This window comes from Quercus robur, chromosome 7, assembly GCF_932294415.1.
Source record: "Quercus robur chromosome 7, dhQueRobu3.1, whole genome shotgun sequence".
Classification (NCBI taxonomy): domain Eukaryota; kingdom Viridiplantae; phylum Streptophyta; class Magnoliopsida; order Fagales; family Fagaceae; genus Quercus; species Quercus robur.
Genome location: NC_065540.1, coordinates 46,085,960 through 46,230,138, shown reverse-complemented (window position 1 = coordinate 46,230,138; position 144,179 = coordinate 46,085,960). Strand labels below are relative to the sequence as shown.

Here is a 144,179-nt window from a genome sequence, read left to right as displayed (position 1 = left end):
AGAAACAAGCCAATGCATAGCCCCATTGACAGATGACTGTGTTAAAATACCATAGACAACACAAGTGGAAACCAAACTATCCCTAAGCATTCTCCATTGACCAGTGGAAAGTGAATAAACCTCGACCTTGTGTTGCAACGTTGGAAGGTTAGGTGTAATGGGAAAGCTCACAACCCTGACCACTTTATAGTCATTAGTTTCGGGATCAAATCCAAAACCCAGGGACCCTTTGAACACACCATGTGTAGCGTAGGTGACATTGGGTGAAGGAAGTCTGAGATACTTTCCAACACAAGGGTTCCACAGAAAGATTCTATCAGTTTTAAGTGAATAATCCGAAAGGCAGAGAAGGCCATTACAAGTACCGACCACATGTAATATTTTGTTGAGGGGATCAAGTTCTGGACCATGCAAAGGGATATCAAAGCTGGCATGTTGAGTGAAGTCAGTATCATCCTCGTTATACAACACGTAGAGTTCTTTGTCGTCTTCAGTTTTTTGTGAGTCCAAACTGAAGAGGTGGAGGTTGTGGTTGTTGTTATTGTAGGAGTGGTGGAGATGGGTGGAGATGAAATTGAATTTGGGATCTAGGATTAGAGATTTCCATTTTTTTGAAACAGAGGTGCAGATAATTATGGATTTGATTGGTAGGCGAAGGAAAATATTGGTTACAATGTCATCAGCTAAAAGCGATCCCCATGGATTTAACGTCTTGTTGTTGTTGTCTGACATTGTTGCTTTCAAAGAGAGAGGAGAGAGAGAGAGAGAGGGGCTAATTGCAATGGCATTAACGGAGCGTGTGTGTAGAGAAGGCAAAAGGAAAGGAGGGGTTGTGGACTATTAGTGTGTGTTTGGATAGAACTTATTTTGCTGAAACTGAAAACTGAAAACTGAAAACACTGTAGCAAAATAATTTTTAAATGTGTGAATAGTGTTGTGGGACCCATTTTTAATGAAAAAATTGATAAAAAATGAAATTTGTGGGTCCGTGAACAGTGCATATATGCACTGTTCACTGCAGAAAGTCAATATTTGCGGTTACTGTTCATTGAACAGTAACCGCAAAAAGCGTGAAAACCAAAACGCGTGAAAACCAAAAAAAAAAAAAAAAAAAAAAAAAAGGAACAAAACGCAGCTCCAAACGCAGAAGCTGAATACAAACAGACCCTTAGTGGTCTCTGGATTGTGGACTCTAGACTCTGCGAGTGAAGTAGAGAATTTGGGTCTGGACTCTCTACTTAGTTTTATTTGTTTTTAGTTTCTCAAAAAAAAAAAAAAAGTTTTATTTGTTTTTAATTTCGATACTTAATTTAAATTCATTTGATTTGACTTTAGTATTTTGAAATTTAATTTTGGTAAAACTGGAATATTATTTCTAATAGCATAAATAGTTTCATTTATATTGAATATTGATTTTAAATAATTTAATGTAACCCAAATATTTTTGGTGAAACTATGTTATTAGTCCTTGCAGTTTACTTTAAGTGTACAATTAGTTTCTTAAGTTTCAATTGAGTGCAATTAGTTTTTTAAGTTTTCAAAATTAACAATATAAGTTATTTGGTTAACTTCCGTTAGTAGTATTGCTTATATGGCTATCGGAATAATGATCTAACATTTTTTTTAAATGATGTAGCATTTTTTTATTATTGAAAAATTACAAAATTAAAAACTAGATCATTCCCATTCAAATCTTTATCCTAACCCAGTACAAACAACAACAACAACAACAACAACAAAAAAAAAAAAAAAAAAAAAAAAAAAAAATCTCCATTTGCAATTTGTTCAAGGCCTTCTTGCACGTCATCTATGGTGGGTTGATGTTTGTTTTGAATTCGCACACAAGAAGTGGCAATGTCAAAGTGATAAAACAACTCAATTCACACGATTCTTAACATCTTGAGCTGCATTAGATAATTACAAAAAATTAAGAAAAAGTTTCTTCCTCAAACAAAGCTTAAAACAACAAAAATCTAAAAACTTATTTCCTAGCAGCCAAATACCCAATACCCAAATTCTTAATTCTTTATTTCCCCTCACTTTCCCAGCAACTAAACAGGAGGGAAAAAAAAGGATTCCTCAAGATTTCAAGAACCCCATAGATCTACTACCCAACCCCAAGCTTCCGGTGACTGGAGCTACAACAATGTAACGTTGGCAATATCCCCGAAGCAAATTATCTTCTTTTTTTTTTGAGAAACCACCCCAAGAATAGGGGGGAGCAATTCATTCATGGAATATCAGAACAATATACAGCAGATAAGTCCGGAGGAACATCCTCCATCCAGACTTGATAAGCAGAAAAATTACAAGCCATACGAGCCAAACCATGAGCAACTCTATTCCCTTGTTTGCGAGTGTGGCAGAACGACACCTTGTGAAAGGTTTTGGATAGAAGATTAATGTCTATAAGGATGTGACCAAAGCTTGAAGACACAAGTTCTCCCTTATTAATGGCTTTGATGATGACCTCCGAGTCGCCTTCAAAGATTACCTTGTTAAAGTTCAGATCCCTTGCCAGGCAGATTGCACTACGCGCTGCCAACACTTCCACTGTCTCTACAGAAGTAGGCAGAGGAATAGGATGTGTATAGGCAGCCATAACTAGACCTTGGTCGTTCCGGATAATGGCTCCCAAACCAGCAAGGCCTTTGGATGAGAAAGTGGCACCATCAAAGTTAACCTTCATCCAACCTAGAGGAGGAGGAGACCATTTAGCTGGTTTGATTGTGGGAGGAGCACGGTGGGGAGTGGAGGAAGCAAGCTGGAAATCCTGAAGGTTTTCAAGGGCCGTTGAGTTGATTTTCTCAATTGGAAGAGCCTTTTCACCAACACGGATCTAATTCCTGCATGCCCAAATTAGCGCTACTATCATGGCAAATAATTCCGATAGGTTGTTATGTTCCTGGCTGAGCTGAATGACATCCAGCAGAGAAGTGCATTTCACAGCAAGTTTGGTTAACCAACTAAAATGAACCTGCCAAACCGGATACAGACAAGAGCAAGACCAAAGAGCATGGAAAGATGTTTCCTTATCGAGAAAGCAGTGTGGGCAGGAGTCATCAGTCAGAATTTTCCTCTTCCTGAGGTTCACTCTGGTGGGTAGGGCCTCCGAACCAGCTCTCCACAGGAGAGATTTCACTCTATTTGGGATTTTAAGGTTCCAAATACCTCTCCAAGCTTTTTTAGTCAGCGACAAATCAGAGGAAGAAGGCCCGTCATTCATTTCACATTCCAAGAGCAATTTATAACCGGATTTGACGGAGTAAAGCCCATTAGAATTCCTAGGCCAAAATAGCACATCCTCACAGCTATCTAGGCTTAGAGGGATGGCTTTGATCAGAGTGGCTTCATGAGGCAAGAAGGAGGTATCAATCACATTTTCAAGCCAGCAACATTTATCATGGTCAATCAAAACAGAAACTTTGGCATCATAATCAAGAGGGCTAAAGGAGGAGATTACCTTTTGGGGCCGAGGGGTTGGAAGCCAGACATCATGGAAAATATGAATAGAGTCACCATTGCCCACTCTCCATTGAAGGCCCTTTTTAATCACATCCCTGCCCTTCAAGATACTTTTCCAGGCAAATGAGCCGTTACCTTCTTTGGCATCAAGAATGGAACCATTGGGGAAGAACTTCGCTTTGAAAAACCGGTAAAAGAGAGAGTCATTGTTGTCCAGCAGCCGCCAGACCTGCTTAGCAAGCATAGCTTCATTGAATTTTTGAAGTTCTTTAAATCCCATACCTCCAAGGTCTTTTGGCTTACAAAGATCACTCCATTTAGTCTAGTGAATTTTCCTTTGATTCCCCCGCTACCCCCACCAGAATTTCCTAATCAAGGACTCAATCTCCACACAAAGGGTAATTGGGATTTTGAAGCAACTCATCGCAAAGGTTGGAATTGCTTGGAGGACTGCCTTGAGGAGAATTTCTCGCCCCGCTTGGGATAGCAACTACTCCTTCCAGCCTTGGAGCTTAGCTAAGATCTTCTCTTTAATGAACATCAAGCGAAGCAAATTATCTTGGGATGTTTGCGAATTCAAATCCATAGCTCTACATCGAAATCACATTAAAAAATAAAAGTAAAAATAAAACATGATCTACTGCTTCAATAGTAAAACAGGGCATAGTGAATGGCTCCCCACATGTTTGTGAGAATGCCTCAGTGGAGTTGGTAAATCACTCACGTATTGTGCAAATGGAGATTTTTTTTACCGGCTTAGGATAAAGATTTGAATTGGATTGTTCTAGTTAATTTAATTTTGTAACTTTTTAATAAAAAGAAATGCCACATCATTTAAAAATAATGCCAAGTCATTATTCCGTTAGTCACGTAAGCAATATCACTAACGGAAGTTAACCGAAAGACTTATATTGCTCATTTTGAAAACTTGAGGGACCAATTGCGCTCACTTGAAACTTGAGAGACCAATTGCGCACATAGGGTAAATTTTAGAGACTAATAATGTAGTTTCGCCTGTTTTTTTTACTATGCCTAACAAAATGGATTCCTATAACTTGACAACCCTTCAAAAGGTGACCTAATTAAAATGGATCTCTTGCTTTTGATGGTTGTGAGCTGTCAAGAGCTTTGTCCGAATTGTATTTATTGTTTTTGATAAATTATACTAACCTCTCTTGAGGGTTTTTTCCTTTTTCTTTTTCCTTATCATACAACCAGTATGTTTAGTAACCATTCTTTCAAGGTTATTATGGATGAGAATTTAATTTGAAAATACGCATTCTGACTCAATTTTTAATGAAGACGTATGGTCATAATTCATAAATGATTATAATTTGGCAAGATTGCACCTAGACCCAACCCTTATGTATTCCAATTAAATTTTTATGTTCTTCCTTTATACTTTGCATAAACACTATCTGTTATGAAATTTGTTTTCTGTTGTCGTAGGATTTTAGACCATCGTGATGGAATTATATCCTGTAATCTCTTTATATCGTCTATTTGAGTTTGCACAAATACACTACATAGATGGTATAAGGTGGTAGGATTCAAATGATAGCACAAACGGGATGAGAGAGGCCTTGATTATTATACTCGTTGAGTGGTTTGCAATTCTTATCATTGCATATTATGTGGATCAACTTAAATCTACAAGATGTGTAAAAGGTCCTCTATCTTTCTTGCAATATCCAAACCAAGAATCCATGTTCAAATCCAAATGGAGGAACCCAAAGTTAGACATGAGGTAAGATTTTCTAGTTTCTGATTATATACTCGGTCTATTCATTTAGTGATTTGGTTATGATGGGTTAATATGCAAATTGAATAGTTAGTCCATAAATGCATATTCCTTTCTCTCATATGATACTTATCCAATGTTCGAATCTATTCTTTTCTTTTCTTTTTCTTTTTTTTTTTACACAATGCACTATACATGTATTAAAGCTCCTAATCCTTTTTTTTTTTTTTTTTTTTGTTTTAACTGAGATAAAATTCTACTTTAGCCTAATCTAAATGTGAAATTCTCTCCTGAAGACTTGAACCCCAGTCCTTACCCCTCACCCCTGCAAAACCTATACTTGTGGAGTGACCATTACGCCAAGGGTTTATGAATTCTTAATCCTTAACACTTACTAAGCATGTTCATTTATTAAAAGAAAAGAACTCAATTAGAAGTTAAATCAATTAATACTTTTTAGATATTAATACAATTATTACAACAAAAAATGTTCAACTTGTACTCCAAATAATTTGAAAATCTTTACAAGTAACATAACCTATAAAACCATCAACTTGCATTCAATTATTTTTTAATCTTTAGTGAATGTAATAAACTATTTTTTAAAACATAAAGTTGTACATATATGAATTTTTTTGTATTATGTTATAAATATAAACTTGTGCTGATATGGAAAGCTCTAGCTCTTTAGTTTTCTTGACCAAAAAGTTTTACCATCCTTTCATCTTTGCTTCTAATTTTATTAGAACTTACATTCCATGTACTCTATTTTAGTTTTACTTAATCGAAAGTCTTTAGATTCTCGAGCGTCTCACCAAATTTATAAATTGGCATTACCTCCACTTATATTTGTTAGGATTATTGCCCTAAAATCCTATTGTATAATGCTAGGTATGACATTATATTATAAGTAATAAAGTTGTTTTATTATCTAAAATAAAACACACACACACACACACAAAGAAATAATGTCTTTATTATACTAAGAAATAATATGCCCAATGAATTTATGCTTTATCTTTTATTTTCTTGCTAGTGCATGGATAAATTTCTAATAAGAAAATCATGTGTGCCTTAAGATTAATATCTTACCTAAGATTTATCTTTTAATAGAACTCATGTTGACTTAAAAAATCTTCCTTTGGATCATGGTTTGCGAGAAAAGATCTCATCTTATCATCATAATGATCAAGATGAAATTAAAAAGTATATATATTGTTAGGGACATATTTATGTAATTGGCTAATCCTTTGACAAAACGCAATTTATTTGTAATCGGGTAGATCTAGGATGGGTTTAGTACTTCAAGAAACAAATGTTCAAGTTTAGTATTGAAGCCATGCAAATTTGACCAAGAAACAAGTGAAGAAGGTGCTGCTCATTAAGTCTCGACAGAATCCTTTCTATCGAGAATTATTGCTGAAGCTCGACACAAGCTATATCTGTTGAGAATTACGAAATTAGGTTTTCCAGATCTGATTACACGCATATCCATGAGTATTTGTGTAAGGTTTCTTTTCTCACAACCCTAAACATATATAATGATTATTTTAAGAGCCGTCACAAGGATGCAAGGTGTTAAAAAAGAATAATCCATGCATATTGTGACTGAAAGCTGAAATTACTCTAGTTCATGTAGAAACTATTGCATCTTTACGCCAAGGGTTTTGTGACTAAGGGACTTCCTGATCTTCATTGTTGGATGAATTGAAGAACTTTGAAGCCAGCATCTTCCTTAAGTTGGTGTGTTAGTTACGTAATGGGATCCATGCATTATTAGTTAGTCATGTACTGGGATTCATGCATTGAACGGAGAGATTGCCGCTACAATACAAGTCCAATTGCGTATTGGGGTAGGGGTTCAACTATAGATTGGTATTGGGAACTGGGATTCCTTTTACTTGAAATTGCTTGTGATTGATAATAGTGGATTCTTAGGAGTGGTAACCTTAAATTCACCCAGTAGGATTTTGCCTCGGTGGTTTTTCCCATTTGTAAACAAATCACCTGTGTCAAATTTATTTTCCACTGTATTTAAATAATTTGGCGATTTATTTGTGCTATCACGCTAATGCATGTTAAATTGACTTAATTAATTAACTTGGATAATTAATTAATTAATTTGCCAAAGGGGTCAATACATTTTTGGCCTATCAAGTGTTATTACACTCTGATTAGGTATAATCTTTATTGTGTAATTCATTGACCCCCGTTTGTCATGGATAGAGGACAATATTATACCTCTTTTATTTGATGACACTAACTATGCATACTGGAAAGTACCCGTGAGAGCTTTTTTGTAGTCTTTAGATGAAAAGGTGGGCAAGCTGTGGAGACTGGCTAAACTAAGCCAAAGGAAGCATCGACTAATTGGGATGATGCAAAGATCAAAGCAACAAACTTTAACAGCAGAGAATTGAATGCCATTTTCAGTGCGGTCAAAAATGAAGAGTTCAAGAAAATATCCTCGACTGAAACTGCAAAGGAAGCATGGACCATCCTTTAGACAGCCTATGAAGGGACTAAGGTTGTCAAGGATTCAAAGCTCCAAAGGTTCACTACAAGCTTTGAGAAGATAAAGATGAAGGAGGATGAGTCATTTGATAAGTTCTATGTCAAACTCAAGGACATAGTCAACTCAGCCTTTAATCTTGGGGAAACTATTCCCGAACCCAAGATTGTGAGAAAAGTGCTCAGATCTCTGCCTATAGATTCCATGCCAAGATCACTGTCATTGAAGAATCAAAGGACATTGACAAAATTCATTTAATAGTGCTGGTTGGCAACTTACAAACCTATGAATTGGGTTTGACTAGAATTGGAAAAGGAACCAAAAGCAAGAGCATGACACTGAAGGCCAAAAGTAATGAGACTGCTAAGTTTTCGGATGATGAAAATTCCAAGATGAAATCCTACATCACTAGGCAGTTCAAGAAGTTCACGAAGAATGCCAATGCGAAAGGATTTGATAAGGACAGTAAGATATCCAGTTCTTCTTAATTCAAAAGCTAAGATAGAGAAAAGAAGGATGCTAGGGATGACGGTCAGTACACTATTCCCTCAGGACTAAAGTGTTTTGGATGTCAAGGTTTTGGACACATGAAACAAGAATGTCCAACATATCTCAAGACAACTAGGAAAAGCAAGGCTCTTGCTGCTACCTTGAGTGACACTGAGCCTGAGATTGAGTCAAATGAGAGTGATGACGAAGGAATCTTGAGTGCCTTCACTGCCACAATTGATCCAACTGAAGGGGTTACAGAAATAGTAGATGATGAATAGGACTTGGTGGAATCAAAATTTGAGAAAATGGATGATCAAGATGACATCCATACAGCCTATGCTAAGTTGTACAAGGTTTCCAAGAAGTATGAGAAACTGTATAGGCTGGCCACCAAGAAATGGAGTGATGTGGAGCTAGATCGAGGGGAGCTTTCTACAAAGGTTGATGAAGCAAATCAAACCATTGGAGCTTTGTGGTTTGAGAGCAAATTCCTTGCTGAAAGGACAAAGAAACTTGAAGCGAAACTGTTCCAGATGAGCTCAATTGGAGAGGACTTCTAGTGCAAAGCTCAATGAGATGCTAAACTTTCAAAAAGCTGCTTCTGATAAAACCAATTTGGGGTATAATTTCTCTTCTCCTAATATTGTCCCATCTAGTATAACTGTGTTTATCTCACCTACTAATAATGTTAATTCTAAGAATGATGAAGCTAAAACTAAAATAGCTTAAATAAAGGCAAATCTATTTTAGGAGCACCCCTTAAGGTTGAAAAGAAAGAGGCTAGAAATCCTAGGACTAAGAAAGTAAACATCAAAAAGTCTTAACCGAAGAAGCCACATTTCTGTCATCACTGTGGAGCTTCAGGGCATACTCATCCAAATTGTTACTAGTGGTTAGCCACTCAACAAAGCAATAGTATGCTCTCATTTGGAAACGAGAATCAGTTTCCATCCTCTTTTGCTCCTCTTGGAAATCTTCTTAAGGCTCTCATGTTCCTTTCGAACTTGAATAGTTTCAATTCTTCTCCCTCATCTCCAGATCAAAGGTTCTTCCAAGGTGTGGAAGGAAAAAGGCTCAAGGTAGTCACTTCTCTCTCTCTCTCTCTCTCTCTCCCCCCTTATGTTTATGCTTTACTTGTTTGTTTTTGCATTCCTGTTTTGAGTCAGTCCAGTTTTATATTTTGTATGTTTTTTTCATGTTTTTGTTTTGGATGTTTTCATTTTTGCTTTATTTTGTTTTTCATAAAAATAAAAAAATAAAAAAAAATTGAAAAATCAGAAAAATACAAAAATAGTGTGTGTTTGTGTATATTGGTACCTATGTACCTTGGATGGCCATTGAAACAAAGTTTTCTAAACTTTGTATCTCTTGTAACTTAGATGAGCATCTCAATGCACAACTAAACAAGTGAGTTTTGTGGCTCGTGTTTGTGATGAGTACTTTTAAGTAATCTCTTATATCTTAACACTCATATCACTCTTTTTGACGAAATTGACTAGAAAATCCTAAGAAAAATGCATAAAAAACCATCTCACCACTATAGCGCTCCAATCATGTATAACATCTGTGTGCTTCGACATAGCAAAATTGTGATGTTTAAGCTTACATAATTGGGTACTTCTTCTCTCTCTCTCTCTCTTGTATGCCCACACATGTTATGCTCAAAAGAAAAATATGCAAAGAAAAATTAAAGCAAAAAGAATCAAAATGCTTTTAAAAATGGTTGTAAGTGTGTTTCTAGGAGAAGTGGGAGTTATAGGATGTACCTCGAAGGTGATAGTCCCCATCAAACAGTTATGATTATATGTGAGTGTATTTGATTCTCTCTAGTCTCAAATCTTCATAATATGAAACACTTATGCACTCTTGCTATATTTCACACACAACACGCAAGCTTTTTGCTACTTTTGATACATGTGCAGGTACAATGTGATTTGGCCATCGCAAAGAATACATGTGTTAATATATGCTTACTGAACTGCTCAACTTGTTTTTGAAATATAAAATTGGTTAGACTTGTTTATTGTGTGTGTGTTTTGGATCTATGAATACTTCACATAGTTGTTGAAAGATGTTTTGAGAGCTTAATATGTTGATTGGATCTATGTTTGAGTAGCTTGCTTGTTGCATTCATCTCTATGTGTTTTTCCCATCTTGAAAAACCTGTTTTCTTCGAGCTCGACAGCTTTTTGATAGATCATCGACAGATTCCTTTCTATCGATCCCTTCTTTCTTCTTTTCTCGACAGATCTTGATGGATTCTCAATCCATCGAGATTTCTGAGTTTCTTCTTGATAGATTCTCGATTTATCGAGCCAAATTTCTAAGTTCTCTGTTTGGCCGATAGATTCTTGACAGATTCTCGATCCATCGGGATGATTTTGCCGTCGACAGCACCTCGACAGATTCATTTCTATTGAGATTTAGTGCTCGACAGATACTTCGATCCATTGAGCTGCGATTTCCTTATATAGGCTAGGCGCGAATTAGATCTCACTTTTCTCATTCTTTCTCGACAAAAATTTTTTCTCTCTCTCCAAACACTTCTCTTTCACTCCTATCTCTCTACCCACATGATTTTCAGCCTAGTTCAAGTCTTAATCTTCTGGTAAGTGTTCTTAAACCCTCATTTACATGCATTCATGCATTTTATACCTAGGTTTTAGGGTTTTTGAAAATTTTTGGGGTTTTTTTTTGGATATTTTTGTGAAATTTTTGGGTTGGGTGTTATTGATTTGATGTTATATGCTCATGCGTTGCATTCTCATTGCATTTTAACAATGTTTCATGCATTTTAGATGTGTGTTTGATTATTGAAATGTTTGATGGTAGGTTTGGATTGGGTCTTACCCATGATGCTTTTTAAATATTGCACGTCACATGTTCATGCATTTTTTATGCATACATTTTTTTTCCTTGTAATCTGGTTGTGATGTGTTCTCTCTCTTGGATAGATTGCGCCATGGCACCCAAAGCACGTAAATCCACTCCGACTCGGAATCCTCTTGGTTCTGGGTCTTCTTCTTTTGATCCTATCCCTCCTCTCCACGTTCGGTTCTGTGATGAGAAGGCCCGAAAGGACTTCTTGGAGAAATTTCAGAAACATGGTGTTCATTCGAAGTGCCATGTTATCCTGTCGGACTTTTCTGACACTCCTCTCCTCACCGCCATTTGGACTCGGGGCTAGGAATCTCTACTTGAGAGTCCCTTAAGGTGTCTCATCGTGTTTATATAGGAGTTTTACTCCAATATACATGGTATCGATACCTTTGTACCTCGGTTTGCCACTACATTTCGCGATACACGTATCGTAGTTACCCTGGATCTTATATTCGAGGTACTACATGTTCCGCGAGTAGCGCATCCTGACTATCCCGGTTATGAGTGTCTTTGGACTGTGTCCAGAGACGAGCTTTTGTCTCACTTTTGTGAGACTCCTTCCATATGAGGTGGTAAGCAAAACACCCCATGCTCAGGTTTTGCCAAAGGCCCAAGGTTCCTTAACATGGTGATGACATTTAGGATATGTTTGGATACCGCTTATTTTGTTAAAAACTGAAAACACTGTAGTAAAATAATTTTTAAATGTGTGAATAGTGCCATGTGATTCACTTTTAATTAAAGTTTTGGTGAAAAAAGAGGTTTGTGGGTCCCGTGAACAATGCACGGGACCCACAAACCTGATAGAAACGCACTTCTTTTTTTTCTTTTTTTTAAAAAAAGAAAAGAAAAGAAAAGGTAGACGTTGGACACGCATCAGCGCTATCCAAACGCTGCTTTACTCTTACTCAATTGTCTCACTATAACTCTATCACAGAGCTTCGTGCTCGCTTTCTTTTGTCTCTTCTTAACGACCTCTCTATAGATTTTCCCTCTCACTTCATTACATCTGTATTTGATGTGTATCAGGATACAGCAACCCATGATAAGCTCATCTTTCCTTCAGCTATCACGCGGATCCTTCGCCACTTCTCCATCCCCATTCTTGATTCTCCTTACTTCACCATCATGAGTGCCATCAATGCCGATTCTGTTCGATGGAGCAAGGCCCAGCTTCGATCGAAGCAGCCACTAATGGAGACGACCGATCTTGCAGCTTCTGATGTTCCTTCTTCCTCATCTCCTTTTACCTCTGCAGCTGGTGGTGTGACTCTTGAGGCCATCATGACACAGCTTCAGTGCATGAATGCTTGCCTTGACTCTCTCACTGATGAGATGTGTCAGGTGCACACTCGTGTAGGTCGTATAGCAAGTCGACGGGCTCGCCTTGGTGGTTTCGCTCCCTCGCCATCTCCTTCTCCAAAGGCTTCAGCTAAGGAGGATGACGATGCTGGTGATGATGAGAATGATGATGCTAGCTCTTCTAGTGATGACGAAATGACAACCTCTTAGTGACTTAACCTTTGTCATTCGTGACAAAAAAGGGAAGTAGTTTTGGGTTTGAGAGTAGTCTTATAATTGGCTAATCCTTTGACAAAACGCACTCTACTTGTAATTGGGTAGATCTAGGATGGGTTTAGTACTTCAAGAAACAAGTGTTCAAGTTTAGTATTGAAGCCATGCAAATCTAACCAAGAAACAAGTGAAGAATGTGCTGCTCATTAAAGCTCGACAAAAGTCTCGACAGAATCCTTTCTATCGAGAATTATTGCTGAAGCTTGACACAAGCTCGACACAAGCTGTATTTGTCGAGAATTATGAAATCAGGTTTTTCAGATCTGATTACATGCATATCCATTAGTATTTATGTAAGGTTTTTTTTTTCTCACAATCCTAGACATATATAAGGATTATTTTAAGAGTCGTCACAAGGATGCAAGGTGTTGAAAAAGAATAATCCATGCATATTGTGATCGGAAGCAGAAATTGCTCTAGTTCAACATATTCTCTGTAGAAGCTACTACGTCTTTACGCCAAGGGTTTTGTGACCATGAAACTTCCTGATCTTTATTGTTGGATGAATTGAAGAACTTTGCAGTCAATATTTTCTTCAAGTTGATGTGTTAGTCACGTATTGGGATTCGTGCATTGAACGGAGAGATTACCGCTACAATACAAGTCCAATTAGGTATTGGGGTAAGAGTTCAATTGTAGGTTGGTGTTGGATATTGGGATTCTTTTTACTTGTAACTGCTTGTGATTGATAATAGTAGATTCTCGGCAGTGGTGGGGCTTTGCCTCGATGGTTTTCCCCATTCGTAAACAAATCACCTGTGTCAAATTTATTTTCCGTTACATTTAGATAATTTGGTGATTTGTTTGTGCTACCACGCTATTGCATGTTAAATTGACTTAATTAATTAACTTGGATAATTAATTAATTAATTTTCCAAAAGGGTCAATACATTTTTGGCCTATCATATATTATTTACCAAAAAAAAAAAAATCCGTATCAACCTCTTTAACACGAATTTGAATGACTTCCCTAGAAAATATTCCTAGAGTCACCATTGTAAAAGTAATTGTATGAGTATATATCTAAGAAATAAAAAAACCCATATCAACTAGGTCTTAGAAAATAAATTGACTAAAATATAGATTATTTACCTATAACTTGAGATGTTCAATGGTCCAATGGAGTAATAAGAAGCTTTGAATGAATTGAAGGTAAGAAATGAACACAAATTGAAAAGAACGAAGATGAATGTGAGAAGGAGTGAGAGTTGTAAAAATGGTCTAGAGAAGTCTTTAACCATCAAGGTCCTCTTTCTTAAATTGCTTAAGAAAAGTCTTTAACCATCTTCTAAAAGATAACTTTGACCAGAAGAACTAACTAAGAATATTAATTAGCACATTGTAAGATGACATAAATTTCAGCAATATAAATCACAAAGAAAAAGTTGTTACCTTAGCTACCTAGAATTTTTTTTTGGGACCTATGTTAGGAATTTAGATTAAATTCTATCTTCACCATGTTGGTGTAGGATGAGGGGATGGGATAGAAATGAATGGAATGAAAAGAATAATTTTAGAATATTTTTGCCATTCCCTTGTCTGGAAGTTTTAATGAAGTGAATGAAACAGTCATTCCCTTGAAAAGAAATAGAATGGAATAAAATGTATTTAAGTAGGGGAAATGAATAGAAATGAAATGAAATGAATGGAATTAAGTCATCTTATTTAGATGTTTTAAAATAAAGGAATGGAAAGTAAGTAATATTGTTTGGAAGTAACATAGAGAAAAATGAATGAAATTATTTTATGACAATATTACTATTAGAATATATACGGATATTTTGGGAGTTTTAGTTAAAAAAATTCATTAAATCTAATTTCATTATCTCAAATTCCTCCCAATTTTGGGGGATGAAAATTTGAGGTTTTGATGGAATAGAAAGAAATGAGTGTTCCATCCGATCTATTTCATTCCCTCTCACTTAACCTATATCTTTTGTGATTTAGTCACATAAAATATAAATCACAAATTCTTTGTAAACTCAAAATCTTAGTTCATAGTTGGTAATGAAATTGGGCATTTCATCTGTGAAGAATATAACGTGTCAACTAAGATAATTTGTCTTGATCATGGAAGTAGAGACTTCTAGTTGATATGTTGATGTGTCTTAAGTGAATAAAATATATTGAACTAGACTGCTATAAGATTAATTATTCTATTAATGATTGTCAACTGAATAATAAATCTTACAACTTTAATTTACATAAACTCTCAATTCTAAGAGGATAGTGAACACGATCATGAAATGTTGGTTGTTTTGATATATCAAGATTGAGATCTAATTCAACAGTCAAAACCTCAGTATGTTGGACAACCACACGTAGTGCTAAAGGAACACATATCCTTAAGATAGAATTCATAGCCTCCTTGTAGAGATATAAAATATTCTTTTGAGATAAATTTAATGAGTTTGGTTATTTAAAGTGTTAGGTCTGACCACTTTAGTAAAGAGTTACAAAAATTTATATTTTATGAAATTTGATTTCATCAATATATATGAATAACTTAAAAGATTAAACTGGGTACTCAAGGATCAAGAGGTAGTAATTTTCAAAATGGCAGTTATATATTATGACTTTGTATTACTACGAATATTTTAATGAAGGAGTTAATTATTTAGATAATAAAGTCTTGGGATTTAATTTTATTAATAAAGCTTAGAGTGCAATTATATTGATATAGTGGTATTAAATATAATTAATGGTAATTTTGAGTTTGTCAAGATTTGACAGATAAGCCCGAAGCCCATTGAAGCTAAAACTTTATTTGTCCCTTTGGTCCCATCCCAAGCCACATACTCAAACCCAATTAGACTGGCCCAAAGGCTAGCCCAATTAGATAATAAGTTTTTTTATTTATTTAATAAGAGTTATTAAATAAAGTAACTGCTTTTGACAGTTTAAAAACGTACATACGATTAAAAGAGAAACAAGACAGTTTTCTCAAAACACATTCATATTCTCTCTTGAACAAGTGCGTACATAACTGATTGAGAAATCACACATCTTGGGCATCTGTGAAATTGGGGTGAACATTGAAGGTCTTCCCAAGTTCAAACTTCTTTTGTTTTGAATTTCACTACATCAAAGTACGCTTTTTTATTCTTTGTTTTTAAAATTCTAGGTATTCCATGTTATCTCATATGAATGAACAGGATACTTGTGTTGCTTTCACTGTGCGTTTTGTATGAGATGCAAAACCAATTTTTCCAACACCCATATCATATTAAAAATTTTTTTTTTGGTTAATTAGATATAATAATATAGAAGTTATAAATATATAAATTATGTACATGTGTGTATATATATCCGGAGTGTAATTCCGAAACGGTGCACCAAAACACATAGGTTTCAGAATATTTCGTCCAATTGTCAATCCGCAACGATCTCTGAAACAGAATTCAAAACCCATTCTACATCATTCGAGGAGAAGATTGGTCTTTGCCAACCACAAGATCAAGAAACATTGTGATTTGGAGCTCAACTATGAATCTGGTTTAGATAAATGGTTTTTTGGTTTTTATTATTATTATTATTATTTATTTATTTTTTTTAAAAAGGCCAAAACATGCAATTTTTCAAGTAAACATTATGCATAATTATTTGGAAACCTAGAATGTTTGGAGGTCTACAAATAGAAACATGGAATGCAATTGGACACATATTGCATGTGATGGATTGGTATGAGATCTTATATGGCATGCTTAGTCTATTAGAGCATTTGCATCAGAGAATGCTACTCTATCCTATTTTGCCATCCCAAAAAGTCACTTTATCAATTATACAATACCATTTTCCAATACACCCAACATCCCAACTTTTATTTTTCTATTCTTCATTAAAATAATATATCTTCAGAATAAAATATATTTTTCCCTTTTTTGTTTTTTCCCAATTTTCTCCTCCACATGTGTGTACCTTTCAGAATCTTCCATTACTTTACTTTTCACCTTCTTCTAGACGACTCCTCCATCATCCATATCAACCCAAATCGGTGAAAAAACAAAACAAAACCATCACGCCGATCACAACGCCACAGCCACCATAACACCAATCACATATACCAGCAAACCCAGAAAAAAAAAAAAAAAAAAAAAAAAAAAAAAAAAAAAACACGCTAATCACAATGCCACAGCCACCACAGCTCCACCGATCTCGCCACCCACTGATCTCCACCGTTGTCAAAACCCACAACCCACCGTCATCAAAACCCACATCGACCCATGCCCACGTCAGTCACAATCCCACCACCACTAGAGAGAGAGATAGAGAAACCCACAACCATCAAATGAGAGAGAGAGAGAGAAAGGATCATTGGAGAGAGCACGAGGTCTTGGGTCTGAAGAGAGCAGAGAGCAGATGAGAAAGAAAGAAGGAAGAGAGATAAAAGAAGAGAAATAATGAGAGAGAAGAGAGAAATTTCCGGGTTAAAAAAGGAGGAGAGAGAGTATTAAATATTATTATTTAAGTTTAGAATTGTGTTACAGTACAATTCTAAGGGTAGAATTGTACAATAGCACAATTCCAAATTTTTTTTTACAATAGTTCCTTTTTACAATCCCAGATGCTAAGATCTTTTGGGCTTAAAATGCCAACCCACCTTACATATGGCATTTGCAATGCCCGGTGCGGATGCTCTTAGAGCATTCACAGCCGAAATTCTCATCTCATCCTATTTTACCATCCCAAAAAGTCACTTTATCAATTATACAATACCATTTTACCATACATCCAGTATCCCAACTTTTATTTTATTATTCTACTCATTAAAATAATATATTTACACATTAAAATATATTAAACAACAAAATGCACTCCTCTCAGAAAAACCCAGAAACCCTGTTCTAAAAAAGAAAAACCCAGAACCCACCTTGCCACCACCACGCCACCGGCCAGCAACCACCACCATAACCAAACTCACCACCAACAACAACCACAGGAAACAACCACCAAGAGGAAAAGAAACACAAAAAATTGCCAAAAACTACCACCACCGGTCGAGGAAATTGCCAAGAAACACAAAAAATTTCCAGAAACACACTAAGAAGAAAAACCACTTCAAACCCACGCCCAAGGAAATCAATTCAAACCCACCATGCCGACTCGCCGATCTCCACAAGCCACCGATTAGCAACCCCAAGCCACCAATTAGCAAACCCAAGCCACCGATCAGCAAACCCAAGCCACTGATTTGAAACCCAAGTCGTCAAAAATACTCTATCACCGATTTGAAACCCACGCCATCACCGCCACCCCTTCAACGGACCTTGCTTCAACCAATAGCGAGTCAGAGAGTGAGAGAGCATAGATGAGAAAACAGAAAGAGAGAGTTGAGAAAGAAAGAAGACGTCTCAGCCCCAAAGACAAAGAGAAAGAGAAGACAGAGAGAATAAAAGTGATTAAGAAAATTTATACAATAGTGCTACAGTGTCATTCTACATGTAGAATGGCACTGTAGCACAATTCTAAAAATTTTTACAATTTTTCAGTTTTACAATCCCAGCTACTGACTCTTTTAGGCTTGAAATGTCAAAATTTCCTTGGATTTGGCATTTACAATTTCCAGTGCAGATGCTCTTACCAAGTACTAGCTTGTAACATGCTTTTAAAACTAACACATTTTTATCATAAAAATATACTTAATCAAATTCCTACCTAAGTTTAATATTACTTATAATAATTTTTATTCTAATTTTTTATAAGATAGAACGTGTGGTGATTTTTTTGAGTAGATATATGCTTGATTTTTTTTTTATTATAATTAATTAATATTGGACTCTTCGTATTTTGCATTTATTAACTCAATGCAAAGAATGAAAAACTTAAGTGAACGCATGGCGCAAAATTAGCTCACAATTGAAATTTAATTGACTTTTCTCTCAACTTTACGTAACTTGGTGACTATCTAGGCTCCTCACTAGAGATAGACAAATATAATAAGGGCATATCACTTGTCTATGGGTTGTGATATCTCCAAGGTATTATGTAGCCAGGTTTTCAGTTTTGTGTCAAACCCGCAGGTAATGTGTAGATGGAACTAGATTGGCTTAACATGTTAAAGAGTTTATTAAAAAAAGTAGCTAGAACAAAATGGCTTAAGCAACTGTAATATATCCTATTTGGACAAAATAGAATAGAGGGCTGGAGAACTTCATGAGAGTGTTTACAAGAATGGGGGAGCATAAAGCATGATTGCGGTTCCTGAACTTTGAGCTTAAATGAAAGACAGCTCGTGTAATTTCAATTTGAAATTTTAAACCCTTTAAGAAGAAGCTTAAAGCAATTAGGCAATTCTGCTTCCCAAAGTTGCCGGAGCAACACAAAGAAAGGAGGGGGTAAAAAGAAAAAAACTCCTCTATTTTCTATTCTCCCTCCAAACTCCGAAGTTGCTATTATCCAATTCTGTTAATCATCAAAACCGAGACTGTTTAGATTCAGTTGACTGGCAAACACCAATGAAATTAATCCATAATAATATATATTTTTTTTATAGTTAAGAAAAATTTTATTAATAAAAAATAGCCAACCCAAGCAAAATGAGGATGTATTGTGGGGACAAAAATCAAGAACCAAGATTACAATTATCAAACAAAACAAGAAAGGAAAAACAAGAATTATAAAAAAGAAAGGAAAAACAAGAAAATGCGACAAAGCCACACTCCAATTAATGAGAGTATGTAAGAAAAAGGAATTAATCTCTAGCAATGACCATTTGCATCCCTCAAAGCATCTAGCAAGGGAATGAAATGAAGCCAACAAAACAATACATCTATTCTAAGCATAACTAATTGGGTCTAAAAAACATGCAAATCATGCCAAGGAAATATAGCACAATAGTTCCAGAAGAGGAGTATAAATAGGTCAATGTCATTTTCAATTCTTATTTCTTAACCCCCAGATAATCAAGCAATACTGGCTAGTGAGCTGCTTTCTCATCCAACATTTATGGGAATGTTATTTTGGTAGGAAGATAAGCATATAAGGCAATAGAATATTTAAAATGAACAAGAAAAGCCATTTTTGATAATTTAATAATTATAATGGGGGAGGGGAATTTAAACTATGAATGTTTCCATTGGAAATATTAAGAAATAACAATTAAACTATAAGGCTCTTGGCCAAAATCTTTAGCATAAACAGAATAGATTACAGTTGACAAAATGAGAAAATTTTTAAATAAATAATACAATGAGAAACATTTAGTATGTGTGTAAAAACATGAAGGTAAAAGAGGTCACCATAAAATTGCTAGCAAAGAAACAGTTGAGCACATCTATCTAAATATAAGTGGCAGAAAACATGGACTTGGCCGGATAAATAAGATTGCTGAAAGTTGATAGCCAACACTGGCCACTTTTTTAATATCATTAATAAATGACTATATTAAAGAAAATTCGAAATGAAGATAAACAATTTCATGTATACATGCTACGCAGTCTACTATCACCTCAATATAACCAACAGCAGCAACCACAACCTGGATAAGCTACTTATCCTAGAGATAAAGCCACTTAACTAAATTAATCAATCAACAATAATAAGAATTTATAGAATAGTGCCATATCAAACATTATAGGTTCAGATCTAATGTTTGATCAATACCAAGTCTATATAAAGGAAAAAAAAAAAAAAAAAAATCAGGAAATGATGTCTTTTTCTGACCCATATCTAAGTTAGACCCAAATACTTATCAAGTCCATCAACTTTTTTCACCTTAAAAAGAGCTAACACAGGGTTTATACCCTGCTCAGGAGTGTTAGGACTGAAAAAACACCTCAAATTTATCAAAATTACAATCTTTCCAGAAAGGTCACAATACCACTAACATTTCAAAACATTATCTTGCATATCATTAGTGTCTCACAAAAACAATGCAATCATCTGCAAACATGAGATGAGAATTGGGTCCAGATTTCTTGCAATCCATACTCCTTTAATAATACCTCGAAATTGTCACTCCAATAAGGCCAGAGACAAAGGATAAAGGTGAAAGCGGACCCTTTACCTTAAGCCACATTGAGGGAAAAGAATTTTAACCAGTGAACCATTCAATGGAATCTGATAAGAAACTATACAGATGCACTGCTAAATCAAGTTGATTTAATGACAACTACAATTCAATTTTTCCAGCACAACCAAAATGAAGCCCTAGCTAAGTCAATCATAAGCTCTATTCATATCAACTTTAAAAGCTACAAACAAAGTTTCCAGTTTTCACCTTCTTAGTCTATCTAATTTTTTGAACCAAGTCGTGCTTACAACAAATTATCACAAACCAATCTCCCTTTAACAAAAGCATGGCTGACACCAAAAACCAGGAAGCAGTCCCCATAGGTTATACAGGCATGAACTTGAGGGTCTTGACTGAATGCTAACTTTTTAACTGGAAGATAGAAGAATGTGTATGGGAATTCATGAAATGGTCTTTTGTATACCATCTTATAAGTTAATAGAAATCATTGAAAGAACAAAGTGTGAATAAGAGTAATGACACTGAACAGAAAATCTTAATCCTCAAAGCAAAGTTTGGCAGCCTCCACAAAAATAGTGAGTTCAAAAACAAAAATCAGAATTTTATATATATACATCAAGCATTCTATTTGACATAAAGCACTAAGATGTAGATTGGAAGTGATAGCACAAACAAACATGCACAAAGACTCAAACATTCACAAATCCTACTTTGTCTTCAAAATTTGATACTAGTGTAAACTAAAGATTTAGAGGGAAATGAAAAGAAAGAAAACTCCAACATCAATATAAAAGACATAAAGTCCCTTTATATTGTTGATGAAATAATCATACATTTTCAACTAGACTGCTCAAATGATTTAGCAAGAGGCAAAATTCTGCTAATTCCTTTTTTCCACAACATAAGGAACTTTTTAAAGAAGAGCCCTTTGGACTTGCCTCTACGTAGTAAAAACTATAAGCAATTGACCCCACCCACCAAAACAAATTGTTGAGTAATCAAGGGGCATTCACCCCTAATGCGTTAAGCAATTTATACTCATGCCTAGGAGCACGAGTATACAGATGCTTTAAAACTTAAAAGCATAATCTTCCAAATGGGAACCAATTAGGTGTTCAAACAAGTGAAGTAATCAGCAAGTAGGCAAATAGGTAGAAGTGTTGAGTAATCAAGGGGCATTCACCCCTAATGCGTTAAGCAATTTATACTCATGCCTAGGAGCACGAGTATACAGATGCTTTAAAACTTAAAAGCATAGTCTTCCAAATGGGAACCAATTAGGTGTTCAAACAAGTGAAGTAATCAGCAAGTAGGCAAATAGGTAGAAGTGTTATGTGTCCTCTTTGGTCCCCTAGCAACTAATTAGTATCAAGTGAAATTAAGTTATTTGCCACCAGCTACAAAACTTGTAAGTCCACCACAAAGAAAAATTTAAGCAAAGTGCAAACAGAAATTGACACAAATTATCACATTCATGAGGAACTTCCAGGTTATAAGATTGATCATATAAATCAGTTGAATTGCTTGAACTGGTAACCATAACAGCATCACCCGAGCTTTATGAACCAAGTCTCATATGAGGATAGCAAAATCCCAGTTTCTTTCTTTAGTCAATGCACAAACAAAGAATATCTGAGATCTTGATATCGCCAATTACCCTCAGTTTTCCCCCAAATTCCATATGATGATGAAAACTTCATGAAAACAGCACTTGAGCCACCAGTACTAGTAACAAGAATCCAGTTCACCTAAGGCCAAATGCTAGTCCCCAATAGCTAAGTTTGTGGTAAGTGATAACAAAACCAAACTAATTTTATGCTTAAGCAATAATTCACACCAAGACCCTTGATGAGAGAACTAGAAAAGGAAGTTCCATAAACTTACACGATCAGTGTAGGAAGTGCCCTCGTTAGCAGGGATCAAAAAATCAGAAAATTTAAGCACTATATTATTCATAACAACTTACAAGATTTACCAAAAGAGCAAAATCCAAACAATATTTACAGTATTTTACTAATTTATCAAAGTTGCACACAAACAACTGCAATGTATTGGACACAAACTACACAATTCTAACATGCAAACAGGCGTATAAATTAGCATAAGCATTAATTGCCATTTTGGAAAACCGTGACTTACATTTACTCTTAAAACATACAAATATTAAAAAGATACCCCATAAGTATTTCTAAAAACCAAAACAAAAGCCAGTGGAGACTAAACAAAGAGTTATGCTTGTGCCACAACTTGCCCACGTGGCGAGTTGCGAGTGATAGGAGGTGATGGTGGGTCAATGTGGGGACATCCCTCTACTACTCACAACTCGCCACATGGACGAGTTGTGGCACAAATTGTGCCACTTTATGTGGCACTAATGGGCTATTTCTACTTACCCTTGAGGCCACTTTAGCTAAAAGTGAAGTTTTTTTTTTTTAAAGAACCAAATAGTGAAGATATTCTCGCATCATGTAGAAATTTTCCTCAATCTTGAACAATCCAGCTTTATCATCCTTAGTTCATAGAGTTACATAGAATTTCAAGGCACTTTCACCATGGATGACCTCATCCATTCCAAAACATTGCCCAGATTGTGGGCTTGATCCAATGTGGGTAGAAAAATGCAATATGGGAGATGGTAAGAAGTTTTCCACTGATCTATAATCAACAATTTATATCATATAAACAAAGAGGTTAAAACCATTCCTTAAAATTCGAACAAGAAGCAATGAATTTTTCCAAATGCTTGGGTCATTATTCATTATCGTGAAAACATAAAATTAAAAAAGATCACTATAAAATTACCATAAATAAAAACTTTTAGCACATCTATCTATATATTGTAAATTAAAAATGGCAGAAAATATTTTTTTTTGATAAGTAAGAATGTTATATATACGAATGGCTACTCTATGCATAAAAAAACATAGAGCAAACCCAGAAAGTACAAGGAGGAAACAACGAAAAAGCAAAAAAGAAAACCAAACCACAAATTAATTACAAAGAGAGAGAGAGATAATGAAAGAAGGGAGAGAATCACTAGTCGTGAGTCCCCAAGCCCGAGACCAATCAAAAAGAGTCCCACTGAAAGAAGCCAGCATCTGATCACCGGAGCTAATCAAATCCTCAAAAGTCCGCTGATTCCGTTCCTTCCAAATACACCAAAAGATGCACAACGGAACTAAATTCCATATCTGAGACGAGTGTTTCCCCAACCAATTCCACCAGTCAAAAAGCAAGTCTGGTATGGAACTAGGTACAACCCAAGACAAACCAAAAGTTATAAAGACAAAGCTCCATAACCGATAAGCCATCTCACAATGAAGAAGTAAATGATCTACCGACTCTCCACAATGTCTACACATAATGCACCAGTCCACAAAATGCACCAGTCTCCTCAATCTTAGGTTATCACCTGTTAGGATCTTATTCCAAGCTACACACCAAACAAAGAAGGAAACTCGCCTAGGGGCCTTTACTTTCCAAATAGCTTTCCACGGAAAAACAATTGAAGGAGAATTCCTTAATTTGTTATAATATGACCGGATATCAAAATCCCCATTAACCTTCAACTTCCACCTCATCCGGTCTCCCACATCCATAGGAGGAGTATTAGCTCCCAACATACAAAGAAAATGTAGCCCTTCCTCCATCTCCCAATCATTAAATTCTCGAGTAAAACGAACATCCCAAGTTCGTCTATTCTCCTCCCCTTGCCTTGACAAGGAGGCTTCAACAGATATCTCCTTATCAATAGCAATACCATACAACCTTGGGAAGGCCAAGTGAAAAGGTTGACCCCCACACCACCCATCCTGCCAAAACCTCACTCTATTCCCCAACCCAACAACAAATTGACAATTCTTACTAAAATCCTCCCAACCCATGCGAATGCCTCTCCACAAACCACACCCATGAACTCCCCTACCCAGTTTTGAGGTCCACCCCCCCCACTCTTCCCCATATTTTGAAGCCACCACCCTCCTCCATAGCCGATCCTCTTCCTTCCCAAACCACCACAACCATTTCCCCAATAAGGCCTTATTGAAAGTAGTAAGTTTCCTTATCCCCAAGCCACCATTAGCTATAGGCGCACAAACTTTGTCCCATCCTACCAGATGAGTTCTGCTATCACCCCAAAGAAAATCCTTTTGTAGTTTTTCAATTCTATTAGCCACATGCGTAGGAATTGTGAAAAGCGATAGAAAATAGATAGGAAGACTAGATAATGTACTTTTGAGTAACATCAACCGACCCCCCTTAGACAAATACAGCTTCTTCCACCCAGCTAATCTCCGCTCAAATTTTTCCAGAATAGGATTCCAAATTGAAGGGGAATTATGTGAAGCCCCTAAAGGCATGCCAAGATAAGTCATAGGTAACTTACCGACTTTACAACCCAAAATTTCAGCAAGGGCATGCACATCATCAACCACCCCTATTGGAACCATTTCACTCTTATGCACATTAACCTTCAAACCTGTTACCGCCTGCAAACTAAGTAACAACAACCGAATATGAAGGATTTGCTCCACATCCGCATCACAAAATAGGATAGTATCGTCTGCAAACAGTAGATGTGTAACACATTCCCCACCACCCCTCCTACCTTCAACTTTAAAGCCACGAATCAAACCGGCTTCCTTCACTCTTCTCAACATCCTACTAAACATCTCCTTCCCTAAGCGTGAAAAATTGTTTGGGATTCACCCCAATCACCATAAGTTCTATATTTTTCATCAACCATAATGCCGCGCTTTTGCCCATAAACACTGACTTCATGAAATATTTGCCCCGTTCAAAAATACGTAACGCAAAATAATTCCCTCCTTCCTCCACCACCAACTGAAAAAGCTTCGATTCAATGAAAAAACTACGTATCCCTCCCATACTGATGAGAATCAAAAACAAATAGAAGAAACAATATCTGGCTAATCTGAGGTAGCCGGGCCTCCGCTCATAACCTCACCATGAAACGGTACCAACAGAATATAATTGATCCTGTTCTTATACTAAATTTCCTAGCTTTCTTAAAATCCATGTGTTTGCGAATGGAGAATTGAAAGAACCATTCTAATAGAATTAAGGAAATCAAACAAAGAGTGACAATGCATAAACCCCCAAACCCGGGACCACTCAAACAAAGTCTTGAGTAGCAAAGACTTCACACAGTCTACAAGTCTCTCAGTTTCCTCAAAAGTACGGGCATTGCGCTCCTTCCAAATTAACCACATAATACAAGCTGGAACCATATTCCACACTTTTGAAGTGTGACTCCCCAACCAATTCCACCATGCAGTAAGAAGAGAAACAACATTCTTCGGCATCACCCACTGAACCCCAAACAAACGAAGGACTTCACTCCACAAAGTATAAGCATACTTACAATGGATCAATAAATGATCCACAGTTTCCTCTTCACATCGACAAAGGCAGCACCAATTCACAAGAGGTAATGTCTTCTTAACGAGGTTGTCTATAGTAAGAAGCCCACCCCTAGCAGCTGTCCATAAGAAGAAAGCCACCCTTTTAGGTACCTTAACACACCAAATGCTCTTCCAAGGAAAAGACACCACTGGAGCTGCTAGCAATGAATTATAGAAAGAGCGCACATCAAAAACACCATTACGATTCAATTGCCATATCATGGTATCATCACCCCCCCTAGGTAACTTAGAAGAGATATACGTAAAGAAATTATAAAAGATCCCTGTCTCCCAGTCTTGAAATGCACAACGGAAACATAAGTTCCAGCTTCTACCATCCCCATCCAAATCATAATCAACCATTTTTGAAATCATAGCTTCCTTGTTCACCGCAATAGCAAACAGTGCTGGATATAAATCTTTCAAGGCAATGGGGCTACTCCAAGGGTCATGCCAGAATCTGATATGAAAACCCTCTCCTGCTGCATACAACACATGACCAAAGAAACTCTCAGCCCCCTTCCTAATATTCTTTCACATACCACAACCATGAGTCCCTCTAACAACTCTAGTACACCATCCCCCACTGGCCTCCCCATATTTGGAAGCTATAACCTGCCTCCATAACCGTGTGATCTCATTTCCAAATCTCCAGAGCCACTTCCCAAGCAAAGCTTGGTTAAACAGCCCAATTTTCCGAATCCCCAAGCCACCAGACTCCACTGGCCACACAACTTTCTCCCAAGCAACAAGTGAGAATTTAAAGACCTCATTAGATCTCCACCAAAGGAAATCCCTCTGAATTTTCTCCAATCTGTCCGCCACATGTTGTGGGATAGTGAACAAAGATAAATAATAAGTAGGGAGGCTTGATAAAGTACTCTTCAATAAAGTAAGTCTACCTCCTTTTGACAAATATAACTGCTTCCAACCTGCAAGCTTTTTTTCCATCCTTTCAATGATAGGGTTCCAAATTGAGGGATCCTTATAATGTGCCCCCAAAGGCATCCCCAAATAAGACATGGGTAAACAGCCTACCTTACAACATAAGGTACGAGCTAAAGCATCCAAGTTCCCAACCTCACCAACCGGCACAATCTCACTCTTGCCAACATTTACTTTCAATCCTGTGATAGCTTCAAAGAAAATTAGAACCATACGAATATGTAATAATTGTTCCTTTGATGCATCACAAAAGAGAATAGTATCATCAGCAAACAAAAGGTGGGAAATATGCAAACCTCCATGTGTATTGGGATTTGCTTGGAAACCACTGATAAAGCCTCCATCTTCTGTCCTTTTCAACAACCTGCTCAATACCTCCATTACCAATAAGAATAGGAGTGGAGATAAAGGATCCCCTTGGCGAAGACCACGAGAGCTGCCAAAGAAACCAACAGGAGACCCATTAATAAGGACAGAAAAACGAGCAGTAGAAATACACATCTTCATCCATCTCCCCCACTTCTACCCAAAACCCATCCTCTCCATAAGGTAAAATAGAGCACTCCAACTCACATGGTCATAAGCCTTTTCAATATCCAATTTAATAATCACACCCGGAATACCACTCTTCAATCTACTATCCAAGCATTCATTTGCAATAAGAACAAAGTCAAGTACCTGTCTTCCCCCAACAAAAGAATTTTGGGAGTTGGAAATAAGTTTATCCAACACACAACGCAGTCTATGTGCCAACACCTTTGAAAGTAGCTTGTACAAACTACCCACCAGGCTAATTGGGCGGAAATCTCTAATATTGACTGCACTAAGCTTCTTGGGTATCAAACACAGAAAGGTGGCATTGAGTGATTTTTCAAAGATACATTCTTTGTGGAAGTCTGCAAAAAAAGCCAAAATCTCCTTCTCAAGAACACACCAGCATTTTTGAAAGAAAGCCATAGTAAAGCCATCTGGACTGGGAGCCTTATCACCCTTAGCCTCCTGTAGGGCTGCAAGGATCTCCTCCTTCTCAAACTCCCTTTCTAAAGCAATCCAATCGGTTTCATCCAGATTTGCAAACTCTAAACCATCAATAGTGGGCCTCCAAGATTCGGTCTCCTGATACAAGGCTTTATAAAAACCCACCACTTGATCCTGAATTGCAGACTCATCCTCAAACAAAATGCCCTCAACCTCCACACCTCTCATAGTATTTGTACAACTATGAGAATTAGCAAGCCTATGAAAAAATCTAGTATTATTATCCCCTTCTTTTAAGTACAAAGCCTTCGATTTCTGCCTCCAAGAAATCTTCTCCAAAGAAGCTAAATACTCAATATCAGCCTTTATCTCAACCCTTCTTGCATTATCTGCCGGTGACAAAGTTTGCATCCCTTCTCTCAAATCTAGGTCCAGAAGTTCAGACAGCAAGGATTTTTTCTTAAAAGCCACATCCCCAAAGACATGTTTATTCCAATGCTTCAAGTCTCCTTTAAGAGCTTTCAATTTGCAAGCTAGAACATAACTAGGAGGCCCCACAAAATGGTATCCATTCCACCAACCTCTCACAAGATCTACAAAACCCTCCACCTTAAGCCACATATTCTCAAATTTGAAAGAAGACTTACCCCTCGACATTCCACCTGCCTCCACAAGAAGAGGGCAGTGGTCCGAAATCACTCTAGGAAGAGGCCTTTGAATCACATCCAAGAAATGATCCTCCCAATCAGTGGATACCAGCACTCTATCAATTATACACCATCAAAGAGCTTTGTTGGATCTTTTCTTTTGCTGAGTTAATGTCTGTAACTCATTTGGAGCTCATCACCAACTATGATTGCACGAGATCCTACAAGAATTTAAGAACTATAAGTACATTCTTTTTTTAAGTAATAAATTATTATATTAAAGAAATATTGAAATGGGGACAAACAATTTTAAGTATACATGATATGCACTAAACTATCATCTCAATATAATTGAGAGTGACTACAACCTTGATAAGATATCTATCCTGAAGAAAAACCATAATAAGTATGAAATGAGTCTTACTGATTTTCAGTTTTCAATCAATATGTAACTACACTGTTGGAGGCTTTATCAAGTATATCTAGACTCTCAACATAAGAACCCACAAGAATACAACAAAATCCATCAATTTCAATATCCTTAATCATTTGGGTATCTGCATTCCACGAGACAAGCCCTCCTCTATCATTTCGCAATACAACCTCACCATTCCTCCTAAAGCCAACTGGACATTGTTTGGCCAATCCAAATTTCAGATATTGATGTGTAAATTGTGTCCATGATGATGTAACACCATACTCTTTCATCACCCATATATTGAGCTTACCACCCCTTACCCTTTTTTGAAATCCAGCAATAGAATTTCCATATACAGAAACACGAATCCACACCATCTTCCCTGGAAGTTCCAGCAGCAGAATTTGGTGGAAGAGGCACAACTCCACCAATGCTTTTTTCTTTTTGATAACATAGGGAACATTTCTAAAGAAGAGTCCTTTGGGCTTCCTTATAGCCAGTAAAACCTATAGGCAATTGACCCCACCCACTAGAACTAGTTGTTGGGTAAACCATAGTAGTTTTAAGTTGAAGTCTTCTATTTACATAGTTTTTTCTCTCTATTGTTTTCACTAGTGTTAGCCTTTGGCTTCTACTTCACACAATTGTGTAATTTTTCTTTTCCTGATAAGTAAGTAGAATTTCTTTATTGAAGTAAAACACTTTATGTTCACAATGATGAACACAAAGGATCAAAAAAAAATTACACAATCAAAATATTGTGTAATAGAAAATATTAACTCATCAAAAAAATATTAAGAGGGAGAAAAGAAAAACAATGGTATGAAATAGAGTCAACAAAACAATACACCTAAGCATAACTACTTCATTGGGAGTAAAAACAATGATGCAAATCATGCTAAGGAAGGAAAGATAACAAAATAGATTTGGGAGGTATGAACAGGTCACTTCTAGTTCTTATTTCTTAATCACCCAAAGCAAGCAATACCAGCTAGAGACCTGCTTTCTCATTGATTTTCAGTAAGAAGATAGGCATTTAAGGCAATAAAAGAATTAAAATGTACAAGCAAAATCTTTAGATTAAACAGATTACATTTGGCAAAATGAGAAACTTTTTGAATAAATAATACAAGGAGAACATGCAGACCATTTAGCATAAGTGTGAAAACAAGGAATTAAAAGAGTTCGCCATAAAATTGTCAGCAAAGAAACAATTGAGCACATCTATCTATACTTTGTTGATTATAAGTGGCAGGAAATATGAACTTGGCTTGATCAATAAGCTTGAAGCCTTTATAAAACAGTGTCATATTCATATCTAATGTACGATATTATCAATGCCAAGTATATATAAAGAACAAAATGAAAAACCATTAAAAAAATAAACATGAAATGCATCTTACCTATTCTCGTTAGTATGTAACTGCAACGTTGGCGGCCTTGTCAAGCAAAACTAGACTCTCAATGTAAGAATCAATAAAAGGATCGTGACCTCCAATCATCCTAAGATCCTTAAACTCTTTTCTCTCAGGATTCCAACAGACAAGTTTTTCTTTACCTAATACGAATACAGCATCCCCATTCCTCCTAAAACCTATTGGCCTTAGCTTGGGCCCTACGAATTCAAAATCAGCAGTAAAAAATGGAGTCCATGACGATGCAACACCATACTCTTTCATTACGCATATATTGATCTGAACCTTCTCATCAATCCCTACCGTAATTCGAAACCCAGCAATGGAGTTTCCATATACAGAAAGACGAATCCAGATCACATGCCCTGGAAATTCCGGCAGCAGAATTTCGCGGAAGACCTCGTCCCCCAAATCGAACACCAAAACAAATTGTTTGTCATCATTAGTAAAAGCAATAAAATGCAGTGCCCCATTGGCAAATGTCGCTCGCCCAATTCTAATTTTGGCGCATATAGGAGGCAGACTAAGCATTCTCCATTCACTAGCGAAGAGTGAGTAAACCTCGACCACGGGTCGGGACTTTACAATCCTGACCACTTTATAATCGTTAGTTTTTGGATCAAATCCAAACCCAAAAGACGTGTGGGACGTACCATGTGTGTCGACGGTGGCATCGGGATAAGGAAGTTGGAGAAACTTTCTCACACAAGGGTTCCAGAGAAAGATGTCGTTAGCGTGATCAGAGGAGAGGCATATCAGGCCGTTACAAGTGCCGACGACATCGTAAAGGTGTGGAGCAGGAGCAGGGGAATCAAAGCTGGTGTATTCAGTGAAATCAGGATTATCGTCTTCTTTATGCAATGTGTAGACTTGTTTGTCATTCCGTGAGAGGCTTAAGAGGAGGGAGAGGTTTTGGTTTTGGTTGCGGGAGTGGTGGAGATGGGTGGAAATGAAAGTTGGGTTTTTGATTAGGGATTTCCAGGTTTTTGAGACAGAGGTACAGATGATAACGGATTTGATAGGTAGGAAAGTGAAAATACGGGTAAGAATCTCATCAGGTAAATATCCCCATCGAATTGACTTCTTGCTGTCTGACATTGCCCCCGATTTCAAAGAGAGATCTGAGAACCAACGAGGGAAGAAGGTAAAGGAGTGTGGAGATAAGGCGACACTGAAGTGTGGACTCAAACGCAAAAAAAATCTCTCTTTTTTTCTTTTTTTCTTTTTTTTTTTAATATTGTTTTTGTCCATAATATTTATTTGTATTCTTTGTTCTTTTTTTTAATATTTTTTATTTAAAAACATTTATTATTTTGTGCTTGAAGCCTTGGAAAATATTTCATGTTTGTCGGTTGTCACTTTGTCCTTAAAATTTTAAGATTTTTTTTTTTTTTTTTTTATGAGGAACTATTGAAAAATGTTTTTTATCATCCCTAATTTTTAAAAATATATTTTATATTGTGAATTTGAATTTTGTTACTAATTCACCTCATGAGTATCATTTTTTTTTTTTCTCTTTTTAAGTGTAATGGCTCATGTCAAACTTATCAGATTCTTTAATATTGGAAAAATAGTGTCACCTTGCTAGACCCAAAATAAAAGTTAACGAGAATTGACAAAATGGCAAAAAGTATAATGTTTGAATAATTTAAGACAACAATTAACTTTTTAAAGGTCAAGAGACCCAAAAAAAAAAAAAAAAAAAAAACCAATATTCATGCAAACTTAATGAAATGGAACAACATTTTGGCCTTTTTTTTTTTTTTTTTTTTTTTTTAGGATTTTAAACTCCTAGCATTCACTGTATAATGATTGTTATTTACAAATAGATCAGGACACCAACTTTTTTTTTTTAAAGTATAAGTGAGATTCGAATTCAAGTTCATTATTTGATGACAAGACACTTATGATAAATTTATTACTAACAAACTTCTATAACAATTATGTCATAATATATATATATATATATATATATATAACATTCTCCAAAATCATTTTTCATAAAACATTATAATATTATTTATTTATCACATGGGCAACTTACTAGTTGATAAAATAACACTAATTAGTGTAGTAACCACATATATATATATATAATTAAAAAAAAAATTAAAAAAACCTACACCAATATTTTGTGGTTTTGGGGGATTTATGTATTAAGTATTCCAAGCCACACAAACATGCGCACCAAGAGGGTTGAGGACAAAGGTAAATGATGTAAAAGCATATCCTCATGCTAAGAATTATATAATAAGAAAATATGTTGCTATTTAACAAAGGGCAATTACTAAGAGAAGACATAGTGTTCCTAAAGAACATAAGAGAGTTGAAATGACACACAATTCATGGTGAAACAAAGAACATAAATACAATATGAATATATGACACCAATTGTTCTTTACAACCAAAACAAAACATTTGAAAGTAAAGCCAAAGTTAACTAAACAACAGAAAAACACCATAAAAGTTAAGGTTGGTATCATTCGTTAACATGCTCTAAGTGATACATCCCTAACTAGTGGTTAAAGTTGGTATCTCTCTCTCTCTCTCTCTCTCTTTATATATATATATATATATATATATATATATAGACACACACACTTGAGTGTTCAACGTGCCTTACTTGTAGGGTGCTATCCCTTCCTCAACAATAATTGATCACTCAATGTATTATTTTCATTCATAACACTAATGCCTACTTTCTCAAATTGCTTAGGAGAAATCTTTAACCATCCTCTTAAAGATAACTTTAACCTAAATAACAGACTAAGAACATTTGCACATTATAAGATGGAATGATTTTCAGTATTATAAATTACAAAGATAAAGTTGTTAGCTTAGCTTCTTGGTAGATATTTTTTTTGGAAGTTGTGTTAAGATTTTTGATTGTGTGCCACCTTCTCCACATAGGTGTGAGATGAGAGGGGTTTCTATAAGGAAAGGCTTGCCATGCCTACAACCTATCATTGCTTCCAAACCAGGAAAAGTCATATAGAAGAGAAAAAACTATTTAAGTGAAGGAAAAGTAAAAGAAACTCGAGGCAAAAGTTAGCATTATCTATAACAAGAAAAATATATGCAAAAAGCACAAACTGAGCCACAATTTCTTGCTATGCAACAATCATAAATTATCACAATATTAATTGCTAAAAACTAAATGACTCTTATGAACTTATGATTCCTTGTTCAGCATGTTATCAATTATGAGAAAACACAAAGCTAAAAAGATGCTAACTACCTTGAGGTACCAATATTGCAAACTTATGGTCTTTAAGGGGTGAGTGAACCTACAACACCTCAACATGCATAGGTTCCTGCATCTATGTTTTAAATTCTGTTCCATTCCAGCCATTCCGGTGCTTAATCTAGTGCACTTACCCCTTTGTTCCGTTTTGGCCTAAATTCTGAGTTGTTCCAAACTATGTCAGTGTTCCGGATGAATTCTGGTCTCTAAAATCTAAATTGCAACCTATTCCAAATTGCACTAGATTTTTTTAAACATTAAAGCCCAAAATTTATCATATGACTCTTTTTATTCCCTTATCATATTTTAAATTTAGTTTTGGTTAATTAGATATAATGATACATGAAGTTATAAATATATAAATTATGTACATGCGTGTGTATAAATATCTGATGCGTAATTCCCAAACGGTGCACCAAAACACACCGATTTTGGAATATTCCATTCCAATTATCAATCCACAATAGTCTTCAAAACGGAATTCAAAACCTACTCTGCATCATTCAACGAGAAGATTGGTCTTTGCCAATCACAAGAGCAAGAAACATTGTGATTTGGAGCTCAACTATGAATCTTGTTTAGATAAATGGTTTTTTTTTTTTTTTTTAATAATTTAAAGAAGGCCTAAACATGCAATTTTTTTTTTCAAGTAAACTTTATGCATAATTATTTGGAAACGTAGAAAGTCAGGAGGTCTACAAGTAGAAACGTGGAATGCAGTTGGACACATATTGCATTTGATGGATTGGTATGAGATCTTATATGGCATGCTTAGTCTATTACCAAGTACTAGCTTGTAACATGCATTTAAAACTAACACATTTTTATCATAAAAATATACTTTTAATTAACCAAATTCCTACCTAAGTTTAATACTACTTATAATCATTTTTATTCTAAGTTTTAATAAGATAGAATGTGAGGTGATTTTTGTTGAATAGATATATACTTTTTTTTATTTATAATTAATTAATATTGGACTCTTAGTATTTTGCATTTATTAACTCACTTGGCGCAAAGAATGAAAAACTGAAGTGAACACATGGCACAAAATTAGCTCACAATTGAAATCTAAATGACTTTTCTCTCAACTTTGGCTTTATATATAGACTGCTATGTAACTTGATGACTGTCTAGGCTCCTCACTAGAGATAGACAAATATAATAAGGGTATATCACTTGTCTATGGGTTGTGATATCTCCAAGGTATTATGTAGCCACCAGTTTTTCAGTTTTAAGTGTCAAACCTGCAGGTAATATGTAGATGGAACTAGATTGGTTTAAAATGTTAAAGAGTTTATTAAAAAAAGTAGCTAGAATAGAATGGCTTAAGCAACTGTAATATATCATGTTTGGACAGAATAGAATAGAGGGCTAGAGAGCTTCATGAGAGTGTTTACAAGAATGGGAGGGCATAAAGCATGAGTGGTTCCTAAACTTTGAGCTTCAATGAAAGACAACTCGTGTACTTTCAATTTGAAATTTTAAACCCTTGAAGAAGAAGCTTAAAGCAGTAAGGCAATTCTGCTTCCCAAAGTTGCAATAGCAACACAAAGAAAGGAGGGGTTAAAAAGAAAAAAACTCCTCTATTTCTATTCTCCCTCCAAACTCCGAAGTTGCTATTATCCAGTTTTGTTAATCATCAAAACAGAGACTGTTTAGATTCAGTTAACTCGCAAACACCAATGAAATTAATCCATAATAATATTTTTTTTTTTTATAGTTAAAGAAAAATTTTATTAATAAAAGATAGCCAACCCGAGCACAATGAGGATGTACTGTGGGGGCAAAAATCAAGAACCAAGATTACAATTATCAAACAAAACAAGGAAGGAAAAACAAGAAAAATGTGACAAAACCACACTCCAATTAAGGAGAGTATGTAAGAAAAAGGAATTAATCTCTAGCAATGACCATTTGCATCCCTCAAAGCATCTAGCATTCCTTTCACATCAAATACACCATATCAAACAATGTGGCACAAGTCTCAAAAAATCTATATTGCAATGTCACCCGCAATTTATCTTGCCAAGACTCAAACAACTCAATTACCTTAAGAGGCATAACCCACTAAAGTCCAAACAAACACAACACCAAGGACCACATCTCAAAAGCTATAGGGCAATGAAGTAGAAGATGATCTACCAACTCCTAACACCTCTTACACATGTAACATCAATCAAGAACAATAATACCCTTCTGCAAAGGTTATCAATTGTAAGAATCTTTCTAAAGAAGCTGACCATGAAATGAAAGCCACCCTAGGAGGAACCTTCAATTGCCACACCAACCTCCAAGGGAAAGAGCAAGTAGGAGGGTACAAAAAAAGATAAAAACCTCTAGCCTCAAAACCTCTACTTCTTGCTGGCTTCCCACAAACCTTATCATCAAGGCCAACCCCCCGCACTTTCGAAGAGTAAACAGTATCCATAATCCACAATAATATTCTTTTATCCACTCTCATTCCAGTCATCGTAGAATGACTTACAATTCATCACTTTAGAGTAAATATTTTATGAAGTGCAGGTGGGTGATTCGATGCCAAAAGCATTACAATTTTTACCATTAAATAATCTCTTCATGATGAGGATCATAATGTTTGAGAATCAACATGTGTCCAGAAATCATTAAAAGTCCAAGCCATTAATCAAAGACTCCTTTGCTTCTACTTTGTGCATTGTGTAATAGAAAATACTAACCAAATCACTAGTATTAAGATGGGAAAAAGAAAACAATAGAATGAAATGAAGCCAACAAAACAATACATCTATTCTAAGCATAACTAATTGGATCTAATGTATGATCAATACCAAGTCTATATAAAGAAAAAACAAAAAACAAAAAGCAGGAAATGATGTCTTTTTCTGACCCATATCTAAGTTAGACCCAAATACTTACCGAGCCCATCAACTTTTTTCACCTTAAAAAGAGCTAACACAGTGTTTATACCCTGCTCAGGAGTGTTAGGGCTGAAAAACACCTCAGATTTGTCAAAATTACAATCTTTCTAGAAAGGTCACAATACCACTAATTTTTCAAAACATTATCTTGCATATAATTAGTGCCTCACAAAAACAATGCAATCATCTGCAAACATAAGATGAGAAATTGGGTCCAGATTTCTTGCAATCCATACTCCTTTAATAATACCTCGAAATTGTCACTCCAATAAGGCCAGAGACAAGGGATAAAGGTGAAAGCGGACCCCTTACCTTAAGCCACATTGAGGGAAAAGAATTTTAACCAGTGAACCATTCAATGGAATCTGATAAGAAACTGTACAGATACACTGCTAAATCAAGTTGATTTAATGACAACTACAATTCAATTTTTCCAGCACAGCCAAAATGAAGTCCTAACTAAGTCAATCATAAGCTCTATTCATATCAACTTTAAAAGCTACAAAACAAGTTTCCAGTTTTCACCTTCTTAATCTATCTAATTTTTTGAACCAAGTCGTGCTCACAACAAATTATCACAAACCAATCTCCCTTTAACAAAACCATGGCTGACACCAAAAACTAGGAAGCAATCCCCGCAGGTTATACAGGCATGAACTTGAAGGTCTTGACTGAATGGCGAATGTGCATGGGAATTCATGAAATGATCTTTTGTATACCATCTTATAAGTTAATAGAAATCATTGAAAGAATAAAGTGTGAATAAGAGTAATGACACTGAACAGAAAATCTTAATCCTCATAGCAAAGTTTGGCAGCCTCCACAAAGATAGTGAGTTCAAAAACAAAAATCAGAAATTTATATATATTGTAACTCTACCACAAAGAAAAATCTAAGCAAAGTGCAAACAGAAATTGACACAACTTATCACATTAATGAGGAACTTCCAGGTTATAAGATTGATCATAAAAATTCAGTTCAATTGCCTGAACTGGTAACCATAACAGCATCGCCCGAGCTTTATGAACCGAGTCTCATATGAGGATAGCGAAATCCCAATTTCTTTCTTTAGTCGTTGCCCAAACAAAGATTATCTGAGAGGCTTAAGAGGAGGAGGTTGTTTTTGATTTTGTTGTGGGAGTGGTGGAGATGGGTGGAAATGAAAGTTGGGTTTTGGATTAGGGATTTTCAGGTTTTTGAGACAGAGGTACAGATGATAATGGATTTGATGGGTAGGAAAGTGAAAATACGGGTAAGAGTCTCATCAGGTAAATATTCCCACCGAATTGACTCGTTTCTGTCTGACATTGCCCCCGATTTCAAAGAGAGAAAGAAACAACGACGGACGAAGGTTAAGGAGTGTGGAGAGAACCGAGACGGTGAGACTGAAGTCTGGACTTAAACCGGAAAAACCTTTCTTTCTTCTTTTTTTTTTTTTTAATATTGTTTTTGTCCATAATATTTATTTGTATTCTTTGTTTTTTTTTTTTAATAATATTTTTATTAAACAAATTTATTTTTTTGTGCTTGAAGCCTTGGAAAATATTATCATGTTTGTCGGTTGTCACTTTGTCCTTAAAATTTTAAGATTATTTTTTTGAGAAACTATTGGAAAATGGTTTTTATCATCCCTAATTTTTAAAAATATATTTTATATTGTGAATATAAATTTTGTACCAGTTCACCTCATGTGCATCTTTTTTTCTTTTTAAGTGTAATGGCTCATGTCAAACCTACCAGATTCTTTAAAATTGGAAAAATAGTGTCACATTGCTAGACCCAAAATAAAAGTTAACGAGAATTGACAAAATGGTAAAAAGTATAATGTTTGAATAATTTAAGACAACAATTAACTTTTTAAAGGTCAAGAGACCAAAAAAAAAAAACCAATATTCATGCAAACTTAATGAAATGGAACAACATTTTGGCCTCTCTTCTTCTTCTTCTTCTTTTTTTTTTTTTTTTTTTTTTTTTTTTTTTTTTTTTTTTTTTTTTTTTTTAGGATTTTAAACTCGTAGCATTCGCTATATAATGATTGTTATTTACGATTAGATCAGGACACCAAATTTTTTTTTTAGTATAAGTGATGATGAAGCGTGAATTCGTCAGTCAAAATGGGCAGATGGAACTCCCCGTCAGCACCAATGTATCCTTTATGAGGGTCACTAGTGTGGTGCCTGCCACAATGCCTCCGATGTCGAAGTTAGAACAAAAAAGCAATTCGCGAAATGGAAATGAATGAACAAGAATAGTAATGGGTACTTTCTTAGAGTGTCAGTATCTTTACCTTCTGCTGACAATGTGAGGGCTTTATATATGTGGTTTTGGTTGCTAGCCGTTGGAGCGTTAATGCCTTTCTTAGTAACGCCTCCTGCCCAATAATGGGGCTTTTAATAGGCTCCCAACGATCTGTTTCACTAGTTTCGTAACTGCTCAAGTTACTGGCTGGCTTCATTGAATGATTTTCTTGGCTTCGTCAGTGATAACTAATTTTCTCGTCACTAGGGATGACCTCGTCATTAGTGTTGACTTCGTCAAGGTGATGCATTCTTGTCACTCCCATCAGTTGCCCCCCAGGTTCTGTGGTCGTCTGTGACGTGTCATGAGGGTCATAGAAGGTGAAAAGTTTTTCCTGAGTTGTCTGTGACGCTTGGGGTTCTGCTCCGAATTTAATGCATGATGGCGGCGCAGTACGCAATGTGGCCATGTGGCGCGTGCTGATTGAGGGCGTTGATGGCATGACCCTTGGGTTTCCCGCTATTTTTCAGTTTCCTTGGATTTTTGGCTTCAAAACTTTTCTTTTCCTTTACTTTAATTTTTGCTCTGAGTATTATCTTTCTCGCTTATTTCTGAGATCAATCCGACTCTGCTCCGGCGATGCTTCTTTCCGAATTTTTCTGGCTTCAACCGTTTTGCTCTTCAAGGTACGTTACTCTTTTATTCCTCTTCTGTTCCCTTTCCTTAATAATCTTCTTATGAGTTCCTGATTTTTCCTTTGCCCTTTGCTTTTGTTGTTTTTGTGTTTGATTTTTGGGTTTTTAGGATTGTGTACCATTTTCATGGTCAGTTCTTCTGAGGTTAGGGTAGCTTGCCCCTCGGTCTCTTTCTTTTTTGCTCGCTTAAAGGCGGCTTTGGGTGTTTCCGGTGACTTTTTTCCTTTGGTTGGGGACTATATTTTTGAAGGTTGTGGGTTGAGTGTAGTTTTAGGGGAACTATCTCCAATATTAGGCCAGTCACTTGCTTGGTTTAAGGGAGAAACGAAGAGAATGTCGGAGGTGAGATCTAGCGAACTAGAAACTGGGTTGTCGTCCAGCGAAGGCCCGGTTGAGGGTGATACGGCCGTCTCCGTCCTTCGTCAGGTTAGGGCTTTTTATGCCCTTGGGGAGGAGTGTGGGCTGGACGTTGACACTGTGGCTAGGTTCAAGGATAGATTTCAATTTCCTGCGCGGGTCCGTGTTCATCGTCCTGGTCCTGAGGATCGGGCCTGCCACTTCTTCCCTGGTGAAGTATGCTTCTACGAGGCTGCTTTCACTTGTGGGCTTAGGCTACCCGTCCATCCGTTGGTGATGGAGCTTTTAGGTTATTTTGGTATTGCTCCCGGGCAACTTATGCCCAATTCATGAAGGATAGTGATCAACTGTATGGAGATATGGTTGGCCGCTAACGAGGACATGATCAAGGTGAGTGAGCTCGTCTACCTTTATCGTCTAAAGGAGTTAAAAGAGTATGGGTATTATGAGCTAGTCCCTTAGACGAGGAGGACTAGAATCGTCAAGGGTTTAGCCTCATCATTCAGGTACTGGAAGTCCTGTTTCTTTTTTGTGTTCGAGGACGATTTTGAGACCCCTTCTAGCGAGGCTTGGGGTGATATCCCAAGGTTACTCCATCGGTGGGGAACCCCAAACTTAGGTGCGTCAATGTTTCTCCTCGACTGTTAATCTTCATCTTGCATATATGGTCGTCCTTAACCCCTTTGGTCATTTTTCTTGGCAGTTAAAAGACGCCCCAAGCTAAAGAGCAAGTACCAGGGTTGTATTGAGAAGGCGATAGAACACGCCAGATCGATTGAGAGTTGGGACGACCTCGTGGACCCACGGACGCTTGCATTCTACTGCTTAGGCCTGGACCCATCTCCCTACGTCTTGCGCAGCATTAATATTGAGGAGAAGAAGAGTAAGTATTTACCTCGTCAGTATTGATCTTCATATGTGTACTTTGGATTTCTTAGTTTTTTTTTTTTTTTTTTTTTTTTTTTTTTAGAGATGATGACCAGGTTCAACAAGGACATGTACGCTAAGATGAGGTCTAAGAAGGACGAACATTTGGCGAATATTGGCAAGAAGGGGGTCCGTATCACGAGTAAGGGTCCGTCAGTTCTCCCATCTGCAGATGCCACTCCCATCGTCTTTGGAGTTGAGAGCGTGCGGGTGCCTTCTCCGGCTACCTTGATTGAGGAAATCCCCACCCCTTCCTCCAAAAGGCAGCGAGTGTCGGCTAAGGAGAAGGAGAAGGAGAAAGTGGGTTCGTCCGTCTGAGATGACAAGGGTGTGGCCGTGGCGCGGGCACATGATGTTGTAAAGGCTGAGGACCTCAAGGTCTTTTCTGGAGTGCCTTTCAACGTAGTTGCGAGTCAGCATGTACACAGGATCGTCCAGGTAAAACCACTTCTGCATTCTCCTTGTTCTCCTTATATATAATTTTTTTTTTCTTTTTTTTTTTTTTACTAATGGACTTAATTTCCTTTGTCAGGTGTTGGGGGAGAGCCTTCACCTTACTTCTGAGTGTCTTACTCAAGAGGCTAAGGTGGCGTCTTTGGCATCCAAGATGAAGGCCTTGGAGAAGGAGAACTCCACGTTGAAGAAGAATCTTATAGAGTCAATGGACGAAGCTGCTGCTTTGAAGGAAAATGTCAAGGCCTTGAATGCCGATCTTAGGGTTGAGCGTCAGCTAAACCTGGAGAAGGACGACCAGCTTCAGGTGGCCAAAGAAAAGCTTAAAACGATCGTTGCTAGGTCCGTTGAAGCCTTCCAGCAAACTGAGGAGTACTCCACAGCGCTCTTTAGTTGGTACTTCAAAGGCTTCGAGCTCCTACGTAGGTATCTCGTCAAGCATCCTACCGGGGTTGACCTGTTAAGCCTGGATCTGGAAGTGGTAGATCAAGAGATGGCTGTGGACGAGGCTGCCCAATCTTCGGTCCCTGAAGGCGACACCCCTGGTGATTCCCTCCCATCTGGTGACGCTCTTGCCGTTGACGCTCCTACTGACGCCTGGACCTAATACTTGTGTAATTTTGCCCTTTATGTTTTGGGCTTCTTGATAGCATTTTTTCTTTTTCTCCCTCTCCTCTCTTCCTTTATTTTTTTGTGGATTCGTCAGTAGCCTGAATTCGTCAAGCGGGATCTTGTCATTTGCATTTGCTAAAGGATTGTGCCTGTGTTAGTGGCTTGTTCTCATCAAGGCGGGGCCTTCTTACTTGACTTATACTTATTCAAGGGATATTTGTTGCTTTTATGGCTTCGTTAGTGACTTACATCTGTCAAAGCGGAATCTTATCACTTAGCCATTTTTTGGTGACTTACATCCATTTAAGAAATCTTGTCACTTAGGCTTCGTCAATGATTTACATCCGTCTTGGCGGAATTTTATCACTTAGCTTTTATATGCCTTATACTCGTTGGAGGGATCGTCAGTAACTTACATCCATCAAGGCGGAATCTTGTTACTTAACTTTTTTATGCCTTAAATCCGTTAGAGGGATCGTTAATAACTTACATCTGTCAAGGCGGAATCTTGTTACTTAACCTTTTCATGCCATACAATTGACTAGACCTGTTTACACAAAGACATTAGAGGAATAATTCTTTTATTAACTTCAAGAATGAACATGTCCGTTTGTTACATCTACTTGTGGTACTTTTTTAAATGCTCAATGTTCCATGGTTGGGAGAGTCTTTGCCTGTCCATGGTTTCCAGGTGGTAACTGCCTTGTCTTGAGTAGTGAGTAACTCGGTAAGGCCCTTCCCATGTGGGACCCAGCTTTCCTTGGGTAGGGTCTTTAGTTGCTGTGGTCTTGCACAGGACGAGATCTCCTATGTCTAGTTGTCTGAGTTTAACCCTCTTATTGTAGTATTCAGCCATCTTCAGCTGGTACTTCATCATCTTGCTGGATGCGTTGTCTCTTACTTCGTCCAGACAGTCCAAGTTGAGTTGTAGTTCATCGTCATTGCACCCTAAGTTAAATGTCCCTCGTTTGACGCTTATTACTCCCACTTCGACTGGGATTACTGCTTCCGTGCCATAAGTAAGCTTGAAGGGGGTCTCTCCTGTTGGGGTTCTCGCTGTGGTTCTGTAAGCCCACAGGACATTAGGTAATTCTTCTGGCCAGGCACCCTTCGTGTCGTCCAGCTTGGTTTTGATAATCTTGAGCAGCGTTCGATTCGTCACTTCCGTTTGTCCGTTTGCCTGGGGATGCCCCGGGGACGAGAACTGATTCTTGATCCCAAGGTTTGAATAGAAGTATCTGAAGCCTTGGCTGTCGAACTGCCTCCCATTATCTGATATGATCGTCAAGAGAATCCCGAACCTATAGATTATATTCTTCCACACAAAGCTCCGTATTCTTGCCTCGGTGATCGTTGCTAGAGCCTCTGCTTCAACCCATTTTGTGAAGTAATCAATAGCAATAAGTAGGAATTTTACCTGACCTTTACCTTGGGGTAGTGGGCCGACGATGTTGATCCCCCATTGTGCAAATGGCCATGGGGAGGCTATGGTCATCAGTCTCTCTGTTGGAAGCCGTTGCACATTCCCGTATCGCTGGCACTTGTCGCACCTTTTGACGATCTCAACAGTGTCCACCTGCATAGTTGGCCAGAAATATCCTGTCCGTACTACCTTGTTCACCAGGGATCTGGGGCCAGCATGGTCGCCGCAAACTCCTTCATGGATTTCTTCCAGTATGTATCTAGCTTCTTCTTCATTGACACACTTCAAGTAAGGCATGGAGAAGCCTCTCTTGTATAAGGCGTCATTAAGGATCGTGAACCTGGCCACCCTCTTCTTGACCTTTTTAGCTTCTTCTGTGTTCTGAGGGAGGTGCCCGTCCTGGAGGAAGGATATTATGGGTGTCATCCAGCTGTTTGCGCTCTGGATGGTAAATGTTGAGACCTCTTCAATGCTGGGGTGTTTCTGGATCTCCATCGCCAAATCCATGCTAATCTCCCCTTTTTCTGATGACGCTAGCTTCGAGACTTCGTCTGCCCCCATATTCTGACTTCTTGGGATCTGCACAAACTCCACTGTATCGAACTCCCGAGTTAGATGTTTCGTCAGCCTGAGGTACTTCTGCATCCTTTCTTCCTTCGCTTCGTACTCTCCTCTAATCTGCCCGATCACTAGCTTTGAATCATTTTGGATTAACAGGTTCTTAGCTCCAAGTGCCTTTCCAAGCCTCAATCTCGTTAATATCCCCTCGTATTCAGCTTCATTGTTGGTAGCTAGAAATTTTAGTTGGACCCCATATTTCAGCACCTCTCCGTCGGGGGCGGTTATGACAACCCCTACTCCCCCCTTCCTCTGGGCTGACGAACCATCAGTTTGTATCGTCCATCTATCAACTCTGTCGGTAAGGCTGTCTTCGTCCGGAAGGGTGAACTCTGCGATGAAGTCCGCCAGAGCTTGCGCCTTGATCGCCGTTCTGGGATGGTACTCGATGGTAAATTGACTAAGTTCAATCGCCCATTGGACCATTCTTCCAGCTGCCTCAGGCTTGTTCATTGATTTCTTGATCGGTTGGTCCGTCATTACGAGGATAGGATTTGCTTGAAAGTATTACCTTAACTTGTGCGAGGCTACTATTAACGCAAACGCGATCTTTTCAATCCTTAGGTACCTGGACTCAGCCCCTTGGAAGGCTTGGCTAACGTAGTAAACTGGGAGCTGCTTCGCGCCCTCTTCTCTAATCAGGGCTGCACTTACTACCGAGGCTGACACTGCCAAATATAAGTATAGGTCTTCCCCTTCTTTGGATGGGCTTTAGAGGGGTGGACTGCTCAAGTAACGCTTTAGTTCCTGGAACACTGCTTCGCATTTGTCGGTCCAAGTGAAAGCCTACTTCAAGGTCTTGAAAAAGGGCAGGCATTTGTCTGTAGCCCTAGAGACGAACCTGTTTAAAGCTGCTATCCTTCCTGTGAGTTTTTGAACTTCCTTAACAGTCTTGGGTGACGTCATGTCGATAATGGCTCGCACTTTCTCTAGGTTTGCTTCTATTCCTCTTTGGGACACCATGAATCCCAGGAATTTTCCCGAAACTACCCCAAAAACACACTTACTTGGATTCAACCTCATCTGGTGTTTTTTAAGGGTTGCAAACGTCTCCTTCAGGTCGTCCAGATGTGTGAGCTCTTCCTTACTCTTGACGAGCATATCGTCCACGTACACTTCCATGTTCCTGCCAATCTGTTGACTGAACATTTTGTTCACCAACCTTTGATACGTAGCCCCAGCGTTCTTCAATCCAAAAGGCATTACCTTGTAACAGTAGAATCCTTGACTTGTGATGAAAGCGGTCTTCTCCTAGTCTTCCTCAGCCATCCTTATCTGGTTATATCCCGAGAAGGCGCCCATGAACGTCAGTAACTTGTGCCCGGTTATAGAGTCCACGAGCTAGTCTATTCTCGGTAGAGAGAAGCTGTCCTTTGGGCATGCCTTGTTCAGGTCGGTGAAGTCTACACACATCCTCCATTTTCCATTTGCTTTCTTTACTAGGACGACGTTTGCGAGTCATTCAGGATAGTACACTTCCCGGATGAACCCTGCCGTCAAGAGTTTGGTAACTTCCTCTGCAACTGCTTGATCTCGTTCTGGGGCGAAGGTTCTTCGTCTTTGCTGGACGGGTTTCCGTTCCGGGTTCACATTCAACTTATGCTGGATGACTTCTGGAGTTATGCCCGGCATGTCCTCGTGGCTCCATGCGAAGACATCTAGATTCTCTTTAAGGAACCTTATGAGTCTCGTTCTCATCTCGGGGCTTAACGTCGTTCCTATCTTGGTCGTCTTGTTCGCTTCTTCTTCTACCAATTCCACTGTTTCCAGGGCCTCCATTCTGTCTTCTTCCTTTTCTTCAATCATCCACGTGTGGTTCTCCTTCGCAGTCAGGACGGCTTGATAGCATTCTCTTGCCAGGACTTGATCTCCTTTCACTTCACCGACGCCATTATCTGTTGGGAATTTTACCTTCAAACAGTAGGTGGACGTCGCCACTTTCCACTTGTTGAGCGTGGACCTCCCAATGATGACATTGTAGGATGAGGGGCAGTCCACCACTAAAAAGTCTATCTGACGGGTCAACTGCACCGAGTAGGCCCCCGCCGTCACTGTCAATGTCACTATGCCCTTGGGGTATACCCTGTCTCCGCTGAAGTTGACGAGTGAAGAGTCAAAAGGGTGCAGTCTCCTCGGATCTAGTCTCAACTGCTGGAAGGCTGGAAGGTAGATGATGTCTGCGAAGCTGCCATTGTCGACGAGGATCCTCTTGGTATTGAATCCTTCTATATTCAGCATTATGACCAAGGGATCGTTGTGGGGCTGCTTCACTCCTATGGCGTCTCCTTCATTGAAGGACATGTCCTGGTATGTTCGTTTGTGCTTAGACAGAGGTATGGTGTGGACACTATTTACCTGCCTCTGGTATGCCTTCTTAAGTGATTTAAATGATCCTCCTGAAAATGGCCCTCCTGTAATCATCTTTATCTCCTCGATCACCTTGTGCGGAGGTTGGGACGGACGATCGTCATCCTAGGAAAAGGACTCATGTTGGCTTTTATTATCGTCCCTGAATTTACTATATTCTCCCTTCTTCACATATTTCTGTAATTTCTCTTTCCGTATCAACTCCTCTATCTGCTCCTTTAGGTCTCTACAATCTTCCGTGTTGTGGCCGTGATCTTTGTGGAACCGGCAGTACTTGTTTTTGTCACGGACATTGGGGGATGAGTGCAATGGTCTGGGCCATTTGAGATAATGCTCATCCTTGATTTGCGTGAAAATTTTGTCAACAGGCATAACCAAAGGAGTAAATCTTACCGTCCAAGGACTTTTATCATCTTTCCTCCTATTCCCGTCATTGTTCCGACGGTCCGGTCGCTCTCTCTTTTGCCCCCTACGGTCGTCTTCTTTCTTTGCCTTGTCTCCTGGCTTCTCTGCATCCTTTATGGTTGCAAAAGCATCTTCAGCGTTTATGTACTTCTGTGCTTTCAAGAGCATTTCCGCCATCGTCTTTGGTGGATTCTTTGGGAAGGAGGCCACGAGATCTCTGGACCTCAGTCCCGTTTTGAAGGTCGTCAGTTGCACCTTGTCATCGGCTTCGTCCACCTCCAGAGTCTCCCGGGTGAAGCGTTTAACTTATGACCTCAGAGTTTCCTTCTCTCCCTATCTAATGGTGAGTAAGTAGTCTACCGGCCTCTTTGGACGTTGCCCCCCTATGAAATGGCGCAAGAAGACATTACTCAATTGCTCGAAATTGTCTACGAACGAGGTCGGCAACTTTGTGAACCATTCTCTTGCAGCTCCTTTGAGAGTGGTGGGAAAGGAACGACATAGTATCTCGTCAGGTGGTTGTTGAAGACCTAGAGTCATCTTGAAGGTACTAAGATGATCTTGAGGGTCCCTGAGTTCGTCGAACGGCTCAAGTTGAGGTAAGTGAAACTTTGACGGTACAGGGCATTCAAGTACCGTCGTGGTGAAAGGCGAATCCTTAGCCCTTACCATTCTGTCTACGCTTCGGTCCGTCTTTTCCTTAATGGCGCTCCTCAGTTCGTCCATCTCCTTCCTCATCTCTCGAAGGAGATCTGAATTCTGCTCGTCCGGAGTAGTTGGCCTCTGAGGGATACCCCTCCTATGGCTATCCCCTTCTCCTTCCAAGTTACCCTTGGACTGGTTCTCTTCCTGTTGAGCCTGTTGGACCTACTGGAGTCGTAGCTTCATTTCCTGGTTTTGCTTGGTGAGTTCTTCAATGGTGGCTGTAAGGGCTTGAACTTGTTAGGCTAAGGCTGCTGAATCTGAATTGGGTTCCATCTGAATGTAGAGGGTTGATGGAAACTATGTTTTCAAATTTGAATCTGAAAATGTCTTCCCCACAGATGGCGCCAAACTGATGAAGCGTGAATTCGTCAGTCGAAATGGGCAGATGGAACTCCCCATCAGCACCAATGTATCCTTTAAAAGTGTCACCGGTGTGGTGCTTGGCACAACGCCTCCGATGCCAAAGTTAGAACAAAAAAGCAATTCGCGAAATGGAAATGAATGAACAAGAATAGTAATGGGTACTTTCTTAGAGTATCAGTATCTGTACCTTCTGCTGATAATGTGAGAGCTTTATATATGTGGTTTTGGTTGCTAGCCATTGGAGCGTTAATGCCTTTCTTAGTAACGCCTCTTGCCCAATAATGGGACTTTTAATAGGCTCCCAACGGTCTGTTTCGCTGGTTTCGTAATTGCTCAGGTTACTGGCTGGTTTCATTGAATGATTTTCCTGGCTTCGTCAGTAATGACTGATTTTCTCGTCACTAGGGATGACCTCGTCATTAGTGTTGACTTCGTCAAGGTGATGCATTCTCGTCACTCCCATCAAGTGATATTCAAATTCAAGTTCCTTATTTGATGACAAGACATTTTTTAGTTGAGCCAATTATGGTTTTGAATTGTTAGTTAGTAGTGATGTGAATTGTTCATCTAAGTACCTTAGTTCAGCTACGAAATTCTCTTCGTTTAAGTTCATTCGTTCTTTTTCATCTTGCAAACTCCAGCAATAACCTTCCAACCTTGGGGAGGACGACTCTGGACTATGGAAGAACGATACCTCCAAATGGAAAGGAGTGACCTTTTTAACCAAACAACATGATCTACACTACACAACCATCATCTTCAAATATGGGCATGAATCTCAAGATTCCTGCTTTCCATCATTGTCATCACGTCCATTATATGATGACTTCAATAAATGCAGAAAATCAAGATGGAGGTGATTAGAAACTAACTTTATATAAAGACCATATAACACCACTCTAAAGTTATGAGAGAAAACCCCATGGGAACTCGTGTTTTCTATATTTTTTTTTTTGTATTTGTGAGTTTTGTCGTAAATTTCGGAGAAGTTTATGCTGGCACTATATATACCGATACCACTTTGATTGAGTGCTATCTTCTTACAAGTCTTCCAAAGCTTACGTTTGAATGAGTTGCACACTGGGACTCTTCACCACCAACTAGTATTGTTAATTTGTTAAGCATTTTTATTCTCGTGCATTGGTTAGTTGTATTGTTAATTGGATCTTGATAAGGAGTGTTCTTTTTTTGAAAAGAAAAGAAAAGATAAGGAGTGTTCTAAGGGCATAGGTTAAAGTAGCTCATTTAATAATATGATGAAGTTTTAAAGAGATTAGAATTAGATAGCTCACTTAATGGAATATTTTGGCCATTTTATGTGTAGTAACTATGTTAAAATCCTAATTCTGTCATTTGTCTTAATTTAAATGTGTTAAATAAACTCAAAAGTACAAGAAGAATGACATTAGCAAATTACAAGATTATTCGAGTATCTTCACGATACAATTACTAGTGATTTTTGGATTGAATGGCATATAAAGCTTCATAGGTGGATGAACTTGGAGTATGGTCCTCCTTTTCTATAATAATAATAATAATAATAATACAAATCACTTTCTTTCTTTTTTTTTTGTTAGTTAGGGTGTTGCGGGTTTGTGATTTATCATATGATTAGAGGGATAAGAATATTGAATTAAAGAATTGATTATTAAATACGTTCAGTGGCATAATCCACGTGGCTTTCAATAATAAAGGTGATTAGAACATGACTCTTATTAATAAAGGTGATTGGATTATCATGAGATTAGGGTGAGATACCTATAACCGTTAAGGTTGAATTCGAATGCTTCCTTGGGATTAAGGTCAACATCTTGAATTCGAATCCTCGTATGTACACAATTGTCATGATGGCTATCAATTGACGCTGCTAGGACTTCGATGGGGTTGAGGCTATCAATGACTAAACTTACTCGAGGGACTATTTAGTATTTATGCTTCTCCCAATTAGACCACTTAAGTATTAATTCTTCACTATCTACTAGGATTAATCAAAGTTGCGACTAGGATTGTGCATGGTTTAGGTTACCTTGTTTGAGGACTAAAGTTTCAACTAAATTGCCACTAACCTACCAACCTCAATTAGGAGGTCGGTTGAAAAATTGGATGGTTTCAACTCAACAAGTTAAAGCATGAGAGCTTTTGTTCTGTGTTATATACTAAATTCGGAAATTATTTTAACATTTGTGGATAAATCTCATAGGTTGTATTTCCTCAAAATCCTATAAGTCACTAAATGAAAAACGCAATTATTGGGGGAAATAAGCACATTTGATTAATGGACACTGCAGGTTGCATTTCAAGATCGTACTTATGTCCCATTGCAACTTTTAATATTGTCGTTGGGTTCTCTTCAGCTGTTATTTTTAAATTACCCTCACATTTTGTTGAACCCTCCTTTTTACCCTTTTCACTAACAAGAAATGCACACAAATAGAATTCTTGTTCTCTATTCTCGCATCCGAACCCCTCAACTCTCTAGCTCTCTTAGAGAATTGTAGTGAGAGACTCCATTTTACAATATAACACCTACATAGATATGCCCCTAAATTGAGCTTAATATTATCGTGAGGTACAGATTGGTATGGAGGAGTTTAGGGCAAATGAGATGGATCATCGGGTTCGCATGTGGATGCATGAGTGGATAAGAAAGAAGAAAAAAAAAAGGAGTTATAGCATGTTCATTAATGCAGAGAAAGAGTTAAATGTCATTAAATGTAGTTATTAATTAGATCATTATTGCGGGAGAAAATTAAATGAGTTATGATTATTGACAATAAATCAATAATAATAATAATAATAATAATAACAATTATTATTACTTTTCTTAAGGAAAAAGATAACAAGTTAGAACCCGTTACAAGATACTTTATCCTTTTTGGTAATTTGCTTCTCAAAGATTGGTTTTGGTAGGTGTTGACCGAAATCAAACTATTGAAACCACACGTTTTACTTAATGTTACCAAACACTCTCAAAATTTTTAAAATGTCCATTTTTATTCAACAATTATTAAAACAACCACTTTTTTTCCTCTAAAAACCCAATTTCAAGAAGTTTTACCAAACTTACCCAAGTGACCATTTCTCTGTACATCAAAGTACACAAGTCTTAAACCAGGAGTACCATATTCATGTCATTATTTATGTTTACAAATATGTTTGGGAAAGTATAATTTTTTTTTTTTCATTTTAACTATGTAAATTATGGAGATAATGAAGAAAAAAACTTAAATATAATATGGGATAAAGACAATAGAGGGAAATGTGTATATATATATATGTGTGTGTGTTTATATAAAAGGCCAACTAGAACAAAATTTTTATACATTTTTCATTAATATATATGAGTCAATTAGGTCTTGACGGTTTTTAAAAGACTCAACTAGCCACCCAACCTAACCTGCTACTTAATGGTTAAACCCTCCCAACCCACAAGAAAATCGATATTATATCCATGCAAGTCACTATGTGGTGAAACAAGTTGGGCAATACCAAAGGTGAAACAAGTTGGGCAATACCAAAGTTACGTACCTAATTGCTACTATGATCATGTTCTACAAAGATTTTCCACAAATTGGTTGCCTCCATGTCTTTTTTATTTAGAGAAAAGAAAAAAAAGAAAAAAGAATAAGAAAGAGATGCCTTTGTACAATTCTTTTAATATAGCATTACATGTGGTTAGCAAGCATTATTTTTTAATGTGAAAATTCATCATACAGAGTACCTTGTTCATCATGGATTATGACTTTTCATTTCCTAATCTAAATGGACAAGAAAATTAATGGTGTCTTAATTTTGAAAAATGTTCTCATAGGATGCATTATTAAGGTAACCACAGTGTAGAATTGATTTTACAGATTTAAATTTGGTTAGTATTAAGCCCCTTTCGTGTAGATGTTTGCTTGCATTTAAGTATAGTAATGGGTTTAGTTTAGTGTGTGGGCTATGGTTTCCCTTCCAAGTAACAATTTATATTGTGAAAATAGTGCTTAGGAGCATGTTACTATCTTACTATCTTAGCTAATAAAACAGGAAGGGAAAAAACAAAAATGAAGAAAGAAGTTATTGATCTAATCTTAAACTAGCTAGTGACAATTGTAGGTAGCTATTTGCACCTATGAAAGCATTTAATTTTATATGAATATTATGGACAGTCATTTTCATTTTGTATCTTACGTAACAATATAAAAGAAAGAATTTGCATATGACACAATCTTAAATTGGTAATACACAAGCTGTCAACTAAAATGGCCTTAAAGCACTGGCTAACCATTTTTAACATGTTATTTTATTTTTTTGTTGAAAAGGTTAACATTTTCGGGAATACACTTTAAAGTAAATAAACTAAATATAACAAAGCTCATAGTAATTTCATTGAACTTTACTCCCCACTTGATGAAACGTGTAATCAAAAAAAAAAAAAAAAACATATATATATATAGAGAGAGAGAGAGAGAGAGCGAAAATAGTATAGTTATTAGTTCAAAATTTTAATTACTTTTTTTACTTGAAAAATGTTGAAGTGATTATGAGTTTTATTGAGAAATGCTTACAAACTCATATGACAATGGTTACAATTTGTGTTACATCAAGCATATATTAATTAAATTTCTTAATTGTAGAGTAAAACCCAGGCATGTATATTCAATTCTTTAATTAAACTCAAACACATAGTTATACTTTTTAATGAAGCATAAACAATCTTTTCTTTTCTAAGAAAACTTTAAATTGATGGAATTATGTGTTTGAATTTAATGTTTGTAATGTCAACCGCGTTATTTTTAAAGCTAATGTAATAAAAGTGCTCTAACTCATCTTCTTTTTCCTCCCCTCTTTTTTCGATAAATCTTAAACTCACACGTCATAACCAAAACTGCATGCAACAATTTACTTACTTTTAGTACCTTCTTTTTCCTACCTAATCTTGATTTTGAAAAGGTGTAGAAAGTTCAACTAAATGAAACCATGGAGAGTTGTTTCGTCATATACATAAAAGATTCAACAAAATCTGTGGTAAATTACTTTTTAAACCTTACATTTTAAAAGATATAACAAATTACAAATTGCAAATTAAACCCTTTTTATTTATCTATTTATTTATTTTTAAAAAAAAACCGCTTCCATGAGGTTTAAAATTGAATATGAGTTAAAATATAGGGGTTCAATTTATTATACTCATAAATCCTAAGGTTTAAAATATAAATTATCCAAGAATTTATTAATCTTTTAATGGTAAGGGCCCACCAAAACTTCTCCACTATACTTAAAACATAAAACAGACATAACAAATTCCAGACCAGTTAACCCGCCACTACAAAAAATAATTTGACCATATTGCCCTCAATTAGCCAATTAATTTCCTATATATGCCCACCCAGCTCTCACTCTCACTCTTACTCTTACTCATACTCAGTCACTCTCACTCACTCTCAGTTACAGCTTTTCTCTCTCTAGAAACAAAAAACTCATAACATTTTCTCTCTCTAAAATCGAGATTCCGAAACCCTAGAAACTCAATTGGAGTTTCTGTCACAGAAAACTCTAACCTGAGGTATATATATATATATATATATATTAATATATATAATCATATAATTTTGTGTGTGTGTTTGGTTTTCGAGAAAAAAGGAAAAGAAAAGAAAAGTACATTTTGTAGTCTGTGGACTTTGTTTGGTTCCCGAGAAAAAAAGAAGAAGCTACTTTTCTATCAAAGGATTCATTTTGAACGTTGAACACCAAAAAAAAAAAAAAAAAAATTGTTAATTTGTGAACTTTCATTTCTTTGAATGCTTCAAATTAATTGAAAAATTTATGGTCTTGGAGTTGGAGTGCTTCTTCGTTGATCATAATACTTGTAAGTCACTTCAGCTATAGAAAAATGATAGAATTGACTAATTAAGTAATTATTTACTGTTATTGTTGGAGGTTTTGATCAATTTTTTGCTATCAGTTTGTATTATGGCTTAGTATTATGTTATTATTGTGAGTAATCTTTGCTTATTTTTCAGTACAACTTGATTTGGATTATTGCTTTTATTACCACTTTGTTCAAGAAATTAACTCTTTTATGTGATTCCTACTTGTTGAATTACCCTGAAACTAATTTATTTGGGTTATTGCTTTAGTATTTGATCTTGATCAATATTTGCTTTACACATTGCCTAAGTTTTTCTTACTCCTTTGTTGAGGAAGAGATAGTTTGCTTGCTTGTTAATTTTCTAATTGTATAGGATGCTACATTAATTTAAATTTTTGCTCAAAAGACCATTTCGCCGAGTTCTTCTTGTGAATTTTTTTTTTCAGGGCTTTAGTCTTCTCATCAAGTAAATAGCTTTTGCCTAAATCCCACTAATTGTATTACCCTGGACTCTAATTAATCTGAATTTTTGGTAGAGTATTTGCCTTTTGTCTTTTATCAATATTTGCTTAATACACAGTTCAAGTATTCGTCTTCAGGTGTTAAAATAGTGTGCTAATATATGTGGTTGAAATAAATTTTGTTTATTAAGCTATTGAGTTTCTTGACCTGATTGTGGAAATTTTTGTAATCCTGGGTTGAACAGATTTGGTCAATTTTCGTATGAAATATTGTTTCCCATACTATTAAGAAGCTAGTGTATTCTTAGACCAATTTTGGTAAATAACCATGGAGGTCCTATAATTCATTATGAAACCTCCATATTTCACTCAAATATTTGAAATTCTCTTATATTAATGGGTGAATCACAATGTTATCATTATTTGCATTTCAGGATAAGGTTCTTGAAAATCATGGTTTTCGACCTATGGGGCTCGTCATATCAACCAGGTTTACAAAACCTCTGCAGTCAAGTTTAGTTTTTGATTTTGTATAACTATTGTTTCAGATTGAACTCTTGAAGTAATACATCATATTGAATATGTAAATTTTTGTTGTAATATATGTTGAATTTGGATAATTACTTTTCAGTTGATCAAGAAAGCAGTTATAGTATGCAATCTGGATGGCAGTGCGACTTTTACTTTGGTTATGGATATGGTATATTTATGTTCCTTCTCATCTCTGCATTCTTATTGGTGTTTTTTCTTGTTAAATCCATGTTTCGTCTACATCTACGCTAATCATTTCCTGTGGTTGTAGATGTGATAGAAGAAGATGCTTTGAATGAGAAATCTTGTGTACAAGTGTTGGGGATTTTGATCACTAAGGCAGATGGTGAGATTCATGAACTTGAAAAAGATCTTGTATCCCTTCAAAGTGAATTAGCATGGGGAGAAGATGAAGAATGGTCTGAATTATGCTGTAATGCTTTGACAGAAAAGATTAATTACCTAGACATTTCAATAAGGAGTTTGAAAAATACCAATGAGAATGATGTTGAGGTTCAGTTGCTAATGCATAGAGGACCTGCTGAGGGAGTACATGAAATAGTGAAGGCTCTACTCAGAAATTGTTTCCAAAAGAAAGATGAGCAGGTTTGAGTAGAAAATTTCTCATTATGTTTTCCTTAATATTCTGCCTGCTCTGTTATTTTGCTTCAAGAAAATATGCTTATGAAAATATACTGCTCGTAGAAATTGGGGACCATATTGTCCCTCATTAGTTGGCTGCAGTGCATTGAGATAATGTGGAGTATATGTTCATACCAGTTGGGTTTGAGTTGTTGAATTGCTGTTTAGCCTGTGTATCATATTAAGGGATGGGTAGCAAAGAAAGTATAGTAAGGAGTTCATATTTTTGTTAATATTATTCAAAATATCTTTGAATATTAGAGAAGTGATCAGATCTTAAATATCCTAATTGTCTATAATATAGACTTCAAACTAGAACAGAAGTATTGTTATTGGTTGTCAGCAGCAACATAATGTTTTCATCTCATTTGTTTATCTTTTTAACTTGCTCTGAAACCAAATTTGACGATACTAATTTGCAGATTCTCCCATCCCCCAAAATTTTATGTAGATTATTTTCACAAACCAGTCTTCTATTTGGATTGTGGCATCAGTGCTTGTTGTGATTTCTTTTTGTTGTCAATGGTCAGCCTGCAGAAATTGCAATAAAAAATTCAGGTAAAAATGTTTTGCCAATTGCACCCAAAAAGAGGGAAATGTTGAGCGACTCCAATTTGAAAATCCCCAGTGAGAAGATTGAAGAACACAATTCCACTACTACAGCAGATGAGAAAATTTTAGGCTCATCATCCATGCCTGACAAAAACAGAACAGATAATGATGAAAAGGTCAAGGCACTTCCCCCTCCCACTTCTGCTCTTAGTTTACCTGTGCCTAGATGCACTCTCTCTCTCTCTCTGACACCCCTTCCCTCTCTCTCTTTATGTTGTCAATGGTCAGCCTGTAGAGATTGAAATAGAAAATTCAAGTAAAAGTGTTTTGCTGCATGAAATTGGCCACTCTGACATGGAAATGTTGAGTGATTCCATTCTGGAAATCATAAGTGAGAAGGTTGAAGAACACAATTCCAGTCCTACAGCAGATGATAATATTTTAGGCTCATCATCCAAGCCTGACAAAAAGAGAACAGATCATGGTGTGAAGGCTAAGAATGTACTGCCTCCTCTCTCTATTATCTGTACATGTACCTAGGTGCTCTCTCTCCTCTTTGACACCCCTTCCCTCTCTCTCTCTTTTTTGTCAATTGTCAGCCTGCAGAAATAGCAATAAAAAATTCAAGTAATGATGTTTTGCCACATGCAACTGGCCACTCCAACAAGAAAAAAATGTTGGGCGAATGCAATTTGAAAATCAAGAGTGAGGAAGTTGAAGAACACAATTTCATTCCTATGGTAGATGATATTATTTTAGGCTCATCATCCAAGCCTGAAAAACAGAGAACAGATCATGGTGAAAAGGTCACGAAGGTACCGCCTCCTCTCTCTACTCTCTGTACATGTGCCTATGTGCTCTCTCTCTTTGACACCCTTTCCTTCTCTCTCATTGTTGTCAATGGTCAGCCTGCAGAAATTGCAATAAAAAAATCAATTAACAATGTTTTGCCACATGCAATTGGCCAGTCGAACAAGAAGAAAACATTGAGTGATTCCAATTTGAAAATCAAGAGTGAGGGAGTTGAAGAACACAATTCCACTCCTACAGCATATGCTATTATTTTAGGTTCATCATCCAAGCCTGACGAAAAGAGAACAGATCATGGTGAAATGGTAAAGGTACTGCCCCCATGTTGCTCTGCTCTTAGTTTATCTGTGCCCATGTCCTCTCTCTCTCTCTCTCTAACACCCCTTCCCTCTCTCTCTTTTTGTTGTCAATGGTCAGCCTGTGGAAATTGCAATGAAAAATTCAAGTAAAAATGTTTCACCGCATGCAATTGGTCACTCCAACAAGAAGAGCGATTACAATTCAGGTCCAACAGTAGATGATATTATTTTAGGCTTATCATCCAAGCCTACCAAAAAGAGAACAGATCATGGTGAAAAGGTCAAGGGTAACAATGTTTTGCCACATGCAATTGGCCACTCCAACAAGAAGAAAATGTTGAGTGATTCCAATTTGAAAAACAAGAGTGAGGAAGTTGTAGAACACAATTCCACTCCAACAGTATATGATATCATTTTAGATTCATCATCGAAGCCTGACGAAAAGAGAACAGATCATGGTGAAAATGTAAAGGTACTGTCCTTGTGTTGTTCTGCTCTTAGTTTACCTGTGCCCATGTCCTCTCTCTATCTCACCCCTTCCCTCTCTCTCTCTTTGTTGTCAATGGTCAGCCTGCAGAAATTGCAGTGAAAAGTTCAAGGAAAAATGTTTCACCTCATGCAATTGGTCACTCCAACAAGAAGAAAATGTTGAGTGAGTCCAATTTGAAAATCAAGAATGGGGAAGTTGAAGAACACAATTTCACTCCTATGGCAGATGATATTATTTTAGGCTCATCATTCAAGCCTGACAAAAAGAGTACACATCATTGTGAAAGGGTCAAGGTACTGCCCCCTTGTTCTAATCTCCGTTTACCTGTGTCCATGTCTTCTCTCTCTCTCTCTCTCTAACACCCTTTCCCTCTCTCCTTTTTTGTTGTCAATGGTCAGCCTGCAAAAATTGTAATGAAAAATTCAAGTAAAAATGATTCACCGTATGCAATTGGCCACTCCAACAAGAAGAAAATGTTGAGCGATTACAATTCCAGTCCAACAGCAGATGATATTATTTTAGGCTCATCATCCAAGCCTGAAGAAAAGAGAACAGATCATGGTGAAAAGGTCAAGGTATTGCCCCATCTCTCTTGTGCTCTTTTTTTACCTGTGCCTATGTTCTCTCTCTCTCTCTCTCTGTGACACCCCTTCCCTCTCTCTCCCATCTTTTTATAGCAAGTCTGGACCTAAGACTTTCCTTGACACCACCCCACCCATTTACTAGTTGAAGACTTGGTGGAACCTTTAGCTTGAATCATTGGGTTACTACAATGAGACTGAGATTAGGTGGTCCTAGTGACTTATCACCACTGAAGTGTCCTTAGTCGATCCTAATTCTTTTTTTCCTGTCTTTCCCTCTTACACGAATAGCCTGCAACAACTATTGGGAAGGATTCTAGCTCTGATGCTGTTAAAGATGCAGCTGGCTTCTCCTTTGGTAAAAGTGACTTGAATGTTTGTGGAAATGAAGTCAGACAATATGATTCTACTGCTGCTGACAAAAATAAAACCTTAAATTCATCTTCGAGTCCTGAAGGCAAGGAAAATATTCCAAAAACAGATGAGGTACTAGAAGCTCTTTTCTTCACTTAATTTGAATCAATTGATTAGTATATAGTTAATACAAACTGAGATATTATACACCCTTGGGCCTTGTTTCAAGTAGAGAAGGGGTTGAATGATGTTCGTACAAGTTTAAGGATCAAATCTTACGAATTAAAAGGGATAGAAAGAAAAAGGAAAGGAGAGAGATATAGAGAGGAAACTTGTGAGATCACAAGTTAAAATTCAACTTAACTCTTTTCACTTGCTTATACAGCTATTTATTTTTATTGTTAATATCTTTTTAAACCATTGCACAGCCTGCAAATGCTATTGTTAAAGGGAGTAGTGCACAGGCATCTAGACATGCAACTGGGTTCAACAGAAGGGAAAATGATTCTGATTCTGATTCTGAAATAGGCGCTTTCAGACAAGCAGGAGGTGGAAATCCTGATTTAGAAGTAAAGCTAAGTGACTTGACAGTGAAATTTGCCCATAAAGGGTGTGGCAAAGGATCAAAGATTGCTCCAACTGACAAAGTTGATGCTTCAGAATCATCTGCAAAGGCAGAATGCAAGAGGAAAATTCCTCCACTAAGAGTGAAAGTAAAAGAAACTGGACTCTTTTCCTTAACTTCACTTTCAGAGATGCCAGATCAAAGGATGCAAGAAACAACCGAGCTGCAACAGTTAGAGGGGAGGAAATCACAAGCAGAAGACGATCAGAAGGTTGAAGTTGCTTCTAATGGAAAGAGACCAATTTTAAATTTGCCTCTGAAGCCACCGAAGCTGAAGAAAAAGAGGAAAATTGAGTCAGATGGACCATGGATCGAAGGACCAGCTTTCTCATCCGTTGAACTTAAATCAATTTTTTCTACTGCAAAATCCAAGACCCAAAGAAAATCTGGAGTCAGCACCGACATTGTCATTTTAAATCAGTCTCATAATGAGGTCATTGAGGGATTAGTTCAGCCTGGCCAGTGTGAAGCCAAAAAGTCTAGTGTTGCTCCGGATGACAGCAAAATTTCAATTTCAGTATCACAGAAGAAAAGAAAGAAAACTTCAAATTTGCCAATGACTCTGAAGATTGAAGATTCAGTTGTTCATAAGGACCTCTCAAACTTGCCTGGGAATGCAGCTGATGATGGAAGTAAGGAAAATCTTCAGAACATCAAGTCCTACTCCTCGAATGACTCCCATACAGAGGCCTGGGCGCCAAAATTAGTGAACTTGATGGATTTGTCACTAAACGAACTGAAGCGCATTGCAAAGGAACAGAATCTGACAAAGTATCATAAGCTTAAAAAACAAGTACTGGTTGAACTGTTAGCAGAAAGACTGGGTTGTTGCTGATTATATGAGCGGGTGTACATATTGGTCATCTGCTTCATTTCCTTGTTTCTATAGGTGCCTTCTTTGTGATTGTCTGATGTTCCATGGAGTTTGAACGGTTCCATTTTTCTATTTAAAGACTCTTGAGGTATATCTTCATCATCCACAGTAGGAACTCAAAGAAAGGGGAAAAGAAGAAAAGAAAATATAGTATAATTGGGGTTTTTTTTTTTTTTTTTTTTTTTTTTTTTTTTTTTTTAAGTTTAGTTTTTAGATTTCATGAAATTATGTTTCATGTCTTACAAAGATATACCTTTGATGACGAAGATAATATCCCAACTGTAACAGGATGTCAAATTTGCCATCGATCTTATGGCTTATGAACTTGTGGCAGATCTTGAAATTAAGTACATGATGAGCTGGTGAAAACATGTTCTATTTGTAGACATGGCAAAACGGGCGGGTCGGGTCGGGTTCGGGTCGGGTCAATCGGGTCACGGGTCAAACGGGTCAAAAACGGGTCATTTTAAGCGGGTTGAAATCGGGTTCGGGTCAATCGGGTTGCGGGTTGGGTCGGGTTGACCCGTATTTTTCACATGAAATTTTTTATTTTTTTTATTATTATTTTTTTTTATAAAGAAAACAATATGTATTTGTCATTTGGATAGTTATGCAACGTATTACTTGATGTAAAATGCATTATTTTGCATCCACTACTTATATCAAGAATAAACTCAGTTAAACTTATTAATATTTATTCAATAATTTTAAAATTATACAAATCCTAACATTGCTATCTAAAACAAAACAACACAAAGAGAAGTAAAACAAATATACAAGTTTTATTTTTACACAATATCAACATCCCAAAAAAAATATTACAAATGACTTATTGGATAACTCATTTGATAAAGAATAAAAACATATAAGAAAGTTACAATTTTAAAAATTAATTTTATAATCTATTATCAATTGTGGTTGACACTCTATTTCAATTTGAGATATACATTAAAGTTTGATTGCTTACTTATTTATACCTAGTCTTTTTTATGAAGATCATATCATTGTTAAGCAGCACACACTCTAGGAAATATCATAATTTATTTTGAAAAGCCGTTTATTTTGAACATAAATTGTTAAAAAATAGATCTAAGCATTCATAATTTATGCTAATTTGATACTTTGGCTTTACTATTTTCACACTCGTGAATGTGTCTCACACATATCTACAATTTTAAATCTGTTTTTAACTTTACTGTAACCAGATTATCTTGGCATGTACTTTGCTATTTGATATCTAAAAATCTTTACTCATTACAGAGTGCTCAACCATTTATTTTTCAATTAATTTGCATGCAGTTATGTAAATGTATCAATTGTTTCCTTAAAACTCACAATAAACAATTAAACCAATGTTGTCTTAATTTCACTATTTTTTTTACCAAAAAAAAAAAGTTTTAAAAAAATGGTTCGGGTTCGGGTCGGGTCGCGGGTCGGGTCGGGTTGACCCGCACAAAACACGGGTCGGGTCACGGGTCAACCCGTTTTTGCTTCGGGTCAAAAAAATCGGGTTCGGGTCGGGTATTTTTCGGGTCGGGTCGGGTCGGGTCAGAAAATTCTGACCCGTTTTGCCATGTCTATCTATTTGTAATCACATTTCAATTGAAGGTTATGCCATTTTGTTTACAAAAAATCCTGGCCATGTTTGAGAAATCTCATTAGCTGGTTGGGCAAAATAAGGCCTTTTTCAGCAGTTTGTGACAACTTTTTTCACAATAAATTTCATAATTGTTGAACCGAACTACTGAGTGACGGAGAAAAAGTGGTGAATCCTAGCCCAATAATTGTAAAATTTGTTGAGAAAAAGGTTGTTTCTATAGCATTAACGATGTGCTTTCTAGCCGGAGGGGTAAAGAAAACAATAAATTCATAAATAAATATGGTTTCATGTTGCCCAACCAACGCTTGGAGTTGAGTTGAAATATAATTATGCCAAACAATTTTTTTTTTCTTTTTTAAAGGCGCTTAGAACATAAGTCTGAAATTTCATTATCGTTTAATCTGTTATTTTCCAAGTTGTCTTTGAAATTGCTATGCATGTTGCAGTCGCATTAATAATGTTTTAGTTATGTTTCTCACTCGCCCACACATACAGAACCATGCAAATTATATATATATATAATTCTTATAAGGTTTTTGTTTATCACAATCAATTGAGTTCCTGAGTTTTTTTTTTTTTTTTTTGGTAATACGAAGTTCCAGTTAAGGTTTCTGATGTTTTGGGGACTTAAAAATTTAATTCTTTTAGAGAACCAAAAGTTTTTCAAACGAGTTGTCCTGTAACTTGGAAGTATTCCATGATCTTAACCCACTTAAGCACAGCCCCAAATCCCCATACACTATTAACAAAGGGTCTGAAACTCTTAATTGATTTGGAGTTTTCTAGTTAGATATTAGTAAAACACAATAATTTCTTGCATTTATTTTATACATATAAGGAAATAGAATAGAGCCATAAAAAAAAAAAAAGTTCACTATTTTTGCATACACTTTTCAGTCTGGACAAAGAGCAAGTTCCATGAGATGGGGGACAATGAGCAAGTACAAGAAATTGACCCTGTGTTCAGCTTTACCGAACCCCAGAGAAAAGGGCACCATAATCCAAAATTAGAGAACATTCCTCTTAAGGCATTTGCAAGTACATTGACAAATCTATGTATGTTGTGTAAGATCACAACCACTATATTTTATAGATGGCAACCCGCAGAGATGCATATTAGACCACTTCTATATCGAGAAAATCATTAAATGATAAAGGGGCATCATATTAACATTCTAAAATATAATGTACCACAAGTTGTCCTTTCAGCTCACAATCTACTCATAGAAGTGCCATAAATTTGTCTCTCTCAGCTCACAATCTTAGAATCCTCCAACTTCGAGGCATCCAGCTTCCCTGTCAATACCTAAACAAAAGAAATTACACACACCAAATCAATTATTTCACATATCATTCATTAAAACAAGCCACCTAACTGAATAAAGGGTTTCAAATAGGCTAAAGTTTGAGATACAATCCATTCCCCATTGCAATTGCCTATGGGATTAATCATATAATAATAAAGTTGAAAACCCCCCCAAAAATATCAACACAATTTCTTGCCCTTGAAAGTTGAATATAAATTCCAAAAGCCTTTACCCTTCGACATTCAACCTTCAAGGAGAATGGGCACCCGTATATCACCTTTATGAGAACTTTAAATCTTACAAACAAAAACCTAGCTTTGTTTCTTAATATTAAAAATAATAATAAAACACCTTGCAAGCGAGGTAAGTTTTCTTTGGAAATTGATTTTTATTATACTTTGGTTCTATTAACACAGCAACATCAATTTTTTGTGTGTAATGTCACTCATCTTCTGTTAAACCACTCTTCTCTATGCTCTGAAAGCTACTTCAGAGAGAAGGGAAAAAGAAGTAGAAATGTCTCCTTTGTAACCAAAAAGTGTATTAGGTTTTGAAACCTATCTTTCTACTCCATGTAAAGAACACAGATAAGAACATTACATCCAAAAATGCAAAGAGAAAAACAGTCCCAAGCAATCCATTTTTCGGAAACTACCAGCCAAAAACACGTTGTAAGTTTCCAATAACTTTAATACACCTATAGACAATGTATATCTTTTAGTAATTATCCATTAATAGTGTGAAAGGAGGTTGAGAAATTACTAAAACTCACTTGCTCCATTTGCTCCAACTTGAGATCAGCCTCCTTTGCTGCCTTAACAAGATGGGTTATACGATATTGGAGTTTTGCATTTTCCACAGCAAGCTTTTGCGCCTGCAAGTCACAAGTAAAAATATTTTAGCTCTCTTCGATACTGTCCAAATTTGAAGAGAACACAATAGAAATTGGTAGAACCTTTGCTCGTTCTAAAACCAGCTCTGCATTAGCATCTTCAAGCTTTGACTGAAGTTCACTTATCAATTTCAAATGGTCCTCATTTTTAGCACCTGAACAAGTATGGACACATAGATAAAAAAAGTTAGGACCAAATTTTGTAGCTTGGAAATTTCATCGGTTCAGTAAAGTGCCTTGGGACCTACCCTTCTTATTTGTAAGGGCAGCTTCTAGTCTGGACAAGCGTTCCTATTATATAAAAACCAGCTAGTTAGCAAAATTCCAGCGTAAATTGGAAAGGGGAAAAACAAACCTATATTATTTACATTAGAAACATAAATACTTTTTTACTAAATGAATTGCATCTAAGATATAAAGTGCAAAAAAAAGAAAAAAAAAGCCACATGAAATCATTTTTTTATACAATTAATTTTAAAATTGGGTTGAATGGGAAGACATTTGGGACACCTGCAGCAGGTTCCTGACAAGCAAGTTTTTTTAAGGAAAAAACTTCCATCCAGTGATCTCCCGCGACACGTGACCATTTTAGGATACATATCGTGCTAGCTAGTGTCACCTCCAGTGAGAACTAGAGCCAAGCCAAACCCTTTTTTTAAATGGGTAAATTATAAACACGTTCACTGATTCTTGCTCTTATGGAAATCAAATTGTTCTTGTGGGCATAAAAATTTATGCCCAAACAATGTGATTTTCAACTTGCAAGCAATTCTAAATGAAAAGAAGATACTTTTTTGTATTCTTGTAATGAGGCTTCCAGTAGCCATCAAAAATCCAAGCAATTCATCTCTCACCACATACAACCTCTATGAGAAACAATGTGATAAAAACAAACCCTTTTTTAAAAAAAAATTTCGAAAACAAAAACATAAGAAGAGAGAGCATATATAAAAAATGCCCAAGTTTGAGTCCAACCAATCACAAGTTTAATTCCAAACTACTCAAACATGCTTTAATCTACATTCATATAAGCATACACAAAGACATAAAGGTCGTAAAATAAAAAATTAAAAAAAAAAAAAAACCCATACCATAAAAAAGTAAATAAAGCCCAGAATCATGAAACATATAATCAGAAATAGCGACTTATCAAAAACATCTTCAGATATAGAGAAAGAAAAAACCATTGGAATTCATCAAGAAAAGTTTTATAAAAAAAAAGAAAAAAAGAAATGAAAATAGGAGAAACCAACCTCAGATTCAGAAGCTCTTTGGTAAAAGGGCTCCAAGGTCTTTTCCAGGTGGCTTCGATTCTCAGATTCCCCCATTTTTCTTATTCCGTTGGGTTTTTTTTTTTTTTTTGGTAGGGGGGTGTCTTAGTTTTTTCAGAACGGCTTCTTCAACCGTCAACTGCGTTGGCGTGGTGCTCGGGTTTTAGAGGACAGAAAACGTGTATTGTGATTACCTTATTCTAGCTAGGGCTTCCTGGGCTTGGCAATGGCCCATATGGGTTTTGGCCCTTTGGGTTGTTTTTATGTGATTAAAAAAAACAAAACTCTTGCAAAGTAAATCTCATAGGATGAAACTATCTAAAAAGAGAAAATATTAAACACTTATTGACCAAAAAAAAAAAAAAAAAAACAGAGAAGACAAAAAATAATAATATAAGACCCAATCACATCAAAGCTATAACTTACCAAATCAAGCAAGCATTCCTAAGAACCACGTTGAATCAAAACATGAGATCATAGGACAATATTGGATTAGTTTTCAAGAAAAAAACTTTATAAAGTTGTAGGAATGGAAGTAAATGTAAGTACTACCATAAAACTGCATAAAACATTCTTACACGTAATCGCATGGTCCATCCCATCTTTTCAATTGCAGCATTCAGAGACGAAGGGAAAGACGGACTATTTTATTAAAGGAAGCAAATTGCAAACTTGGAAGTGTATACCATGGAGTAATAAAGATAACCATTTTTTTTTTTTTAACCCCACGTTTTAGGGTATTGGATATATACAAAATTTATCCTTATTTTTCTATCTTTATCACTACTTTTTGGGTAACTGTTTTTCTTCTTTCTTTATTTTTATTTTTATTTTTTAAAAAACGATGAATGACTGCTAAGGAGTTAATGGGTCTACTACAAAATTTGTAAATTTTTTTTTTAAAAAAAATGTATTTTTACCAAGTTATCCTTAAATTTTGAAAACCAACAGAAAATTGGTTCTATTTTGTAGATAATATTGTACATGGAAGTTACAGATGTATTTTTGCCACATTATCCTTCAGTTTTGAAAACCAACGTGAGTGTACTAGGAGTGTGGTCCTGTTTTGTAGATAGTGTTTTACGCGGAAGTTAAAAAAGTTTTTTTACCAAATTTTGCCTCTACTTAAACGTAGGTTGTAAGGGTATTTGGAACTAAAAAAATGTCCAGTACTTAAACAGTAGTATAAATAAATGTGGTTTCAATTAAATCATATATTTCACAAATAAAAAATTAAACCCGAAAGTATATGAGTGTTATAATTAAACCCATGTTGTTTCACTTGACTTATCACACGTGCTTCGCGCTTGCAATGAGTTTTTTTTTTTTTTTTTTTTTTTTAATTATCTTTAGCTTAGTATCATAATATTTAAAAGTGAGATAGAGATTGTGTCCCAATTCTTTATTTCAGCTCTTGATTTTTTTATCTAACTCTCATGTAGAGGTATATGTAGAGGTATTAGAATTCAAATAGGAGAAGTCATCTGTGTTAAAAAGGTAAGATAAAACATCTAACCCCAAAAAATAAAAAAGAAGAAGTCTCATATCACATTTCAATAACTCTAAGGTCAAATGACTTCTTTTTTTTTCCCCTTAAAAGAAAAGGGTCAAATGACAATTTTTGTTGTTTCCCACATCGAATTAACTTCCTCATTCTCATTAACCCTCAACTTTCCAATGACCATTAGATTTGTGGACATTATCAGCATTTAGGAGTAAAGACCTCTGTATTGGATGTATCCTTTATTCCTTCTGTATGTGCTTGTGAGAGTTCATATATCTATCTTTGATTATCATCAAGTGTTTTTTGTATAGGTGTAGCTTGTTCTAGTTTTGTTTGCTTTTAAGAGGGTTTTGTTTCTACGATTTTTAGCTTAAGCAACTTGTTGTATATGGATTGTTCTCAATAAATTTTTCTTAAAAAAAAAAAAAAAAAAAAAAATTAAGAAACACTACAAAAAAATGCAGGCTATAGCTGCATTTTTTTGGATAGGGCCTATAGCTATGTTTAAAAAATGCGGCTATAGGTCCAACCTTTTTTTTTTTTTTTTTTTTAAGGATGACCTATAACCATGTTTACAAAACATGGCCGATGAGGATAAGCATTAAGTGTTGTTCATCCTTGCATAGTCGTCCAAAACAAAGAAGAAGTTATATTAGCTCGTCCAAGAATGAGAACACATAAAAGAACTTGTCCATAGACAACCAAGTCATGCCACGAATAGAACTGTCCATAGACGAATATATCTACAGACAAAATGTACATGGACAAGTGAATTATATTTGGTGAGTTATGTAGAAAATCCTCCATTAGATTCACACGAGTAGAATACGACACATTGCATGATATGTGGAAGAAATTCCATATACAACGCCCCATGCAACCCATTTTCTTTGTCAACCGCCAGCATTACCCATAATGGTAATGGATCCAAACAAGTAGACCCACGTCTAAATCTCTATAAAAGGAGTAAAATCCATTCACCCAAGGTAAGTTCTAACCATTCACTATTTTCTTTCCTTGTGTCTTAGAAAGAAAATTGACTTAACCGTCGGAGGGTCCTTGACCGGGTCACACCGGTCACCTTTGACAGTACTTTCTTTCTTTTCAGGGTACACAACCATTACCATAGCTCGAAGTATTTTAGCCTACTGATTTTCATGCTTCATCAGTTGGCGCTGTTTGTGGGAAAGTAAGAGAGTTTCTATCAACCTTTTTTGTTTTCATTAGTTGGCGCCGTCTATGGGAAAGTAAGAGAGTTTCTATCAACTTTTCTGTTTTCCAAGATAAAAAGGCTGCATGGTTCGGACAAGGTCAATGGCTACTAGTCCAGGACACCAGGAGAGTGGAAACGCCTCCAGTCACCCAAATTGTGCACCACCACCCTTTATAACTGATGACTTGCATAATTGAGTGTAATTTATCACTTCTCAACTTTAAACTTTAGTCTAATTTTATTTATTTTTTTGTTGATTTTAGACTTCATTATTGTTATTTAAATTTTATTTCAGATTTGAAGAAAATGAAGATTTACTCAAATAAAGAGACATGAAGCAGCCGGAAAAGGTTTTGAGTTGAACACTTGGGCTGAAAAATAAAGGGCAATCTAAAGAAAAGAAAAAAACGTTTTGGGCTGAATGTAACATTTTTGGGCTGAACCAGAAAAGAATAAAGCAGAAAAAAAACAAGAAGAAAGAGTGGCTGAACTGAAGCAAAAACGTTTGGGCTGAAAAGCTGAAAAACGTTTGGGCTTTTTGGGCTGTGTTAGGCTGCAACAAGTAAAGGGCTGGACTTTAAAAAGGTAGGGCTAAAAGAAAAAGCAAAAAAGGAACGCTAAAGAAAAAAAAGGGTAGCCGAAACAAAGAAAAAAGAAAGGTAGCCGCTAAAGCAGAAAAAGGAAGAAAGGTGCTGAAGCAGAAAGAAAGAGAGGGCTGGAACAGAGAATTTTTCAGCATTTATTTTCTTTCCAATCTTCTCAGAAAAAATTATGGTGAACTCGTTTGTGTTGGATTTAATTTTTAGCACGAACTAAACTTTCTTTATTCTAGGAAAACGATGTAATCTAGTTTCGATCTATGCTTGCTTTTCTATGTTAATTTGAACAAATTCTCTTCATGTTTGTCTAATTTATTCTAAGCTTATTGCTTCTAATTAACTGGCCATTAATTAGATGATTTTAATCTTGTGATTTGCTGTCGAAAGAGGGGATTATAGGATAGATCTTGAATATTTCAGCATAAGTAAATATAGAGATCGAAAGACTTGTATGAACCTATGTAGTATTAAAATCGTTGGTCTTAATGTTTTCTTACTTTATTAAATTGCATACTCTTATGTAAATTGATGAACAAGATTGTTTCCAATTGACTATCGAAAGAGGCTTTTAGATGAGTTTGGAGATTGCTAACAAACAGAGAGAATTAAATTCAATTACCTAGATGAGTAAAGCATAGTGAGGGATTAGGTGAAATCGATTTCCTAGAAGTTTCTTTCTCATTAAGTTGATTTTCAAGCAACATCTTTCTTTTCCTCTGCATATCTTTTATTTAAATTGAATTTATTTTGAATTCCAATTACTAAAATCTTAGTGACTTCTCTAAATAAAATCAAGATTAGAATAATTTTGGTATTTGTCAAAAGTAAGTTACCAATCCTTGAGGACGATACTCTTCTCATCACTTTACTATAAAACTACGATACTGTGCACTTGCAGTTTTGCACCGTTCAATAACCGTCCAACAATAGTTACAATTCATGGCAGCAGCAATGGCATAACTTACACAACAAAACCAAGAGTTGACTAGGGAAGTTAACAGGCAATGTCAACAACATGGTGGAGAACGAGGTCAAAACTTAGGATTTGAAGGTGTTGAGAACAATGCTGAAGGGGACCATTCCAGGGGTACTATCACTTGAAGGGTACCACATTTGGAGAGAGAGAGATGGACCAAATGAAAAGAGTTATGGAAGAAATGAAGGATTCCATGAGAAGGTCAAACCACGTGGATGACCTCGTCCATAGAACAGATTCCCCCTTCACTGCGTCTATCACCAGCCATCCCTTGCCTTCCAAGTTCAAAATGCCCTCCCTAAATTCATACGACAAGACATGCGACCCTTGTGATCACATTGCCACGTTCAAAACAACCATGCATCTACAAGGTGTTCTAGATGAAATTATGTGCAGAGCCTTTCCTACAACCTTGAAAGGATCGGCTAAAGTGTGGTTCAGAAAATTACCGCCAAACATTATAACTTCTTTACAGGAGTTAAGTAAGTTGTTTGTTAACAACTTAGTAGGTGGACAAACTCAAAAACATTCCTTGTCCAATTTGTTGAGCATAGAGCAGGGAGAGAACGAAAGTCTACACTCATTTATCAGCCATTTCAATAGAGAAGCCTTATTAGTGGATGAGATGGACGACAAGATCCTCTTGGTAGCTTTCTACAATGGAGTTAAATTGGACCTGTTCATTCATAAGCTATATGATAGGGAGCCACAAACGATGGCTGAGTTGATACATTTGGCCTAAAGTTTCATGAATGCAAAGGATGCCATTATTGCTAAGAAGAAAAAGAAAGGTGGACGACTAGAGAATAGTGTATTGTGATTACCTTTTTCTAGCTAGGGCTTCTTGGGCTTGGCAATGGCCCATATGGGTTTTGGCCCTTTGGGTTGTTTTTATGTGATTAAAAAAAAACAAAACTCTTGCAAAGTAAATCTCATAAGATGAAACTATCTAAAAAGAGAAAATATTAAACACTTATCAACCAAAAAAAAGACAAAATAATAATATAAGACCCAATCACACCAAAGCTATAACTTACCAAAGCAAGCAAGCATTCCTAAGAACCACGTTGAATCAAAACATGATATCATAGAACAATATTGGATTAGTTTTCAAGAAAAAAACTTTATAAAGTTGTAGGAATGGAAGTAAATGTAAGTACTACCATAAAACTGCATAAAACATTCTTACATGTAATCGCATGGTCCATCCCATCTTTTCAATTGCAGCATTCAGAGACGAAGGGAAAGATGGACTATTTTATTAAAGGAAGCAAACTGCAAACTTGGAAGTGTATACCATGGAGTAATAAAGATAACCAGTTTTACTTTGAAAATTGGAAAAACAAATGATAATTATTCAAACATTTTACTTTGAAAAGTGAAAAAATAAAAAATAAAAAATAAAAATAAAGAAAGAAGAAAGATAGTTACCCAAAAAGTAGTGATAAAGATAGAAAAATAAGGATAAATTTTGTATATATCCAATACCCTAAAAAGTAGGGTTAAAATTAAAAAAAAAAAAAAAAAAAAAAAAAAAAAAACGGTGAATGACAACTTCAGCTAAGGAGTTAATGGGTCTACTACAAAATTTGTAAAAAAAAGTTAAAAAAAAAATGTATTTTTACCAAGTTATCCTTAAATTTTGAAAACCAACAGAAAAGTGGTTCTATTTTGTAGACAATATTGTACGTGGAAGTTATAGATGTATTTTTGCCACATTATCCTTCAGTTTTGAAAACCAACGTGAGTGTACTAGGAGTGTGGTCTTGTTTTGTAGATAATGTTTTACGTGAGAGTTAAAAAGCTTTTTTACTAAATTTTGTCTCTACTTAAACGTAGGTTGTAAGGGTATTTGGAACTAAAAAATGTCCAGTACTTAAACAATAGTATAAATAAATGTGGTTTCAATTAAATCATATATTTCACAAATAAAAAATTAAACCCGAAAGTATATGAGTGTTATAATTAGACCCATGTTGTTTCACTTGCCTTATCATACGCGCTTCTCGCTTGCAATGAGAATTTTTTTTTTTTTTTTTTTTAAATTTATCTTGAGCTTAGTATCATAATGTTTAAAAGTGAGATAGAGATTATGTCCCAATTCTTTATTTCAGCTCTTGATTTTTTATCTAACTCTCATGTAGAGGTATATTTAGAGGTATTGGAATTCAAATAGGAGAAGTCATCTGTGTTAAAAAGGTAAGATAAAACATCTAACCCCAAAAAATAAAAAAGAAGAAGTCTCATATCACATTTCAATAACTCTAAGGTCAAATGACTTTTTTTTTTTTTCCTTAAAAGAAAAGGGTCAAATGACAATTTTTTTTGTTTCCCACATCGAATTAACTTCCTCATTCTCATTAACCCTCAACTTTCCAATGACCATTAGATTTGTGGACATTATCAGCATTTAGGAGTAAAGACCTCTGTATTGGATGTATCCTTTATTTCTTCTGTATGTGCTTGTGAGAGTTCATATATCTATATTTGATTTTCATCAAGTGTTTTTTGTATAGGTGCAGCTTGTTCTAATTTTCTTTGATGTTAAGAGGGTTTTGTTTCTATGATTTTCAGCTTAAGCAACTTGTTGTATATGGATTGTTCTCAATAAATTTTTCTTAGAAAAAAAAATTATGAAACACTACAAAAAAATGCGGACTATAGCCCCATTTTTTTAAGCCGCATTTACAAAAAACGCAGCTATAGCTGACCTATAGCCACGTTTTGAAAATGTGTCTATATGTTAAGTCTATAGCTACGTTTGTAAGTGTTTTTAGCCGCATTTTTTAGATAGGGCCTATAGCTACGTTTAAAAAATGTGGCTATAGGTCCAACCAAATTTATTTATTATTATTATTTTTTTTTTTTTTTTTAAGGATGACCTATAGCCACGTTTACAAAACATGGCCAATGAGGATAAGCACTAAGTGTTGTTCGTCCTTGCATAGCCGTCCAAAACAAAGAAGAAGTTATATTAGCTCTTCCAAGAATGAGAACACATAAAAGAACTCGTCCATAGACAACCAAGTCATGCCACGAATAGAACTCTCCATAGACGAGTATATCGACAGACGACATGTACATGGACGAGTGAATTATACTTGGTGAGTTATGTAGAAATTCCTCCATTAGATTCACATGAGTAGAATACAACACATTGCATGATACGTGGAAGAAATTCCATCTACAACGCCCTATGCAACCCATTTTCTTTGTCAACTGCCAGCATTACCCATAATGGTAATGGATCCAAACAAGTAGACCCACGTCTAACTCTCTATAAAAGGAGTAAAATCCATTCACCTAAGGTAATTTCTAACCATTCACTATCTTCTTTCCTTGTGTCTTAGAGAGAAAACTGACTTAACCGTCGAAGGGTCCTTGGCCGGGTCACACTAGTCACCTTTGATAGTGCTTCCTTTCTTTCCAGGATACACAGCCATTACCATAGCCCGAAGTATTTTAACCTACTGATTTTCATGCTTTATCAGTTGGTGCCATTTGTGGGAAAGTAAGAGAGTTTCTATCAACTTTTTTTGTTTTCATTAGTTGGCGTCGTTTATGGGAAAGTAAGAGAGTTTCTATCAACTTTTCTATTTTCCAAGATAAAAAGGCTGCATGGTTCGGACAAGGTCAATGGCTACTAGTCCAGGACACCAAGAGAGTGGAAACGCCTCCAGTCACTCAAATTACGCACCACCACCCCCTATGACCGTCTAGTAATAGTTACAATTCATGGCAGCAATGATGACAAAACTTACACAACAAAACCAAGAGTTAACTAGGGAAGTTAATAGGCAACGTCAACAACATGGTGGAGAATGAGGTCAGAACTCAGGATGTGAAGGTGTTGAGAACAATGCTAAAGGGGACCATTCCAGGGTTATTGTTACTCGAAAGGTACCACATTTGGAGAGAGAGATGGACCAAATGAAAAGAGCAATTGAAGAAATGAAGGATTCCATGAGAAGGGAAAACTACGTGGATGACCTCGTCCACAGAACAGATTCCCCCTTCACTGCATCCATCACCAGCCATCCCTTACCTTCCAAGTTCAAAATGCCCTCCCTAGATTCATACGACAGGACATGCGACCCTTGTGATCACATTGCCACGTTCAAAACAACCATGCATCTAGAAGGTGTTCCAGATGAAATTATGTGTAGAGCCTTTCTTATGACCTTGAAAGGACCGGCTAGAGTGTGGTTCAGAAAATTACTGCCAAACACTATAACTTCTTTCCAGGAGTTAAGTAAGTTGTTTGTTAACAACTTAGTAGGTGGACAAAGGCAGAAACATTCCTCGTCCAATTTGTTGAGCATAGAGCAAGGAGAGAACGAAATTCTACACTCATTTATCAGTCATTTCAATAGAGAAGCCTTATTAGTGGATGAGATGGACGACAAGCTCTTGGCAGCTTTCTACAATGGAGTTAGCTTGGACCTATTCATTCATAAGCTATATGATAGGGAGCCACAGACAATGGTAGAGTTGATACATTTAGCCCAAAGTTTCTTGAATGCAGAGGATGCCATTATTGCTAAGAAGAAAAAGAAAGGTGAATGACCAGAGAATAGTTACGTGCACCACCTGGAACAAGGTCCTCGTCCAAAGAAAGCCAAAGTGGGGGAGAAAAAAGACTGGGATGGCAAGAAGACAGGGTCGTCCTCAGGATGATATTCCAACTACACTCCTTTGAATACTTCGCTCGATTAAGTGTTGATGCAGATAAAGGATGATCCATCTTTGAAGTGGCTAGAAAGAATGAAGGGAGATCTTAGCAAAAGGAATAAAAGCAAGCATTGTCACTTTCATCGTGACCATGGGCATGATATAGATGAATGTTATGACTTAAAGCAACAGATTGAAGTTCTTATCAAACAAGGAAAATTGCTTTGACGAGATCATAAGGACGAGAGACAACCAATGAAAGGTAAAGTGGAGGAACTAGTACGTCCACCGTGTGGAGAAATAAAGATGATTGTAGGGGGCATGTCTATAGGAAGCTCTTCCAAGGCTAAGAAGACCTATTTACGGGTCGTCCAAAATGTTCAACTGTCTAGACGACCACCAAGGATAATCAAAGAAGATGAGCCAAATGATTGCACTATCCTCATGAAGATGCGATTGTCATCACTTTGACGATTACAAATTATTCGACCAGAAGGGTGTTAGTAGACAATGGGAGTTCAACAGGCATCCTTTATTATCTAGCCTTTCAACAGGTGAGGATCAACAAGGAGTTACTTTATCAAGTGAATGTGCCATTGATTGGGTTTGGAGGAATGAAGGTTCTACCATTAGGTACAATCTCCCTACTAGTCATGGTTGGCTCTTCGGCAAATCAATAAGGAAGTAAATTTCCTTGTTATGGATTGTTCGTCTTCATATAATGCCATCATTAGAGGACCAACTCTGAATAGTTGGAGAGTTGCAACGTCCACTTACCACCTGTCTGTTAAGTTCCCAACAAAGTATGGCATTGGAGAAATACAAGGAGATCAGTTAGCTGCTAGAGAATGTACTTAGTAATGCTTGCCATGGACAATCATGGGAATTATGACCTCCCCTTCATTCCTATGGGTGAGCCACTGCCTCAAAGCACAATACCTCAAGGAAACTCCCTGGGGAATGTGGTATTTAGCCCTAAACCTCTCCATAGCAACGGGAGAATCTACTAGGTGGGCGAACCTACCCATTGGAGCAGACTAAGAAGAAGTGATGAAGGTATTTGTGAAGAAAAAGTAAAGCGCTAAGAAGGCTAGCTAAGGAGAAAATAGCCTAAGAACAAGGAAACTTACAGAATAAGGACGAGGGTTACTTTGAGGGCTTCTTGAAGGTCTGAAGATCTAGGAAGTCATGGAGAGCTTGAGAGTTTAGGAAGTCTGAGGAGTTCGAAGATTTGTGAAGTGGGAAAAATAAACTCTCTAGGTGCCTTATATAGGAGGCGGAATTGGGTGGGAGTTATCCCGCCCAAAATTTGAGGAAAAATGCCAACCATAGGATCTCCATCTCACTGCAGGATGTGGGGAACAAAGCGCCACCTAGAGCATTTAATGAGACATCGCGAACTCCAAAACATCAGAAACTGTTACAGGACACACGAAGCGACATTCTCATGTGTGGAAGTCAAAGAAACGTGCTGAGTCAATTGCCCAAAATCAAAACCCCATTTTTCTCCTTGAATAGGAGGAAGAAAATCGGAGTTTTTAGGGACTATTGCGGGGTACGAGAATTCCAATAAGGTAATTTGCCACGTGTCATACACGTGGTTGAGAAGAGCCATTATCATGCTGAGGAAGCCACACCCACGCACAATAGGGCCACGTCACCAGGAGAGGCCATACTAAAAAGAAAGAGTTTTGAGTAGGGAGTTAGCACTGACATGACTGAAGGGTTGGTGGTTGCCAACACATTTAATGCGTCCCACCAAATCTCCTGACTGCATTTATGTGGAGAAGACTTTTGAACAATACTGTTTTGGCTGCTGCAACTCACAAAGGGTTTGGGAATGTGTCTGATGGGATAAACACTCAAGTAGCAGACTGGATGATCAACAAATAGAGGGCCGTGATCATCTAAGGGGGGCTATATAATGTAAGAGACCCACCAGGGATAAGGGATCGAAAAATTTGTGGAGAAAACACTGTAGTAACAAGAACTGTAATATCCAAGTCTAAAAGGAACATATATTCTAAGATCAATCTCCTCGGATTTTGCCAAGGAAGGTTTTCTTTACTTAGAACTTGTTCTTCTTGACTTTCTTGCTACCTTTGATTCACTGCACATGCTCTTGGACCCATTGAAGCCTAGCTTTCAAGCCCACTCATTACAAATTCATTGTACTGGGTTCTTTGGACCTTAATCCATTCATCTTTTGGACTAGAGGACCATAGCCCGCCCCTACAAATGGCATTATCCAAAAAACATTAAAAAATTGATAGTTTTTTTTATTTATTAATAATAATAATAATAATAATAATAATAATAATAATAATAATAATAATAATAATAATAATCACGTGGCATTAGTATTATATCAATTGAGTTTGAGTTGCGTACTGTAAAGCTCAAAACAAACAAATAAACCAACTGTCTTTTTTTTTTAAAACGGCCTGGATCATGAGTCAAATCGTTTTTATTTCAAGTAAAAATTTTCATGTTTAGGATGGGTTATTCGTTATTGGGTCCCAACCCCTTTTTACATGTCTAGTTGTTGGGATTAATTGAATGTTGAGTTTTAATAATAGCAATTGTGGAGATTAGAAAATAAAAATAAGGGAAAATAAAAGAGAAACAACATAAGTCTTAGACTTGATCACCTAGAAATTGCCAATCCTAGGCTTCACCCCCTGAGGGTGCTTAGAATAACCACCAAGCTTAGTGAAATATCTCTAGTAAAAAAAATTACTCAAATTGCTCCACTCAAACTATTTTATCTTTCTAATAAGTTTCAAGGATTACATTAAAATGGTGGGTTCCAGTTAGCTCAACTGGTAAAGTCTCTGATGGTTGTATAAGAGATCTAAGATTCAATTCTCATTTATACCAAAAACTGATTCGTGTCTTGGTCTGATGATAAAAAACTATCATCAGAAGCAGATGCTATAAGTTAAAACTCTCTCTCAAAAAAAAAAAAAAAAAGATTATATTAAGGCGCAATTACATACCAAAGCATCATCAATCATAATAAAAACTAAATTCAAAATTCAAAAATAAAATCTGTTATCTTAAAACACACAACAAATTCTGATATAATTTTGGTTGTGCTCGTTGCATGACAAGCTGTTATCAATTGCCACCAAAATAATCAAATTCTTGCAAACCTCGTATATAACTCTTGAGCATGCCAAAAGATAATTACTCTGGGAGAAGGTACCTTGTGTTTCCGCTTCTGCTGCATGCAGCGAGTGTTCCACTGCAGGCGGCGGAAACAGATGATCAATTTTCTTCCTCTAAAACAACTTCCTCGACATCTGCGCGTACTCCAATATCATTAATGTAACGATGGACACAGTATGTGCCATAACTTGCCGCTAGACCGGCAACACCGGTAATAACAGCTCCAAGCGGTGAAGAACGGGCTAACGCAAGTGATACAGAAAGGGCAGCACCAGCACAAGCAGCAGCTTGAAAGGATGCTGCCTGCCCACTCTGGCCCGCAGGAATGACTTGCGAGCCTGTTTTGCAGCATAATGCAAAGTCTTCACTGTTGTTCTTGATAACATCATAGTCACCAAAGCCCTTTCGGAGGAAATAAATGGCACGATGAATAACTTGTTCGGGCGAGTTTGCTAACTTAGATGAAAATGAAACAAGAGTGCAGGTACCTCCATCAGCTTTTGCAAGAAAGACAGTTCGTTCGACACCATACTCATAGCGGTAGAGATGATCTCCACCTGAAAGAAAACAATCCATACAAGAAGAGATGACTCTATCACTCTTTGATTGATCACTACATATTGGGCATGCATTGTCCAAAGGATGTTGAGGTAATGAGCTCCCAATGACGTGGTCTAGCCCAGTTCCTGTACCAATTTCTTGGCCTTCTCCCCGAGTAAAGTGGATAACATTTCCCTCGTCCACATATATCCCTGTTGTTACAAAGTAGAATCTAGCTGTTTTTACTTAAAATAACTAAAATTATAATATACATACATCAGGCAAACTAGAAATCAACACTTGCCGTAAAAGCAATTTTCCAAGAAAAGAAGATTGCGTTCATTCAATCAAACACAAAGTATAACCCTTTTGTTTTTCAAATTTCCTGCTGGTATAACTAGATAAAGGTAACTAGGCATTGATTAGGATTTCGGCATTGTAATCAACCCCAACTGGTTTAACTTTACACCTTTTTTGAACCATTGATTTTATTTAGATTTAATGGTTAATGACACACAAGCTGCCATGTTATCAACCTTCTAAAATCAGTAATGTAAATGCATTGAAGTCATTAAATTCTCTCATTCAAGAATAATTAAGGGGTCATTTGGTAATATTGTTCTAGTAATGTTGTTTGTATTTTTTGGAAATACGTATAGGTAAAAAAGTATATGGAAATATGTGTAATGTTGTTTAAAAACTGAAAATATGTGTTTAAACACATATACCAAACAAGCCCTAATTGTGCATTTGGATTGTGCTTGTATCTAGGCGTTTAGGCATTTTTCTTTTTTTTTTGACAAGCACGTTTCAACTTTCTAGTAGGTCCCGTGCACTATTCACGGGACCCACAAACCTCTTTGTTCAACAAAACTTATTGTGTGTGTGAGAAACCACCTCCCTCTCCTGCATTGACCCACACAACTTATTGGAGCTACATGTTAAATTTAGCTTGTTAAATTAATTCAGAATTATAATAAAGTTTTAGTAATCAGTCCAAAACCAATTAAGGCCAAAAATTTTAACTTTTTTAATGGTTAGAATCTTCTGTCACTTGGCAAAGGAGTGAGGGAGATCCGGTTTGAATACCAATTTAGAAAACTATTAAAAACGACGTTATTTGTTTTTCTTGAGTACCTTGTCAGTACTGAAGAGTCCCTTATAAACTAAACTGAACTTGAGGTTTATTTAGTTTCTCTTAATGTAAGTTTACTTTCACTTTCTTGTAGATAGAAACTTATAATCATTTCAACCCATGAACATTGAAGTATATTTATTAGCTTAAAATAATGAACGGACTTTGATTTCTGAGGGAGTGTTTTTCCAAAATTTAAAGGGTCATGAGCTCATACAAAATTAATTGGGAAATGCTAACGGATGCCCTTAGAGCAATGGTTAATAGTTCATTTAAATAAAGTTTTTATGTGAATAGAAAAAAAGCAATTAATATTTTGACAGCTTTTTTCATTTCCCATAAAAGTAGTGTCAAAAATTTTCTAAAATTGATTGTTAACCAATACCCTAAAGACACTAGTTAGCATTATTCAATTTAATTTTTGAGGGAATGGTTAACAATTCATTTAGAGAAAGTTTTTATGGGAAAAGAAAAAAATAATTAATGTTTTAATAGTTTTTTTAATTTCTCATCAAAGCGGTGTCAAAACTTTCCTAAAATGGATTGTTAACCATTACCCTAAAGACACTAGTTAGCATGAACCAATTTAATTTTTGAGGGAATGTTGTTAAACAAGTTAGAACTTAAAAAGTTCATGAGCTCATCTATTCAGATATGTAAAAAAATAAAATAAATAAATAAAGCAAGAACTAGGATTAGAATATGTTAGAAGGAGACCGGAGGAAAAAGATGACTATAATGCTCTATCACTTATTTTTAGAAAGTGGATGACATGATAGATTGTGTGTTATTAACCATTAGATCTAAATGAAATCAATGGTTCAAAAAATGTATAACTCTTTTGAAGTTACACTAAGTGTAATTTGAACTTGTATCTCTCTCTCTCTCTCTCTCTCTCTCTCTATATATATATATATATATATACAAAATCATTTCCGAGTGAAAAAAGACATAGGTAATAGGACATATTGAAAATTTGACAACAAACTTAGTTGCAGCTCAAGTTTACAACTCCATTCAATATCTGTTTATTGGATGAAAGTTTTGACAAATCCGCCATTAGTTTACTTTTTTTTATTATACCCTTCATACTTGCAAAATTTTTAGAAAAAAATTTTTAGAAAAACAAAGATCAATGATTCAATAGTTATATTATCAATTAAATGTTTAAATTTCAAGTTTTTTTAGTCTAAAATTATGCATAAAATATAAGTTTATGGGTCAAATAATAAATAATATCTGATTGGCATAAAATTTGACATATGTGAGTATATTACACAAATGGTATAGAATCTATAAATATTGCACCTAATTGGGTTTTGTTGAAAAATAATACTAATTTATTCAAAATAGTATTGTGGTAAAATTATTTGGGAGAATTGTCTTTCTTTAAATTTTGAATTGAAATCATGTTTCCAAAACAAGATTTGAGCTACCGACCCATAAGTCTCAGCAATGTGCTATCTAGGATCATTTCTAAGGTACTGTCTAATCGGATTAAGAAAATCCTGCCCCACATCATTAGCATGTCACAAAGTGCCTTTCTACCGGACAGGTTAATCACCGACAACGTCCTTGTCTCCTTTGAGACAATGCATTGCATCAATCAACGAAGTAAAGGGAATGAGGGTCTCATGGCAATCAAGCTTGATATGAGCAAGGCGTTTGATCAAATTGAATGGTCTTGCCTTGAAAGGATTATGGAGAAGCTGGGCTTCCACGACCGGTGGATATCCTTAATGATGATGTGCATAAAAAGCGTCTCATACTCTGTGCTCCTGAATGGGGAACCTAAAGGCCTAATCCATCCGATTAGAGGCATCCAACAAGGGGACCCCATATCACCGTACCTTTTCCTATTATGCGATGAGGGCCTCTAGGCCATGCTAAAGCGAGAGGGGAGCCTAGGATGCATCAATGGTGTCTCAGTGTGTTGAAGAGCGCCACGGATCTCCCACTTACTACTTGCTGACGATAGCCTTATATTTTGTAGAGCCAAAATGACCGAATGTTCTAACGTTTGATCAATACTCCGTGAATACGAAATTGTGTCTAGGCAGAAGATGAACAGGGAAAGAACATCCCTATTTTTCAACAAGAACATAACTATGGAAGTCAAATTCCATCAAAGGGTTATTCGGAGCGCAAGTCATTAAGCAACATGAACAATACCTGGGACTACCTTCCCTGGTCAGCAAAGGGAAAAAGAAAGCTTTCAACAAAATTAAAGACCAAGTGGGGAAGAAGATTGCAAGTTGGAAAGGGAAGTTGATTTCCTGTGTTGGTAGAGATACGCTTATTAAAGCTATAGCTCAGGCCACACTAACATACTCTATGAGTTGTTTTAAGCTCCCGGACTCGTTGTGCAAAGAGCTTAGAGCCATGATTAGCCGGTTTTGGTGGAGGCAAAAAAAGGATGAGAGAAAGCTTCCATGGATTGCTTGGGATAAACTTTGCAGGCCAAAGGCAGATGGGGGGATGGGATTCAAAGACTTAAAGGCCTTCAACTTAGCTCTTCTTGCAAAACAAGGGTGGCGGCTTCTATAGAATCAAAGCACACTCTTTCACTAGGTCTTTAAAGCCAAATATTTTGAGCACTCCACATTCCTCGAGGTTGAGTTAGGTAATCAACCCTCCTTTACATGGAGAAGCATTATGGCTACTAAAGAGATAGTGGTAGAGGGTGCACAATGGAGCATCGGAAATGGCAGCAAGGTCAAAATATGGGAGGACAAATAGATGCCAACACCCACACACTTCAAGCCCATTAGCCCAAGGAAGAATCTCCACGAAGGAAACCAGGTATCATGCCTAATTGATCAAACCTTACACACTTGGAAAGAAGAGATAATACGAAATATGTTCGCCCACATGAAGCTGAAACGATCCTCGGAATCCCTCTCAGCTCCTTCCCCACTGAAGACAAACTCGTATGGTTAGCCACTACAAATGGCATATTTTCTGTTCGTAGTGCATATCGTGTTGTCCAAAGAATTTTGGACAACGAAAACAGGGGACAATTCGGACAGCACAACAATGACAGGCTTATGGAAGTCTATTTGGAGCCCAAAATGCCCATGCAAACTCCGAAATTTCGCCTAGCTGTCTAGCAAAAACATCCTCCCCACCAAGACTCGCCTCAGAGAGCGCCATGTTCCAATTGACGTGGATTGTGATATGTGCGATGCAATGGAAACACCGGGACGCACTTTCTGGGGATGCGACCTAGCCAAGAAAGTGTGGACTATCCTTGGAATAAAGCCGCCTAATAGCACCTGGGAACCAAAGGACTTTTGTGACTTACTCTGGATGATTAGGGAGCAACACCAAAATGCTGATTTGGAAATCCTTGTTGCTGCGGCCTGGGGCATTTGGAACAACAAAGATGATGTCAGACATGGTGGCTCCTCCAAAACAGCAACGGGTGATTGTCAATAATGAACGCAGGTACATGGAAGAATTCAAGCAAGCAGCATCCATCACAGTCACAAGGCACGAATTCCCCCAGGAACCTTGGATGCCCCCGCCTCAATGTTGGTATAAGGTAAATGTAAATGGAGCAACATTCAAGGACTCAAGACAATGTGGACTAGGCGTGGTGGTTCGAAATGATAAAGGCGAGATTAGCGGAGCATTGTCAGAAAAGATTCGCTCTCCACTGTTAGAGGCCGAAGCTAAGGCAGCGAAGTGTGGGCTAATTTTTGCATGGGAGCTAGGGCTTAGAGAAGTCATTATTGAAGGGGATTCACAGGTGGTAATTCAAGCTCTCTCTACAGAGCAACCTGCCCCACTATCAACCTAGCAAATCATCTCGGGGACTAAATCATGGCTGCCTAAATTCAGATCCTGGAAAGCAAGATTTGCACAAAGGGACTATAACAAAGCAGCACTTCTGATGGCTAGACATGCCAAGGATATTGAAGATTGTATTATCTGGGTGGAGGACACTCCCCCTTTTATTGTATCCCAAGTTCACTATGATGTAATTTCTCTGGGTTCTACCCACGTTAAATGAAATTGCAGGCTTTTCTATCCAAAAAAAAAAAAAGGAAAAAAGATTTGAGTTATATCATAGCTTGCTTTGAATTCATATTTTGAAAAAACAACAAAATTTAAAACTTCATTACTTAAAAATTCATCATTATAAATAAAATAAATATTATTTTTTTCAAAAAAACCACACCTAATTTGATGGAGCCATATAAACCTTTTTTTTTTTTCTTTTTTTTGGTATTTGTATTGTATTCTTCCTGAAACAGGTCCACAAATGTAACTCCAGTATCAGAAATAGTAGTAAAATTTCCATCAAAATTTGTGACGAGGACTGTAACCTAACTTGTAATCCATCCGAATATCATTGTCCACACGCACACAAAATAAACGAGAAATATGAGAAAAAAAGATCCTATTATGAAGGAGTAAAGCAAATGCAGGAGTAATTACTAATTACTATATACTAATAAGCCCCAAAAACAAAAAATAATAAAAATAAAAATGAAGAATATAGAGAAAGGAAAAAAGGAAGAAATGGAAAGGGCACCGTGGTGGGAGTAGGCATAGGCGACACTCCAGGAGTAGATATGATCTCCAGGTTTTAGATTCTCCCTATCGATCTTGTTCGACACCACTCCCATTGCTTTGATCTTTCTCTCTGCTCTGTTCTGTAACTCTCTATATCAAATTTGTTAGTATGATCAATGAAAATAATAAAGACCACTGACCACTCCCCACTGAAAATGAAAAAGGCACAGGAAAGGGGACAACGCTACTTGCTTGTCCAATGCAATCACTTCCTTCTCCTCTAAGAATCTCCTTTCTTTTATTCCGCCCCCACCCATTACGTTTTCCTCTTCCTCAATCCTCTTTCCTTTTTTTTTTTTTTTTAATTATTTTTTTCAAATACACTTTTTGTTTTTAATGCTTTCAGGTTTTTAAAAGTTACTAGTTTTGCTTTACTACTTAATGATGTCCAGGATAAAAGTATAAAACACACACACAAAATAAAAATAAAAATAAAAAGTTCGAATTTGTCAATATTAATAACAATTACTCACAATCACATGGATGTCATCTTTTTCTTTGCAAAAAAAAAAAAGGATGTTATCATTTAATTTTATTTTAGGTGAAACTACATTATTGGTAATTGAAGTTTAACTCTTAAGCATTATTGATCCCTAAAATTTTAAGTGGATGCAATTGGCCTTTGAAGTTTCAAAAATGAGAGTAATTGTCTTTTTTGTTAACAACCGTTAGCCTCAATGTCTAAGTGGCTAACAGAAGAACAATGTGGCAAGTATTTAGTGATGAATGCTCAAATTTGTGTTAAAACACAAGAGTTGTTTAAACCCCAATTTTAAAAGATTACGGCTAGATTACTTTTATTCTAACTTATCTAAGTGCAGAAATAAGAGTAAATGAAGCGCAATCAACAGATACTACTCTAGTGCATAAACATGAACAATAAACAATAAAAGTAAAGTACAAGAGTAAGGGAAGAGAGATGCAAACATAAGATAACACGGCGATGTGTTATCGAAGAGGAAACTGAAGAACTCAGCGAAAAACCTCTCCGCCGCCCTCCAAGCGATAAATCGATCCACTAGACAATAAGTTGGGATACACGAATAGCAAGAGACCCTCCAAGCCTAATCTACCCAATGTACCTATACCCTCAAAGCTCCTACTCCAACAAGGCTTCTTGGAACCGTGTCTTGTCTAGCTTTCCGAATCCCGCAATACGTCCAATTGCATCCGCCAAACCTCATCGGCTTCTTTTGGTAAATCCCCAAAGCTTCCCAAGCTCCAAGACACACTCTACACTCTGAAAATGTGTGGGTTGTGTTTGGGTACAAATCTCCTCTCAAGATATAACAATGGGAAAGGGAAGGAGAAGAAGCTATAATGATTTCTCACTAAGGATGAGTAGCTCTCTCTCTAAAAGGATGGGTGTGTGTGTTGTAGAAAATATGTCTAGGGTTTTTCTCTCTAAATGGTCTCTCTTGCTTTTGTGAGTAATGAGGGTATATATAGTATGGATGAAGGGTAAGAAAGTCGCACTTAAAAATCTTTCAGGCAAAGAGTTTTGCAGGTATCTCGCGAGAAGGCCTTACCTATGAAACACTCACGAAATCCTTCAGGCTAGCATGACTCTTCAGCTTCCAGCATGTGCTTCTTACGTGACTCTTTCGCGGGTTAGCTCCTAGCGAGACACTCGTGAAATCCATTGATTTTTCATTTTATGCTCGATTCTTCACCAACTTAATATTAAATCCAATACAATAAAATCCCACAAAATACAAGGAACAAAATGAAAGCAATTACAACACTTTTTGTCATGGAATAAAGCCAACATAAAATATAGTTGTAAATCACAACTTTACAAGTGACATGGCCTTAATGTTTATATTAAAAAGATTTAAAAATCACATCTAACATGTTAGAACTTTTATGAAATGGCATTCCAAATCTAAATATGAAATGTGAGTTCCAGTTAATTCAACTAGTAAAATTTTTTATGGTTGTATAAGAAATCTAAAGTTCAGTCCCGGCTTACACCAAAAACTTATTAGTGTCTTGGTCTGATGATAAAAAACTATCATCAGAAGTAGACACCATATGTTGAAACTCTAAAAAAATCCAAATTTGAAATTGAAAGGGAGAGGAAACCAAATCCCAAGTCGTTGTCTTCTGCCAGTTGTAACCCATCCCTTACACAGCAAATGTGCAAGCAACTTGACCACATTTTTTGATATGGGATGATTCAAATGAGACATCTCGTGGTTGTTCCATTGTCACCAATTCATTGCACAACCACAAATCAGAAGTCAAGCTAACAACACAAGTTTTTTGTTAATTTATGTGAATATAATATTGTTTTCTTTTGTTGTTTGGTTAGATTATGTAAAAATGTTGGACAAAAGAATTTGTATATGTTTATATATTCGCAATTAGATTCTGTTAGGAATGCTATAAGCATATGGATAATAATTGTTGTATTGAGATTTAATTAGTTAATTACAATTCTAAGCATGTTAATCACATTTAATACATGTTGGAATTATTAATGCACATGGAAATAATATAACCAATAGGATAAGGCCATGTGGACTAATGAGATTAAAGCTAATCTCCTATAAATACATGATTATAATTCAACATTGGATCAATAAAGAATAAACCAATTACTTAGTGCACCTCTCTCTCTCTTAATCTCTCTCTTTCTCTATGGAGGCTAAGTCCCTTTGAAGTGGCCTACAACAACTACTATTCCCATTCACCATTCTTACTTTTCCACAATTCATATTCATATTCTAGCAAGTTCTTATTAGATTCAACAAACAAGATTTACCAAACGTCTTTTGTCATATGGATTGCTTTTGGATCTACTTTATTCCTGTTTTATAATGCTGTCCTCCCTCTCTCGCCCAATGGCTGTGCAAAGAATGGGTCACAAGAGGTAGAGGATAGATTTCATTTCCCTCTCTCTTTCTTATTTTAGTTTTAGATTTGGCATCAAAATATGGGGATTTGATTTTAGCAGACCTTGTTTCAAAACAGGTCTAACACGTTAGACTTGATTTTTATTTTTAAAATTTTAATATCAAAATTGATGACATGTCACTTAAAAATTGTCAAGTCATTGTTCAATTAGTCACAATAGGCATTGAGACTAACACTGTTAACAGAAGGACCACTTGTGCTCATTTTTTAAACTTCAAAAACCAATTGTGCTTGCTTGAAACTTTAGGGACCAATAGTGCTCTAGAAGCAAACTTTAGAGACTAATAGTGTATTTTCGTCTTTATTTTATTTTTCCATACCTTTCTAGTATATGGAGATGTTTTAGTCATTTCAACAATCCATCATGATTAGGGTTAGGAAAAATGTACATAGGATTTTCCATGCTTGCCAAATTTTAAGATAATTAAAAATCAATATCTACCTCATTTATAAGAACATTTGCTTCAGCTCTTGCAAAAAATTATGTCTATTTTAGCATAATAATTTACTTCTTCTATTTTACATATCACTTTTCAAAATACCACATATCAGATTATTAATTGTACACTACATTTCATTAAAATATCAAATTTTCTTGATTTTTTTTAATTGTTTCTCTTTCTTCACACGCAACAACCATCATTCACTCTCTTCTTTTGTCCTTGGAATATGTAAAGAAAGAATAAAAAACTAAATGCAAAATGAATAGTATCAGTATAAATTTACATGGTTACTATAGCAAACTTGTAAATTTACATAATTATGCACTAACTAATGTGGGTCATTTTTAGAAAAAATTATGTAAATTTTACACATTTTTCCATTATACACCCATTGGTGTAAGTGCTCTAAAATATTTAAATTTCGAGTTTTTTATACTTTAGAATTATGCATAAAAGATGTGTTTATGGATTAAATAGTAAATAACACCTAATTGATAAGAAATTTGGCATGGATGTTAAGAACGTTGAGAAAATATAATTCAACAATAAGATTTTCAAAATATTAACCCAATAAAAAGCTATTAGGTGGTGTAATATTAGTTATTGTTAAACTAGATGTAACTTGATCCTACCCCAAATAGAAAATTAATTCTTTAAATTATTCTTGAAAAGATAATGAATTAAACAATTCTAATACTCATTCAAAATCTAATATAAATGTAAACTATAATTTTTTTTTTACACTTAGTTTAGTTAACTACAAATATGTATTTCATATCATTTTTTTTAGGGAATCAATAGTAGATTTTATTGATTAAATATCGCAGTATACAATTGAAAAGAGAAAAGAGGGGCATTCTTCAAACCAAGAATAGGTTTCCCCTTTCTCTTTGGCAACACTAGAAAGAACTAGAGCAGCTCTATTACATTTCAGAGGAACACTAACAAAAGAAAAGGAATTAAAACTTTCACAACTTAAATTAATGTCTTCAAGTGTCCATGCAACCTCAAGAGGGCAGATACTATCAAAACTGAGAACATCCACAAGTTCACCAAATGTACTTTCTAAAATAAAGAAACACAAATAACCAATTCACAATTACTAACAATGAAAGTTAGAAATTATCTAAATACTTAAATTTTAGATATCTTATTTGTTGGTCAAAATAAATTGAGAAAATAAATCAATCTAAAAATATGCAAAGTTGTATAGTTTTACTATATTGATTGCTTTTAAAAAATATATAGAATTCAACATTTGTTTCTTTCTATTTTTCTAAATTCTTAAATGACAAAAGGGGGGGGGGGGGGGGGGCGGGGGGGGGGCGGGGGGTAACAAAACTTAACACTTTAAAATTGTGATAAAGTCAAGAGATGGATGAAAAAATAGAAAAAATAATGGAGGCTTTAGGGTTATAGTACATTACAACGACATTAAGTATTTTTTATTATCTACAGTCATTTTTGGCTTGGTTAAATTTTTGGACACTAGCTACTAAAAAACGCTCCGTTTAGTACTTTCTATAGAAGCTTTAGTTTGGTCAATGAAAAACACACCACTTCAATGAGCTAGCATATTTCTTTCTATTTTTTTATTAGTACACCAGCTTGGTTTGAGCTACACGTTTATGTTTTTGTTTCTTTTTTTTTAGTATATATATTATACATGTATTTTGGTTTAGGAGTTGTTATTATGATACAAAAAATTGTCATAATATTTTCACAATTGTTGAAGTATTAGTTCATTATATCTATATATAAAAAGAGTGAATGCAAAAAGCTACAGTAGTTTCGCGACAATATTTTTACTTTAATTGTTCAATTTGCATTATTTCACTTGTGGTTTTTTATTTTTTATTTTTATTTTGGTGAATGTGGTAAAGCTATAGTAGGTTTGCTACATTATTTTTAGTTTGTCCAATTCGCACCGTTTCATAGTATAATAAAATATTAACACAATAAATTAGCACAATATTTTCACAATTGTTGAGATGATAATTCCTTATAGGTAAAAATAAAATAATAAAATCTCATACTAGAACCAACCACAACTAAAAATAAAGGTATTGTGAAAATGTTAAAACATCTTATTGTCGTCACAATATTTTCAAAACTATTGAGGTGTTAATTCTTTACAAGTTAAAAAATATATATAATAAAATTGTAAAGTTATTATGAAAATGTTGTGCCACTTTGTTATGTTTTTAGAAATTTTTTGTTGGTTTAGTCAACTTTGTTGAGCCAAAATTCACTGTTTCACATACAATTTTCTTGGATTGACTTTTTGAATTTTTTTTTATGCACCATTTTAAGTAAAAACACATAATTTTACACACAAAAACAAAAACTTAGGATAAAAACATTTTTCATCCTTTATGTTTGGGGTAGTTTACAATTTCTCCTTAAACTTTAAAACCAAGCAATTTTTCCCTTAATATTTTTAAAAATAGCAAATATGTCATATTGTTATTCTCTTAGTTAAACCCCAGTGAAAGTTTATGATTCTTAAAATATTTTATTGTGTAATGTCTAAAATATTCCCACTAAATTTTAACATCCCAAAAATTTTCTTCACGTATTTTAAGTTTTAAATGGTAATAATTCTTGGAAAGTTGAAAAGATAATATAAAATATTTTATTTATTATCTAAAGAACATTGATTTTCTAGGTTTAAATTTTTGAAACTTATAATTTACCTAATGAAAAAATCGATAACACATGTCTTTTGTTATCTTTTTATTTTTTCCCCTTAACAAAACTCAATTGCTTATTGTTGGAAGATGATAATATTCGTTATCATTCTTAGAAGTTTTTAGTAAGTGGATATATTATGTAGGGACACAAAATCTTTAACGGCCCAGCAACGACGTTGGGCTCGCGCACGGAAAGTCCCTCACAATAATATTTGTAGAGAGTGGGCTTGAAAGGCCAGCGTTGGATCACAGGGCGACATTTCGGGCCGGACCATAGTTGAACCAGTATGAGAACGAGCTTTGGGCTGGATATTCAGGCCCATCAATCTTGTATCTAGGAGGATTCGGCTCCTCGGATCATGTCCGAGGAGCGATGGTGCTGTCCCCGGTTACCCGTCGGAGGGTTTTTACGTGGTATCCGGCGTGTATTATCCAGACATTCTCTTTCATCAAGTCTTTCTCCAGAAGCTAGAAGGGAGCCCCTCTCTTTGGTCACATAACATTCTCTTTTATACTAGCCTACGTTCGTCGTCCTTCGTCCACGTGTAGGGTCGATCTTTCCAGGGCAGATATCTGTCCCATCAGTCTAATCCTTGAATTGTGGGAGATGGTCCATAAAGCCTAAAAATCCGGCTCTGTTTTGGGCGGTGTCATGTCAATGAAGGGTATTAAGGACTATTTCCGTGAGATATTTTCTGATCTTTCAAGTTTGCCTGTATCCCATTCTCGTCAATGGGGTTCTGGGCTTTCTGAGGACGGAGCGGTCCTCGGACGTATCTTTGAACCACATCGGGCTCACTATTTTTGGGCTTGGGCCCTGGCCTCCTTTAGTTTGGGGGCCTGTGGACTCCTTATAAGCGAGCGAGCCGGGCCCATAGACTATTGGGCCCCACAATAGCCCCTCAAAACCCTGCTGTCCAACGTCATGGTTGGAAAGGTGGGTTTTGGTGATTCCGAGCCTTGACTGCGGCTCATTTAATTCGGCCCTTGATCAACGTTGGTGACTCTTCACCTACACGAGGAATGCGCCGGTCTACGAGCCGTTTTTCCTGGATTTACGTACGTTGCCGTTATGCCGCGTGGTTATCTGCAACGTGCCTTTAATCTCTTACCATTTACGAGACCTTCCAGATGTAACGGTTACTGATGGTGTGGGAGAACGAAGCGGCGCGTTATACTCTGGATTTCCCTGGGGATCTGAATGTGTCACATACCCTCTTCTTCGTCCCCTATATAAAGAGAGGAGACAGAGGGTGACCTTTTCATATCTGAATCCCTCACGTCCTTCCCAGAATCCACTTCCTCCATCCGGTTACTCCCTATTCAATAGTACTTATCTCATAGTAATCCTTCATGAACAAATCCTTCCTTTCCCAGAAACGCCATGTTCCAACAAAACTCGAGATGGCTCGGTCGGGGTAAGGATGGCGGAGGCTTAAGATTTGCCTCCCCATTCTTTTAGCCAAAATCCGAAGCAGGGACTCGTCACACCCCGTTTCTGGTGTGACTGAGTCGAAAACCTCCCTTGTCATCTCCATCTGCTCTCTCACGAGCATACCTAATAAGGCTCCTCTTCTCCCTCTTTTGCTCCTTTTACTTTCTTTTCATTGCTTCCCTCTTCTTCTCCTCCTTCCCGCTCATGTCCTCCATCTTCTTTTTCCCTTGCATTCTTCAGTGACAAGAGCTTGCTGAAGTGCTTCCATGTCTTCCAATTCTTCTTCCTTCTCCTTCATTATTTTTGTATAAGGTTCCTCCCCTGATGTGAGCAGTACTGAGGCATAGATTTCAGAAAGACTTTGAAGGCGAATTCAGAAGACACCTGATGGTTTACTTACTTGTGTTACGGATGTTGTTACTGTTTTAGCAGTTCATTTTTTGTATAGGCTTGTTTAAGCCCTTCCTTGTATATTGTAATAATTTTTTTATATTAATAAAAGTTATTGTTACTCTATTTCATATGTCTTGTTTATATATTTTAACAAATGTGAAAGCGCTGCTCGGCATAATAGTATAGCATTTCAATCAATAATAACTAAGGTCAAAGTAATCATTGATAAAAAGATGCCACGATGACTTTAACAAAATTATTATTCAACATAACAATCCGACCAGTGAGGAATGAGACTTATCTTAAAATTAACCGTGATGGGTATTAAATGCTTCGATAAGATGCAAGAAGTAGCTATCCGAGGACGTGCTACCCACCGGATGAATGGCTTCTTTAGGTTGGCGATCATTAGGTTGTTCTGCCATCTCCATGATACGCGAGCCTTAACCTTTTCCAGCGTTTAAGCCGAGAAATTTCTTCATTCGGGCAGTTGATTTCTCAAGAAGCCTGATCCCGAGGACTTTGCAAGACCTGGGTTTTGTTCAGGACTTATGCGTTTTATCTTATGTACTTGATTTTTCCCTTAGGCTTGAGTCCGATACTTGCGTCTTTATCGGTACTTGGTTTCCCCTTTTAGCTTGAGTCCGAGGACCATGCAAGCCTCAGGTTCTGTCCGAGACCAACGTCTGCATTAGTACTTGGTTTTCCCTTTTAGCCTGAGTCCGAGGACCATGCAAGCCTCAGGTTCTGTCCAAGACCAACGTCTGCATTAGTACTTGGTTTTCCCTTTTAGCCTGAGTCCGAGGACCATGCAAGCCTCAGGTTCTGTCCAAGACCAACGTCTGCATTAGTACTTGGTTTTCCCTTTCATTAGGCATTTCCCGAGGTGCCGAACAGGGTGTCCCTGGGCCTCCACGCAAAGCGGGCCTGGGCCGCGAATTCAATGGACCTGCAGATTAAGAGATATTTCTGCAGCCTCTGGCCATGCGGTACTTCACTGACGCCCCAAGGATCGAGGTGCGCATTTACGAGGCCCCTTGAGTCTCTTAGTTGCAGTTGACGTTGGAAGTTGAGCCAAGACCACTTTGTCTGTAGTGCTCCTTGGGACGCCGCGTGAGTTGACTGCCATCATCTTGTCTTTTCAAATAAATAGGAGGGAGAAAAGGTTGCTTTATATATACACCCCTCCTTTTGGTCTTCTCTTACATCACGCCTCCCCTATCCAGAGTCCTCCTTTCTTGGCATAACATGTTGAAAGCGAGGGTTGGGAAGAAAGAACTTTCTCCGCCGCAGAAGCGCCGTGTCTTCATGAGGTTTGTAACAGTAAGGTATGGGCACAGGAAGCACAAGTTCAGGAGAGTTCTCCATCTCCGCCGAGGGGGAACGATGTCTCTCCCGCTTTTAGTCAAAATCCAAAGCAGGCTCTGTCCATGCCAGCACTTTGGTATGTCAGAAGAAAGATTCTCCGCCATCAGCGCCTCTGCTTAGCAGCAGGCGAATATTTAGAGAAAGCCCCTCAGTTTCCCACTCCCTGCACCTTTTCTTCAGCGGTGCCAGGCTCAAGTTGGGTTTCTTTGGCTGCCTGAGTTATGGGCATGTAGGAGCGCGGGGGAAGAATAAGGTCTTGGAGCTGTAGCCAACCTTTCCTCCGACATACCTCCTCGGCTTTCTCCAGCTTTCTTGTATTTTTCTTTTTCTTGCTTATGTAGTAAGCTTCGACGTAGGCTGATTCCAGCTTTTTATTATACGCTGTACTATCTCTTCTTCGTAATAAGAATGGAAATTTCTTTACTTGTTTTGAGCACTGTTTCTTTGACAACACTGTTTCTTGAATGGGTGTGTCCTATGTGTGCGTTTCGAGATATCAGTTGGATATTTTGTGATAAGCGCGTGAATATCGTCCAAGGCTGATGATTTCTAAGCAAGCCATCTGAGCAATCGACTGGGATATAGGGGATTCCAGTGATGCTTTTTCGTATTTGGTTTCCCCATAGGCTTGGGTCCGAGGACCATGCAAGGCCTTGGTTCTGTCCATTACTTTTAAGATGTCTTCTTTGTACTTGGTTTCCCCATAGGCTTGGGTCCGAGGACCATGCAAGGCCTTGGTTCTATCCATTACTTTTAAGATGTCTTCATTGTACTTGGTTTCCCCATAGGCTTGGGTCCGAGGACCATGCAAGGCCTTGGTTCTGTCCATTACTTTTAAGATGTCTTCTTTGTACTTGGTTTCCCCATAGGCTTGGGTCCGAGGACCATGCAAGGCCTTGGTTCTGTCCATTACTTTTAAGATGTCTTCATTGTACTTGGTTTCCCCATAGGCTTGGGTCCGAGGACCATGCAAGGCCTTAGTTCTGTCCATTACTTTTAAGATGTCTTCTTTGTACTTGGTTTCCCCATAGGCTTGGGTCCGAGGACCATGCAAGGCCTTGGTTCTGTCCATTACTTTTAAGATGTCTTCATTGTACTTGGTTTCCCCATAGGCTTGGGTCCGAGGACCATGCAAGGCCTTGGTTCTGTCCATTACTTTTAAGATGTCTTCTTTGTACTTGGTTTCCCCATAGGCTTGGGTCCGAGGACCATGCAAGGCCTTGGTTCTGTCCATTACTTTTAAGATGTCTTCTTTGTACTTGGTTTCCCCATAGGCTTGGGTCCGAGGACCATGCAAGGCCTTGGTTCTGTCCATTACTTTTAAGATGTCTTCTTTGTACTTGGTTTCCCCATAGGCTTGGGTCCGAGGACCATGCAAGGCCTTGGTTCTGTCCATTACTTTTAAGATGTCTTCTTTGTACTTGGTTTCCCCATAGGCTTGGGTCCGAGGACCATGCAAGGCCTTGGTTCTGTCCATTACTTTTAAGATGTCTTCTTTGTACTTGGTTTCCCCATAGGCTTGGGTCCGAGGACCATGCAAGGCCTTGGTTCTGTCCATTACTTTTAAGATGTCTTCTTTGTACTTGGTTTCCCCATAGGCTTGGGTCCGAGGACCATGCAAGGCCTTGGTTCTGTCCATTACTTTTAAGATGTCTTCTTTGTACTTGGTTTCCCCATAGGCTTGGGTCCGAGGACCATGCAAGGCCTTGGTTCTGTCCATTACTTTTAAGATGTCTTCATTGTACTTGGTTTCCCCATAGGCTTGGGTCCGAGGACCATGCAAGGCCTTGGTTCTGTCCATTACTTTTAAGATGTCTTCTTTGTACTTGGTTTCCCCATAGGCTTGGGTTCGAGGACCATGCAAGACCTTGGTTCTGTCCATTACTTTTAAGATGTCTTCATTGTACTTGGTTTCCCCATAGGCTTGGGTCCGAGGACCATGCAAGGCCTTGGTTCTGTCCATTACTTTTAAGATGTCTTCTTTGTACTTGGTTTCCCCATAGGCTTGGGTCCGAGGACCATGCAAGGCCTTGGTTCTGTCCAGTACTTTTAAGATGTCTTCTTTGTACTTGGTTTCCCCATAGGCTTGGGTCCGAGGACCATGCAAGGCCTTGGTTCTGTCCATTACTTTTAAGATGTCTTCTTTGTACTTGGTTTCCCCATAGGCTTGGGTCCGAGGACCATGCAAGGCCTTGGTTCTGTCCATTACTTTTAAGATGTCTTCTTTGTAGTCTTTTCTCTATACTGATTTATTTTTCGAAGGTCAGCCCCTAGGCCAGGGAGGGAGGAGTTGGCTCGAGGCCGCAAGCCCCTAGAGCTGTCCGCTCCGTTGGCAGTGCAAGGCGTAGCCCCTAGACGAAGCCTACGGCGGAGCAACAACTGCACGTCGCCGGAGATGAGAAAAACTCGTGAATCTCTGTTTGCGAGAGGGCTGACTCATGTGCCACTCGTGCTAACGCGCAAGCTTTCCCACAGACGGCGCCAATTGTAGGGACACAAAATCTTTAACGGCCCAGCAACGACGTTGAGCTCGCGCACGGAAAGTCCCTCACAATAATATTTGTAGAGAGTGGGCTTGAAAGGCCAGCGTTGGATCACAGGGCGACATTTCGGGCCGGACCATAGTTGAACCAGTATGAGAACGAGCTTTGGGCTGGATATTCAGGCCCATCAATCTTGTATCTAGAAGGATTCGGCTCCTCGGATCATGTCCGATGAGCGATGGTGCTGTCCCCGGTTACCCGTCGGAGGGTTTTTACGTGGTATCCGGCGTGTATTATCCAGACATTCTCTTTCATCAAGTCTTTCTCCAGAAGCTAGAAGGGAGCCCCTCTCTTTGGTCACATAACATTCTCTTTTATACTAGCCTACGTTCGTCGTCCTTCGTCCACGTGTAGGGTCGATCTTTCCAGGGCAGATATCTGTCCCATCAGTCTAATCCCTGAATTGTGGGAGATGGTCCATAAAGCCTAAAAATCCGGCTCTGTTTGGGGCGGTGTCATGTCAATGAAGGGTATTAAGGACTATTTCCGTGAGATATTTTCTGATCTTTCAAGTTTGCCTGTATCCCATTCTCGTCAATGGGGTTCTGGGCTTTCCGAGGACGGAGCGGTCCTCGGACGTATCTTTGAACCATATCGGGCTCACTATTTTTGGGCTTGGGCCCTGGCCTCCTTTAGTTTGGGGGCCTGTGGACTCCCTATAAGCGAGCAAGCCGGGCCCATAGACTATTGGGCCCCACATATTACCTTTAGCAAATAGATACTAAAAAACTATTATAGTAAAATAGATATTTCTATTTTAAATAGTTACCCTAACTTTGTGTGTAATTAAAATTCTTATACGAATGAGATTAATTTTTTATGACATAATTATCAAAATTCTTAAAATTAATATCTCTTTTAATTAATGTAATTTCTATGTACTTTAAAAATCAAATGATTTATACTTTTGTTTTGTGATAAAAATAAAATCTAGAAATTGACCTTAATCACTATTTTTTTTTTTTCACGGCAAGCATTTGCCGCGCAAATGCTGCCCTAACTAGTTTTCTATAAAATGTGGGATAGATTTTGGTGAGAAAAAGGAAACGGGAGAAGAACTCAAAATAGTAATGCTAATGTTGAATAGTGGTGGAAAGTGAAAATTGAGATAGAGTTAGGTTTTAATTTTTAATTTTTTTTTTGAGAGATTGATATTTCTTGGAATCTTTTCCTTGTTATTTCAGTAGTAAACTAGTTTGTTACTTTTTAGAGATAAAATTTAAAGACACAATAAAATATCATAATATTTTCATAAAATTATTATCTTTAGTTTGTGAGAGGTCCTATTCTAATAGTTTATTAGTTTATTTAATTTTATTTTGATCAATAGGAGACTGAAGTCTTTTTTTTTTTTTTTTTTTTTTTGAGAAGAATAGGAGACTGAAGTCTCTATTGTTACAAAAATGTTGTGATAATTTGTCATGTACATAAAACATCTCTCAACTCAAATAAATATACTTTATCGTTTTCTATACATTGTTGTCAGTGATTGGTCGGTTTAAAATGGTAAGTGGGACTTGTCTTTTTGTTCCTTTTCCATGTGCAAAGCATATTATAGTACGGGTTCATGGTACATAATAAACATAATAAAAATGCTTTTGTTTTTTTAGAGAAGTCAGGGGGCAACTGCCCCTCTCGCCCCCTGGCTCCGCCAATGATATTACATTCTTTGCTTTATAATTAAGTGCTGTGAATCCTAATGATAATATTTCGAGAACAATGGATGAAAGTAATGATTAAAACAATTCTGAATCAAATAATTCCTATTAGAATAATATTAAAACACAAGAAGCGTGATTAGAAAATACTAATAAAAGTTGGAAGAATGTACGTATATATATATTTTTAATTTATTATAACCTTTTAAATATTATACAAAGAAGATTTTCTAAGAATAATTATAAATATATCTTAAACATTTTAACAAAGCAATTCAATAGGATTAGGATTAAAATATATATGCTTTATGTTGAGAATAGTCATGTTATAATTTTGTGATATTTATTCTTTTTAAACATAAAATAATTTATTCATAATAGACATGTACATATTAATAAAATTAATGTTAACCACACTTCTCTAAAAGAAAATTTTCTAGCTCCACCGGTGTGCAAGGGCTCGCAAGGGTGATATCGTAGCTTAAGCAATCAGTTATTTAAGGTTGGTCAATGCCTCAATAGTATCGAGCCTAGCTTGTTGCTGGTTAGGCCCCTGTTGATTGAGTTTAGGATGTGGAGTTCTATGTCAAATGGCAACTACAATGTGAGTTGCTATTTTTGGGGGTAGGTTAATTGGGAAAAGATGAGGTGGTATGTGGTTGCTTGCGGTGGTAGCGGGGGCTGATGGTTAGGGGATTGTCATGAGTCTGGCCATATGGGTCAAGTTTAATATGGGTTTCAGAGCATGGGGTTTATAGGGCCTAATGGGTTACATGTTTGGTATAGGCTTGGTAATTCGAGTAAATTGGGTTAGATAGGGTGATTGTGGGTTATGAGTTTGTAATAAGGAGGCAGAGAGGTTGCTTTGGTGAGTTGTTGGTAGACGTGGCAAAATGGTGGGTCGGGTTTGGGTTAGGTCGATATGTATTTTTTCAAAAAAAAAAAAATTTAAATGTGTTTTCCATGTGGTAAGTCATGCAACAAATTATTTGACAAAGAAAAAAAACATACAAGAAATTACAAATGCCTTGTTAGATAGCTAATTTGACAAAGAAAAAAAAACATATTTACAATCTTGAAAACAAAGTGAGAAATTTATAATATGCTTCACTCTTCACACTTAGCGATGCTTTTCATACATGTTTATAATTTCAAATATATGTTTTTGACTTTACTGCAACTAGATTATCTTGGCATGTATTTTATTATTTAATATCTAAAATTTTTTACTTATTGCCTTATTCAAGTGAGAATAATGCCCCAATCATTCTTCTTTCAATTCGTTTGTCAATTGAGTTTGAGTTGTGCACTGTAAAACTCAAAACAAACAAGCAAACCGACCATGTATTAAATTTTTTTTTTTTTAAAACGAGTTGGATCACAAGTCAACTTGTTTTTATTTCAAATTAAAAAGAGATCACGTTTAAATTGGGTTATCTGTTGTTGGGTCCCAACCCGTTTTTCCATGTCTAGTTGTAGGGATTAATTGAATGTTGAGTTCGAGTAATAGCAATTTTAGAAAATAAAAATAAGAGAAAATAAAAGAGAAACAACATAAGTCCTAGGCTTGACCACCTAAAACTGGCCAATCTTAGACTTCACCTCCTGAGGGTGCTTTGAAGTTTGAATCACTACCAAGCTTATTAGCAAAACGTCTCTAGTAAAAAAAAAATTCAAATTGCTCCACTTAAACCATTTCATCCTTCTAACAAAAGCTAAATTCAAAATTCAAAAATAAAATCCAATATCTTAAATTGGGGGCATTTTTCTTTTATTCAAATGAAAAATGAATAAAAAATGCTAAATTTTAGAAAATAAAAAGATGAATATGAAGGAAAAAAAATCCGAAATTTTAGGAGCTCTATTTTTAAATTTAAAATGAAATTTTTTATTTGACATTTATGACCCTATTTATAAGAGAAGTTACCATTCATTAATGAGGGTGTTTTTGAACCACATAAAAGTTTAGTTCAAAGAGAGGAATCCTTTTAATTATATTATAGTATACATATATGGGTCCGGTTAATGGGTACTCTTAGGACAGTTGCTAATGAATCCTTTTAAGAAAATTTGATACTATTTTTATGAGAAATAAATAAATATACCATCAAAACTTTTTTCTTTTTCCAAAAAAAAAAAAATCTAAAATTATTTCCTAAATCAATGCCACATGTGTTAACTTTTTCATATATATAAGGAAGTAATGACCAAGCTATTCCACTTTTTGCGATGAGATTTCTCAGAAACTCAATGGGTCGATAATGTGGTGAATTGAATCTGATAGCTTCAAGTTTAAGTCACGCCCAAGACCATAAGCCTACCACCATGATTGACGATACCTTTGTAATGGTTACATAGTAAAATTTTGCTATATTGTATTTGTTAGGCATAAATACACTTTTAGTCCCTACATTTTGACTTTATTTCTATTTTGGTCCATTCTTTTTTTAATTTTAACGCATGCAATCCCTAAAATAAATAAATAAAAACATTATCATTTTGGTCCCTACCATCATTTTACTTACAGAAAATAGCCTATGTGACAAACAAGGTGCACGGTTGATGCATAGAACGCATATGTGGCCGTTAAAATAATAATAAAATTTGTTATTTGGCATTTAAACAATGCCACATCAGCATTTTAAGTATTAAAAAAATTCACGTCATAATTTTTTCTTCTCGTTAATTATTTAAAATAAAATAAAATTTTCTTTTCTTTTTTTTTCATTATTTTGTTGGAAGAACATATTTGTTTATGTTCTTCTTGTTTTTCCCATGGCTGTTCATGTTCATGTTATTCATGTTTTTAGTAAATTAACGCTCTGTTTGTTTTGCTGGAAAACTTTTTGTATAAATAGTTTTCCACATTTTCCAGTGTTTGGTAGCACAAAAAAAACCTGGTCAATGGAAAACTATTTTTGGTCAACGAAAAACCCTAATAAAAAGTAGGCTTATTTTCTATAGGTTGTTTTCCAAATTTTTTTTTTGGAAAACAATCTCTCTCTCACGCATTACATCTCCTATAAATATTATCTTCGTTTATAACCCTGGGAAACATAATTTTTTTGCGCATTCTCTCTTTCATGGTAAGTTTTCTCACTTTTTCTCTCTTCCCTTTACTTTTTCTCTCCTCACACCCTCACTGTCACTAACTCTAGTCTCTCCTCTTCCCATAGATCTCTCTCTCTCTCTAACTGTCTCTCTTCTCTCTTTTCTCCATGTTTCTCTTTCCCTCTGTAACACAATTCTCTAATTAGATTTTTTTTTTCCTTCACTAATTTGTCAATAGTTCCGACTTGCAAAGGAGAACAAATTTACAGTGGTAATTATTCCATTCGTCTCTACCAAAATCCCAATTCTTTGCTTTGAATTTCAAGCTCGATTTTCTTTTTTCTCTAAGAAATTTTCGGTTTGATGGATTCTAGGCAGAAGTTACTTCTTTTTCTTGCATAAAGTGCAAAAAAAAAAAAAGGAAGAAGAAGAAAGAATGAAGTAAAATATGAAAATTTTAAACATAGTACCTATATTGCTCTAAATTACTTTTACATGGGACAATCTTTACCGTGGACTAATAATATTATTATATAATGAATGATAATTGGTTAGGAGAATCGCATTTGTTGGCAAATACTTTTTTTGTTGGCAGATACTATGCAGTGATGATATATTATACAGTAAATACATAATTTAGAGTAATATTGAAGACTTATGGTTGACCATAGTAGACAATTAGTATACCAACAAAAAGAATAGACAATTAAAAGTAATTGTTATTTATACTTATTGAAAATGTATTCTCTTGTCAAATTTATATATATATATATATATATATAGACAAATGGTTGATAAGTGTGTGTATGTACGTACGTTACTGTCTATATATATGAGCAAGATGAGTGGTAGAGATCATGAAAATTTGACAACTAATTAATTTTGATTATATCTATTGACAAAATTTTAATATGAAAACCAAATTTATTCTTGGTTTTTAATTTATAATGATCACATTAGTTAGCTTACATAATATACATGTTTTAAATTATACAAGAAACATTTAAAAAAATTTGTATACCAAACACCAGAAAACATTCTCAAGCTCATTTTCAAGGTCATTACCAAATACTGGAAAATGAGACAGTTTTCTAGAAAATGCTCTTTGAAAAATGAATCATTTTCCAGAAAACGTTAATGTTAAAACAAACATAGCGTTAATCCTTATTTTCTTTTCTTTTCTTTGTCTTTCTAGAACTTTTGTTATAACTGAACATATCAAAATTCAAAACTCAGATCAAACAATAATCAACATACACCAACCCAAACCCATAAATTAACATAAACCAACCAAAATTCAAAACTCAGAATCAACATACACCAACCAAAATTGAACCTAGAAACAAATCTGCATACCCATAAATTTGAACCCAACATAAACCAACTAAAATCAAAAGATTTGCATCCTCTTTGTTCACAAAATCAACACCAATCTCCGAGTTGGAAACTCACCGATCCATAGAAACACAAAATCATATCCTACTTGGAAACTCACCGAATCCCATAAACCTCGGAATCACTATTCTCCAAATCCCACCATTCTCGAACTAGAACTTCGGAATCACAACCCATAAACCTACAAATTTGCCACAAAATCACAACACCGATCCGCCACAAACCTAGATTAACAAAAATCACAACCAACAAACCCACCATCGGAAAACACCACCATCTATCTCCACCACCGAGTTGAGAGATAGAGAGATGAAAGCAAGAGACCCACTCATTTGAGAGAGAGAGAGAGAGAGAGAGAGAGAGAGAGAGAGAGAGAGAAAGGCTTCCAAGTTTAGAAAGGATGAGCTTAAGCCATTTTAGTCTGTGTTTGAGCGAAATCGAGAGATAGAGAGAGTGGGTTGGTCAGAGAGAAAAGAAAGAACCACCACCAGTTGTGGTGGTAGTGGAGGGGCTAAGCAACGAGGCCGACCATGGAATTAGAGAGAGATCTAAGAGTTTTGGAGAGAGAGAGAGAGAGACAGAGAGACAGAGAGAGACAAAGAGGAAGGTTTGAGGAAAGGTAGGGGAACCGGTTTGATAAGGAAGTGTTAGGGTTGAAGTTTTTCTCCTGAGTGTGTGATCGGGAGAATTTTTTGTGCTTGTGAATGAGAATTTGCTGCATTTGGTTGCCAAGAAATACTTAATAAATTTTTTTAAACTACTATTGATCTAAGTTTCAATGTGTTTGGTTATATAAAAATTACAAGAAAGACAAAGAAAAAACAAGAATGTAAGGATTATTTTTCTAGGAATATAAGTCGTGTTTTAGGAAAGAACACAAAGAACATGATTCTTCCAAAAAATTTAATGAAAGGAATAAAAAAATAATTTAATTATCTTATTTTATTTTTTTAAAAATAGAAATTCATAATTTTTAAATTTTTTTCTAATGTGTATTTTTTTTATTGATTTAAATGATGACATGGACTTTTTAAATATTAATTAAAATTTTCATTATTATTTTAATGACAACGTCAATATTTAGTTTGTTAACAATGCTTGCTATTGATCTAGGTAATTTCAATTAATGAGATGAAGGAACCAAAATGAGACAAGTTTTTTTCATTTTGGAGACTGAAATCACTTTTTATACAATTAATTTTAAAATTGGGTTGAATGGGAACACATTTGGGACACCTGCAGCAGGTTCCTGACAGGCAAGATTTTTTAAGGGAAAAACTTCCATCCAGTGATCTCCCGCACTGGACGGGATATTGGGCCAACACGAACACATGACCATTTTAGGATACATGTCGTGCTAGCTAGTGTCACCTCCGGTGAGAACTAGACCCAAGCCAAAACCCTTTCTTTTTTTTTTTTCCAAACGGGTAAGTTATAAACACGTTCACTGATTCTTGCTCTTATGGAAATCAAATTGTTCTTGTGGGCATAAAAACAATGTGATTTTCAACTTGCAAGCAATTCTAAATGAAAAGAAAATATACTTTTTTGTAGTCTCGTAATGAGGCTTCCAGTAACCATCAAAAATCCAAGCAATTCATCTCTCACCACATACAACCTCTATGAGAAACAATGTGATATAGAGAAAGAAAAAACCATTGGAATTCATCAAGAAAAGTTTTATAAAAAAATAGAAAGAAATGAAAATAGAAGAAACCAACCTCAGATTCAGAAGCTCTTTGGTAAAAGGGCTCCAAGGTCTTTTCCAGGTGGCTTCGATTCTCAGATTCCCCCATTTTTCTTATTCTGTTGGTTTTTTTTTTTTTTTTTTGGGTGGGGGGGTCTTAGTTTTTTCAGAACGGCTTCTTCAACCGTCAACTGCATTTGCGTGGTGCTCGGGTTTTAGAGGATAGAAAAGGAGTATTGTGATTACCTTTTTCTAGCTAGGGCTTCCTGGGCTTGGCAAAGGCCCATATCGGTTTTGGCCCTTAGGGTTGTTTTTATATGATAAAAAAAATTTAAAAAAAAATAATAATAAAAAAACTCTTGCAAAGTGAAACCATTAGAGAAAATATTAACACCAAAAACCAATTGGTTTCTTGGTCTGACGATAAAAAGAGTAGACGTTATAGGTCGAAAATATCCAAAAAGAGAAAATATTAAACACTTATCGACCAAAAAAAAAAAAAAAGAGGAGGCAAAAAATAATAATATAAGACCCAATCACACCAAAACTATAACTTACCAAATCAAGCAAACATTCTTAAGAACCACATTGAATCAAAACGTGAGAACATAGAACAATATTGGATAGTTTTCAAGAATAAAACTTTATAAAGTTGTAGGAATGGAAGTAAATGTAAGTACTACCATAAAACTGCATAAAACATTCTTACATGTAATTGGATGGTCCATCCCATCTTTTCAATTGCAACATTCAAAGACGAAGGGAAAGATGGACTATCTTATTAAAGGACACAGACTACAAACTTGGAAGTGTATATCATGGAGTAATAAAGATAACCTGTTTTACTTTGAAAATTGGAAAAACAAATGATAATTATTCAAACGTTTTACTTTGAAAAGTGGAAAAAATTTTAAAATTAAAAAGAAAAGAAAAGAAGAAAGACAGTTACCCAAAAAGTGGTGATAAAGATAGAAAAATAAGGATAATTTTTGTATATATCCAATACCCTATAACGTGGGGTTAAAAAAACAAAACAAAAACAAAAACGGTGAATGACAACTTCAGTTAAGGAGTTAATGGGTCCACTAAAAAATTTGTAAAAAAAAAAAAATGTATTTTTACTAGATTATCCTTAAATTTTGAAAATCAACAGAAAAGTGGTTCTATTTTGTAGAAAATATTGTACGTGGAAGTTACAGATGTATTTTTGCCACGTTATCCTTCAGTTTTGAAAACCAACGTGAGTGTACCAGGAGTGTGGTCCTGTTTTGTAGATAGTTGTAAGGACTCGATTTGTAACGATCCCCAACTGATATTGGGTTCGTACGTTAAAGGCCCAAACAATAAAATTTGTAGAGAGTGGACTAAAAGGCTAGGCCTGGGTCGCGGAACAGTGGTTAGTCATGGTTTTCGTGATGTTTGCACAGAGGTGAACCGTGCTTGCCCAAGAAGACGTTCTCTTCGGCACGATCTGGGAGGCTCTGGTTCTTGGCCCTGGTCTCCCCCTTTCTTTCTGGTTTGCTTCCTTCCCCTTTTATACTAGCTTTTACCCTTCCTCCAACGTCCACGTGTAGGTTCAACTTTCTAGGGCTGATACTTGTCCTATCAGCCCATACCCAAAGTAGTTGGAGGTGGTTGTAAAAGCTGAAAAGTATTGCTCTGTTAGGCGCAGAGTACTCAATTGCAGTAATGACAGTCTTTCCCTTATCCTTTGTCGTCACACTGTTCAGGGGTCTTTTCCCTATCAATGTGGAGGTGTTTAGCTTTTCCTTGAACCGCTTCTATACCGTACTCGCCCTTTCTTCTGGGAGCGCTTTGGGATACCGAGGACAGAATCGTCCTCAGTATATCTCCAGGCCATTTGGACTTCCGTTGCATTTCCTCGGCAACGCCTCTCCTCGACGTGGGCCCTGGGGCCCTAATGTAAAGTGGGCCGGGACCACAAATTCTCTGGCCCCACAATAGCCCCTCAAAATCCTGTTGTCCGGCTCCTCCAACGGAGATGAGGGTTTTGATGACGTCGGGCCTATGTCACGGTTTGCCAAGACTTGTCCTTTATCAATGCCGGAGCCTCATCGTTTGCCTGGGACACGCCCCCAGTTGTGAGACATTCTTTTGGTTTACCCATGCCGTGCTCCTGCCGTTTTGGTACACGAGGCGCGCCTTTAATAGGGTCTCCTTACGAGGCGACGCGAATCCAACGACTAAAGAATGCTTTGGGAATTGAGCGAGACTTATCTCGTTTGTAGTTTTTCTTGGAGATTTGTACAGATTAAATGCCGCTAGGCTTGCCCTCCATATAAGAAGCACGGTGGGAGGTCATTTCCTTTATGTACAGACCCTTCAAGCTTTTCAAATCCCTAACCCTCCAGTTGTGCTCAAAGTCCCCACTACCAGTGTGACTAAGCCCTAGGGAGTGATATGGTCAAGTCAAGGATGAGGGCCAAGGGACCACACCCTCTCCAGAGGCATTGGGTTTCCCCGAAACTCAAGATGGCCCGGTCAGGGCAAGGGAGACAAAGACTCAAGACACTTCTTCCCCTTGATAAGGCAAGAAAGGAGTCTCTTCTTCCTTCAGCCAAAATCCGAAGCAGGTGGAGGTCGCATCAGATTTTTGGTGCGACAGCACTGAGGTTTCTCATCGTCGGTACCATCCGTTTTCACTCGATTGCTGCTAATATGATACTGGCTTGATTGCAGTCAAAGCTGGTACGAGGATTAGGCATCCCCGCTTCTTCCTCTCTTCCATCACTGGTGCCACCCAGGCGCCTCTGCTTATTCTTTTCTTCCATCACTAATGCCTCCTAGGTGCCTCTGCTTCTTCTTCTCTTCCATCACTGGTGCCATCCTGACGTGCTTAGTCGCTGCTAGAGCAGAATTGAAGGATTTATCATTTCCCTGTATCTTTTCCTTTTTGTTTTTCTTTTTGCTTCTGTAGTTAGCTTCTGGTATAGGCCTGTTTAAGCCCCTTGCTGTACTACTTCTTTGTTTAATAAAAGATGACTTTATCCCATTTTGCGTGTTCTTTCTTCTCTGCAACAATTACTTTGTGAATGGATGCGCTGGTGTCCTTTTCTTTTGAACAGCATTTAGGACCGAAACCCTTGTTAACAAAGAGCTATCACTTTGAACTTATTAAAATTGATGGGCACAATAATGCCGACTTGAAGTAGGTTAACTATGTGAGACTAACCGAGATAATAGCTGAATGCTCTGTATTGCATATGGGGTGATCACCCGAGGATGGGTGACCTAAAACGAACTATCCGAGAGGGTCGCCGGGCACTAGGGTGCTTTGCCACGTTCCTAACAACATTCATAGCCTTAACTTGTTTTTGGCATCTGGTCCAAGGACCGAGAGACGATTGTACCGGGTATAAACACTCGGTTATGTTGGTTTCCTTAGAGTTGGGGATCCGAGGACCGCGCGGGATTTCCATTCTGTCTAGGACTTAAGCCATTTTCTAGTGACTAGTTTCCCCATAGGCTTGAGTCCGAGGACCATACAAGACCTTGGTTCCGTCCAGGGACGAACGCAGGATTTTAAGCCGGGGGGGGGGGGCCGGAGATAAGCAAATTTTTTTTTTTCAAATACGCATCCATATGGTATTAATAAACTATCAACCAAGACAAATACCCAAAAATCATTGTAGCTGAACATTTTCTTTTGAAAAAATCAAGCATTGTAGTTGATTTTTTCATAAAAATAAAAATAAAAATTATATAAGAATCACCGTTATTTTTTTAAATTTGTATGACAATTTTTTATATTATATGATTTATTTTTTTTCTTTTTGTCTTTGGTCTGCCTTTAATGTCTTTGTGTTTGGACTGTCTTTATTTATGTCTCTGTGTTGTCTCTTCCTTTATTTATGTCTTTTATGTCTTTTGTATCTTTGTGTTGTCTCTTGTCTTCATCTTCCTAATTCTGACCCACTAACCCAAATACCCAATGAATCCCACTATAGACAGTCAAGCACTACTAACAAAAACTTTTCTTAACTTTACCCTTTTTTTTTCCCCTGTCACTTGTCTGTTGCCCAACAGCAACTCCACTTTTCCCTATTATTATGTCCAACTACCAGTCAACAAAGAAAAAACCATCTGACTATCACTACAATCTCTACTCTCTCTATCTATCTCTTTTATCTATATAATGCAAGAGTCACAAAGCCAAAAAGCCAAAAAAAAAAAAAAAAAAAAACACCACAAGCAGCAGCCGCAGCACGAATTCAAATCACCAAATCAGTTCAGTTCATCAGCAAAAACACAAACAAGAAACACCAAAAGTTAAGTCCACAAGGCACAAGCACAGTTTCTTTGATTCTCAGCACAAGGTTTTGAAATTTGAAGGAAAAGATAAGAGTGAAAGAGTAAATACCTGTGAACTGTGATTCTGTGAAGGCTTGAAGCTGGGCTGGGCAGATCAGGCAACGGCAACCGGCAGCAGCGGCGACAAGTGGATCTCGTCTCGCGTGGCGACGTGGGTCTCGTTCTCGCCGGCGTGGGTCTCGCTCGAAGCTGGGTTCGCACTCTCTCGCTCTCGTCTCGCTCTCTGCCTCTCTCCGTCACGGCGACACCGACTCGGGCCTCTGAATTGATCACTGTACTCTCTATCTCTGTCTGACTATCTCGCAGCTCTCGCCTCTCAGTCTCTCACTTTCCTTTCTTTTTTTTTTCTTTTTTTTCCTTTGTTTTTTGCTTTCTCCGTTTGGTTTTGGACTGCTGAGAGCTAAGATTTTTTTTTTTTTTTTTTTGGATTGACATGGGTTATGGGCTTTGCTCTGAGCTGGCCGAATGATGGGCTAGGAGAAGGGGGGTTCATGCCGGATGATGGGCTAGAGGAAGGGGGGTTCATGATTTTTGGAGGGGGCCGGAGCAAAAATTTCAGGGGGGCCCAAGCCCTTTTTTTTATTTTTTTAGGAAAATTTTTCTTGCTAAAAAAAAATTTTTTTGGGCCTAGGGGGGGCCCGGGCCCCCTTAGCCTTCTACCTGGGTCCGTCCCTAGTTCCGTCCAAAACTTATAGTTTTCTTCAAGTAGGTGGTTTCCCCATAGGTTTGAGTCCGAGGATCATACAAGACATTGGTTCTGTCCAAAACTTATAGTTTTCTTCAAGTAGTTGGTTTCCCTATAGGTTTGAGTCCGAGGACCATACAAGACCTTGGTTCTGTCCAAAACTTATAGTTTTCTTCAAGTAGTTGGTTTCCCCATAGGTTTGAGTCTGAAGACCATGCAAGACCTTGGTTCTGTCCAAAACTTATAGTTTTCTTCAAGTAGTTGGTTTCCCTATAGGTTTGAGTCTGAGGACCATTCAAGACCTTGGTTCTGTCCAAAACTTATAGTTTTCTTCAAGTAGTTGGTTTCCCTATAGGTTTGAGTCCGAGGACCATCCAAGACCTTGGTTCTGTCCAAAACTTATAGTTTTCTGAAGTAGTTGGTTTCCCCATAGGTTTGAGTCCGAGAACCATGCAAGACCTTGGTTCTGTCAAAAACTTATAGTTTTCTTCAAGTAGTTGGTTTCCCCATAGGTTTGAGTCCGAGGACCATCCAAGACCTTGGTTCTGTCCAAAACTTATAGTTTTCTGAAGTAGTTGGTTTCCTCATAGGTTTGAGTCCGAGGACCATGCAAGACCTTGGTTCTATCCAAAACTTATAGTTTTCTTCAAGTAGTTGGTTTCCCCATAGGTTTGAGTCCGAGGACCATCCAAGACCTTGGTTCTGTCCAAAACTTATAGTTTTTTGAAGTAGTTGGTTTCCCCATAGGTTTGAGTCCGAGGACCATGCAAGAACTTGGTTCTGTTCAAAACTTGCATTTTTTGAAGTAGTTGGTTTCCCCATAGGTTTGAGTCCAAGGACCATGCAAGACCTTGGTTCTGTCCAAAACTTATAGTTTTCTTCAAGTAGTTGGTTTCCCCATAGGTTTGAGTCCGAGGACCATGCAAGACCTTGGTTCTGTCCAAAACTTATAGTCTCCGAGGACCATGCAAGACCTTGGTTATGTCCAAAACTTATAGTTTTCTTCAAGTAGTTGGTTTCCCCATAGGTTTGAGTCCGAGGACCATCCAAGACCTTGGTTTTGTCCAAAACTTATAGTTTTCTGAAGTAGTTGGTTTCCCCATAGGTTTGAGTCCGAGGACCACGCAAGACCTTGGTTCTGTCCAAAACTTATAGCTTTCTTCAAGTAGTTGGTTTCCCCATAGGTTTGAGTCCGAGGACCATCCAAGACCTTGGTTCTGTCCAAAACTTATAGTTTTCTTCAAGTAGTTGGTTTCCTCATAGGTTTGAGTCCGAGGACCATGCAAGACCTTGGTTCTGTCCAAAACTTATAGTTTTCTGAAGTAGTTGGTTTCCCCATAGGTTTGAGTCCGAGAACCATGCAAGACCTTGGTTCTGTCCAAAACTTATAGTTTTCTTCAAGTAGTTGGTTTCCCCATAGGTTTGAGTCCGAGGACCATCCAAGACCTTGGTTCTGTCCAAAACTTATAGTTTTCTGAAGTAGTTGGTTTCCTCATAGGTTTGAGTCCGAGGACCATGCAAGACCTTGGTTCTGTTCAAAACTTGTATTTTCTGAAGTAGTTGGTTTTCCCATAAGTTTGAGTCCGAGGATCATGCAAGACCTTGGTTCCGTCCAAAACTTGTATTTTCTGAAGAAGTTGGTTTCCCCATAGGTTTGAGTCCAAGGACCATGCAAGACCTTGGTTTTGTCCAAAACTTATATTTTTTTAAGTAGTTGGTTTCCCCATAGGTTTGAGTCCGAGGACCATGCAAGACCTTGGTTCTGTCCAAAACTTGTATTTTCTGAAGTAGTTGGTTTCTCCATAGATTTGAGTTTGAAGACCATGCAAGACCTTGGTTTTGTCCAAAACTTGTATTTTCTGAAGTAGTTGGTTTCCCCATAAGTTTGAGTCCGAGGACCATGCAAGACCTTGGTTCTGTTCAAAACTTGTATTTTTCTTCAAGTAGTTGGTTTCCCCATAAGTTTGAGTCCGAGGACCATGCAAGACCTTGGTTCTGTCCAAAACTTATGGGAATTCGGTGAATCGGGCTACTGGACCCGAGGGGATTAGCCCCTTGACAAAGGTGTGAGGGGCATAAGCTTGATGTTGGAAGCCTCTAGAACTGCCCACGCTACTGGCACTTCGAAGTGCAGCCTTAAGTGGGAGCTGAGTTAGGACGACAACCCCATGCCGCTGGAAATGATGAGGGAGCTTCCACAGGCCCTTGTTTAACAAGAGCTTGATCCTACCACGACTAACCGCCGCCTGTGCCAACGCACGAGCCCTTCCCATAGACGGCGCCAATTGTAAGGACTCAATTTGTAACGATCCCTAACTAATATTGGGTTCGTACGTTAAAGGCCCAAACAATAAAATTTGTAGAAAGTGGGCTAAAAGGCTAGGCCTTGGTCGCCGGACAGTGGTTAGTCATGGTTTTCGTGATGTTTGCACAAAGGTGAACCGTGCTTGCCCAAGAAGACTTTCTCCTCGGCACGGTCTGGAAGGCTCTGGTTCTTGGCCCTGGTCTCCCCCTTTCTTTCTGGATTGCTTCCTTCCTCTTTTATACTAGCTTTTACCCTTCCTCCAACGTCCACGTGTAGGTTCAACTTTCTAGGGCTGATACTTGTCCTATCAGCCCATACCCAAAGTGGTTGGGGGTGGTTGTAAAAGCTGAAAAGCATTGCTCTATCAGGTGCAGAGTACTCAATTGCAGTAATGACAGCCTTTCCCTTATCCTTTGTCGTCACACTGTTCAGGGGTCTTTTCCCCATCAATGCGGAGGTGCTTAGCTTTTCCTTGAACCGCTCCTATACAGTACTCGCCCTTTCTTCTGGGAGCGCTTTGGGATGCCGAGGACAAAATCGTCATCGGCTATATCTCCAGGCCATTTGGACTTCCGTTGCATTTCCTCAGCAACGCCTCTCCTCGGCGTGGGCCCTGGGGCCCTAATGTAAAGTGGACCGGGACCACAAATTCTCTGGCCCCACAATAGTGTTTTACGTGAGAGATAAAGAAGCATTTTTACCAAATTTTGCCCCTACTTAAACATAGACAGTAGGGGTATTTTGGAACTAAAAAAATGTCCAGTACAACCAAAGGAAGCCTCTTCAATAGTAGTATAGATAAATGTGATTTCAATTAAATCATATAGTTTCACAAATAATAAATTAAACCCAAAAGTATATGAGTGTTATAATTAAACCCCTTATTGTTTCACTAGCCTTATCACACATGCTTCGTGCTTGCAATGAGACTTTTTTTATTTTTTTATTTTTATTTTGAGCTTAGTATCATAATGTTTAAAAGTAAGATAGAGATTGTGTCCTAATTCTTTATTTTAGCTCTTGATTTTTTTTTTTTTTATCTAACTCTCGTGTAGAGGTATTGGAATTCAAATGGGAGAAGTCATTGGTCTTAAAAAGGTAAGATAAAACATGTAAACCCAAAAAATAAAAAATAAAAAGTCTCATCGCACTTTGCGCGTGCGATAAGGCTAGTAGATATAGATAGATGAGTTTCATATGACATTTCAATGACTCTAAGGTCAAATGACATTTTTTTCCCCCTAAAAAAAGGGTCAAACGACAATTTTTGTTGTTTCCAACGTCGAATTGACTTCCTCATTCTCATCAACCCTCAACTTTCCAATGACCCTTAGATTTGTGGACATTATCAGCATTTAGGAGTTAAAACCCCTGTATTGGATGTATCCTTCTGTATGTGCTTGTGAGAGTTCATATGTCTATTGATTCTCATCAAGTGTTTTTTGTATAGGTGTAGCTTGTTCTAGTTTTGTTTGCTATTAAGAGGGTTTTGTTTCTATGATTTTCAGCTTAAGCTACTTGTTGTATATCGGTTGTTCTTAATAAATTTTTCTTTAAAAAAAAATTAAGAAATGAACTTCCTTTCTTTTGTTCTATGTGCATTCTCTGATGATGATTAGATAGGAGATCCTACTTATCGAAGGTCAACCACTAGGTATTGTTTTCTTTCTAGTTCTTCTTTGATCTTTTGGCAAAGCAAGAAACAAATTGTTGTGGCTCGCTCCAGCACTGAAGTAGAATATCGTGCCCTTGTTAATACCACATATGAACTCCTCTGGCTTCAATGACTTCTCAAGGATTTAGGTGTGTCCACATCCACTACCACTCTACTTTAGATTGCTCATAATAATGTCTTCCATGAATAAACTAAACACATCGAGATTGATTATCATTTTATTCGTCATCATTTTGTCTATAGTGCTCTCAAGTTGCTCTCAATTTCCTTTCAAGATTAATTTGCAGATATCTTCACTAAGTCACTACCTAAGGGTCTACTTTGTGTTTTGGTTGACAAACTCAAGTTGGTCTCACATCCACCTTGAGTTTGCGGGGGCCTATTAGCGTGTAGGCCCACTTTACTTATCTGGCACAGTATACATACTTGTATTGCACACTACTACTTCTTACATAAATGCACTCTTGTATATTTTATTACTTGTAAAAAACAATACAATTATTTAGTATTTCTAACCGTTAGAAAAAGTGTTTGCTATGCAATAATTAGTACTCAATTTTTTGGAGCAAGTGCATGTGTATCACTACAGGACATTGTTATGCATCCTACACGATAAAGTGCAACACTATGCAGAATTGTATTGTGAAATACAATACAATTATTCAGTATTTCTAACCGTTAGAAAAAGTGTTTGCTATGCAATAATTAGTACTCAATTTTTTGGGGCAAGTGCATGTGTATCACTACAGCCTACAGGACATTGTTAGTGCATCCTGCACGATAAAGTGCAACACTAGCAGAATTGTAAGACTATATATCCTTTGAAATGGTTAGAATCTGTGAAGCCATTCCATTCTATTTAGTGTTTCCATCGCTCAACTATATCCTTCTGGAAGCTGAAGATAACCAATTAGTTATATATAATTTATTGAATCAATACACAATCTATTACAATAACCAATATGTTTTCTTCATCATGCATTAATACAGCAAGTGCTTCTTTAAATTATGTTATAACTTTCTTTCGCTATGGGAAAAGTAATCAAGGCTGTCCAAGAAGTGAAGGCTTGTAGAAAGCATGAGTTTGTGCAATCTCAATGCGTTCACGAGGATCATTCAAGGTTTCATCCCTCAGTGCCTTCAGAATTGCTTGTGATGATTGTTCCCTGAAGATCCAACATAAAAGACAAAGGATTTAAATTCCAGATTGACCAAATCCATGCTTATACATGTGAGTCAGAATAACACAAGGGTCATGTGGCTTTATTCATGGTAAAATTTTATTTAAGTGTTTGGTTCACAATAAAAGTGAACAAAACAAACAAGACCCCTGGTTGTTAATTTGTCACTGCTCATGCATGGTTTATTTTTAACTTTTAAGTGCCATTTGTCACAAAGGCTCCACAATAAGTAAATAACAAGTACACTATAGGTTGAGATCACAAATGAGATTAATGAGTCGCAGAAACTTTACCTTCTGATCAGTATCTTATAGAGTGTCTTTAAGATGGGGCATAGCTCTACAGGAGCTACTGGCTTGTTCTCTTCAGGATGCGGTACATTTAGGCTAGACTGACTCAAAAGTTCATAGAAAGCCCCTACTGCAGAAACACCCTGGAAAATGATAGGGTAGATTTAGCACTATCATGATGTAAGATGCAAGTCAGACAAAAAAAGGAATGTGACTAATCTAGAAAGGAAAAGGTTGTTCTTTTCCCAGTCAAAAGTCCAGACTCTTAGTCCAACTGATGTGGCCAGGGGCCTCGGGAACTCTGGTGATGTCTTACAGAAAACTCATATCCATCTAGCATAGTGCATTTAGTTCACTAGTGTGAAAGCGACTCAATTATAATAAGATACTAGTCGCAGACCCGCGCGACGCGCAAGAAAATATGATATATTATTTTTTATTGGATAATTATTGAATTAATATATTAGATTGTATATTATTAAAAATTCAATATGTGTTATTTGAAATTATGTGTGTAACAAAATATATTTTTGTAGTTAGATATTATCTATAGTGAGATATGTACGAAAACACAACGCAATAATTTTATTTTTAAAAAAAATTGATAGTGTGAGAACTATTAGTCTAAAAGTTGTAACTATGTATACTTTGTTTATTATTATATAGATGTATGCGATTTAATTCTTATAGATATATTTTTCTCAAAAACATAGATTCACGTCTCTTTCTTCCTCACAATTGAAACTAAGTGAAAAAGTAAATAAAGATAACTATGCAATAGATCATTATCAATAAATCATATATTATAAAGTGGAAATATAAAATAAAATAAAATGTAAAAAGAAAAAGGTTCTTAAGTATCTATACATAAAAACATTAATAGCATAATGATGCTATAAAGTAAATTATATTTTTATCTTATTCTCTTTTTGGCATTTTTAGTAAAGATGATCAACTAAGCAAAGTAAAATCTTACCAAGAAAATTCAGATTAACTAAAAATTTGATGGTGGAGATGCTAATTATTTGTATTAAAATGACCAAAATGAAAATAACAAATAGATTTGAGAAAAACATATAAGATTTCTAAAAGAAATTTTACCAAACACATGAGATGCAACAATACAAAATTACTATCCTGAATATTTTTTTACTTTTTTGATACTCTACAAATAAAAAAACTTTATTCACTTTTTGTCACAATATAGACTATAGAGCGATTACAAAATAACAAAAAGTCAAGGAACTTATAGCAAAAGACGTTTTATACAAAATTTCAGTAGAAGAGAGACTAATAGGCCCTCCACTTTCTTCAAGACCTACGAGATTATGAAAGACCATACATCTTTTGCCTACCCTTTTCTCTTTCTCAAATTTACATTACCAAAGAAGTATATAAAGCTAAAAACATTGTGAATACATCTCTGTTCAATGGAAGTCCATTGGTAGGCACATTCAAATTCGTAGCCATGTATATTTTGTTTTGATATAAACTCAAATTTCTATTTATAAAAAAAATAAAAATAAAAAAACTACATATTAATGCAAAGCAAAATTCAACCAAAGCTATAAGAGTGATTTGTGATAGGAAATTTTTAAAAATACAACACAAAACAAATTAAATAAAAAAACATCAACCTAAATTAGAGTTATAAGAAAGAACAAAAATCAAGCAAGAGAGAGAGAGAGAGAGAGAGAGAGTACTCATAGTTTTTGTGTGGAAAAAAATATGGATTGAATCGAATAAATGATATCAAATTTATACAAAATAAGATGAAGAGAAGAAGAGTTAAAATATAAGAAATAGGAAATGATGAAGAAAGTTTCACGGTAAAGTAAAGAGTAGTAGGGAGATAAGAGGCAAAGAGAGAAAGGAAAGGTTGGAGGAAGAGAAGAAGAGTTTTTTTTTTTTTTTCTTTAGAACAGGAAGATGAAAAATTTAAATATTCAATTACTTGAAATTAGAAAGAAGAAAATGAAAAGTTGAAATCAAGTTGAAATTAATTTGGATAGTTGAACATAGTTAAACATTTGCATCTAATGAATAGTAACGTTTGTAATGAATAGTAAACATGTGCATATATCCAGTAAATGATAACGAATTGTTCAATTTTAACAATTACTTGAAATTAGAAAGAAGAAAATGAAAATTTGAAATCAATTTGGATAGCTGAATAGTCAAATATTTGCATTTAAAACAAATGAATAATAACATATTTAATAGTAATGGAGTGCATTAACAGGTTTGTACATTAACTATATTTAATTATTTTATATAAAATAAAATAGAAAAATCATAAAGGAAATTAAAAAAAAAAGTATGACATGACTCATGAGGTGGCTCAACGGGAGTACAGCAACATTAAATTCTACGTCTTAGCTTTTAGAAATATATGGATATAGATGTCTGTAATTTGCCATTTGCATCTAATTCCAAGATTTATGTTTTTTACGGAGCCTATGGTCTCCAATCACAGCATGTTTTCTTTCAACTTGCCTAAAATGAATGATGATATAGATAAATGCTACAAAAGACTAGTTGATTTCATTTGTGGATGCATTGAGTGGGACAATATCAGCATTGCAGCTATTAGTAACAGAACACAAAATGAAATTTAAACGTGTCACATTTGTGAGAGAGAAGCAAGATCCCTCAAATCAAGCTGAGAATGTTATTCAAGAATAAAGCAATATTTGGTAGAACCATACAAAATTGAACTGAACCTTGTTCTGCAAATAAGGTTATGAGAAATGTTATATTGATGGTGCCTTCAAAAGAAACTTAAGGGCATGTCAATCCCATGGCCAGCCAAATCTGCCATGCAATATACTTGATGATTATGTCAAGTGCACTGCACATTCAAAAAGTTTTAAAAGGCCTAGACCTGTTCAAGTGTTGAAAGAGAAGTATGTAGTGGTTGGATGTGGAGGATCTACACTGACATTTTTTTTTGTTCTAATAAGATGAAACTTACATAAAATTTTCAAAGCAATTGCTTCTCCTTTGGGTTGCTCCCAAACTCACTGTAAAGTACTGACACATACTACCATAGTCTATAATTGCAGAATTTGATGAGAATGCATCTTACATAGATTCCAAAGGAAATATTAAATCAAACTCAGTACCTGAATCATTCCTTTGCCACTGATGCTATCACCCATATCTAGGCTTAGTTCACCCTTGGCTAACATTTGGCCATACCATGCATTACGACCTTTTAACAAGGTTACATAAGTGTCAGCCAGCAAAGGCCCTGCAAGCTTCTCTGGTTCCTCAGCCAACAAATGGGTAATAAATATCATCTCTGATGTACAATGTGCAAAATATACTGATTTGCTGGTAGCACTTTCATTGGTAAGGGCTGCTACCATTCCTGAGAAAACCACAATGGGAAAGGGACCATGTAAACTCAGGTCATAGACCATGTATATTAATAAATAAAACATGCATTTGCGATCAACATATATTTTTCCAGATGTTGCAACATTTTACTCTGAACTGAAATAATTAGGGGATTGGACTCGGCAAGAGTTACCTAGCAGAGTTTGAGGGTTGTTAATTCATATACATGCATGCATATATACAATAATATCTCTATTCCATTACATATATCATACGTCAAAAATCTGTACAACAGTCACCAATTTGACAATGGATCAATAGAACTAAGAAAACTATTAAGATATAACTTGAATGTGCCATGAGTAAACACTGTATCAAAAGACCATGCTTTTAATGTAATTTTATTAAAAGTTAGCTTGTAATAGCAAGAAAGAAACACATTGGGAGAGGTTTATCAATGAAACTGTCTACATCAGCACTCATCTCCAGCTAAAGTGTTATAAGGGTGAATTTCATTTCATAATAACTGTGACCATCATTGTCACACCAAAAAGGTTGTTAATACATAATACTGCATCCTTGTACAATGTCTCAATTGACAATATCAGACTTTTTTGCTCCTCGTGTTTTTTCTATTTATTTTTCACTGAATTTCATTTCCAGGAACATGAGGAAAGCTTATGCTGCAGTCTTCTTTCCTTTTCTAATGCTTGTTCAGCAAAGTGATCTTTCAATAATAGGATGTCACTTCTATAAATGCCAAACAAGAAACTAGGAAAAGGAATAATACAATTACCCAAGGGGTCATTAAAAAAAAAAGCAGTATAAAAATTGGCATAGAAGATCAAGTTTACCCACACAATGACTCTGAAGCTTACCAGCGCCAATGGCATAGACATTTTTCAGACCACCCATGACTTCATGTGTGACAAGGTCACTGTTGTCCCAGACAATAAAATGGGGTTGCCTTAAAAATTTTGCAAGGGGTTTCCTCCACTTCTCAGCTCCACAAATTCGAGCATTAGCATATTCCTTGTTGTAAATTTCTGATGCAATATTTGGTCCACCTAGATAAAGTATGTTCTCCATAGACATTCCAGCTACCAGGCATATATACTAAAGGTTAGAGAATAGGGAAAATATTTTCTGCATAACTAAGTTAAATTAAAAATAAATAAATAAATAACCATTCAAGTTAGGGAAAAAAATCAAAAACAAAAACAATATTCAAATTGCATATATTGCGCTCCTGAAACACAAGCAATGAAATTATTTAATCATATTGATGTAGATGAGGGAAGTACATTTCCCATAACTTTCAAGCAGATCCTCATAATCCTAGAGATAAGGCTGGTCAATAGTATAATGCATCAACATACATAAGCAACATAAATTAAGTTCCAACCCAAAGTAAGACATCCTGATTCCCCTCCCAAAGCTCCAATCACTACTACACAATGATTCTACCAAGTAAGAAAGCTCTTAACAAATTCAAGCATAAATGGCAGTATTGCTTGTTTTCATGAGAATAATTGTTTGTTTTTGTCATACTAATTCATAAGATCTTGCACTGTAAAATTTTATTTTCAACATTCACCACTGCATGTAAGATATAACCAATTTTTTGCTTTCGTGAGAATAATTTGTTTATATCAGGCATACAAATTCCTAAGGTTATACACTTCCAAAAGTTCTTTTTAAAGCTCACCACTGCATATAAAATACAAGCAAAAGAATGAAAATTTTATCTTTCTTACTTAAAAAATCTATTCACCTTTACCTATAATATGCAAAAAAAAGGTGATAAGTGCTACCACAAGCTGACTTGCAAAGCAAAAGAAGATAATTCTTACTTGCTCGGTTAATCATTTGCGTGGGAGTTATTATGTGGGGAACAGGATCTAGTGCAGCCTCTATACCCTTTGACAAGGATATGATGATTGGGACTGTGATTCTCTCCTTCCAGTAATGACTGATCTCTTCAAAAACCTCCCGAGTTTCGGTGGAAGGCAAGCCATTCACCACAATATCGGCATCCCAAATAGCCTCCTGCAAATTAGTCACAACCTTCAAAGGACAAAGTGGGGTATCAATCATGTTCAAGCAAAACCCATCTTTCAAAATCTCATCCGCATAGAGAGTCCGATCACCTAGTCTTGCCTCGACATACTTCAAATATGCACAGCGTCTGATCAACCTCCTCAATACATCCTCCCTCGAATTGATCACTTCAAAGAGATGTTCAGCTGTGGCTCTATCAACAGCTCTTCCTGGCCTTCTCCATATTCTGATTTGGACCTTCTCTCTATATTGGCCATAGCTGTCTTGTAGTAAAGCTGCAAAAACACTGCCCCAAGCACCTGCTCCAACACCAACAATCCTTAATGGATCACCAGCAGCCTTGCCAAGAAGGCGGCGAAGCTCATCAAGCTTCTCTTCCAAACCATTAAAGTTCTGAATAGACCCATTGGAGTATAAATTATGACCCATTCTCTCAATGCTTCCCACCATGTTCTTCCCAGTAATGTCAACACCAAGAAGATCAATAAATCAATACAAACAAAGCAAAAATCTTTAATTGTATCAATTAGGTGTCCTCTTTTCTGGGTTCTCTTCTATTTCCACCTCTGAGTTTCACATTCAAATTTATAACTTCCTCAACTACACAAGACTTGTAAGAGCAAACAAGCTCAAATTTTTATATGGGTCTTGCACTCCAAATCCCACAATATTCAATTCGCCGCTTAAAAAGACAAACCCCACTTTACAAGTTGCATGCATTCAAAAGAATCAAATCTTATTGGTAGACCCTTTTACCAACACTGAAACTAATCTTCCGCGTTTCCACTAAGATTTTCGGTCCTACCTATCAAGAAAATGGATCTCATCATGCCACATATATATATGTACCAGCTTATTCATTTTCTGAGGGCTCTTAAGTAATCCATTCTAGAAGAATAGTCCAAAAAATATTCTAATACGGCTTTGTTTTCTCCGCCTGATTGAGTTTGTTCATCTACCAAAGCTACAAACTAATTAAAACAAAATAAAAACTTCAAAGTCAAAGAAAGCCAACCTCTTGTCGGTATCCACAAAGGCTTTGGCTTCAATTTTGAGAGCGGCAGTTCAGCTTGAATTTCCTAGCCATCAATAGCCGAGACCCACCACAGACTTTGAACACTTACTCAATTCTCAGAGCCGGAAATGTTGGAGCCTTGGAGGGAAACCATAGAAAAAAAAAAAGAAGCTGAAAATAACAAAAAGGCTCTTAAAGTTTAAAGAGAGATAGTGATTAGCATGAAATGTAAGTGCATTTGTTGTGGGGTTGTGGAGATGAAGAAGCAATAAGGAAATGATGATGAGCCAAAATCAGCAGCTAGCTTATTAGCTGTACTTCCCGTTCACATTTTTGCATTGAATGGAAGGGTATGGTTGGAGTTTGAATTCGGTGTCTTTGCATTAAATAGGTTATGGATGTTTCCAACCTCCCCAACGGTCATTAATTATATTTTGAGCTTTGTCATGACTAATTCCCATTACAGTTGTCTACCTGCAATATTCTCCCAGCTAGTTAAGCCTATAACAATTAACCAGAACGGTTTAAAGAGCTGACGTTATAATTTAAAAGTCTTGATATAAAAAAAAGTACTATTTAGAGGAAGATTCAGTCATATTTGAAATGAGAAATCCTAGAGAGTATAGACACAATAAAATGTCACAATATTCTTAAATTAGTATGTTTTTTTATTTGGCAATAAGAAACTCTCCTTTTTTGTGTATGGATAGTTTAATAGTTATAATGGAGAGGAATAAAGAGATGTTAATGAGTTGAATTTGGTGGCGTTAAAAGTCAATTAAGCTAGCTATAAGCCTATAAGCTACTATTTAAGATATATATTGTTTGAGGACCGGTTAACAAATCTATTAATTAAATTATTGAATGATCTATAATTCATATTAAAAAAATGCATAATCTTAGGAGTTTTGAATAATTCTTGGTGTTTCATTATTGTGTGAGTACTGTTATTAACATAATCCCATGCATCTGGTCATCCCAAATTCCAGAATTTACTTTTGGAGTAATATCTCTTTATTTGCCAAATTGTATCTCATATAATGTAAGGTCTATTTCATAAATATATGTAAACCCCGCATATATGTTACGTACAACTGTTTATAACGTTAAATTAAGAATAAAATCTTTCATCAAAGAAAAAAAGAATAAAATCTCTTTTTTTTTTCTCAAAAAAAGAAAAAGAAAATCTTTTTTCATTTTTTACATTAAAAAAAAAAATCATTTCTTTTATAATTGTAGCGAGGTCGTCATAGGCCATAGCCATGTGTGATCGTAATAAAAAGACATCCAATATTTCCTTCTTCTTTTTTATCTATTATTTATGAAGCATCCATAACTATGGTCAAATGGCCACGATTATTTATCCACTATTTTGCAGATGATCTTACTGAATAGATACTATTTAATTAAACAATATAAAATACTGTACTTAAAATTGTTGTAGTTTGTTTCAAAAAAAAAAAATTGTTGTCGTTTGATTGAGTAAACTTTTGATATGCAGCAAATGAAATCCATCATTTTTATTTTTGAGAATGACAATGTTTAGAGTTTTTTTTACTATTTAACTATTTTATTAAGTTTTTTTTTTTTTTTGGGGATAGAAATCAAGTATTTTATGTATGTATAATCCTCCGTTCCACTCACACTCACACTGAAAATTATAGAGTAAACTCATCATTTTTATTAAATATTTGTGATTAGAAAAAAGAAATGAAAACCCATTATGAGCATAGTTTTTTTTTTGGGAGGGGGGTAGAAAGAGAGGATTTTTTTTTTTTTAGAATCCATTATGAACACAATTAAATAGTGACACTGAGTCACACAACTATTGTTTAACCAAAAAAAAAAAAAAATACGTGATATGATAGCAAAGCATCACGTGGCAATTTAGCCAAAAAAAAAAGCTTCACGTGGAATGTCTCGCTTTCTTCTTTCTTTATTTAATTTTTCTTTTCGTACACGACTCTATACATTAAATGCATTCAAAACAATTTTTTACTAGCAAAAATAAAAATAAAAATAAGACAAAAAGGAACTATTCTTTTCCTCTGGCCATAGGTGTGATGGCCTCACTTTTTTATTCTCTGAATTAATAAAATAATAATAATATCATTTTTTTTCTTTAAAAAAAAATAAAAGAAGAAGAGGGAACGTTTATTTTGAAAATACTAAAAAACATCTACTAGTTAAATTATAGGGTTTATTTTATCTTTAGTATCTTTTTTAAATTATTTTTTTTTATTTTAATGAAAGGTTGTTATATCACTTACTAACTAAATAAAATGTGAAATTGAAACTCACTATCACTTATTATTGTATATTTAAAACAGAATAACATATTTAATTAAAAATATACTACAAAATTAAGCCAAACCTTAAATTATAAGATAACCCAAAGTGTTGCTGTTCCCTATGTTATTCGCCTTGAATGATGTAAATGTTTACTTTTACAGTTTCACTAAGGAAAAATTCCTTATCCAGAAATCTAAAGATAGTTTTCGTGTTTCATACTATAACATTAAACTCATCAATACAGTTTCTCATAAAAAAAAATAAAAAATAAAAAAAAAAAAAAAAACTAATCAATACACAGATGTGACACTACAGGGGTGTGCATGCATTGATAACGTTGTGTCACTTCTGTGTCCTTAGAGTGACACATCTGTTTAATTTCCTACTATAATAAGATATATAGTTTGGATATATACTACACTTAAAATAAAAAAATAATAAAAATAGTGGATATGGACCATGGCATTTTAAGAGTTAATTTGGATATATGTTACACTTTAAAAAAAAAAAGTTTTTTTTTTTTTTTTTTTTTTGAGAATGAAAAAGAGAGAGAGAGAGAGTTAAGAGTGTGGTTCATGAGCTAAAAAGGATATTCTCTAAACAAATAATTTCATGAGCTAAAAAGGATATTCTACTCTAGCCTACTCAACATTACAACAATTGTTTTAGCCATCACCTACTAAAATCCAAAACAATAAGAAGAAAACTTTTAATTTACGATTTCATATTTAAACTTATTTTTTCATCAGCTTTCTTCAACCATCAGTCAGTGCCACCCAATATACAATATTTTATATTACATATAGGCAGTTAGGCACAGTCCAACATTATACCCAACTAACAACAATAAATTTAAAATAAAAACAGAACAAAAGGTAATAATAATATATAAGAGAATCAACATAAATCTTCTTAAAATTTAATTCTTAAAATTTCAAAAAAAAAAAAAAATTATAGACCTTCATTGGGAGTAGCTCATTAATGGTAACCAAATCTTAATCACTAACTACAATCCTCCAACTTAATCATACTGGAATTACACTTACACAAGTAATATCAATTCACAATTACTATTCGTAAAATTTTACCAAACACAACACAAAATAGAAAAGCAACATGGTTCAATATTATCTCCCAAACTTAATGGGGAGTTGGGATCGAATAGCTTAATTACAAATTTTTGTTATGTCCAAGATCTTTGTATCTAAAATATTTGAATAGAAACAACATATAGAAAATATTCATTAGTTCAAAGAAAAAATAACTGCAAAGCAATCTTTTCTCTTTCGAAAAACTAACTAAAGCAACGACAAAATAAATAAATAAATCTTGAAAGTTAATTGTCTAACTTGTCTGGGAAACAAACTTAAAATAGAAAAACATTATTTGACATTAAGAACAATCCATAAAATTAATAATAAAAGAAAATTCCTAAATCTACATTTATTTATCCTTTCCAAAGTTTTCCAACAATTTAGGAGAACAAAACACCAATGAAAAAAAAATATAGACCTTTTTTTTTAGAAGGTTTAGCCTAGCATTAAAAGAGATATGATACCTACAAAGAGCGAGGTAATTAAAGTATTTATTTGTTGCTCCTCCAACTTTCTTGCACTAATAAGTAATGATATATATATATATATATTGAGAAACAAACACACATACACAAGAGAGAAGGAAAGAGATTTTAACACAAAGGCATACCATAAAATACAATCAAAAGCCATGGTAAATAATATGTAATAATATGTGAATCTTATAAAAAAATTTAAAACGTGAATATAACATGATAAATAAGATGTAGATGTGGGCTTAAACTAAATGAATAGCTTTAAACACCACGTCAAACATTACAATTTTAAACAATTTCATGTCCATCTTGGAATTCTGCTGATAGAAGCTTTCTTTCTCTTGCATAATTTCTTTGTCTCTCATTTCATTCTAATTAATCTTTAGGGGAAAAAAAAACAATTTTAGAAAATTATGACAAAAAAGATGAAGAAAAAACCTTCAATAATCCCTACATTACTTAAACTCTTCACTAATATAAAGGAAAATTTTACATCTTACTACAACACAAAAAAAAAAAAATTCAACAACCATTTATCTTAAAAAAATTCTTTAGATAGTTATAGATTTTTTTATTTTTTATTTTTTTAAATTGCAGAAAAAGTAGATTAAGGTAGAATCTGTCAATCTGATTCCAAGCATCAAGATGAATTAAAACATGCACTCCTGCAACACATAACTAAAACAGAAGAGAACACTAACACAGGAAGCCATTAGCCAGACTTCTCAGAGCACAGCTCATTTGGGCATTTGGCCAGTTTTTTACCCACTGGATCAGTCCTAGCTTGCCAACTTCTATCACCCATTTCCACCAAGCAAGGTAACTGTGACATGGTCAGCCAGATCATGACTGCTGCACTTGTGACCCCCTGTGGGGTGACATGTTTCCTACTAAGCTTCACTGACAGCTTCAGCGACAAAAAGGGAAACTATGGGTTTGCCACCACCCAGTGTTGAGCCACCCTTTCACCTGAAGTTGCTGCAGAGTACTAGCTACAATTCATAGATTTCATGCATGCTTTCATTTCAATATTGGTATTTGTAGCAGTTGCGCCCTTTGATAAGAATGTCGTAAGTTGCTTCTTCCCAACACTATCAGATGAGACCCCAGAGATTAATATAAGATTGCCAGTTGGAACTGGTGTCATTTGCAGTATGCTGTTTATTATATTTCTTGCCAACCGCAATGGAATTGGCTTCCCACTCTCTGCAAATGAACAAAAAATCTCTTTTTGGTATCAACCTGGCCTTTTAAAAGTCTACAGACTCTGGATTCATCGGGTCACAACATTATTACATTCTGCTCCATTTGAATTGACAAGATGATTCTCTGTAATTGAACCACTATATTAGTTGGAAATAGCCTGTTTTTGCCTGTCAATATTACAAGAACTTCTAATATTGACAATGCAAGGAGATGACAATAGTGTTATACCATAGAATCACTATTATAGTGCAAATAATGGTAAAATCAATAATTTTGAGTATGTATATGCAAACACACTCATGCACACCAGCCATAGTCCTTTTATCAAAATCTTGAGTAAATCACTGAACCATGTACTAAAGAATGTACTATTTTAATTTGAACTATAATGACTGAACTTCGAAGGGTAAATTCAAATTCAAATGCACATGCATATGCAAACACACTCATGCACACCAGCCACAGTGCTTTTGTGAAATTTGCTAAATCATGTTATTTCAAGAAAAATCAGATAATATTTGAGATTTGCCCCTTGGTTCAGCCAAAAATGAAGATTGACACCACGGAATTAAATCATAAGTTCATAACCATTTCAATAAGAACCACCACACTGCAATTATCAAAAAGAAAGGAAAAAAAGAAGTGTTAAAAAATGATCATTTGAGCCACTTCAATGCTCAATACATACTTGGAATCACCATAAGCCATATGATGCACTTTGGAGAATGTGACAATTAATCGTTAACTCATTCACCCAAATCACTCTATACAAGCAACATAAAGCATAATTTGGTGATTTGAAAATACCAAAGTGATAATCTACATTTTGAAAGAGAAAATGTTCCTGTAAAAAGCATAGGTAGGAGGGTAATATTTGCAAAATGTCAGACCAATTCCATTAAAGTAGATTACATATTTAGAAAAAAAGGAGAGAAGCTTGCTTGGCTAAGAGTTTAAGGGCAGAGTTGATTTCTGAATTCTTTTGTGTGTGTGCATGTTTATAGTCTAAGGATAGCATTCTCATTAATCAACATCATTTTTATGGCATTACTATTCAAGAAATGAAAGGGAAGTGAATAATTAATTAATCTGCAAATCAAGGTACACATGCAAGAAATTTTTGAATGGTAGGCTATACAAGCCACCCTTCTCAGGACACCGCTTAAGTTGGGCAAGCACTGGGTTAAAAAACTTTTTAAAACCTTCGCACTATAGTTCTGCTTTGAGGCAAATGCCCTAAATTCTAGCTAGGTAGTCGTGATAATTCAGAAATCAACTTCATCACTCACCAATAATTTTATTTTCATAATTAACATGATAAACTCTTAAAAGAATATGAAGATTTCATAAACTTAATAAACACATGGAGTGTTTACAAGTCCTATTCCCAACATCTATGATGCTTTTACAAAAACAACTCTTGATCAAATCCCCTGACTAGATAGTTATAGAGGATGGTCCAGATAATGTTTTAAGGACTGCTAAAATTTTCCGATGAATACCAAACAGCATGATACATTCTTATGAACAATATCAGTTACTTGGACATGTTAATGTTAAGAGAAACTTCATCAAATTACAACTCTTATACATTAAAATTGTATAATTCATTAGATAAATGAATAAGGTTCTGAAGCAAAAGAGATGGCATATGTCAATATATATATTATATAGATACATAAATATCTAATGTTAATGGAGACAATACACATTCTCCTGCCTAGTTTTCCTCTTTTTTGGTAAAGGAAATATAAATTACAAGAAGATATCCACATACAACTTGAAAAAAGCAGTCCCCATGTCCTCAATAGTTATACTGCCAATTATCCAAGGACATGGAAATCCCAAGTCCAACAATTATCAACTTGTCACGTTGAGCACCAGAAACTCTTCTTTTTTTCTTTTTTTCTTTTTTTTCTTTTTTTTTTTGTTGTTGAGAAACTCAAAAATTCTATTTGATTATCTAAATAGCTGGCCAAATGTAGTGAATCAAAATGGCAGAGCTATAAAATGAATGTTCTTCGTCAAGTTGCCAACATTCCAAGGTGATAAATTACCCAAAAGCTTAAGTTGTTAGGAAATGACATTTAGCCATTATTCTAACACTGCCCCTCATGTGAGCCAAATAAGATAAATTACCACTTGTCCTAACAACTTAAGCTATTAGGAAATGATGAATTTAATCATTTTACAATTTTTCAGACACAAGGGAAGCTATATTTTCTTTATCTGCTTTGGAATTTTTTTTCTCCCCATTTCATTCTCACGCATATAAGAATAAGGGTTTTACCTCTTAAAAAACTCTCATATCCATTAATTTTTTTTTTTTTTTTAAAAAAAGGAAAAAAACAGTGCAACGTACTTCAAGTTTATTGACATGAAACTTTTTAAATGCTTATTTGTGAAATTTCCTTATCACTTCATATGTGGGTGTGACTGAGTTAGGAATACAAAAGACACCTCCAAGTTGTGCATGTCTTACAAGAAGCAAATCAAAATATCCTAAGCCGAATAATGCATGCTTTCAGAAAAGAAGAAATGCATTTCAAAGCATCTAATGAATAGAAAGAACAGATTCCATACAACAAAATGACTTACTAACTCATAAATTTCAGATCTATCATTCTGGCTCAACAAATTTACTCATCAGCTCAACCTGCAACAACTCAGTAGCTTCCCGCACCTTCCTTCGATCCCAAAATCCACCAACCACTGCATTCCATGTCCCTTCAGCTGGAACACATCCATCAATCACCATTTCATCAACAATGCGAGCAGCCTTGTGCAGGTCTCCTCTCTTACAGAAACACTCTACCAGAGAATCAAACGTTCCAGTATTGATTGAGATACCCCTACTCCGCATACTAAGGTACAACTGAAAAGCCCGGTTCGGATCACCATTGGTACAAAGGCCTTGTACCACCATATTATATATCCTAACATGAAGGCTCCATGTCAATCGGTTTGGTGAGATTCCACCAAGGACCATCTCATCAAGGAAGTTTGCAGCTTCCTGGAACTTAAAAACATCACAGAAGCCATTAATAATCTTCATGTACAATCCTGCATCTGGTTTCAATCCTTGAAGCTTCATCCTGTCAAGAATCTCCAAAGCTTCTCCAAGCTTTCCTTCTTTACAGAGTCCATGAATTAAAGTACTATAAGTTATCATGTTGGGCCTTTGGCGTTTGCTTATCATCATCTCCAATAGCTCCATGGCCTGTGAAGAACGCCCACCCTTGCAAAAACCATCCATTAAAGCACTATAGGTAAACACATTTGGGTCAATACCTTTACCCGTCATCTCTTCGAGTAATCCAATAGCTTCATCCAAATCATTGGACTGACACAAACCATGTATCAAAGAAGTGTAGGTCACAACACTAGGCAAACAACCTTTTGTCTCCATTTCTTTGAATAGCTCCTTTGCTTCACCAATCTTCCCAAATCTACATAACCCATTAATCAGAGTACCAAATGTATACGAATCTGGAGTACACCCACGATTAGGCATCTCACGAAATATCCGAAGAGCAGAATCCATTGTCCCACTATTCTTGCAAAGGGCTTTAATCAAAACATTAAGAGAAGCAACACTAGGTGGAATGCCTATTTCTCTCATATGCCTATAAAACCTTAGAGCTATCTTTAACTGGTTTTCTTCAACAAGAATGGCAAATACCGTAATGTAAGATTTTTCGGTTGGTTTGCACTGAAAGTCATCCATCTTGTGGAAGACCCTAACAGCATCCAGTGGCCTGTGAACACGACCATAGGCTCTGCAGATTGACAAGAATATGTCTTCCGTAATATTACACTTTTCCTCCTTCATTCTATTTAGGAGCTCCTCTGCCGACCTAAACTGGTTTGAGGAGACTAATTTGGAAATCATTAGACCAAAGGTATTATGATCATGCTGAAACCCATTAGCATACTCAGCTGTTGCTGAATCAAATATCAGAACAGCTTTCTGTACATCCCTTTCAGCTCGTATCAACTGCTCAACTAGGGAAGGTGTGATTTGTTTCGACCATTTAAACATAGCCTTACTACCCATTACTGGAAATTCTCTTTCTTGAATCACCACATTCTAAATGAAATCAAATCTATTTATTCATGGCACATATCCAAACACTCTACCAACAAAAATATGCAATTTTGACTACTTGCAGCATCCAATGAGCATACGCTAATAAGTAAGGAAATAGATCGCTTCTGAATTGAAAAATCTTCTTTAAGTTACAATGCATAGTCTCCCAATGTTAAGGTCATGGTACCTGTAAGAGTAATAAACAATGACAAGAAGTTCTTAATACTCATCAAGACCCAATAGTGTCATAACTAAAACAGATGCTTGGAAATTCTGCAAATGCTCAATACCTTTAACATGTAAACTAACATTAATAAATAAATAAAAGACTTAAATACACTCTTGGTTACTAAATTTTAGCCAATGAGCAATTTTAGTCCTTGAAGCTTTAAGTGATCACTTTTGATCCTTTAGATGACAATGCCAAACCAAAAACTGACGCGTCATCACTCCGTATGGACTAAAAGAAAGCAAGCACTTCAACTTTGTTAGGGAGTAAAATCGACCACTTTTAAGTTTTTTAAGTACTAAAAGAGATCACTTTTAAGTCTGTTAGGGACTAAAAGCAATCACTTTAAACTTCAAGGACTAAGATTGCACATGGGCTAAAGTTTAGGGGAACAACATTGTATTTTGGCCTAAAACAAACTAAAATTCTCTTCAAACAACAAGCATACTCAGACCCCCCCCCCCCCTCCCCCCCCCAAATGCTCAGGCAATTTTCCCATGAAAGATAGTATTTTCTATTCTAATAGCCTTTTAAACCATCCAAAAAGTCTATGTACGAACAAAGCCACTGGTTATGTTTGTAATTGTCAAAACAATGACAAATACAACTCTCTTACACATTTCATCAAACAGGTGGCGAACGCAACAAATATAGGCTGATATAATAAGAGAAAGCAATTGGGGGATTCAAGTTTAAGAGGAAGAGTAGATAGCTAAAGCCAGAATTAGCTCACCGTATTTTTAGCCAGGCTTTTTACAACATCAGGGACATGGGAACGAGAACTGGGTCAATGAGAACACTGGCTAAAACAGAGAGACATGGGCAGAGAAAACATAAGAAAGTGAAAATCAACGTTGGCGTGTGACACTTCTGTTTTTTTTTTTTTTTTTTTTTTTTTTTTGAATATGACAATTCTGTTTTTCTACCAGGGGTGTTTGGAGTGGCATGTCAAAAGTTTGTCTAATTCATACTTAAATTAAACATAAGTTTGCATAAAAAAAAATTAAACATAAATTTGGATAATTATCAAAAGATTAAAGAAATGTGGCATCTAGTAATTAATGCTGATAAAAATGGTGTTAATGTGGATGATGGTGTTAATGTTACAACAATAGGACGTGTCCGAATGAAATTTGTTTATTCTCAGTAGTTTTACCTTTTTTTTTGTATAAATTGAAACAAAAATAAATAAAAGATAACTTTTTTTTTTTTGAGAAGAAAATAAAAGATAACTAATTTTCATAAGCTTGAAAATTAAATTATTTAAAATAAAATTGACACAAAAAATAAAGTGAGTCCAGTAGTGAACATTAAATAAGGAGAAATACTACGTACATAATATATTCACAACAAATTATACATGATTAATTGTTATTGATTCTAATTTAAACCTACTATTAAAATTATTTTTTTACCTCACGAATAACAACTTGTACAACCTATTATTTAGAATTTATTATAAAAATATTGTGGGAATGTTATGAACATAACATTTTTCTTAAGTAAATAAATAAACTAACTCAAATTCACACATAGTTCCAAACAATCAACATAGAAGAAATCACAATGAAAAAATAATCCAGTATGTGTTTTTTCTTCTTTTTGCTCATTTCATTTTCTTTCCACCTATTTTTCTTCCGAACACAAGCATTCAATGACATGTTACTTGTGCATTCTCATCAAAGGTGGGATAAATGCTAAAAGCTATTTTTAGCAACAAAAAAAAAAAAAAAAAAAAAAAACACTAAAAAAGCTCCTACATCAATGATGCTAAATTTTAAATTTTTTAGCACCTAACTACAATAAGATGTTATTACTAAAACCCTAATGTAGCAAGTTGCTACTCATTTTTTATTATTTTTTATTCCCCTTCTCTCTCTCCCCTTAGATCTCACTCTTTGATCTCTCTCAAAAAGAATAAAAAATAATAAATAAATAATATTTTAATGAAGTGGTAAAAAAAATAGAAAGTTTTGATGTTAGATGTATTGTAAAGTGATGTGTTAAATGTTATAAAATTGGTTTTTTAGGTGCTAAATGCTAAAAATTTTAAAACTCTTGATGAGAATGCTCTTACCTAAAAAAAAATGACATGTTACTTGCCCATTAAGAAGTTTGGGCAATGAAAGTACCGAATGCTTGAATTTTTATTCATTTTAAGGTCTGTTTGAGATCCGCTTATTTTGCTAAAATTGAAATTTTTTTGCTAAAAGTACTATAGATAAAGGTAAAAGTTAGCTGAAATAATGCAATGGGATTCATGAATAGTTACAAAAATAAGCTGAATAATAAAATAAGTTGGCAAAAATAATTTTTACCAAATGGACACTTAGGAGAAAAAATATCATACATTGCATTTTGATAGAATTTAATTAAATTTATGTTATTTTCAACTTGCAGTCAATTTGATTTCTACAGTTAAATCACATAAATTTCTTACATTTTCTTGCACTTTCTTAACAACTAAACACAAAAACATAATTCAATTTTACCAATTTCCAATTCTGATACACACACATTTCAAATTGGTATTTAAAATAAATAAAAACCAAATTTGGACCCAAAATAATTACAAATTGAAAATAATAGGGATCAAATTGAAGTAAATAATAGGGACCAATTTTCACCTCTTCTTTATGTTAGAACATCTTTTTTTCTCCTTTGTGTGTGTGTGTTTGTTTCTGAAAAAAAAAAAGTATTTTCACCTCTTTTTTTCCCCTTGATAAACATGCTTACTTGTTTTCTAAACAAGTAAAAACGGTTTTTTTTTTTCTTTGGTTACTATTAAGGGTGTCCACAACTCTTTGAGTATTTGATTATTATAAGAAGGAACCTCGTGGTAGTAACCTTAAGATATACATTACTTCTGGTTTCTTAATTGAGTAACCTTAAGATATACATTACTTAAGATAGGGAGTAACCTTCAATTGAGCTTCTGGTTTCTTAATCATTAGACCAATAACTTTGGTTTCTTAATTTTTACAAAACCCTTACATTTTGATTTTGTTTTCTCTTATTCTTTTATGTTTTTTATGTTTTGAGGGGAGAGAGAGACATAAATGAGAGCAAAAATATATATTTAGCCTCATTTTTAACAGAGGTGGGTAACAGTACCCTAACTAACCTGACCTCAGGTGGGCAAAGTATCAAATTTTAAACTACGGATAAGTAACTTAAATTTCGACCAAACCACAGGTGAGTAAGTTGTAATTAGCCCTTATTTATTTTAGTAATTCTAAAACTTGGTCTTATATGATGTGCAATTGTCACCTAATGTAATTTTTGTTCTTTTATTTTCACTACCTATGTTATTAATAAATTTTAATTATATTTTGAAATAGTTTCTTCGTATGGCATGATACAAGTCTAACATAATATTAGGACCAAGAAATTGTGCAAGTATATTTGGCTTGAAAATTTTAAGTAAAATTTACAAAATATCAAACAAAGTTTATTTGAGCAAGGGCATAATTGGCATGATTTGATTATCACACTTTTTTTGGAAAGATGCATAAAATATAGAAGGTATGTGTATCACGTATAAATCTAAAACAAAATATCTTGTTATTTAGATAAGTTGATAGGAAAAAATTAGAAAATTTATGAGTTTAAAAGTTTCATAAGATATTGGAGGGAATTAATATGAATGATCGTCTCAGGTATATAACTAATCAGTAAACTGTATAATGCACGAAAAAATTAACATTATATAATTTTTTTATTTTTTATTTAAATATGAAATATGAAATTTGATAAATATGATAGTTAATAGACATTTATTATGCTTGTATTTGTATATATTATTATTTTTATTCTTAAGAATTGCTTGTGCTTGTGTTTACATATGTACTTATATATTTTATTATTTAAAGAAAATATGATATGATGTACATGGTTTTAATGGAGGGTTTAAATATAGAATAGAATTAAATTATATATATATATATATATATAAAGAAATGATGAAATATATAATTGTGATTGAAAAACTTGTGTCACAGGTCAACCAAAAGTCAAATATTTTTTATTTTATACATGATATAAGGATTTGCACGTTGATATTCAAAGATGATTTCTGAGAGTGGCACATAGCAAATTGATAATCGGAGATAAAGAATAGCATGGTTTGGATACGCAAATAAGAGACTTGAATGGCAAAAGCATAGTATGGATACGCAAATAAGAGACTTGAATGGCAAAAGCATAGCATGGTTTGGATACACAAATGAGAGACTTGAATGGTAGTCTTGAAAATATGTAACCTTGAAAATATGTTCTCAACCAAGTCTATATGTTGCATAGCCATGCCTTGCAAATATGTAGTCTTGAAAATATGTTCTCAACCAAGTATGTATGTTCTCAACCAAGTCTATAGGTTGCATAGCCATGCTATACATTAATTTGTATCTAAGTCAGTAATTCTTAAGTTAGTATTTGAGTTATACCGAATGTCTCATCTCTTCTTATTATGGATTTTATAATCAATACATTAATTTGTATCTAAGTCAGTAATTCTTAAGTTAGTGTTCGAGTTATAATGAATGTCTCATCTCTTCTTATTTTTAATGGGCAAGTTGTAAACATAACACAAAAACTGTTGTAAACCAAGTGTATATCAGTAAAAATTTATAGGGTTTTTTTTAAGCACATCAATAAGAATTATATCAATAAAAATTCTTAAAAATTCTAATACATATATTTTTTTAGAAATTTCATTATGTATTTTATCTTATTTTAATAAGATATCATAATTTAAAAAATAAAAAATAAAAGTGACGTTGTATACATCATACTTGCACCATATAGCTAAATATTACAACTTTACAAGTTGTACAACATAATTTTTCCATGTGACTCATTGTAGGTAAATTAAAATTGTTTATATATTCTTATCCAAAAAAAAAAAATATTGTTTATATATTTTACCTTATTAATCTCTATTATCAAAGATATATTTAATAAAATTAAAACACAATTTCCATTAAACTCAAATATCAAAAGTTTCAATAAATTTAAAAGGATTTCATTATTTATTTTAGTAATTCTAAAACTTGGTCTTATATGATGTGCAATTGTCAAGTAACCTAAAGTAATTTTTGTTCTTTTATTTTCAGTACCTATGTTATTAATAAATTTTAATTATATTTTGAAATAGTTTCTTCATATGGCATGATACAAGTCTAACATAATATTAGGACCAAGAAATTGTGCAAGTATATTTAGCTTGAAAATTTTAAGTAAAATTTACAAAATATCAAACAAGGTTTATTTGAGCAAGGGCATAATTGGTATGATCTGATTATCACACTTTTTTTTGGATAGATGCATAAAATATAGAAGATACGTGTATCACGTATAAATCTAAAACAAAATATCTGATTATTTAAAATTTATGATTTTAAAATTTTCATAAGATATTGGAGGGAATTAATATGAATCATTGTCTCGGGCATTTAACTAATCAGTAAACTGTATAATGCACGAAAAAATTAACATTATATAATTTTTTTATTTTGTTATTTAAATTTGAAAAATGTGGTAGTTAATAGACATTTATTATGCTTTTTTTTTAAGAAACAAACACACATACTAACACAAAGGCATACCACAACTCCACTCAAAAGCCGTGGTAACTTTTAAGGGAGGGTGAGGCAAATTATACTATACATAACACACTCTCTTAAGGAATATGAGACAATTACCCATTCTTTTTTTTTTGAGAAACAAACACATACACACACAAGGGAGAGGGAAAGGGGTTCTAACACAAAGGCACACCACAACTCCACTCAAAAGCCATGATAACTTTTAAGAAAGGGTGGGGCAAGTTATACTACACACAACATACTCTCTTAAGCAATGTGGGACAATTACCCATTCTTTTTTTTTTTAGAAACAAACACACACACAAGGGAGAGGGAAATGGGTGACATTTATTATGCTTGTATTTGTACATAGCCATGCTTTGCAATCCCATATCTTCAAAGTTCCTGGCTTGTATCTTTAAGTACATTAATTTGTATCTAAGTCGGTAATTCTTAAGTTAGTGTTTGAGTTATACAAAATGTCTCATCTCTTCTTATTTTGGATTTTATAATCAATACATTAATTTGTATCTAAGTCAATAATTCTTAAGTTAGTGTTTGAGTTATAATGAATGTCTCATCTCTTCTTATTTTTAACGGCCAAGTTGTAAATGTAACACAAAAACTGTTGTAAACCAAGTGTATATCAGTAAAAATTTATAGGATTTTTTTAAAGCACATCAATAAGAATTAATTATATCAATAAAAATTCATATTAATAAGAATTTATACTATTTCAATAATTTGAAATCACAACTAATTAATTATCCATCATAACCATCGCGCATCCTTAGCATGATGGTCATTCTACAAGTACAAAGTTCTTATGAGGTGGGGTGGAGGGCAAAGGTCGAGATTCAAGTTTTCAATAAGGAGTTTCACACACATATACATTTAGACTAGGTTAGAGTAAAATTTCTATCTTGTATAATAAATAAATAAATAAATAAATAACCTATCTACCATTTTTAGTTAACTATCTATCTTTGCATTTAGGGGCCTAAAAACCTTTAAGGAGTCATTTCTTATATTTAAATAATAATTTGAAATATGTGTAACATACAAGAAAGACATGTGTCTATATCGTGTCGACTCCAATGCACTAAAGCACTAGTGCTAACCCTTATACATGAAATTATATATTTCTACTATTTAAAAAAATTTTAATGTACCAAAACTCTAATGGTGGGTTTAAATATATCATATAATTTAATTTTAATTAAAAATAAAGGTAACAGAGTAATAATGTGTATCTTCTCAAAAAAATAAAAAATAAATAAAGAGTAATAATAGGTAAAATTGTGAGACCTCAAATTTATGTGGCAAAATATTATGATGTCAACCAAAAGCCAAATGATTTTGATTGGTAGTAATATCATAGTATCTATTGATGCATTCAGAATTTTGTACAAACCTTACATAATTATAGTAATATCATCTCCAAAATCACTTTAATGATCTCTCACCATATGAACATCCACTAATCCATTCATCCTTATTTGTACTTGCATCACAAAGGTTATTTAGCATCATGTGATGGATTGCTTAGTCTGCACCAATATATCATACAATTATGGGGTCAAAACCTAAACTCACTTGTAGGAACAAAAAAAATATAAATATAATACACCCAAAAAAATATATATATAGTAAGATTCAAATTTTTTACAAATTAATTACCTTCCCATACTCTTTTCACCCATAAGCCTAAAGTAGAAAAAACGAAAAATGTGTGCCCATAAAGTCTTTTGGCTGAATATTGTATAAAATGATGTTTATTTGTGGTATGGACACTGTTCAAACTTATTTAGAAAAATGAGGAGAGATGCAAATTTCGGTAATGCCATTGCCGAAATTCTGAGAAAGAGTAAGAGAGTGGAAAGAGACATGATGTGACAAAGAGAAAAAAAATTTTGAATTGTGGCTATACCATTGCCAACATTAGGAGAGAGAAAATATTTACAATTATGGGAATTCAATAAAAAGAGGAACTTGAAATTTTGGCAACCATGTTGCCAAAATTTAGAAATTGGGGCTCACAAGGAGAGAGAATTAGTGGAAGGAGGAGAGAATTTGGTTGTGATTGTTTTTTGTAGTAATATCATAATATCTATTGATGCATTTAGAATTTTGTACAACCCTTACATAATTATAGTAATATCATCCCCAAAATCACTTTAACGATGTCTCACCATATGAACATCCATTAATCCATTTGTCCTTATTTGTACTTGCATCACAAAGGTTATTTAGCATCATGTGATGAAATGCTTAGTCTCCACCAATATATCATACAATTATGGGGTCAAAACTTAAACTCACCGGTAGGAACAGAAAAAAAAAAATATATATATATATATATATATAAATATAAACTAGCCTTAAAAAAATATATAATAACATTCAAATTTTTTACAAATTAATTACCTTCCCATACTCTTTTCAACCATAAGCCTAAAATAGAAAAAATGACAAATGTGTGCCTGTAGAGTCTTTTGGTTGAATATTGTATAAAATGATGTTTATTTGTGATATGAATACCGTGCAAACTTATTTGGGAAAATGAGGAGAGATGTGAATTTTAGTAATGTCATTGCCGAAATTCTTAGAAAAAGTAAGAGAGAGGAGAGAGACAAGATCTGAAGAGAGAAAAAAAAATTGAATTGTGGCAATACCATTACCGAAATTAGGAGAGAGAAAATATTTGCAATTATGGCAATTCAATAAATAAAACAAATGAACTTGAAATTTCGGCAACCATGTTGCCGAAATTTAGAAATTGGGGCTCACAAGGAAAGAGAATTAGTGGAAGGAGGAGAGAAAATTTGGTTGTGATTGTTTTTTGTGGTAATATCATAATATCTATTGATGCATTCAGAATTTTGTACAACCCTTACACAATTATAGTAATATCATCCCCAAAATCACTTTAATGATGTCTCACCATATGAACATCCATTAATCCATTCATCCTTATTTGTACTTACATCACAAAGGTTATTTAGCATCATGTGATGGATTGCTTAGTCTCCACCAATATATCATACAATTATGGGGTCAAAACTTAAACTCACTTGTAGGAACAGAAAAAATATAAATATACACCAACCTAAAAAAAAAAAAAACAAATATAATTACATTCAAATTTTTTACAAATTAAATACCTTCCCATACTCTTTTCAACCATAAGCATAAAATAGAAAAAAATGACAAATGTGTGCCCATAGAGTCTTTTGGTTGAATATTATATAAAATGATGTTTATTTGTGATATGGGTACTGTTCAAACTTATTTGGGAAAATGAGAAGAGATGCGAATTTCGAAAATGCCATTATCAAAATTCTGAGAAAAAGTAAGAGAGAGAAGAGAGACATGATGTCACAGAGAGGAAAAAAAATGAATTGTGGCAATACCATTGCCAAAATTAGAAGAGAGAAAATATTTGCAATTGTTGCAATTCCATAAAAATAAAAAAAATAATAAAAAAATAAAAAAAAGAACTTGAAAATTCTGCAAGGAGAGAGAATTAGGGGAAGGAGGAGAGAAAATTCAGTTATGATTGTTTTTGGCATATATAGAACCTCTCAAATTAGGTGAGTTAATTAAGTTAAATATCAACCACTTGACTACGCTAAACTTTGTTGTTTGTAATGAAAACTAATTATATTTATTACAAATGTTGATAGTAGCTACAGTTTCTTCTCTAAGATTTGTAGCTTTTAAAAAATTTGGATATGACTGCATTATCAATAAAATTATTTATTTTTTTGATATATGCAGCCTGCATATATCAATAAAATAAATAATTATTTTAAAATTTTATTATAATTAATATATTTCTATTTCTATTGTAAAATTTTATAATAATTAGTCTTCTCTCAAAATAGAAGATACATTTTTCTATAAATTTAAAATTATGTGTTTATTTAGAAATTATGCCACATACTTGAAGTATTAATTATATTATCTCCTTTTTTTTTCTAACTCGTGTAATATTTTTGAAAATTATTTAAATTTTAGTGGATAGTTTTTTAAATTAAGGTTATTAATGTTTACAAAATTATTATATTTTTTGTATTTAGTTCATATTAAATATGGATTTAACCTCTAAACTTCGAACATATCTGTTTTTTGTCATAACTATCCTTACTTTAAAAAATTTTGTTGAAATATTTAATTAATCTAAGAATAAATAATTTTAGCTTTCAATACTAACAATAAAGTGTGGTGTATTGTACAATCATATCCAATTTTTTTAAAAGCTACAAATCTTAGAAAAGAAACTGTAGCTACAATCAATATTTGGAATAAATATTATTAGCTTTCATTACAAACAACAAAGCTTAGTGTAGCCAAGTGGTTGATACTTAACTTAATTGCCACAATTACAAATTTTTTCTCTCTCCAAATTTCGGCAATGGTATTGCCACAATTCAAAATTTTTTTTTTCTCTCTATCACATCATGTCTCTCTCCTTTCTCTTACTTTTTCTCAGAATTTTGGCAATGGAATTACTGAAATTTGCATCTCTCCTCATTTTCCCAAATAAGTTTAAACTATGCCCATATCACAAATAAACATCATAACAATCACAACCAATTTTTACCAAATTTTCTCCCCTCCCTCCACTAGTTCTCTCTCCTTGTGGGCCCCAAAATTTTCTAAATTTCGGCAACCCTCTCTGTTCTTGCCAAAAACAATCACAACCAATTTTTACCAAATTTTCTCTCCTCCCTCCACTAATTCTCTCTTCTTGTGGGCCCCAAATTTTTCTAAATTTCGACAACATGGTTGCTGAACTTCCAAATTCCTCTTTTTACTATTGTTCTCATATATCGGCAACTGAATTGTCACAATTGCAAATTTTTTCTCTCTCCTAATTTCGGCAATGGTATTGCCACAATTCAATTTTTTTTTTCTTTCTATCACATCATGTCTCTCTCCTCTCTCTTACTTTTTCTCAAAATTTTGGCAATGGCATTACCGAAATTCGCATCTCTCCTCATTTTTCCAAATAAGTTTAAACAGTGTCCATATCATAAATAAACATCATTTTATACAATATTCAGCCAAAAGACTTTGTGCCCATGGCTATAACGTTATTATTTACCCCCATAATATGGGTAAAGTTTGTTGGACCAGTTATAAAATCATAATGGATGTGTCATCATTTTGACGTATCCACTACACTAAAATATTGAACCCAATCTAAGTCCCAATAATATAAAGGCAAAAACACTATTTTGTTCCCTACATTTTCATAATAATCAATTTAATCTCTAATATTTTCAACTTGCAATCTAAAAATCTAAAACTGGGGATTTTCTTTCATTTTGCAATCCAATCACACACAAAGATCCAAATATTTGCAAAACCCTCTCAAGTTCACTCCTCACCAACACTGCCACTCCAGGCAGTGGCTCTCTTTGTTTTTTCCTAGCCACTATCCTTTCTCTGTCTCTCTCTCTCTCTTTGTTTTCTCTTTGCCTTGCTCATTCTCCCTCTTCGATCTACCCAGACAACTATGACCAGAGACACTAAGCTCCACCTCTCACGGATGTGTCATCATGGATGTGTCATAATGGACGTGTCATCATTTTGACGGATCCACTACACTAAAATATTGAACCCAATCTAAGTCCCAATAATATAAAGGCAAAAACACTATTTTAGTCCCTACATTTTAGTATCACAATTAATTTGGTCCCTACATTTTCATAATAATCAATTTAATCCCTGATATTTTCAAATTGCAATCTAAAAATCTAAAACTGGGGATTTTCTTTCATTTTGCAATCCAATCACACACAAAGATCCAAATATTTGCAAAACCCTCTCAAGTTCACTCCTCACCAACACTGCCACTCCAGGCAGTGGCTTTCTTTGTTTTTTCCTAGCCATTATCCTTTCTCTGTCTCTCTCTCTCTCTTTGTTTTCTCTTTGCCTTGCTCATTCTCCTTCTTCAATCTACCTAGACAACTATGACCAGAGACACTAAGCTCCACCTCTCACGGACACCAAGCTCCACCTCTCACAGCCATAAGCCACCACCAAAGTAACCTCCTCACTCTTTCTCTCGACCTCACTCTCTCTTCTTTGTTCTTGTTAACAATATAAAGAGAGAAAGACTGAATAGTCTGTATATTGATGTGTGTATAATAATGTACAATAGAGAGTTTTATATAAGCTAGGTATGTGTGCAGTACAAGTAGTATAAGTAAATTACAAGTACAATATTCTGGGCTAAGCCCAATAGGCTAATCTAGTTTAAGCTATACATTAACATCCCCCCTTAAACTTGAGGTGGCAAGGAGGAAGCCAACTGGAATTTGGATATAAGATCTCGAAGACGACCAGGCGGGTGACTCTTGGTGAAGATATCAGCAGGTTGGTCAACAGAGGAGATGGAGAACAACTTGAGAATGTCTTTCTTGAGATGTTGGCGAGTGATGTGGCAATCGATCTCAATGTACTTGGTGCGTTCATGGAAGACATTATTATGAGCAATGTAGATAGCACTACGATTGTCACAATAAAGAGGAGTGGCAGAGGGCTGTGGAGCATCCATGTCAACCAAGAGCCAACGAAGCCAGATAAGCTTGCATGTGGTGTCAGCAAGGGCACAACCTTAGTACTGGAATGGGAAACAACATCCTGCTTCTTGCTACGCCACGAGACAAGAGAAGTACCCAACAGGAAACAGAAACCTGTGATAGAGCATCAATCAGTCGGATCACCTACCCAGTCCGCATCTGAATAAGCATAAAGCTCGAGAGAAGACCGAGAGGAGTAGTGTAGACCATGATAAAGTGTGCCCTTGACATATCAGAGAATCCGAAGAACGGCAGCATAGTGGACAGAACGAGGGGCATCCATGAATTTACTAACCATACCCACGGCATGTGAAATATCCGGACAAGTAACAGTGAGATAGATCAAACTACCAACTAACTGACGATAATGAGTAGCATCGGATATAGGTTCACCATCCAAGGGTGTGAGCTTTGCATTGTATTCCAAGGGAGTGGAAACAGTCTTGTTGTCGGTGATACCAGCTTTGGAGAGAAGATCATAAGCATATTTAGCTTGGGAAAGATAATATCCATCAAAGGATGAGGTAACCTCAAGCCCAAGAAAATAGCTGAGAGTGCCTAGATCTTTCATCTTAAAATGCTGACTAAGGAAGTGCTGAAGAGAGTGGATACCTGCAAAATCATCTCCAGTAATAATCATATCATCAATATAAAGAAGAATAAGAGTGATACCAGCAGAGGATCTTTGGACAAAGAAAGCAGTGTCATGAGGACTCGAAGTGGAACCCTGCTGAGCAACAACTGAGCTAAACTTTTCAAACCAAGTTCGAGGAGCCTACTTAAGGCCATAAAGAGCACGGCGAAGGCGACAAACTTGATTGCCTGAGTGTGGATAGCTAGGAGGTGGTTGCACATACACCTCTTCTTGGAGGTCTCCATTAAAGAAAACATTCTTCACATCCATTTGATAAAGAGGCCAATGGCGAACAACAACCACAGCAATGAGACATTTGGCAGATGTAAGGCGAGCAACAAGAGCAAATGTTTCTTCATAGTCAATGCCATACTCTTAAGTAAAGCCCTTGGCAACTAGGCGAGCCTTGTATCGTTCAACAAATCCATCAGCCTTGGTTTTGATCTTGTAAACCCACCTACAACCTACTACAAACTGACTAGGAGGAAAATCAACCATATCCCAAGTGTGATTCTTATGAAGGGCATCTAGTTCTTCGTTTATAGCTTGCTGCCAAAGAGGGTTAGTATGGGCCTCACAATAGGTGTGAGGTTTATAGAGGGTGGCAATAGTAAAAGAGCAGTGATAATCAGTGAGATAAGGGGGAGGAATGCTTACCTGAGTGGAACGATGAAGTTTAGGACCAACAGGAGACTTAGGAAAGGGTGGTGCCACAGGATCGAAGACAGGCGGGTCATATACCGAGGACAGAACCAGAGATGAGTCGTCTGGAAAGGCAACCGATGTCGAATAATCCTCCACAAGTTCAAGATAGAGAGGGAGGAAAAGATCAGTAAAAATGGGGGACTCGGAGGAAGAGGATGCAAGAAACTGCTGAAGACTCGTGAAAGGACGATATTCCCAAAACTCAACATGACGGGAGACACGAAGGTGATGAGAAATGGGATCATAGCAGTGAAACCTTTTTGAGATACACCATAACCAAGAAAACAACAGAGATGAGCACAAGGCTAGAGCTTTGTTCGTTCATGAGGAGGAAGTGAGACAAAGCAAGCATAACCAAAAACCCGAAGAGATGAGTAGTTAGGGGTTTGACCATAGAGAAGCTCGAATGATGATTTGTTGTGTGTAGTTGATGAAGGAATACGATTAATGGTGTACATAGTAGTGAGTGCGGCCTCACCACAAAAGCACTCAGGAAGAGAGCTAGAAATGAGAAGGATGCAGACAACATCAAGAATGTGACGATGTTTTCGTTCTGCATGACCATTTTGTTGAGATGTGTAAGGACAAGACCGCTGAATAGGGGTCCCATGACTGTCTAAGAAGGATAGGAAAGATTTATCATTATATTCTTGAGCATTATCTGATCGAAAGCCTTTGACAGTGCAATTGAACTGTATTTCAATCATTTTATGAAATGTTTGGTAAATAGAAACAAATTCAGACCTATAGTGAAGTAAATAAATCCAAGTATATCGAGAAAAATTATTCACAAATATGACAAAATATCTAGATCCCTCCTCAGTGGGAATATGTGCAAGACTCCAAATTTCAGAATGTATAAGATCAAAAGGTGCATAAGAAAATGAGTTACTATTATTAAAGGGCAATTTTGTTTGTTTGCCAAAATGACAGGAAGTACAATCAAAATTTTGAAACTAAACTAAACCTAAATGACCTTGAGAAGCTAACAACTAAAGACAAGATACGGATGGATGACCAAGACAAGCATGCCATAGATCAGGTGAGGGGGTGGTAGTGGTAGCAGCTGCAGAAACAACTTGTGAAGGAATCTTCAAGTCATGAACCTTAAACATGCGACCAATCTTACAGCTTGTCCTAAACATTTGACCCGTCCGGGGATCCTGCACATCCACACCATGATTAGTAAATAGAAGATTTATGCCTAATTCACAAAGTTGACCAACAAAAAGCAAATTGAGGGATGACTTTGGGATATGAAAAGTCTCACTAAGGGATAAACAAGGAGAAGAGATTGTTCCTTTATGACTAACAGGCATAGGAGTTCCATCAGCAGTGTAAATGGTGATGGGGTGTTCTAAGGGTGCCTTATTAGACAATTGAGATTCATCAGGAGTCATATGGTTACGACATGCAGTATAAAAAAACTAAGGTTATTTACTTGAGGTGACAGAAAGGACAATGGAAGTCCGAGATAAAACATGTTGAATTACTGCCTCAA

General features: G+C 35.8%; 6 protein-coding genes and 1 pseudogene across 17 annotated transcripts in view; 2 read left to right on the top strand and 5 right to left on the bottom strand.

Moving 5' to 3' along the window:
• The window catches only part of LOC126690931 (F-box protein CPR1-like), a 2,897-nt gene extending 2,057 nt beyond the window's left edge, over positions 1–840 (bottom strand). Inside the window, exon 1 of the mRNA XM_050386034.1 lies at positions 1–840. This exon is cut by the window's left edge and continues 465 nt beyond it. Within this exon, the coding sequence (XP_050241991.1) occupies positions 1–732 (732 nt within the window). The 5' untranslated portion in view covers positions 733–840.
• A 52,320-nt stretch (positions 841–53,160) lies between these two features.
• LOC126693683 (uncharacterized) lies at positions 53,161–60,227 on the top strand. Of its 8 annotated transcripts, none has more exons than XM_050389788.1 (13): positions 53,161–53,318; positions 54,520–54,575; positions 54,717–54,785; positions 54,888–55,222; positions 55,789–55,986; positions 56,099–56,311; positions 56,410–56,625; positions 56,719–56,931; positions 57,038–57,391; positions 57,490–57,702; positions 57,808–57,984; positions 58,282–58,476; positions 58,773–60,227. In XM_050389788.1, the coding sequence occupies exons 2-13, from the start codon at positions 54,539–54,541 to the stop codon at positions 59,802–59,804; spliced, it is 3,252 nt and encodes a 1,083-aa protein (XP_050245745.1). In that variant the 5' UTR covers positions 53,161–53,318; positions 54,520–54,538; the 3' UTR covers positions 59,805–60,227. The 8 variants fall into 8 exon arrangements, with proteins under 8 accessions (XP_050245745.1, XP_050245746.1, XP_050245743.1 ...); XM_050389789.1 differs by having other exon boundaries at positions 54,520–54,598; positions 56,779–56,931; XM_050389786.1 differs by having other exon boundaries at positions 54,520–54,598; positions 56,719–56,925.
• A 2,073-nt stretch (positions 60,228–62,300) lies between these two features.
• LOC126693682 (uncharacterized) lies at positions 62,301–103,060 on the bottom strand. 2 transcript variants are annotated; one of them, XM_050389783.1, is made up of 5 exons: positions 102,923–103,060; positions 63,891–63,933; positions 63,706–63,797; positions 63,523–63,624; positions 62,301–62,749 (listed from the first exon to the last, which is right to left on the bottom strand). In XM_050389783.1, exons 1-5 carry the CDS (start codon positions 102,995–102,997, stop codon positions 62,693–62,695), a joined length of 369 nt encoding a protein of 122 aa, XP_050245740.1. In that variant the 5' UTR covers positions 102,998–103,060; the 3' UTR covers positions 62,301–62,692. The 2 variants fall into 2 exon arrangements, with proteins under 2 accessions (XP_050245740.1, XP_050245739.1); XM_050389782.1 differs by lacking the exon at positions 102,923–103,060 and adding an exon at positions 64,896–65,093.
• Positions 76,868–83,509, bottom strand: LOC126693681 (protein LEAD-SENSITIVE 1-like). Its single transcript, XM_050389781.1, has 2 exons — positions 83,263–83,509; positions 76,868–77,799 (listed from the first exon to the last, which is right to left on the bottom strand). The coding sequence occupies exons 1-2, from the start codon at positions 83,354–83,356 to the stop codon at positions 77,147–77,149; spliced, it is 747 nt and encodes a 248-aa protein (XP_050245738.1). The 5' UTR covers positions 83,357–83,509; the 3' UTR covers positions 76,868–77,146.
• Positions 103,061–112,788: 9,728 nt separating the features above from the next.
• On the bottom strand, positions 112,789–120,057 carry LOC126693680 (glycerol-3-phosphate dehydrogenase [NAD(+)] GPDHC1, cytosolic). Of its 2 annotated transcripts, XM_050389780.1 has the most exons (6): positions 119,775–120,057; positions 118,552–119,564; positions 117,577–117,798; positions 116,482–116,729; positions 113,360–113,499; positions 112,789–113,051 (listed from the first exon to the last, which is right to left on the bottom strand). In XM_050389780.1, exons 2-6 carry the CDS (start codon positions 119,207–119,209, stop codon positions 112,928–112,930), a joined length of 1,392 nt encoding a protein of 463 aa, XP_050245737.1. In that variant the 5' UTR covers positions 119,210–119,564; positions 119,775–120,057; the 3' UTR covers positions 112,789–112,927. The 2 variants fall into 2 exon arrangements, with proteins under 2 accessions (XP_050245737.1, XP_050245736.1); XM_050389779.1 differs by having other exon boundaries at positions 118,552–120,057.
• A 3,734-nt stretch (positions 120,058–123,791) lies between these two features.
• LOC126691509 (protein DMP4-like) lies at positions 123,792–124,961 on the top strand (annotated as a pseudogene).
• On the bottom strand, positions 124,511–130,166 carry LOC126693679 (pentatricopeptide repeat-containing protein At5g46100). Of its 3 annotated transcripts, none has more exons than XM_050389778.1 (3): positions 129,895–130,166; positions 127,441–129,119; positions 124,511–124,842 (listed from the first exon to the last, which is right to left on the bottom strand). In XM_050389778.1, exon 2 carries the CDS (start codon positions 128,897–128,899, stop codon positions 127,463–127,465), a length of 1,437 nt encoding a protein of 478 aa, XP_050245735.1. In that variant the 5' UTR covers positions 128,900–129,119; positions 129,895–130,166; the 3' UTR covers positions 124,511–124,842; positions 127,441–127,462. The 3 variants fall into 3 exon arrangements, with proteins under 3 accessions (XP_050245735.1, XP_050245733.1, XP_050245734.1); XM_050389776.1 differs by having other exon boundaries at positions 124,511–124,965; positions 129,895–130,158; XM_050389777.1 differs by lacking the exon at positions 124,511–124,842 and having other exon boundaries at positions 127,284–129,119; positions 129,895–130,164.
• Between the last annotated feature and the right edge of the window lie 14,013 nt (positions 130,167–144,179).

Coding starts and splice junctions, on each gene's coding strand:
- LOC126693682 (XM_050389783.1), bottom strand. CDS start 102,997: ATGGGGGAATCTGAGAATCGAAGCCACCTGGAAAAGACCTTGGAGCCC. Junction 63,625..63,705: donor TGGTTTTAGAACGAGCAAAG/GTTCTACCAATT, acceptor TGTGACTTGCAG/GCGCAAAAGCTTGCTGTGGA. Junction 62,750..63,522: donor AGTTGGAGCAAATGGAGCAA/GTGAGTTTTAGT, acceptor TCTTTTGTTTAG/GTATTGACAGGGAAGCTGGA.
- LOC126693683 (XM_050389784.1), top strand. CDS start 54,553: ATGGGGCTCGTCATATCAACCAGGTTTACAAAACCTCTGCAGTCAA. Junction 55,987..56,098: donor GAACAGATAATGATGAAAAG/GTCAAGGCACTT, acceptor GTCAATGGTCAG/CCTGTAGAGATTGAAATAGA. Junction 58,477..58,772: donor ATATTCCAAAAACAGATGAG/GTACTAGAAGCT, acceptor ACCATTGCACAG/CCTGCAAATGCTATTGTTAA.
- LOC126693680 (XM_050389779.1), bottom strand. CDS start 119,209: ATGGTGGGAAGCATTGAGAGAATGGGTCATAATTTATACTCCAATGGG. Junction 117,799..118,551: donor GCAAATGATTAACCGAGCAA/GTAAGAATTATC, acceptor TATGCCTGGTAG/CTGGAATGTCTATGGAGAAC. Junction 116,730..117,576: donor TGTCTATGCCATTGGCGCTG/GTAAGCTTCAGA, acceptor TGGTTTTCTCAG/GAATGGTAGCAGCCCTTACC.
- LOC126693681 (XM_050389781.1), bottom strand. CDS start 83,356: ATGGGAGTGGTGTCGAACAAGATCGATAGGGAGAATCTAAAACCTGGA. Junction 77,800..83,262: donor CTATGCCTACTCCCACCACG/GTGCCCTTTCCA, acceptor TTGTAACAACAG/GGATATATGTGGACGAGGGA.
- LOC126693679 (XM_050389778.1), bottom strand. CDS start 128,899: ATGGGTAGTAAGGCTATGTTTAAATGGTCGAAACAAATCACACCTTCC.